The sequence below is a fragment of the Pan paniscus genome, chromosome X, assembly GCF_029289425.2.
Source record: "Pan paniscus chromosome X, NHGRI_mPanPan1-v2.0_pri, whole genome shotgun sequence".
In the NCBI taxonomy this organism is placed as follows: Eukaryota; Metazoa; Chordata; class Mammalia; order Primates; family Hominidae; genus Pan; species Pan paniscus.
The window spans coordinates 153,788,454-153,922,651 of record NC_073272.2 but is presented as its reverse complement, the minus strand read 5'-3'; the positions used below and the strand labels follow the sequence as shown (position 1 = coordinate 153,922,651).

Below are 134,198 nucleotides of genomic sequence, written 5' to 3'. Positions count from 1 at the left end.
CTGGGCATCAGTATCTCCTTCGACACAAGAATGGGGCCACTGCTGTCCCTAAATGCTGATTGGAGAGGGGCCTCTTTGGGAGGGGTTCTGGAGCCTCTGGTTGCAAGAAAGGTATCAGAACAAGTCCAGATTCCAGACAGCAGAAGAGGGGACCAAGAAACCAGCCTGTCCCCAAGCCCAAAAGGGAAAGTAGTTGGCCTTCTCTTGGACTGAGTACCTGGATGGGGGACTTGGGGGTTTGTTTGGTGTCGGGCTTCAGCTCTGTGCTGAGACGTGATGTTGATCACATCCTACTTCCGCATGGCCTCCATCCCAAGATGTCACTCCCTGCTCCCGACATTTGCCTGCCATCTGCCTGGCAAGTAAGCCCTCCCCACGGGGCAGGATGGCTTGGAGGCCATCCTCGCCCAGGCCCCTGGTTCCCTGGGAAGCCTAGCAGGCACACATGTTGGGATGCCAGAGCCTCTGAGAGGCAGCTTAGGGAGCCACCACGCCCTCTAAAACCCCACCCCTGCTGAGACCCAGTGCCAGTTCTGTGATCTTGGACACAGTTTCCAGTTTTCTGAGCCTCCGTGTCCTCATCTGTAAAATGGGGATGATGATAGCACCTCCCTCCCTGAGGCAAATCTGGGGAGGAGATGAGTGGATGTGAGTGGAAGTGCTCATGAGGCTTTCTGGTACGTGGTAAGTCCACGCTGTAAGTTGATTTAATAGAACAGACCACAGAGGCATGTGATTGTGGGGATGGAGTGGGGCTCCTCCCTCCCTTCCCCAGTAGTCAAGACCGTCCTCCCTGAACCCCACAAAGGGTTAACCTCCGTCTCTTTTCCCCATCTTTTAAGGAGAATGGTCCATTACAGGTGAGCTGTAGTTGCCTTGGAGACTGAAGCCTCAGGCGAGATGAGGGGGCTGAGGGCTCACTCTCTCCTAAGGGTACCCTCTTAGGGAGGGGTGAGGTTGAGAGTGCAGGGTCTAAGCAGCAGTCATAAAGGACTTCTGGGCACCCAGGTACCTGTGGGGGCTCCCTGGAGCAGCCCCCTTTATGTGCTGTCTACATAACACATAACAAGGCTTTCCTCTGGCTTCCCCCACCTCTGGGACTTGGGCTGCATCACCATAGAAACCCGCCAGCAACGGCCTGGGGAGCGGGGCGGGGAGGGCCAGCGGGAGCCTTAAAGGGACACAGTGCACAGGATGTAGGTGACACCCACACCATCGTATACACACCAACAGGCACAAAAGCCCCCCAGGCTCCCAGGCCTGCAAGCACATGGGCCCAGCACCACACTCTGACCCTTTCATGTGCCCTGTGCTGAGCCCCCAGCCCCACCCCCACTCTGGCCCACTGAGTCACCAGGCACCATGTCCCCAGGAGACAAGGGCAGGAGAAGCCGGAGATTCTCTGCTGTGCTGTTGAAGGGCTCTCTTGTTGCTTCTCCTTTGAGAGGAACTCCAGGCAGAACCTGAGAACTGACAGGCAGGTGTGCAGGGCACATGTGCAGGGCACCGCTGGAGGTTCCCTTCTCAAGGTGTGTGGTGGTGGTGGTGATGGGGTGTGTGTGTGTGTTTTCAGGGAGGAGGCAGTCACTCCAGGTCTAGCCAGGCTCCACAACCTCCCAGGTCCCTCCCTGGCAAGCTGCTTCCCATCAGACCAAAGCAGGCACTTTGGAGCAGAGGACAGAGGACTCCCTGAGGGACCTGCGGGTGTAGTGGGAGGCCAGGTGGGGTGGGATGGGGCAAGGCTCTTCTGGGGCTGAACCCCTCCCTGTAGGCTGCTGGGCGTGACCCTTGCCTCCCTGGCCCTTTCCCACCGGGGAGGATGGGTTTGGGACCAGACTTACTCAGGAATGGCCCCATCTTCAACTGCCCCGGCACAGCGGCCACTGTCCACTCAGTGCATGGTCACGTAGGCTCACTCTTGGCCTAACACATGTGCGTCTCCTCCAGCCAGGTGACCACTTACTCCCAGCCAGCAGCAATATTGGAAGGCTTCCCTGGGATTTTCTGGGTGCTTCCCCCTCTCCCCGTTCCTACCCGCAGCAGGAATCCCCCGACCCCCACCTGTTCCCTGGCATGGCATGGGTCAGCCAGCAGTGTGCCATTCATCCTGTCTCACGGCCATCCCTTGCTCAGTGCCACAAGTGGGCAGGGCCTTGATGCTCTGTTGCGTGGGGCTTTGTAGGCCCCTCCGGCCCCAGCTCACAGCTGCTCCACCCTCTGTCTGTCTCTCTACCCTGCTCCCAGGCCAGCGTGACGTCCACGCCGGGAAGCCCCTCCACTGACCCAGGCCCATCTTCCCTCCTCCCCGCCCCTTGCCTGGCACAGCCCCCAGGGACAAGGACGCTGTGCAGGCGGCCTGCGCGCACGCGCACGTGCACACGCCCACCCCCACCCCTCACTCTTCTCGCTCTTTCTGCCATTTCTCAGCGGCGCACTCTGCAGCTGCCTCTCACCCTTTGTGCTCCGGTTTCCTCTTCTCTCTCTTTCTCTGCTGCCTGGGTCTCCGTTTCGGAATTTCCCCACCCCCCTAACCATCTCCATCGTGGTTAGTGCCGTCTTCCTACGTCTGTCTTTGTCTCCTGCTCCCCCCTGCCTCTTCTCACTCTGTCTGTCACCCTTGGCAGACCCGGCCTTGGCTCCATCTGTGGAACACTCCCCCCTCCCCGCTCCTTTGCCCTTAGTGGTGCTGGTGGGGGGTAGAGGGCCTGCTGAGCTGACAACCCTAGCTGCTTGCTCTGTAATTGCCTGAGGAATGGTGAGAGATCAGAGACCCAGCAGCAGTGGGAGGAGAGGAGGGAGCGCCCCCTCCCAGCTGTTATACCTCGCAACCTTCTGGCTGCTTCCTGCCTGTCTCCGACTGCCCAGGGCGGTGGCAAGCTAGGTGGCAAATACTGGGAGACCAAAAAAGAAGTTGGATATGAGCCTGTGGGGAGATGGGATGGGGCAGGGAGCGGGGACCAGGGGTTTGGGGATATTGTATTTCCCCTGAGTGTACATGCCAAACACCATTCCAGGATTCTAGATTTGGAGGACAAATAGAGGAACTTGCGTGGCAGAAATCATCGACCTCCAGAGCACCCAAAAGCCTCTGACATGCAGGAGGGTCCTTCTTTGAGCTTTTCCTTGCTCCGGTTTCCTCCCCTCCCCCTCATAAGACCAGTGCTCAGAGCTCCCAAGGCTGCTGTTTGATCATCTGCTCTCTGATCCGAGTCTCCTACTGCTCCTACAGGCCTTGAAGTTGAGGCCAGTGCTGCCTGGGGCCTCCCCTGATCCACTGGCTTTGTAGGGAGAGGCCGGGGTGGAACAGATCCACTGTTGCTCTTCCCTTCTGGGCCCAGGTCCAGCTCTTGCAGGCTGGGAATCACTCTTCTTACCCTCCAAGTCATCTCTTGGCCTCCAGGCCATGCACGCTGACCCACCCTGCTGCTTCTCCACCACCCTCTGCAGCAAGCTCTTGCCCAGAGTCCCCACGGGATCTGCCGCATTCACAGCTCTTCTTGGGTCACTCTGTTACACAAAACTGACAAGGCCCAGAGCCTTAGCACAGCATGGCTGACTTCTCTACCATCCTTTCGGTGTTCCTGCTGAGGCTCGGTGCCCGCTTTGATAAGGTCCTGGCTGGGCAGAGGGAGGATGCACAGTATGGATTTAATGAAGGCGTCTAGTCTGGGACTTCAGCCTCCAAGCTCTGTCACCTAACAACACCCTTTCTTGCCTTGCCTGCACTTTAACCACTTCCTGTTTGGAATTGAAGTGGTCTGGCCACTTGGGAGTCTGTTTCCTCTTCTTGTCATTGTCAGAGGAGCCCCCTCTTTCAGACCCTTAGTCTTTGGCTCCCCTTACTTGTAGGTGAATATGGACATGGCCGGTGTGGCTTGGGTTTGGGGTGGACACATGCAACAGTTGAGCTCTGAAGACTCAGACAAAGACCTAGAAATTGGGACTTTGAGACACACAAGAAGTGTTAGAAACACTGTCACGGAAAATGTCCCAGAGCTTGTCCTGACCCCTGTCCTGACCCTAACCTGGAGCATCTGGAAGGGAGGAGGCCTCAGTGGCCTCTCTTGACCCCCAGGGGCCTGAGGAGCAGCAGGGGGTTGTTTTCCTCCTTCCTCTCTTCTCCCACACCAGTTCTCAAGGGAAGGCTTCCTTCCCCATTCTTTCTCTCTTTTTTTTGAGATGGAGTTTCGCTCTTGTTGCCCAGGCTGGAGTGCAATGGTGCGATCTTGGCTCACTGCAACTTCCGCCTCCTGGGTTCAAGAGATTCTCCTGCCTCAGCCTCCCAAGTAGCTGGGATTACAGGAATGCACCACCACACCAGGCTAACTTTTTTTTTTTTTTTGAGACAGAGTCTTGCTCTGTCACCCAGGCTGAAGTGCAATGGCGCAATCTCCGCTCACCGCAACCTCTGCCTCCTGGGTTCAAGTGATTCTCCTGCCTCAGCCTCCTGAGTAGCTGGGATTACAGGCATGAGCCACCACGCCTGGCTATTTTTTTTTTTTTTGTATTTTTAGTAGAGACAGGATTTCACCATGTTGGCCAGCTGGTCTCAAACTGCTGACCTCATGATCCGCCTGCCTCAGCCTCCCAAAATGCTGGGATTACAGGCGTGAGCCACCACGCCCAGCCCTAATTTTGTATTTTTGCTAGAGACAGGGTTTCACCATGTTGGCCTGGCTGGTTTTGAACTCCTGACTTCAGGTGATCCACCCACCTCGGCCTCCCAAAGTGCTGGGATTACAGGCATGAGCCACTGTGCCTGGCCTTTTATTTTTATTTTTATTTATTTTTTTAGACAGAGTCTCACTCCATCACCCAGGCTGGGGGGCAGTGGCACGATCTTGGCTCACTGCAACCTCCGCCTCTCAGGCTCAAGTGATTCTCATGCCTCAGCCTCCCAAGTAGCTGGCATTACAGGCGCCCACCACCAAGGCTAATTTTTTTTCTTTTTGTATTTTTAGTAGAGACGGGGTTCCGCCATGTTGGCCAGGCTGGTCTCAAACTCCCGACCTCAAGAGATCCACCCACCTCAGCCTCCCAAACTACTGGGATTACAGGCGTGAGCCACCACGCCTGGCCCTTTCCCCATTCTTTCTTCATTTTCCTGAAACTATTTTGTGAAATGCTGCCATCTTGGGCCCCTTTCCTCCCTTCTCTATCCCACTTCCCAATCCCCCCATTAGCTTTTTAGGTCTGTACAGCACCCAGGCATCAGTTGGCTCTGAAAGCTATAGCAATGTGACTGCAAGAAGAATTCTTCTCTACATATGTGTGCACACAGAGATAATAGATACAGGGATTCATCCCCACAGATACATAAAGACATACAAGAAGACACACGTAGCTAGCAGACTTGTGTGTTGATTCCCTCAGGCACACACACTAACACACCCACTCATGAGTGCAACCCCTCCCAGAGAAGACACACCACAGAAATACCAGCTCACATACAGCTCACTCCCTGCTTGCAGATCCACAACCACACACATGCCCACGGACACCTGCTCACAGGCACATGCAGACACATACGGGGATGGTGTGCACACAGCGGCCTGTGCCATGCACAGGGGAGCTGATGGGGCAACAAGTTGGTGCTGGGAAGGCAGCTGGCAGGAAAGGTGCAGACAGAGAGTAGAGAGGGAATAAAAGGCAACCTAGAGGCCCAGCCAGGGCTATCTCTTCCAGATTTCTCCCTCCAAGGTGGGGAGGGGTGCGGATGGGGAGGGGAGGGGTGCGGATGGGGAGGGGAGGGCTGGAGAAGCCGGCCAGCTGGGGCGGGGCTGAGGGCGGGGCCAAGAGCCCGGGCTTACCCAGATGTTAGTCACTAACGTCCTTCCGTTCTCTCGTCTCTCTTCCCCCACCCTTCCCTTCCCTTCTCCCCTCTCCCAGTGCCCCCACTCCCAACTCCCGCCCCAAGCCGCCCACCAGCCCCCTTCCCCTCCGGCCGGAGCCTGAACCGAGCCCGGCTGGCTGTGCTGCGCGGTGCCGCCGGGAAAGATGGTCGTGGCGCTGCGGTACGTGTGGCCTCTCCTCCTCTGCAGCCCCTGCCTGCTTATCCAGATCCCCGAGGAATGTGAGTAGCTGAAGGGAGCCTGGGCGCCTACCTTCGCCGCTATGTTGGGCCCCTCTTTATCTTCTACCTCCTCACCTTCTCCCTGTTCCGGACCCTGACTCCTCTCCCTGGCCTTTCCTGGGCACAGGGTGGGCAGGAGATAGCCAGGACGTTGGGTACCCCCGGAGAGAAGGGCAGGGTAGAAGGTGCGGGGCATGTCAGGACCATGGACAGGGACAGGCGCGGCCGCCGGGGCGATTTCAGCACCAGGGACAGCGAACCTGGAGCAGGGCCCCGAGGTCTTGGGCCTCCTCCATGCTCTCCTTAGCCCGCCCCATCTCTGCCCGCCCCACTCCGACTCCTCCGCTTCCATCCCGCACCACAGGGGTGTGGCAGCAGGAGAATGGGGCCGTCCCCAGCCCTCAGCTGGCTTGTGCAAAGGCCTGTGTTCAAGTCTTGTCCCCATTTCTCTTTCCCCTCCTGGGCCCTTGGTCACCCTGTCTCTGAACTGAGACAGGAAAAGGTGGCTTGAAAAACCCTGGTCCCAGCCCAGCAGCCTTCTGGACCCTTTTTTGTGTGTCGTTATTTGGTGGGGGTGGGGGCAGGGCTGCTGGAGCATGTGTCTATGGTTGTAACATTTGTTGGGGGCACAAGCAGGTGAGTGGATGTTGGGGAGTGTGGCCGTAGGGTTGTGATTAAGCATGGATACACTGTGTATGTCTGTGTGTTCTTGTGATTGACTGAGCGTAGATATTCGTCAATGTGATTTTGACTTCCTTACATGGGTAACTGTGTGAGTCACTCTGTTACTTACTGGCCAGGCTTGTGGAGGTCGGGAGGTATTTGACCATGACATTTGATTGCATTGGGTCATGTGTATGTGTGAGTGGGGCTGAATGTAAGTACACACTTGCGTGTGGGGGGGTGTTACCGTGATGGTGTTTTCTCCTGTAAGTAGCTGTCAGGCCGTGTGAGGGGCATGTCACAGGGTATCATGTGTGAGGGCATTTGTGTCTCTTGAGCTACCAGGCTCCAGTCCCTTCCCAGCCTCACCTTGACACCTTTGTCTCTGGGCCTGGACAAGGAGGAGGCCAGTGTCACTGAGAGATGAGTTGGCGGATAGGGGTTGGGAAGACTGTCTGTGCCAGCAGTGGGACAGGGGCTGCGAGAGAGAGGCTGGGGAGGCACCTGGCGTTGGGAGGCAGTGAGGGCTTGGAGGAGGTAAAGGGGCTGGCCCCTTAGACACATACATGGAGGGCCAGGGCCAGGCAGACTCCCTTGGTACAGATGCACATGGACACATGCACACAGGTGCATGAAGACAAGGCAGGTGCAAGGATGAAGGAGCAGAGCCGCTGAGAGGCCACACAGGTGGAAACACACACCAGTGAGGCTTTTAGACCCAGAGGACACAGAGGTGGATACACAATATAACACTGTACAGTGGAATGCAAGCCGTGCATTCTCTACAGAAAGATGGGAGTGGGGAGAGAGAACTAGGCCAAAAGGCCATGGCAGCTCCAAGGCTGCCCTGGTCACTGACCAGCACTTGTTCTTGACCCTGATACGACACAGTGGGCAGTGGCAGGCAGCCGGCCCTCCCTGTTGGAACCTGTCTTCCATCTCTCCCTCCCCAGCCACTCCAGCCCCCTTTGTCTCTTTTCCTGCTTCCTCCACCTAGTTGGCTTTCTGCATCCTGTCATCCCTGTCACCATCTCCCTCCCCAGCTCAGGGCCCTCTGCAGTGTCCCCAGGGAGCCCCCTCCTCCCTCCCTGGACCTTCACACTGAGGTCTTCTGCAGAGACAAAGCTTTCAGAGGCAGCCTGCTGCTCCCTCCCTCCCTCTTCTCCCTTCCTCGAGGCCGCCCTGGCCAGTGCTCTGCAGAGTCCTGGGGCTGGGACAGCAGCTCTGGCCTCTGCCCCAGAGAGCTTGGTGGCTGTCTGGGAGGAAGGAGGGAGAAGAGGAGGGCTGGCGCCAACCCCGCAGGCTATGGAAACTCAGAGGCAGCAGGGCCTTTGGGATAGTTTTCAGGGGGAGGGGGCAGCAGGGCTCTGAAGGCTGGGCCCTGGTAATTGAAAACACTCAGCTGTGCTAATTGGATTAGGAGGGAAGCAGGCTGGAGCAGGGGACGGTGCCTTCCAAGGCATCCTGAATGGGTGGGGTCAGTTCTGCAGGCCCTGCCAGGCCCTGCCAGGGGGCTGCAAGGACACTCCTTGTTAAAGGCAAGAATTTCTCTCTCCCTGTCTGCTAGAGCTGGAGGCACGGCCTGGCTGCCTCTGGGCTACATGCCCTGTGTGTCTATCCAGTGGAGCTCCTCTCCCTGGGCATCTCTCTGTCCCATCTCCCTGGGCTTGACCTGCCACTGCTCCAGCCCAGCGTGTGCCCCCTTGTTGCCACTGCCAGGGCCTCCTCTCCTGCCATTCCCTCTCCACGGGTGGCTGCAGGAGCTTACTATGTCCCCTGCCATCTGCCCCACTCTGGGGCTGCCTGTCAGTATTTCTCTCCATTCCCTCCCTTGCTGCCTGCCTGGATTTCTCAGATGAAGGACACCATGGTAAGTTGGGGAGGGGTGAGAGTGTTTCCCAGAAGGCCAAGGAGAAGGGTAAGGAGGCCCTCAGCTGAGCCTGCACCCCCGCCCTCCTGAGTGCCGGGGCCCTGCTCGGCTCTCCCTGAGCACCATGTGCTTCTCTCACCTGTGTGGGGCTGGCTTTGTCCTGTCTCTGCCCCAGCCTGGGTACTCTGTCACCCTCACTGTTCCTCTCTGCCATTCTCTCTGGTCCCTTCTCCCCTGTCTGGAGTTTGTCCTTCTTGGTTTCTGTGTCTTGGCTTTTGTTGCCCCCGCTTCTTTCTGTCATACCCTTTTTGTCTTTCTCAGGCATCTCTTTGTAACTTACGTGGCTGTCCCCTCTGTCCCTGCCTCTCTTTACATTTTTGCATGTGTCCCTTTCTCTCTCTCCCTCTTTTCATGTCCCACAAGCCTCTTTTGTTCTTCCCCTCCATTCATTCCCCCTGTGGCCATGGGGCCTCCAGGGGCTCTGGACCCTGCTTCCCTCACGATGGGACAGGTGCTGAGGCTATGACACCAGCCAGGCAGCACCCTCACCACCGCTCTCTCCACCCTGTGTTCAGTGATGGAGCCACCTGTCATCACGGAACAGTCTCCACGGCGCCTGGTTGTCTTCCCCACAGATGACATCAGCCTCAAGTGTGAGGCCAGTGGCAAGCCCGAAGTGCAGTGAGTGATCTCTGCCGTCTCAGCCCCTGTTGCCTGCCACTGACCCCGGCCTTGTGCCTCTCTGGACTGCCTAACTTCTAAGCCCAGAAGCCCCAAACCTTGCTAATCACCCCAAGTCCTTGCCATCTCCCAGTCCATCCCCTGGGGGCCCTGGCTGCTTGCACCTGTCCCTCCAGCCTGTTCCAGCCCCCATTGGGTTCCAGGGCCTCAGGCCTCTGGGCCTTTTTCCGCCCACAGGTTCCGCTGGACGAGGGATGGTGTCCACTTCAAACCCAAGGAAGAGCTGGGTGTGACCGTGTACCAGTCGCCCCACTCTGGCTCCTTCACCATCACGGGCAACAACAGCAACTTTGCCCAGAGGTTCCAGGGCATCTACCGCTGCTTTGCCAGCAATAAGCTGGGCACCGCCATGTCCCATGAGATCCGGCTCATGGCCGAGGGTGCGAGGCGCTGCAGGGACCAGGGAGGGCAGGTCCCGGAGTTCGTGTGGGATTGTGGGCTGGAAGCTGCTGTCAGCCAGTTGTCTCGTGGCGAGGGGCCTGGGTGTCCTGCCAGCCCTCCACCCCACCCCAGCTTCTCCCCTGGCCCATCTTGTTTCTTGTGCAGTCTCCTCCTTTGCCCTGTCTCTGTCTCCATTGCACTTCCGGTCATCTCATGCCCTTTCACTCCCTCAGGCTTTCCTGGTGCCTGCCTCATGGCTGAGCAGGAAGGTGGCGGGGGGAGGGGGGTGCGGGCTGGTGGGGGGAGTGACTGATTCTGGGCAGACCTGCCTGAGTCACTGCAGTCATCTCTGTCTACACCTGCATTCCTTAGCAGGGCATCTCTTCTCTGGCTTTTCCACTTGGCTCTCCATCTCCTCCCCTCCACCTCCGACTTGGTCTCTCTTGCTCCACGGCTCTGTCTTGATCTGTGTCGCCTTTTCCCTGGGGTTTTCCCTTCGCATTCCATGCTCCCTGAGCTTTCTGCTTCCTGAGCGCTCTCCTCTCCCCTCCCTACCCCTCCAGTTACCTTGGGAACCGTTGCCATGGTTTCTGTGTCAGGATGATGGAAGGGTCTGTGACTCCTGCATCCCTCCACAGCTCCCCTCCCCCATCACTGCACCTCAGCCTCAGCCTCCCCCCACCCGTCCTTTCCTAGGGTGGGCAGGGAGAGCTGAGAACCGTGGAAGGTTAACCCTTCCTGGCCTCCTGGCGTCCTGCTCACCCTGGCCTCCCTAAGTGCTAGTCTCTGCTATGAGCCCAGAAGGTATCCAGAGTGTCTGCCTCCTTTTCTGTGAAGTTTGTACTGGCCTGACCCTCTCGCCCCCTCGTCCATCCCTGGTGTAGCCCACCACCCCCCTGCCCCCACCTCCCTTCTCCTGCCTAGCACCATCTGGACCAGGAGGAGAGTGTCAGCCCGTCTGTCCCTTCTAGGTGCCCCCAAGTGGCCAAAGGAGACAGTGAAGCCCGTGGAGGTGGAGGAAGGGGAGTCAGTGGTTCTGCCTTGCAACCCTCCCCCAAGTGCAGAGCCTCTCCGAATCTACTGGATGAACAGCAGTGGGTGCCGGCGAGCGGCTGCCTCGTGGGGTCGGGGTGTTAGCGGGGGTGTCTTACTGGACGGGGTCATGACTTCGGCCTCCTTGCCCCCTGCAGAGATCTTGCACATCAAGCAGGACGAGCGGGTGACGATGGGCCAGAACGGCAACCTCTACTTTGCCAATGTGCTCACCTCCGACAACCACTCAGACTACATCTGCCACGCCCACTTCCCAGGCACCAGGACCATCATTCAGAAGGAACCCATTGACCTCCGGGTCAAGGCCAGTGAGTCTCAGAGGCTCTGCACTCTCTCCCTGACTCCTTCCACCCTCAGGCATGGCCCTTCCCACCATAGGTCCATCTGACAACTCCAGGCTTCCTCAAGAACAGCTTGGCTCCCACCTCTACCCTGCCCAGACCCCTTCCCAGGCGTCGAGAGCAGAGACAGGACACTCTCCTTAATGGAGGAAGACACAGAGGCCCCGGGGGCTGGCTGGAGTGTCGAGTCCCTCAGCCTTGCAATTCTGGGGTGGAGGGAAGAGTGGGCAGCCCACCCACCCACTTTCTCCTGGCAGCCAACAGCATGATTGACAGGAAGCCGCGCCTGCTCTTCCCCACCAACTCCAGCAGCCACCTGGTGGCCTTGCAGGGGCAGCCATTGGTCCTGGAGTGCATCGCCGAGGGCTTGTGAGTCTGGGAACCCAGGGCAGGGCAGGGCAGGGCAGGGCAGGGTGGCGGAGCCCTAGCGGGGAGCTCAGACCACCGCGGGGTATAGCGGGCTGGGGTGATTGGCGTTGTCCTTTCTCCCTTCTGCTCTCTTCCCTTTGCCTCCCGGGCAGTCCCACGCCCACCATCAAATGGCTGCGCCCCAGTGGCCCCATGCCAGCCGACCGTGTCACCTACCAGAACCACAACAAGACCCTGCAGCTGCTGAAAGTGGGCGAGGAGGATGATGGCGAGTACCGCTGCCTGGCCGAGAACTCACTGGGCAGTGCCCGGCATGCGTACTATGTCACCGTGGAGGGTATGGACCTCCTGGGACAGTGGCCTGTGATGCCCACTGTCATGGGGGAGGGGAGGGTCTGTGCCGGGTCAAGAGCCAGCTGCTGGCTGCGGGCTCAGGGCGGCTCTCCCCTTCCTCCCAGCTGCCCCGTACTGGCTGCACAAGCCCCAGAGCCATCTATATGGGCCAGGAGAGACTGCCCGCCTGGACTGCCAAGTCCAGGGCAGGCCCCAACCAGAGGTCACCTGGAGAATCAACGGGATCCCTGTGGAGGGTGAGCAGGGCCTCAGGCAGGAGTGGGGAGTGTGGCGAGCCCTGGGGGCTGTGGGGGAGAGGAAGAGGAGGGTGAGGAAGGGCCTCAACGCAGCTCAATGCCGGGCTGCGGCCCATGGGCCCACCTGCTGCATGCACAGAGCTGGCCAAAGACCAGAAGTACCGGATTCAGCGTGGCGCCCTGATCCTGAGCAACGTGCAGCCCAGTGACACAATGGTGACCCAATGTGAGGCCCGCAACCGGCACGGGCTCTTGCTGGCCAATGCCTACATCTACGTTGTCCGTGAGTGCCCTCCCTTCCTTACCTCCTAACTCCCAGTCTGTCCCTGCAGCCCACTGGGCCAGGCCACCAGAGTGGCTCAGCTGGCAGCTGATGTGTCCTCGGCCTACCAGGCTGGCGCCGACCTTTCTCCTTGCTGACACCCTTCGCCCCATCTCACTCAGCCTCACGATAGCCGAGGGAGATGTAAGAGGGGAAAGGTCTTATCACTGTGACTGAGCGGACCGCTGTGCCACAGGATGTGACCAAGGCCAGCCCAGGTGGCACCTCTCCTGGAACTTCAGGGAAGGCTGGGGACTAGGCCAGGAAGGCTTTTGGGGAGAGGTGACTGTCAGTTAAGCCTGGAATAACGTAAAAGTTGGGTGGCTGCGACCAGAGGCGCATCTGAGGCAGAGGGCAGTGTCTGAAGGCAGAGAGAGACGCAGCCTGGCGGGGGTCTCAGCTGGGAGCAGGGAAGCAAGATTTGCAGGGCTCTTGGGGGCCCGAGGAAGCCGTGCAGAGGGTCCCTGGCTCCTGGCCCAGCTGTGGCCCCAAGTCCTGCCCTGTCTCCTGAGACTCTTCCTCCCCTAGAGCTGCCAGCCAAGATCCTGACTGCAGACAATCAGACGTACATGGCTGTCCAGGGCAGCACTGCCTACCTTCTGTGCAAGGCCTTCGGAGCGCCTGTGCCCAGTGTTCAGTGGTGAGTGTCTCGTCCTGGTAGTGGTGAGTGTCGTGTCCCAGTGGCCAGGGAGCCAGGGAGGGCAGGGAGCCCAGGCCAGCCAGTCAGAGCCAGGCCCGCCCTGCTCCCTCCAGGCTGGACGAGGATGGGACAACAGTGCTTCAGGACGAACGCTTCTTCCCCTATGCCAATGGGACCCTGGGCATTCGAGACCTCCAGGCCAATGACACCGGACGCTACTTCTGCCTGGCTGCCAATGACCAAAACAATGTTACCATCGTGGCTAACCTGAAGGTTAAAGGTCAGGCGACCCTTGCCACGTGGCTGGCAGTGCCTCTGGGAGGGAGGGTCTGGGCCTCTGGAGGACAACAGAGTGACTTCCCCACGCACGCATTACCCTCAGATGCAACTCAGATCACTCAGGGGCCCCGCAGCGCAATCGAGAAGAAAGGTTCCAGGGTGACCTTCACGTGCCAGGCCTCCTTTGACCCCTCCTTGCAGCCCAGCATCACCTGGCGTGGGGACGGTCGAGACCTCCAGGAGCTTGGGGACAGTGACAAGTGAGGACAGTGATGGTGAAAGGGGGCAGAGTGGGAAAAGCTGGAAGTCCAGACCTCTTGGCCTCGTCCTTGCTTTGATGGGGAAGGCTCTGACAGGAGCGGGGGAAGGAGACAGGAGGGAGGGATGGGAGGGGAGAAGAGCCCAGATGGCAGGAAAGACAGACACGGCTCCTCCGCAGGTACTTCATAGAGGATGGGCGCCTGGTCATCCACAGCCTGGACTACAGCGACCAGGGCAACTACAGCTGCGTGGCCAGTACCGAACTGGATGTGGTGGAGAGTAGGGCACAGCTCTTGGTGGTGGGTAAGTCCTAGGGTGGAAGCCTCCACTCCAGAAGGCCGGGGCTCACATCCCTGGGCCCTTTCAAGCACCGACCCTCCCCACCCTCAGGGAGCCCTGGGCCGGTGCCACGGCTGGTGCTGTCCGACCTGCACCTGCTGACGCAGAGCCAGGTGCGCGTGTCCTGGAGTCCTGCAGAAGACCACAATGCCCCCATTGAGAGTAAGAGGCTTGAGCTCAGTGCCACCCCACCGTCACTTCTGCCAGCCCTGGCCCCTCCTGGGGTCCTCCCTCCTCCTGGAGCCTTCCTGGGGGGACACGGTTTGGGGGGACTCACGGTTCCTCATGGGAATCTGGAGATGCCAGTTGGCCTGGGTACTCAGGGACCCAGACTGTACCCAACCCCTCCACAGCCCTTCCCCCAAAGCCACATGCTGATCACTCCATTGTCGGTTCATTTCTTGGCAGAATATGACATTGAATTTGAGGACAAGGAAATGGCGCCTGAAAAATGGTACAGTCTGGGCAAGGTTCCAGGGAACCAGACCTCTACCACCCTCAAGCTGTCGCCCTATGTCCACTACACCTTTAGGGTTACTGCCATAAACAAATATGGCCCCGGGGAGCCCAGCCCGGTCTCTGAGACTGTGGTCACACCTGAGGCAGGTGAGTCAGGGTGGCACCCACTCCCATGCCACCTGGAAGGGGCTCCGGGCTGTGAAGGGAGGGCTTAGAGAGGTGCCATGCCCAAGTTCCTCTGCTTCCAAATTTCCAGGGGGAGCGCGAGGGGGCTGGACTCCCTTGGTGCCAGAATGAGCCATTTGTTCCTTGGCCCTCGGTCCTCGTGGCTCTCCAAAAGAGGCTGCAGCATTGATGTGTTAATACTTTCCTTTCCAGCCCCAGAGAAGAACCCTATGGATGTGAAGGGGGAAGGAAATGAGACCACCAATATGGTCATCACGTGGAAGGTGAGAGTCCCTGGGCTGAGCTGCCTGGGGGACATGAGGCCATGACCTGGGTGTCTGTTGCTCCCCCTTGGCTATGCAAAGGAAGGGGCTGATGTCTGGGGATGCTGGTTTGTGCTGGGGGGCGGGCCAAAGAATGCTGGTGTTCTTGGCCAACCAACTCCTCTTCTGCTGGCCTCCTCCAGCCGCTCCGGTGGATGGACTGGAACGCCCCCCAGGTTCAGTACCGCGTGCAATGGCGCCCTCAGGGGACACGAGGGCCCTGGCAGGAGCAGATTGTCAGCGACCCCTTCCTGGTGGTGTCCAACACGTCCACCTTCGTGCCCTATGAGATCAAAGTCCAGGCCGTCAACAGCCAGGGCAAGGGACCAGAGCCCCAGGTCACTATCGGCTACTCTGGAGAGGACTGTGAGTATCCGGCAGGGCCCCTCGCCCACGGTTGAGCTCGCCTGCTTCCACCCCAGCCCATGTCCACACCTCTCAGCACTGGTGTGCGCCTTTCCTAAGGATGAGGATATTCTCTTACATAACCAGAGCGACGTTATGAAATTCCCCACACTTCACATTTCTATAATTGGCAGCGGTATTCCAGTTATATCAGCCAATGCTGCTTCTTTCATTTCCTTGAATCTGGAACATGACCAGATGGTAACTTGAAGTACCTGGTCAAGTTTTTTTTCTGGTTTCTCCTTTTTTTCTTTTCTTTTCTTTTTTTTTTTTTTTTGAGAAGGAGTCTTGCTCTGTCATCCAGGCTGGAGTGCAGTGGAGCGGTCTTGGCTCACTGCAACCTCTGCCTCCCGGGTTCAAGCGATTCTCCTGCCTCAGCCTCCTGATTAGCTGGGATTACAGGCACTTGCCACCACACCCAACTAATTTTCGTATTTAGTAGAGATGCGGTTGCACCATGTTGATCAGGTTGGTCTCGAACTCCTGACCTCAAATGTTCCACCCGCCTCTGTCTCCCAAAGTGTTGGGAGTACGGGTGTGAACCATCACGCCCAGCCATGGTTTCTCCTTTGTATAAGCTACTATTTTCACCTTTGCAACTAATAAGCAGTCCAGGAAGAGATCTTGAGACCATGCAAACACACCTCTCCTCCTCAAACTGTACCTCATAAAATATCCGAATTCGTCTTCTCTGTGTGTAGGGGCTTGGGCCTGGCCTCAGGGCTGGGGTGAGAGCCTATGGCTCTATCCAAGTCACTGGTGGTTTCCAGACCCCCAGGCAATCCCTGAGCTGGAAGGCATTGAAATCCTCAACTCAAGTGCCGTGCTGGTCAAGTGGCGGCCGGTGGACCTGGCCCAGGTCAAGGGCCACCTCCGCGGATACAATGTAAGGGTTGAAGGCATGGGGGCCCAGGAGGGTGATCACTGAGGTAAAGCGACAGGATGGTGAGGGGGCTTTGCCACCTGCCAGCCGCTCTCCTGGAAGACTTGGGTTGAGAGGAGGGTCCCCATCAAGGGTGGTGGGGGTGTGCGCTGGGGGCCCTGCTGGGTGCCTTCTGCCCCTGCGAGGTCTCCTGTTCGCTTGTGCAGGTGACGTACTGGAGGGAGGGCAGTCAGAGGAAGCACAGCAAGAGACATATCCACAAAGACCATGTGGTGGTGCCCGCCAACACCACCAGTGTCATCCTCAGTGGCTTGCGGCCCTATAGCTCCTACCACCTGGAGGTGCAGGCCTTTAACGGGCGAGGATCGGGGCCCACCAGCGAGTTCACCTTCAGCACCCCAGAGGGAGGTGAGTCCTGCACCCCACGCCTCATCCCCTGCCCTCCTCCCCAGACCTGGGCGAGGACCTACCTGCCACTCGGTTCTGTGCCCTGCAGTGCCTGGCCACCCCGAGGCGTTGCACCTGGAGTGCCAGTCGAACACCAGCCTGCTGCTGCGCTGGCAGCCCCCACTCAGCCACAACGGCGTGCTCACCGGCTACGTGCTCTCCTACCACCCCCGTGCGTGCGCCACCCCAGCAAGGAAGGGAGGTGGAGGGGCCACGGGGAGGGGGCAGAGCTGCAGCCACAGCCAACCCCCGTCTGTCCCCACAGTGGATGAGGGGGGCAAGGGGCAACTGTCCTTCAACCTTCGGGACCCCGAACTTCGGACACACAACCTGACCGATCTCAGCCCCCACCTGCGGTACCGCTTCCAGCTTCAGGCCACCACCAAAGAGGGCCCTGGTGAAGCCATCGTACGGGAAGGAGGCACTATGGCCTTGTCTGGTAAGCTGGAGGAATGACCTGCCAACAGGGAGGCCCCGGCCAGCCGGGTCCAGGAGGGAGGGCCTTAGACTTCCTGGCAGCTGCCACACTCTCCTCACTCCCCTGCATCCCCCCAGGGATCTCAGATTTTGGCAACATCTCAGCCACAGCGGGTGAAAACTACAGTGTCGTCTCCTGGGTCCCCAAGGAGGGCCAGTGCAACTTCAGGTTCCATATCTTGTTCAAAGCCTTGGGAGGTAAGCGTGAAAGGGGGCCTTGGGGCGCAGTGGGGAAGGGGGCTCTGGGCCAGAGGGGTTGCCTGGCACTCCGACTCACCCCTGCTGCCACCCTCTCTCCCTCGCAGAAGAGAAGGGTGGGGCTTCCCTCTCGCCACAGTATGTCAGCTACAACCAGAGCTCCTACACGCAGTGGGACCTGCAGCCTGACACTGACTACGAGATCCACTTGTTTAAGGAGAGGATGTTCCGGCACCAAATGGCTGTGAAGACCAATGGCACAGGTGAGGTGCCGGGGGCCCGCCATCACCTGCCAGGGAAGCATGGGGGCTGCACAATTCATGTCCTTCTGTCCCCTGAATGGCCACTACTGCCCAGGCTCCCTCCACGGCTCCTGTCTGCTTCTCCTCCCAGAATCTGGGTGTCCCCGAATCAGCCCCCTTTCATACCCTTTCCGCAGATGCCCTTTTCCCTATCTCCCTGTCCCTGTCACTCCTTAGCCCCCCAGAGGGTCCCAACTTTAAGAGCATACTTCAGGGCCTCAGGTCGGGTTCTGGCTTGCGCGGCAGCACGGGGGGCTGGTGTCTCACCCTCAGGCCGTGTGAGGCTCCCTCCTGCTGGCTTCGCCACTGAGGGCTGGTTCATCGGCTTTGTGAGTGCCATCATCCTCCTGCTCCTCGTCCTGCTCATCCTCTGCTTCATCAAGCGCAGCAAGGGCGGCAAATACTCAGGTAGCCTCTGAGCCCCACGTGACGGGGGTGGAGCCGAGGGCAGAGAGGAACACCTCGCCCCTTCCACCCTTCTGCAAGGCCTCCTGGATTCCCCGAGCTCCCCACAAGATGACAGGCGCGTGGTGGGGGCAGGCAGGGGGATCATCCTCCCAGGCCGGGGTTGGGGCAACAGGCAAGTGGTGGCTGGACCGCAGCGGGTGAGCGGTTTCTTTCAAGGCCTCTTGCCTCTGGGCGCTGTTGAGACAGAGTGCTGCGGGTGTGGGGCGTAGAGGGGCCTGGAGCCCCGGGTCAGGCTGGGGCGGGAGAAGAAGCTGTCCCTCTCTGTGTCTCCAGTGAAGGATAAGGAGGACACCCAGGTGGACTCTGAGGCCCGACCGATGAAAGATGAGACCTTCGGCGAGTACAGGTGAGCCGGGGCAGGAGTGGGTGCTGGCACTCAGCTCCACCCTGGCCTTCACATCTCACCCCCTCTCTCTCTTCTCTGTGCTGCCGGGTGACTTCAGGTCCCTGGAGAGGTAAGGCAGGGGCGGTGGGAAGGGGCCAACAGCAAGGTCTCCCTATAGACAATGTGCGCCTGGTGTGCCATTGTCCCCTGGCTGCCGGGGCTCTGACAGGACTCTCACTTCCCAGCCCCCAGGCCCGGCAGCTCCTCATTTCAGGGAGAGGCCAACATGCCCCAGCCCCTCCTCTCCACACAGATACCTTCACTGCTCCCCTCTCCCCAAGGGAGGCCCCAGACAGCTTCCCAGACAGGAACCAGGCCCCATAATCCCCTGGCCGAGTGCACATTTTCTCCCTCACAGTCCCCAGGATCTGGGGAATGCCCAAAGATGACAGCCCCAGACCTGCCTGCCAGGGTGGCCAGAGCTGCTCTTTCTGAGCGCATTCTAAACAAATGGAAGGCAGGCGGGCGTCTGCCTCACCCCCAGCCAGGCTCCTGCAAGGGCTCGGCAGTGCTCTCACTCGCACCTGCCCTGTGCCTCTGCAGTGACAACGAGGAGAAGGCCTTTGGCAGCAGCCAGCCATCGCTCAACGGGGACATCAAGCCCCTGGGCAGTGACGACAGCCTGGCCGATTATGGGGGCAGCGTGGATGTTCAGTTCAACGAGGATGGTTCGTTCATTGGCCAGTACAGTGGCAAGAAGGAGAAGGAGGCGGCAGGGGGCAATGACAGCTCAGGGGCCACCTCCCCCATCAACCCTGCCGTGGCCCTAGAATAGTGGAGTCCAGGACAGGAGATGCTGTGCCCCTGGCCTTGGGATCCAGGCCCCTCCCTCTCCAGCAGGCCCATGGGAGGCTGGAGTTGGGGCAGAGGAGAACTTGCTGCCTCGGATCCCCTTCCTACCACCCGGTCCCCACTTTATTGCCAAAACCCAGCTGCACCCCTTCCTGGGCACACGCTGCTCTGCCCCAGCTTGGGCAGATCTCCCACATGCCAGGGGCCTTTGGGTGCTGTTTTGCCAGCCCATTTGGGCAGAGAGGCTGTGGTTTGGGGGAGAAGAAGTAGGGGTGGCCCGAAAGGGTCTCCGAAATGCTGTCTTTCTTGCTCCCTGACTGGGGGCAGACATGGTGGGGTCTCCTCAGGACCAGGGTTTGCACCTTCCCCCTTCCCCAGCCACTCCCCAGCCAGCCTGGCTGGGACTGGGAACAGAACTCGGTGTCCCCACCATCTGCTGTCTTTTCTTTGCCATCTCTGCTCCAACCGGGATGGGAGCCGGGCAAACTGGCCGCGGGGGCAGGGGAGGCCATCTGGAGAGCCCAGAGTCCCCCCACTCCCAGCATCACACTCTGGCAGCACCGCCTCTTCCCGCCGCCCAGCCCTCCCCATGGCCGGCTTTCAGGAGCTCCATACACACGCTGCCTTCGGTACCCACCAGACAACATCCAAGTGGCCTCCGTCACTACCTGGCTGCGGGGCGGGCACACCTCCTCCCACTGCCCACTGGCCGGCCTCTTCCAGCCGCCCCCACCCCCCAGGACCCCTTAGCAGCCCTGCCCTCCCTATCGTCTGAACGGTTGTCTTCCTCAGCCTCCTCCCGCCCCCACCTTGGGAATGTAAATACACCGTGACTTTGAAAGTTTGTACCCCTGTCCTTCCCTTTACGCCACTAGTGTGTAGGCAGATGTCTGAGTCCCTAGGTGGTTTCTAGGATTGATAGCAATTAGCTTTGATGAACCCATCCCAGGAAAAATAAAAACAGACAAAAAAAGAGGAAAGATTGGTTCTCCCAGCACTGCTGCGCCCCTGCTCAGCAGCCACAGCCTCCCTGTATGCCTGTGCTTGGTCTACTGATAAGCCCTCTACAAAAAAACAAAAGTATATATATATATGTACATAATATCAGAATTATAACAGGCAAATAAAACCTGAAAATCAAGAGCACCTTTTATCATTTCGCGGAACACTTACTTCCCCTGTCCACGTCACACTGTGGGAGGTGCTAGGAGCGACCTGCCAGGCGGGCCCGGGTGTGGCCCAGCCACACAGTCCTGATGCTTCCCTACCCCTTCCCAGAGCCCGGGCCTTCCACCCACCCTGCCAGGCCTGGCTGTTGGCTCCCTTGGGTGTTGCTGTCACATTGTTGCTGGGACTCAGGATCCTCGCCTCTGCTGGCCTCCTGAGACCAAGCTTAGCTGTCACCATGGCCGGGCCCTTCACTGCTCAAACATGAGAGTAGAGTGTGGCCAGCGGCAGGAGCCTCTTCCCCTGTCTCAAGGGACACAGCTCCATGGCTCAGTGGAAGACTCATGATGTGCCCCGGTGGCATCGTTCTCTCTGGGGTACCCAGCCCTCTAAACCAGTACAAAGCACCTTATTTATTTATTTTTTGAGACAGGGTCTCACTCTGTCTCCCAGGCTGAAGTGCAGTGGCGTGATCAGGAGCAGGTGAGACCATCTACAGCCATAGATGGCAGGACAGGGCTTACCTCTGTAGCTGGGGATTGGCTGCCTGGAAGCACAAAGGCATTCTCTGTGGTGATGCAAATGTTCTTTAGTTTGGTCCGAGTCGTGGTTGCATGTGTGGATAGGCAGGTAAAAAAATCAGGTTGCAGCGACCTGAGATTGTACCAGTGCACTCCAGCCTGGGCGACAGAGCGAGACAAAGAAAGAAAAAGAAAGAAAGAAGGAAAGAAAGAGAGAGAGAGAGAGAGAGAGACAGAGAGAGAGAGAGGGAGGGAGGGAGGGAAAGAGAGAAAGAAAGAGAGAGAGAGAGACAGAGAGAGAGGGAGGGAGGGAGGGAAAGAGAAAGAAAGAAAGAAGAAAGAAAGAGAAAGACAAAGAAAGCAAGCAAGAAAGAAAGAAAGGAAGGGAGGGAGGGAGAGAAAGAAAAAGAAAGAAAGAAAAGGAAAGAAAGAGAAAGAAAGAAAGAAAAAAGAAAGAAAGAAAGAAAGAAAACCCAGCACAGGTGAGCCCTCCACTTCCTGGGCTCAAGAAATCCTCTGGCTTCAGCCTCTCAAGTAGCTAGGACCACTGGAGCACGCCACCACGCCTGGCTAATCTTTAAATTATTGTTGTAGAGATGGAGTCTCCCTATGTTGCTCAGGCTGGTTTCGAACCCCTGGGCTCAAGCAATTCTCCCACCTCGGCCTCCCGATAGTGCTGGCATTACAGGCGTGAGCCACCACACCCAGCCCAGGACTAAGCACCTTAGATTTATGACCACAAGCCTCAAGTGGACCCAGGCAGAGCCAGCCTTCCTTGGGAATTCTAGAGTTTCCTCCCTGGTTCTCTAAGGCCTCACACCTTCCCCTCAGCCCCCAGGCCCTGCACTTTCAAGGTGAGAACTTTGTTTCATGTTTCACTGAGCAAGTTGAGAGCATCTGATGAGAATTTCTTTCCTTGAGTTCCCATCATCAAACCTGTCCCCTCCCCAGCCCTAGCCCCCTCAGGTGAACCCCTCCCACCATGTGCAGTGGTCTCTGCCACCCCTGAGACCCCCTCTCTCCTCCTGTTTTCTGCATCTGTAATTTTTCTCTCTCCCTGTGGGGTCAGGCCCAGCAGCATACCAACATGCCCTTGGAGCTTCTATCACCGGAAGCTCCCGCTCCTGCCTCCGCATGCCCCCTGGCTCTTGCCCCGTTTCACTGCTCCTGTTTACAGCAAAACCCCTCAAGACTCCTCTACACTCATTGTCCCCCTTGATCCCCACCTGTAACAGCGTCCACTTATTGCCCTCCAATATCTGTTTTTCTGTTCTTCCATAACACTAGATTTGTGGCTTGGGGACATGGCAGCTCAGGTGAAGACCCATTTCCCAGCCTCTATGCACCCAGTAGGATGGTGGGGCATGAGTGCGCCCATACCTGCAGGGCAAACCTGTGCTGGCGCCTTTCTTCCTTCCTTCCTTCCCTTCCTTCCTTCCTTCCTTCCTTCCTTCCTTCCTTTCTTTCTTTCTTTCTTTCTTTCTTTTTTTTCTTTTTTGAGATGGAGTCTCGCTCGATCACCCAGGCTAGAGTGCAGTGGCATGATCTTGGCTCACGGCACCCTCTGCCTCCTAGGTTCAAGTGATTCTCCTGCCTCAGCCTCCAGAGTAGCTGGGACCACAGGCGCCCGCCACCACACCCAGCTTATTTTTGTATTTTTAGTAGAGACGGGGTTTTGCCATGTTGGCCAGGCTGGTCTCGAACTACTGATCTCAGGTGATCTGCCCGCCTTGGCATCCGAGACTGCTGGGATTACAGGCGTGAGCCACCATGCATGGCCTTGTGCCAGCCACTTTCTGTCTCCTTACAGCTGAAAGGCAAATGTGATCTGTGATCCTGGGGAGAGCTACCTTGTCACACCAAAGGGAAGTCGCACGTTGAGGATGGCGGAACAGCAACAAAGGCAGCCCGAGGGCCTGAGGACCTGGAGCTGCCACATCGGCCCTGGGCTGCTTTCCTGGGTTTTTAAAAAATTAAGGCATTTTGTTTTTTAGAGCAATTTTAGGTTTGCAGAAAAATTGAGCGGAAAGTAAGGAGTTCCCACAGACCCCGTCACTCCCCTTACGCCTCCCCATGATGAACATTTCGAGTCAGTGTAGTACGTTTGTTACAATTGGTGAGCCACAGTGAGAAGCTCGCATGAACTAAAGCCCATAGCTGACATCGGGGTTCACTCTGGTGTTGTCCATTTATGGGTTTGGACAAAGGTATAATGACATGGATCCACCCTTACAGTATCATACAGAGTAACTCCACTGCCCTAAAAATCCGTGAAACAAGTCCTTATTGAGGGTTACTGTGCAGAAAATCAAGTGCATGCCTGGTTTTTTCACCTGCCTATCCACACATGCAGCCACAACTTGGACCAACTAAAAAACATTTGCATCACCACAGAGAATGCTTTTGTGCCTCCAGGCAGCCAATCCCTGGCTGCAGATCTAAGCCCTGTCCTGCAGTCTATGGCTGTAGATGGTCTCGCCTGCTCCTGACGGGTATGGAAATGGAAGCACACGCTCTGGAGCTCTTTGTGCCGGCTTCTTTCTCGAATCACTTCCATGAGACTCATCCAGGTTGCCGTCTGTATCCCTTCTTCCCTCTGTGATGCTGACTAGTAGCCATTGCATGCACGCATGCACCGCGACTCACTTACCCATTCCCCCGTTGATGGACATGTGGGTTGTTTCCAGTGGTAGCCATCATGGATAAAGTGGGCATATGCAGTCCTTTCTCTGAGATCCGTGCCCTAGAAGGAGCAGTGCTGGCTTGTGGAGTGGGCGTGCCACCCCCTTTGCTGTCCTCTGCTTGGTGATGCTCCTGCTTTACCAGCGCCTCCCTCCTAGGCTCTGCTAGCTGGGGGCGTTTAAGGGAGACCACAAGACTGGAGGAGGAAGAAGGGACCTGCTCCTTCCTGTGCGCACCATCTAGCAAGGCTTCTTCACCCTTGCAGCAAGTGCTTCATTTCCGTGGCACCGCCTGAAGCCAATTTTCAGATCTCTCAACACTTGCAAGACCAGCTTCATTGCATCCCACCTCTGAGACACCACCACCAGACACCCAGTGCCCTATGCTCCAAAATCTGAGTACTAGGCCATCCCCTGAGCTCAGAGACCCCAGCATCAGCCAGACCCCTGCTCCTTAGAGGTCTGGATCCCAGCCCCACAAGTCCCTCTAATGAGCTCACTCCTCCACAACTAGCTAGGCCATGCCCCCACCTCAGACCTCAGAGACCCAGCTTCAGCTCTGTGGGCCTCTCTCTAACCAACTTCCTTCCTTCCTTCCTTCCCTCCCTTTCTTCCCCTTCCTTTGTTCCTTCCTTCCTTCCTTTCTTCCCTTCCTTCCTTTTCTTCTCTTTCTCTTTCTTTCTTTCTTTTTCTTTCTTTCTGTTTTCTTTCTTCTTTCTTTTTTCTTCTTTCTTTCTCTTTTCTTCTTCCTTTCTCTCTCTCCTTCCTTTTCTCTTTCTCTCTTTCTTTCTTTTCTTCCTTCCTTCTTTCTTTCCTTTCCTTTTTCTTTCTTATCTTTTCTTCCTTCCTTTCTTTCTCTCTCTCCTTCCTTCCTTTCTCTTTCTCTCTCTCTTCTTTTCTTATTTCTTTCCCCTCCCTCCCTCCCTCCCTTCCTTCCTTCCTTCTTTCCTACCTTCCTTTCTCTCTCTCTCTCTCTCTCTCTCTCTCTCTTTCGACAGAATCTCCTCTGTTGCCCAGACTGGAGTGCAGTGGGACAGTCATGGCTCACTGCAACCTCAAACTCCCAGGCTCAAGTGATCCTCCTGCTCTCTCACAGCCTTGATCTAGGGCTTCTTCCCTGCAGAACTGTGAGAGAATCCATTTCTGCTGTCGAAGCCACTTGGTTTGTGGCACTTTGCTATGGCAGCTCCAGGAAATTAACACAGCCCCTCAGGCTGGGGAACGAAGGGAGTTAGGACTCTTCAAACAGAGGAGGCTGGGCGCTGTGACTCACACCTGCAGTGCCTGCACTTTGGGAGGCTGAGCTGGGAGGATCACTTGAGCCCAGGAGTTCGAGACATTCGTCTACAAAAAATACAAAACGTAGCCTGGTGTGGTGGCACGTGCCTGTAGTCCCAGCTACTCAGGAGGCCAAGGCAGGAAGATCACTTGAAATCTCAACTGCATGCACCAAGGGAGGAGCTGTCATCCTTTCTACTTCCTGATCAGATCCTGGCTGATAGCAAAATTGGCAGCTGGAGTGGTGTCAAGAATCATATCCTGAAAGATGGGGTTTGGAGATTGGTTTGTTTGCGTCCTTGAGCTTGAAAGCAATGGTAAGTTTCAGGGTCTCACTCCTCCCGACCACTGCCTGACATTTCATGTGAGACACGTGGCGAGGCTGGGAATCAACTGACGTTGCGATTCTGTAACCCAAGCAATTAAAGTTTGTGTTTGATTTAGCACTGTTAGCCCTGCAGGTACAAGGAGTAAGAGAATTTTTAGGGCTGACCTGGTAGCCCTCTGGTGCCTTGCAAGAGGATACCCATTCTCCTCTCAGGACCCACCACAACCACCCCCTGTCCCACAATGAGGGTGCAATCCACCACAGGTGGACAGGTACACACTAAAACACAAGAGGAAAACCTATACACCAGAACAATAACATGATTTTCGTTAAGAAATATTGGCAAAAACCTGGGCGAATATGTGTGGAAGTGAATTCTAAGGATGTTCTACCAAAAGGGATGGATATAACATTGGATTGGGCACAATTTCTTGAGCTGGGGGCATTTACCACAGGGCCTATATTTAATGTTGGTCCATGCCGCTGAAAGTGACTCTAACAGCCTATGTGGTTGGTTGATTTAAACTGGAACTCAACTGTGGCGTAAATTCAATGATAGTGAGATGCCAGAACAACCCTTGCCTAATGGAGAGAAAGGAACCCAATGTCACGATTCTGAGGGAAATAGCAGAGATTAGTGCCCTGAACTTGAAGGTTGCAGTCGTGATGTCTCTTGTATGCTATTTGTCTATTTGGTGCTTGGCAGAAGGTGGATGGCTCTTCAAGAATGACCGCAGGTGAATTGATTGCAGCTGCTGTTTCAGACGCAGTCACTTTACTGAAGCAAAGCGTCATAGCCCCTGCGTCTAGCTTGCTACTGCCCTGTCAAATAGTAACACCAGAGAAAAGAGCACCAGAGCACTTTCTTTTATTGCTCAGGGTTGAAAAGCTTATGTATTTGCACTTCAAAGACCACATTTCTTTTAACCTGGCAGGGCCAATAGTACATCCTCACAGTCTTCCCTAAAGGCTCTGCCATCTCTCCTCCTCTCTGACACGAAACGGTACTTACAGACTTTGATTCTTTCTCTCTCTCTCTCTTAATTTGAGACAATCTCGCTCTGTTGCCCAGACTGGAGTGCAGTGGCGTGATCTTGGCTCACTGCAACCTCCGCTTCCTGGGCTCAAGCGGTTCTCCTGCCTCAGCCTCCTGAGTAGCTGGGACTACAAGCATGCGCCACCACACTGGATAATTTTTTTATCTGTAATATTTTGTAGAGATAGGGTCTTGCTGTGTTGCTCAGGTTGGTCTCAAACTCCCGGGCTCAAGCTATCCTCCTGCCTCAGCCTCCCAAAGTGCTCAGATTACAGGCGTGAGCCATCGCACCTGGCCAATAGCAGTTGTTTTGATGGTAAACTTTACAACTTAGCCTCTAGGTCACAGAATAGTTAAGTGGTACTATGACTTATTTAAAGGAGAAATTAATATCACCAATACCGTGACTGTAATTTGGAGATGATTACAAAGACTGTTGGGACTTTAGGTCTCCCCTCTTGAGAAGAGGGTAGGAGCATATTTGTATGAAGGATACTGGCATCTTGTTAGGCAGAAACATAAAGTTGTCATTACTGCTGAGGGAAGTTCAAATTATGCAAGAAGGCTTCGAACTGATGTTGCGAAGCCAAAGGGGCAGGGGCGGGGAAGGTGCCATACTCTGCTTTGTGAGTCTGGCGCTGGGACTCTGAACCTACATTCCTTCTTTGTCTTCTGGCTGGTTGTCAGTTTCCACCAACTGGGACACTAGAGGGAGACTGGAAGGCTGGGAAGGAGAGAAGGGTCTTGCTCCTTCCTGTTTGTTTTCCATTCCTGTTGCTGTAGCGCCAGTCTCAGTTGGCCCTTAGCAGCAGCAGTGGTTTCAGGCTCCAGCTCATTTCAGCCTTCTCGGAACCTGCCAGATGACACCCCTTCCTCGGAGGTCAGAGGCCCAGTTCTACATGCCCCACCAAGTGTTGGCAGCACCAGCAGCAGACATGCCACACCCAAGATATGCAAGCCCATTGATTATCAGAGGAACGCAAATCAAAACAACAGTATCACTTCATACCCATTAGACTGACAAATACACACACACCTAGAAATGCAGGCAATAGCAAATGCTGGCAGGGATGTGTGGCTAGAGAGCGCTCATGTACTGCTGGTGGAGATACAGACCAACACAACCATTCTGGAGAACAACATGTCAGTATCTCGTCAATTAAGTATATACTAGGTTGGGTAATTTTGGTAATTCTCTGTAATTCTGCTCTTGGGTATACATCACAAAAATTCTTGGCTGGGCGTGGTGGCTCACGCCTATAATCGTGGCACTTTGGGAGGCTGAGGTGGGAGAATTACTTGAACCCAGGAGTTTGAGACCAGCCTCAGCAACATGGTGAGACTTCATCTCTGCAAAAAATACAAAAATTTGCCGTGTGTGGTAGCTTATGCCTGTGGTCCCAGCTGCGTGAGAGGCTTAGGCAGGAGCATCCATTGAGTCCAGGAGGTTGAGGCTGCAGTGAGCCATGTTCATGATACTGCACTCCAACCTGGGTGACAGAGCAATGGCCTGCATGACAAAGGTCATGGTAGCATTATTTGTAGTGACTAAGGAAGCAGATAAAACATTAGGGAGTGTTATGCAGTACTTGGAAGCAAGATTATATGTAGACTCAACAATATAAATAGAGCCTAAAACCTAGTGCTGAATGACTTCTGTGTCTGGCAATGACAAAATAAGTAATTTGACCCACAACCTCCACTGAGAACAACTAAACAGACTCAGTAAAACAGGGAAAATATTTGCTTGAAAATATCCAAGTGATAATAGGCAGTGAAGCATATGGGACCAAGATATGGGAGAAAGGAAATGAGCTGAGAGATGAGCTCAGCATTTAAGGCTGCTTATCCCCTATGGCCATCCGCTAATTCCAGCAGAGACAGCTGAGGGCCCAAGAAGCTGAGCAGAACAGTTAGCAGACTTAAGAGGTGAGGGGTCAAAAGTCAGAGTGCAGGGCTCACCAAGGAAGAGGGCCCTAGTAAGCTCCTCGTGCTTTGGGTCGGAAACCCAAAGGTCTAGGAATAAGTGTAAACTGGAAATAGAATAGCCCTCTAAAGGACTGCATCCCTGTCCCCTAAGGGACTGTAGTCAAGATTTGAGCTCTTTCAATCCCTGAAAATTGGATTAAGGTGATCAGGATTTCTAGTGCCCCAGCTGCCTGCCAGAAACAAATGTAAATTTTCTCTGGAGGAAGATAACATTGTCCTTGGCCTCAAATGATTTATGGTTTCCATTCACAATGTCCAGCACTCAATAAAAAATAACCAGGACAAGGCCCAGCATGGTGGCTCATGCCTGTAATCCCAGCACTTGGGAGGCTGAGGCAGGGGGATTGCTTGAGCCCAGTAGTTCAATGTTACAGTGAGCTATGATTGCACTCCAGCCTAGGTGACAGTGTGAGACCCTGTCTTAAAAACAAACAAAACATGTCATAAGGAGAAAAGAAAATTTAATAAAAATGAAATTAGAAAAGTAATATAATAAAAATAGAGCCACAAGGACTCCAAATAATGGCATTATCAGATACAGACTTTAAAATAATTATATTTAATAATTCAAGGAAACAAAAGACAGAATTGAGAAATTTAGCAGATAATTTGAAACTACAAAAAGAATCTAGTGAAAAATTTAGAAATATAAAATATACAAATTAAAGTTAGGAGCTCAATGGGTGGGATATACAAGAGCTGAAGAGAGAAATAGTGAACAGAAAGATAAATCAGAAGAAAATAGCCAGACTAAAGCTTGGAGAGGTAAAAAGGTGGTAAAAGACAATGCAAAAGGAGGTAAGAGACATAGGGGATACAGAAAGAAGGTCTCATATATGTGTGTGTGCGTATATATATATATTTTTTAAGACAAGGTCTTGCTGTGTTACCCAGGCTGGAGGGCAGTGGCACAATCTCCACTCACTGCAGCCTCGACCTCCTGAGCTCAAGCAATCCTCCTGCCTCAGCCTCCTGAGTAGCTAGCACTACAGGCACATGCAATCATGCCCAGCTAATTTTGTTCATTTTTTTTTGTAGAGATGAGGTCTTACTATGTTGCCCAGGTTGGTCTTGAGCTCCTAGGATCAAGGGATCCTCCTGCCTCAGCCGCCCAAAGTGCTGGGATTACAGGCATGAGTGACCATGCTTGACCTAATATATGCTTAATTGGAGTTCAGAAAAACAAGGTGAGAAAGAATGGGGCACAGATAATATTTGAAGAGTTAATGGATGAAATATTTCCAAACTGGTGAAATATATCAAGTCAGTTTCTAGAAGTCACGTGAACCAAGAGCGGGATAAAACAAACAAACAAAAAACCACACCTAGGCACATCATAGTAAAACTGAGGGAAAGCAAAGACAAAGAGAAAACATTCAAAGCAGCTGGTGGGTGGGTTGATTACTTTTATAGTTATGCAGTTTGACTGACAGCCAACTTCTCAACACAAACTACAGAAGCCAGAAAACAAGACAATGGTATATCTGATGTGCCAACAACAACAAAAAAACTGCCAGCCTTGAATTTTATGTCCGAGGACAATCTCTGTCCTTGGATCACAAAAATGGCCTCAAATTCTTGCCATCCCTGGATGCATACCCTTTTGTGATGGAACTTTCAGCTCCTCCCTGCAAGAGGTAGAGTCCATTTTTCCACACTCTCAGATCTGGGCTTGGCCATGTGATTTGCTTTGGTCAACGGGACATTAAAAAACACAAGGCTTAAAAAGTGCCAATATGGCTGGGCGCAGTGGCTCACGCCTGTAATCCCAGCACTTTGGGAGGCTGTAATCCCAGCACTTTGGGAGGCTGAGGTGGGTGGATCACCTAAGGTCAGGAGTTTGAGACCAGCTTGACCAACATGGTGAAACCCTATCTCTACTAAAAATACAAAATTAGCCGGGCATAGTGGCGCAGGCCTGTAATCCCAGCTACTCGGGAGGCTGAGGCAGGAGAACTGCTTGAAGCTGGGAGGTGGCAGTTGCAGTGAGCAGAGATGGTGCCATTGCACTCCACCCTGGGCAACAAGAGCAAAACTCTGTCTCAAAACAAGAAACAAAACAAACAACAACAACAACAACTCAAATAAGGGAAAAGGTGGTAGGATGGCAGGACTGACTATCATGTAAGCTTAGGAGCAGCTATTCAGTATTTGGGACTCTAGAGAAAGTCAAAGAAGAAAAGAAGAAACAGAAAAACTCTGTGTTAGCTGCTCAGGTCTGTTTACTGAAAGGGAGTAACTCCTGTTCTGGGCAACCCAGAAAGGAAAGGAAGCAAGACATGTGTCATCATTGCAAGAAGCAAGGACATTGGAAGAGGGATTGTCCAAAGAGACTGGGGCATGCAGGATGGCAGGAACAAGAGAATCAGGGGTGGGGGCCTAGGAGGATAAAACTCTCAGCTAGGAGATACTTTGCAAATGGCTCAAAATGGATAGATTGAGGAGATGGCAGTGGCGGGAAGAGATTAGGGTTAAGTGTGTGTATGTCGGTCACTGTTTGCCAGGCTGACCTGTCCTTGCCTTTTCTCATACAGACTGGTGCTACTTATTCTGCATTTGCCTTGGAAAGCTCTTGCTCTTGCTTTCCATCAGTACAGGTTGTTTGTATCTTGACTCAGCCTTCTACATATTCCCTTCCCTCCAATTCCCATCAGATGGGCCCTCTGCCTTTGCCTAAGGAGCAAGTGCTCCCCTTTTCTCCTGACTCTTCTGTAAACCTATTGGCGAGAGACCTGCCATGCACCTCCAAGCCTACCATATTCAGTGCCGGAAAAGCCCCCTTCCTGAGCTGACACAAATCAATGCATCTTTTGAGCCCTAGAGAATCAAGATGCTGATTTAATTTGAGCTATAGAACCCATAAAATCAATTTACCAAAGGGATAAGCCATAGCTGTGTGTAAAACAATCTCCTTTGTTGGGAGCTCAATTAGAAGGAATGAAATAGGTTATAAAAGAATTAGAGGCCAGATGTGGGGGCTCACCTGTAATCCCAGCACTTTGGGAGGTCGAGGCAGGAGGATCTCTTGAGCCCAGGAGTTTGAGACCAGCCTGGGCAACATAGCAAGACCCTGTCTCTACAAAAAGCAAAAAAAAAAAAAAAAAAAAAAAGAAAGAAAGAAAGAAAGAAAAATTAGCAAGGCGAGGTGGTGCATGCCTCTAGCCCTAGCTACTCAGGAGGCAGAGGTGGGAGGATCTCTTGAGCCCGGGAGGTTGAGGCTGCTGTGAGTTGAGATGGTGCCACTGCACTCCAGCCTGGGCGACAGAGCAAGATCTTGTCTCAAAAAAAAAAAAAAAAAAATAGAGAAACAAGGGATAATTGAAAAAGCCACCACTTTGAAATAGTCTCACACTTCTGAAAGAGAAGAGAGGTAAAAGTGATGAAGATGGTCAACTGCTAAATTTATTTGTATAAGATCTTAAAGAAGGCCGGGCATGGTGTCTCACACCTGCAATCCCAGCACTTTGGGAGGCCAAGGCAGGCAGATCACCTGAGGTCAGGAGTTCGAGACCAGCCTGGCCAACATGGTGAAACCCTGTCTCTAAGAAACATACAAAAAATTAGCTGGGTGTGGTGGCACGTGCCTGTAATCCCAGCTACTTGAGATGCTGAGGCAGGAGAATCACTTGAACCCGGGGGGCAGAGGTTGCAGTGAGCCGAGATCACACCACTGACCTCAGCCTGGGCGGCAGAGAGAGACTCCGTCTCCAAAAAAAAAAAAAAAAATCTTAAAGAAGTAAATATGTGTGCTGTTCTGTTTACTCCAGCAACTCTTCTGACTTTGGTACCATTGTCTGCAAAGTTTTTCTCTGTAATTGATCAATTTTCTGCATTTTCTGTCTTTCCATTCCTCTAGCAGATGAATCTAAATTCTTGTTTGCTTTTGCTTATGAGAAAGTCTGATATTTATGGCAAAGAATTCCTCAAGGGTTTTGAATGCTCCCATTATTTTCTCTAGTCATTTACAGAAACACTTAGAGGAATTTCTCCCACCAGGGGGATCTATGATTATTTGCTATGTAGACGACTTGCTACTAGTAGCCTCAGAAACTGAAGAGCAATGCAAAACTGATGCTTTGGCTTTACTGCAATTTCTCATCTGGCGGGGACATAAGGTCTTGCTAGACAAATTGCAATAGTGCTAACCTGAGGTGAAACAATTAGGGCATCTGTTGTCAGCTGTGAAGAAAGAGAAAAAGAAGCTGATCCTTAGGCAGGAAGTATAAACAACGGGAAAGACTCTCTTAATAAATATGAATCTCCCTTTTGGAATACCAGAGCATTTGAATCAGACAGAAAAAGTCATTTTATTCCTACTGTCATCCAGTAGCATAAAAAAATTAATGAATTAATTAACAAATTAATGAATCCAGCTCTGAAAGACTCATTGGCTAAGATTCTGCAACCTACAATGTTAAGATGGCCTGGAACTTTCCCACTAGCCTTGTTTAAAATTACAGCCACTCCTTTAAGCAAGCATGGCCTAGCTCTAACTTGGGTCCAAGACCAAGTCCTGTGGCTGATTTTTTTTAATATTTTTATTTATTTTTATTTTTTGAGAAAGAATCTTGCTCTGTTGCCCAGGCTGGAGTGTGGTGGCATGATCTCAACTCACTGCAACTTCTGCCTCCCAGATTCAAGTGATTCTTCTGCCTCAGCCTCCCAAGTAGCTGCGATTACAGGCATGTGCCACCACACCTGGCTAGTTTTATTTTTTTGTATTTTTTGTAGAGATGGGATTTTGCCATGTTGGCTAGGCTGGTCTTGAACTCCTGGCCTCAGGTGATCCACCTGCCTCAGCCTCCCAAAGTGCTGGGATTACAGGCATGAGCCACTGTGCCTGTCCTTCCTGTGCCTGATTTAACTGAATCCTCCCGTAATCATACTCAATACTTAATAGGGCTTTTCTCTTCTTTAGAAACCATGAGACTTAAAAAGTCAGAAGGATCTGGAGGTAACCCTCCAAAGAAGTCCACCATCCCGGTTGACTGGGAGGTTTCCTCTGCATCAAAGCTTTTCCAGGGGAAAGGCCTGGGCTGCCACTGTGCTGAGAGGAATACTTTCAAATGCTACTGATCACCTACAGGGCCATCCGAGAGAAAGAAAAACGCAGCTGGACCCTTGGGAGGATTGCATTGTGGTTGCCACAAAGGACTTTTCCTGTAACTGGTATTGGCTGCTCTATCCACAGTAGTAGTTATTTGAATTACTGTAAGACTCACAGTTTTACTAACAAACATGTTATTTGTTAACTTTGAAATTGATCTGTTTGGAATAATTTGATGCTGGGAAGACATAATCTCATCAAGCTGTAGGAGGCCCTCACTCATAGCCCAGCAGCGATTAGCTACAAAACAGTTCTACAATATCATCATTAGCAGGTCTATTCATATTTAAGGAAACAATTAGATATTGGGAGTATGACTATAGAACAGATGAAAAGAACAGCATCTAATCAATAGACAAATAGAAAGCTGGCATATATAGACAGAGGCTGCGAAGACAGGTATAATGTCACTTCATTAATTGTACAATGTAAGTTCTCTCCAGTCCCAGTATGGATAGATAAACAAAGGGTTGTCTGTTATCCAGGGAGACTTAATAGGCTGTTATAATAACATAACTTGATTGGGACTGATGCCTGAGAAAGTGCCAATAGGATGAGTTTTCCTCAACTAAAAACAGATAGGGTAGTTTGGGCTCGGTGGTTCATGCCTGTAATCCCAGCACTTTGGGAGGCCGAGGTGGGCATATCACCTGAGGTCGAGAGTTCGAAACCAGCCTGACCAACGTGGAGAAACCCTGTCTCTACTAAAAATACAAAAATTAGCCGGGCGTGGTGGTGCAAGCCTATAATCCCAGCTACTCGGGAGGCTGAGGCAGGAGAATCACTTGAACCCGGGAGGCGGAGGTTGCTGTGAGCTGAGATCACACCATTGCACTCCAGCCTGGGCAACAAGAGCAAAGCTCCATCTCAAAACAAACAAACAAACAAAAAACAGATAGGGCTGTGTACATTACACCCTGGAAGTTCATAGTAAGACTTTGATCCGCTGGGCGCGGTGGCTCACGCCTGTAATCCCAGCACGTTGGGAGGCCAAGGCTGACGGATCATGAGGTCAGGAGATCGAGACCATCCTGGCCAACATGGTGAAACCCCATCTCTACTAAAAATACAAAAAATTAGCCAGGCGTGGTGGCAGGCGCCTGTAGTCACAGCTACTCAGGAGGCTGAGGCAGGAGAATGGCATGAACCCGGGAGGCGGAGCTTGCAGTGAGCCGAGACCACACCACTGCACTCCAGCTTGGGTGACAGAGCGAGACTCCGTCTCAAAAAAAAAAAAAAAAAAAAAGACTTCGATCCTAGATATGGCCATAGGTATCTTTGTAGTTCACATTGAGAAATACCATTCAGGAAGACAAAACAATTACCAAAGTGCCTACATTATTATTGTCAATATGATGTTACAGGGCCAGGCATGGTGGCTCATGCTCGTAATCCCAGCACTTCAGGAGGCCAAAGTGGGTGGATCACTTGAGGCCAGGAGTTTGAGACCAGCCTGGCCTGGTGGTAGGCACCTGTCATTCCAGCTACTCAGGAGGCTGAGGTAGGACAATCGTTTGAACCCAGGAGGTAGAGGTTGCAGTGAGCTGAGATCGTGCCACTGTACTCCAGCCTGGGCAACAGAGCAAGACTCCTCAAAAAAAAAAAAGTTACATATATATATATGTATATATATGTGTATATATATGTGTATATATGTGTATATATGTATATATCTATATATGTATATATGTGTATATATGTATATATCTATATATGTGTATATATGTATATATCTATATATGTGTGTATATATATGTATATGTCTATATATATATACACACACACACATATATGATGAAAACTCAAGAAATTCTGGGGGTCTTACAAGGACCCCCATTCATTAAAAATTTATAAGACTCCAGAGTTAAACTACTCCTTAAGCTTGGATTGGATAAGATTTTGTAAGGAGCCACAAAATAATATTCAAATGGTTAGCCATTTGAAAGCTCAGGCAATGAAGATGTCATGACAGCTAGTACAATTAATGTGTGATGGAGGGAAATGTTTACACATTTGCCTACAAAGAATCTGATTGAACCCTGAACCATTGATGTGATATATTTGAAGGTTGTCCTCCAAAGCAAGTATTGTACTGAATTCAAAAACTGATGCTATTGCAATTGTGGTCATTGTTTTGCATTTTACTATGGGCTAGCTGGATATTTAGGCATCTGCAACTTGCCCAGAAGAAGGTAAAAGCAACAATGGTGTTAATTAAATATCGCAATGTTATTATTTCATAGTAACACAGGAAGAAGATTGTAAGAGCAAATACAGATTAAAAACAAGAGGCTTAATTCTCTCTGTTGAAAATAAGGTAAGAGACTCCCTGCACCTTTTTCCTTTATCTTTTGGAATTTCTTTCTCTGTCCTTTTCAAATGTATGTAGATGTTTTTAATGGCTAAAGAAGCTCTGGCCAGTTTCACAACTCAGGAATGTTTCCTCTCCTCTGGGATCCGGGAGCCAGCTTTTCGAAATGTAATTAATCATCCAGGAAGATAACTCTCTTCATCTCTCAGTTTCAGCTGCCACCTGGCTCCGAATTGTGAAACCTGCCTACTGTAGTGGATACAGACCCACTTAGCTGTATAGAAGAGTGAGGCCCTTTCTGTCTTTTGTTTTTAATTAAATTTCCCCAACATACTCCATAGCAATGGGGAAAGGACAACACCTGTTATAATAACATAACTTGATTGGGACTGATGCCTGAGAAAGTGCCTGGTCAGATGAGTTACATTTCCCCAACATACTCCATAGCATTGGGGAAAGGGAACAACTCCTTTCCCCATTGCTATGGAGTATGTTGGGGAAATTTAATTAAAAACAAAATCTTCTCCCAACCCAGAAAACCTCTCCACAAAAGTAGAAGAGAAAGAAAACAATTTATAATTGAATAAGCATTAAACCAGAATGCGGTGTGCATCACAGGTAACCCATTGGAGGCATTGCAAAGACAGAAAGGAAGAAGACTAGCGCCCTAGCAGCCCCTTTGGGTCATGGCCTCGTCCCAAGGATGCAGAGGGCGGGCACTGAGACCGTGAAGGCATGAAAGGAGAGGAAGGACTTGATTTGCGAGTTGTGCAAGTCATAGAATTGGCAATATCCCCTCCCCAGGGGTTCACACTGTGCATTTTCTCCAGCAGGCAATTGTGATGGGACCAGAGAATTGCCAATGGCTCCCTTGCAATGTAAAAGTGCCCAAGTTCCGATATGTGTAAGCAAATGCCTCTGCCCTCAAAGGGAGATGCATCTCAATGCACTGTTGCTTTTAAAGGAAGAGAGTACTTTGGTCAGCTTCCTGGCATTGCTTAAAAACAAGACCCAAAATGGACCTTGTAATAAGACCCTACAGAATCCTTCTTGAGGATCTTCAGCCTGGAAGTCTTTTTTTTTTTTTTTTTTTTTTAAAGAAAAAACAAATTTTGACCACTGCCTGACATTATACACAAAAAAATCAATTCCAGGTATGTTGTAGATCTAAGAACAAAAGGCAAAACAATAAAGCTTGTAGAAGACAACAGGAGAATATCTTCAGGACCTGGGGCTTGGGAAAGATTTCTGCTTTGCTTGCTAGGAGGCTGTCTGACTCCTCCTTTGGCCAACAATGGAGTTGGCAGGGGGTTTCCATGCACCCCGTTGCTTTTGTGTTGCTATGCAGAAGAGTGGAAATGCTGTCTCTCACTACCACCTTTACGTGTTTCTACCCAGTATCCTTTTAGAAGAGATGTTCTTTCTTTTTCAAGGAACGCCTGTCGAAATGCATCAAATGCCTAGTCAGCAACTAGTGATCCTGTGAGTTTCCTCCTTTAATTTGCTGAGTAATGAATTCTGTGGAAAGATTTCCTGATGTTGAATCACCTCTGTATTTCTGGAGTAGACCCGAAATTCTATTCTATTCATAATAATAGAATATTATGTCTTGGTCAGACATAATGTCTTATTCTTTTGCTATATCGCTGGAATCCATGTGCTTATCTTTTATTTACAATTTTTGCATTTGTAATCAGAAGTGACAGTTGTTCACAGGTTTCTTTTTGTACTCTGTTTAGGAGGTTTGGGCATCAACCTAGGTTTAGGTATTGTTGGCTTTATGATATGTTTTTGTGTGGACTGGAATAGTTTAAATGATATCAGAATTATTTTGTCTTGAAAGATTATATAGGACTTGGCTTTGAAACTACTTAGGGTTGGTACTGTTTTTATGCAGAATCCCCTCTCTATTTTATTTTATTTGACACAGGGTCTCCCTCCATTGCCAGGGCTGTAGTGCAGTGGCATGACTGTAGCTCAGTGCAGCCTCAAATTCCTGGGCTCAAGCGATCCTCTCACCTCACCCTCCTGAGCAGCTAGGACTACAGGTGTGTGCCACCACGTCCAGCTAATTTTTTAATTTTTGTTTTTGTAGAGATGGGAGTCTCACTATATTGCTCAGGCTGGCCTCAAACTCCTAGACTCAAGTGATCCTCCCACCTTGGCCTCCCAAACTGTTGGGATTACAGGCGTGAGCTACTGAGTCTGGCTTCCTTCTCTACTTTAAAATGGTAATTTGTAGACTCAAATTTTCCAGTTCTTGTTGGGTTTTCAGAAAGTTATATTTTGTTAGGAAATTATCAATTTTTTTCTGTTGTTAAAGAATCAGCTTTTGTATTTATTTACAATTTTTACTATTTTATGTTTTTTATTTTATTCATCCCAGTTTTAATCTTTATTCTCTTTTTCCCCCTTCCTTTGTTTCCCCTTTGGCTTCTCTCATTCTTTTTCTGGTTGTCGTTGACTTTTGATCTATCCTCCTTAATCATGCATATCTTGACTATTCTAACTGCCCCTCGTGGAAAGCTTGAGTTGTGTGTAGAGGTTGGGGTAAGACATGTTCTTCTTTTCACGATGCTCTCGAAGCTTGTCGCTTCTGTATGCTCTCCTCTTTAATCCAATGATTGCTTAAGATAAGTTTTTTCTTTTCAACTTCTTACTTTGAAAATGTAAAAACCTACAGAAAAGTTGCAAGAACAGTACAATGATTTGGTCTCATCATTTGATATACTATTCAGGCATAAAAAGAAATAAAATACTGATCCATGCCACAACACAGATGAGCCTTGGAAGCATTGTGCTGAGTGAAAGAAGCTACACACAAAAGGCCACATAGTGTATGATTCCATTCATATAAAAGATCAGAATAGGCAAATCCATAGAGACAGCAAGGAGATGAATGGTTGCCAGGGGCTAGAGGAGGGGGGAACGGAGATTGATTGCTAACAAGTAATGGGTTTCTTTTTGGGGTGATGAAAATGTTCTGGAATTATTAGTGATGGTGGCACAACATTGTGAGTATACTAACAACCACCGAATTGTATGTATGCTTTAAAGCGGGTAATGTGATTACCTTTTTTTTTTTTTTTTTTTTTTTTTGAGACAGAGTCTCTGTCACCAAGGCTGGAGTGCAGTGGTGTAATCTCGGCTCTCTGCAGCCTCCGCCTCCCGGTTCAAGGGATTCTCCTGCCTCAGCCTCCTGAGTAGCTGGGACCACAGATGTGCACCACCACGCCCAGCTAATTTTTGTATTTTTAGTAGAGACGGGGTTTCACTATGTTGGCCAGGCTGGTCTCGAACTCCTGACCTCAGGTGATCCGCCCGCCTCGGCCTCCCAAAGTGCTGGGATTACAGGCGTGAGCCACCATGCCCGGCCTATTGTTTTTTTTAATTTTGCCTTTAAAATTGTGAATTACATGAAAATACAGAAAATGTATACAGACAGTTTATGACTAAAAATAAACCACCAACTACTGATGACAATAAACCTGAAACAAAGTAGAAATATACTAAATTTACTAAAACAGACAAAAAAAGAAAGGCCGGGCATGGTGGCTCACACCTGTAATCCCAGCACTTTGGGAGGCCGAGGCGGGTGGATCACTTGAGGTCAGGAGTTTGAGACCAGCCTGGCCAACATGGTGAAACCCCGTCTCTACTAAAAATACAAAAATTAGCCGGGCGTGGTGGTGGGTGCCTGTAATCCCAGCTACTCGGGAGGCTGAGACAGGAGAATCACTTGAACCTGGGAGGTGGAGGTTGCAGTGAGCCGAGATCATGCCACGCCACTGCACTCCAGCCTGGGTGACAGAGTGAGACTCCGTCTCAAAAAAAAAAAAAAAAAAAAAAGCAAGCAAGCAAGCCCTAGTAACCCTAAAAGTATAAAACAGATTGAAGCAGCGGTTTAAAAATCTTCCCACAAATAAAACAGCCGGCCCACATGGTTTTACAGACAAGTTCTACCAACTCTACAGACTCTGCCAGAGAATTGAAAAGGAAGGACCATTACCCAACAAAACCTTAATATTAACTAGGCAAAGACAGAACAAGATAGGAAGATTGTAGGTCCATTTTGGTCTGGAATACAGAGACAAAAGTCCTAAACAAAAATTTTTCTTTTTTTTTTTTAATGCAGGGAATTATAATTAGATTGGCATAGTTAAGGCCAAAACTATAGACATGGCTACCTTATTTATCTTCAACCCTTGCCTTTAAGAGACAAATGAACACAAAACACAGGTGAATCTTGCTTGGTTCTAAGACAGTGAAGGAATTTCCCCAGTATTTAAATATATTCACATAACCAGTTATATAAATCTAAATATAAAACCAATCTCCAGTAAGTTTTAAGACGGCACTCACCATCTTTGTGAAAAGTTGAACATTACTAACGAAGTCTAATCATATCTTTAGAAGGGGTAAACAGTGATAGCATTTACTGAATTGGAGTTACTATTAAAATTCAAGAACTGAACGTATTCATTTAACCACAAACCAGACTTAGTTTTAAATCAGGACTGCTCAAAAAAATATTCTGTCAGTCATTCATGATCTGAATTCTGGTGTATGAGATCTATTAAAGGATGGTACACATACAAAAGTCATGAGACATTTCTGTTTTGTAATAAACAAGGCAGTGGCCAATTATTACTCATTAGTAGCTTTTTTGAGAAAAGCTATCAAGTCTGCCCTTTCTTCCTTCTTCTTAATGCCGACAAAGATCATTTTTGTTTCAGGGATGTGCTTTTTGGGATTCTCCAAATACTCCATCAGTGTATCCTCTCCCCAGGTGATGCCTTTGTTCTTATTGGCAACCGTGTAAGAGTATCCAGCGGCCTGACCTGTCTTCCGCCCGAAGAGACCATGGAGATTTGGCCCAGTCTTGTGCTTGCCTCCCTTTTCAACGGTGTGGCACTGGGAACACTTCATAATAAAAATCTTCTTGCCTTTCTCAACATCACCCATATTTAATTCTCCTTTTAGTCGCTGGCACAGCGAAGATTCCCGCTCCGAAGCTGGACGTCCCCACTCTCACAAAAATTTTTCTAAACCAAATCCAAATGTGTATAAAGGAAAATAGCCAATAATGACCAAGTTCAGCGAATGTCAGTAAAGCAAGGTGATTTAATATTAGAATGTCCATAAATGTCTTTTTTTTTTTTTTTAACAGAGTCTTGCTCTGTCGCCCAGGCTGGAGTGCAGTGGCGCGATCTCGGCTCACTGCAAGCTCCGCCTCCCGGGTTCACGCCATTCTCCTGCCTCAGCCTCCCGAGTAGCTGGGACTATAGGCGCCTGCCACCACGCCCGGCTAATTTTTTGTATTTTTTAAATAGAGACGGGGGTTTCACCGTGTTAGCCAGGATGGTCTCGATCTCCTGACCTCGTGATCCACCCACCTCTGCCTCCCAAAGTGCTGGGATGACAGGCGTGAGCCACCGCGCCCGGCCCATAAGTGTCTTTTAACCCAGGAGCAGGATAAAGGAGAAAGACGCTGGTCATCTCGTCAAGTGCAGAAAAAGCATTTGCTAAAATTCAACACTTATTCATAACAAAAACTCTTAATAAGCTGGGAATAAAAGGGAACTTCCTAGACTTGATAAAATACACACATAATTGTATTAATAGAGAAATGTTAGAAATATTTTCTTTCCTTTTTTTATATATATTTTTTATTTTGAGGTGGAGTCTCTGTCGCCCAGGCTGGAGTGCAGTGGCACGATCTCGGCTCACTGCAACCTCTGCCTCCCAGGTTCAAGCAATTCTCCTGCCTCAGCCTCCCAAGTAGCTGGGATTACAGCCACCTGCCACCATGCCCGGCTAATTTTTGTATTTTTAGTAGAGACGGGGTTTTACCACGTTGGCTAGGCTGGTCTCAAACTCCTGACCTCAGGTGATCCGCCCACCTCGGCCTCCCAAAGTGCTGGGATTACAGGTGAGAGCCACCGCGCCTGGCCTAGAAGCATTTTCTTAACAATCAGTAACAAAGCATGCCTGTCCACTTGTACCACCTCTTCTGGGCTTTGTTCTGGAGGCTCTAGCCGGGGTAGTATAGCAAGAAAAGAAATGCAAGGCATAAAGATTAGAACGGTGGAAATACATCTGTCAATATTTCACATGAAGTGATCTTCTGAAACAAACAAACAAACAAAAAATTCCGAAGAGGGTATAAAGACAAATTATTAGAAAGAAAAGAGACTTTAGCAAACTGACTGGACATAATGATGAATATACACAAGCCAAGTGTATGTCTATGCACCACCCATAGTATTTAGAAAATGCGCTCTGTAAAAAGACGTCATTTATAATAGCAACAAAAAATTTAAAATACTCAGAAATAAGTAAAATAAAAGATGTGGGTGGGGCATGGTGGCTCATGGCTGTAATCCCAGTATTTTGGGAGGCTGATGCAGGAGGATCACTTGAGCCCAGGAGTTTGAGGCTGCAGTGAGCTAGGATCATGCCACTGCACTCCAGCCTGGACAACAGAGCGAGACCCTATCTCTAAAATAATAATAATCATAAAAAGAAAAAAGAAAGATGTACAGAAAATTCTAAACACACTTTAAAAGACCTAAATAAATGGAGAGATATTCAATGGTGATTGTTAAGATAGTGTCAAATCTCCCCAAATTGAGTGAACAGATTCAATGCCACTCTAATCAAAATCCGCACGGGATGTTTTGAGAAACTAAAGTTCATTCTAAAATGTATATGGTAGAGCAAAGGTCAAGACTAGCTCAGACCACCCTGAAGATGCACGAGGAGGGCTTGCCTGGCAAATAACAAGGCTTACTATAAAACTATCATAATTAACAAAGCCTGACCTTAGTTCGAGGGTAGACAAAGTAGCCAGTGGGACAAAATAGAGAGCCCTAAAGAGACCCCAGAAAGATGGACCTTTAATATATGACAACAGCCTGGGCAACATGTCTCTGCAAAAAATAAATAAATAAATAAGTAAGCCAGATGTGGCATGCATCTGTGGTCCCAGCTACTCGGGAGGCTGAGGTGGGATAATCACTTGAGCCTGGGAGATTGAGGTTGCAGTGAGCTGTGATCGTGCCACTGTACTCTAACCTGGATGACAGAGTGAGAACCTGTCTCAAAAAAAAAAAGAGAGAGAAAAATACATATATAATATGACAAGGTGGCAAGGCAGATTAGCGAGGAAAGAGGGATTATTTAACAAAACGAGAAGGAAATAGAGGTGATTTATAATGGGGAAAAATGAAATTAGGCCCTCCACATCTTACACAAAAATAATTTCCAGATGGATTAAGGATTTAAATGTCAAAAAGGAAACTTTAAGATTCTTAAAAGAAAATGTAAAAAGTATCTTTCTGACCTTGGATTAGAAAAGGATTTCTTAAACCAGATATAAAAAGCATTAATCCTTAAGAAAAAAATAAGGTAGCCGGGCACAGTGGCTCATGCCTGTTATCCCAGCACTTTGGGAAGTGGAGGTGGGAAGATCGCTTGAGCCCAGGAGTTTGAGACCAGTCTGGACAACATGATGTGACCTCATCTGTACAAAAAATTAAAAAATTATCTGGGCGTGGTGGGTGCCTGTAGTCTCAGCTACATGGGCAGCTGAGGTGGGATGATTGCTTTAGCCCAGGAGTTCGAGCCATGTTTGTGCCACTGCACTCCAGCCTGGGCAATGAAACCCTGTCAAAAAAAAAAAAAAAAAGAAAAGAAAAGAAAAGAAGAGAAGAGAAGAGATAAGATGGATTTAATTACACTAGAATTAGAAACTTCTTTTTATGAAAGACTCCTTAAAGAAAGTAAAAAGGCAAGCCACAAATGAAAGAATACACATAGCTGGCAAAGGATTAGTGTCTAGAATATGTAAAAAATTCCTACAAATCAATAAGCAAAAGGAAGAAGAAAATATAAAAACGGGCAAAAGACAACTCCAGGCAAAACAGAAGAGAAAACACATGTGGCCCAGAAACCATGGAAGAAAAGAGCAGCCTTGCTGGTAATCAGGGAAATGCAAGATTATGGTGGGGTACTGTTTCGCACACATCAGTCAGGCAAAAACGAAGGAATCCCCCAAATAGCAAGAGTTGAAGGAGATGTACGCTTGAACCCGGGAGGCGGAGCTTGCAGCGAGCCGAGATCACGCCACTGCACTCCAGCCTGGGCTACAGAGCAAGACTGTCTAAAAAAAAATAGATGAGAAAGATGTAGATCAAAAAGGATCTTGTACACATTGTTAGTGGAAGTGTAAATTGATAGGAGCACATTGGAAAGCAATTAGGGCTTATGTAAAGTTGCATGCTGGCTGATCTTACAGTAACTCCCAGGCATACATACAAGAGCAACTTCTCCCCCTTGCACTAGGAGACAGGTACACAAATGTTTACAGCAATGCTGTTTATTTATTTTTATTTTTTGAGATGGAGTTTCGCTCTTGTTGCCCAGGCTGGCGTGCAATGGCACAATCTCAGCTCACTGCAACCTCTGCCTCCTCGGTTCAAGCGATTCTCCTGTCTCAGTCTCCCGAGTAGCTGGGATTACAGGCGCATGCCACTACACCCGTCTAATTTTGTATTTTTAGTAGAGATGGGATTTCACCATGTTGGCCAGGCTGGTCTCAAACTCCTGACCTCAGATGATCTGCCCGCCTCAGCCTCCCAAACTCAACTAAAGAACATATAATTTTAAGCATATATGATACAGCTATATTAAAAAAAAAAAAAAAAAACTAGGCGGGGGGTGGTGGCTCACACTGGTAAGCCCAGCACTTTGAGAGGCTGAGGGGGAGGGATCGTTTGAGCCCAGGAGTTTGAGACCACTCTGGGCAATATAGTGAGACCCTGTCTCTACAAAAAAAATTGTAAATTATTAGCTGAGTGTGGTGGCATGTGCCTGTAGTCCCAGCCACTTGGGAGGCTGAGGTGGGAGGATCAGAGGGAGGATCACTTGAGCCCAGAAGGCGGAAGGTGCAGTGAGCTGAGATGGCACCACTATACTCCATTCTGAGCAACAGAGCCAGACTCTACTCCCTGCTGAAAAAAAACCTAAATGGGAAGCAACCCAAGCACCCATCGACAAATGAATGGATAAAGAAAATGTGGTGCACCCGCACAACAGATTACTATTGCGCCATAAAAAGGAACGTAGTTCTGATGTATGTTACAAGATACATCAACCTGAAAACAACATGCTAAGTCACATAAGCCAGTCACAAAAGGACAAATATGGTGATTCCACTTACATAAAATATCTAGAATGGGCAAATTCACAGAGACAGAAAGTGGCTACAGGTTACCAGGGGCTGGGGGAGCAGGAACTGGGGAGCTATTGCTCAACGGGTGCAAAGTTTCTGTTTGGGGCGATGGCAGTGTTTGGGAAACAGTGGTGATGGCCGAACATTGTGAATGCTCTACTTATACAACACAAGTCAGTTGTACCACTGAGTCATACTGAAAAATGGTTACAATAGCAAGTGTTGTGTTATATATGTGTTCTATCACAATTTTATTTTATTATTTTTTATTTTTTTGATATATTTTTTCCAGACAGGGTCTCGCTTTGTCACCCGGGCTGGAGTACAGTGGTGTGATCATAGCTAACTGCAGCCTTGACCTTCTGGGCTTAAGTGGTCCTCCCATCTCAGCCTCCTGAGTAGCTGGGACCACAGTAACGCACCACCATGCCTGGCTGATTTTCTAATTTCTTGTAAAGACGTGGTGTCACTATGTTGCCCTGGCTGCTATCAAAATTTTCAAAAGCAGGAGAATAATAAATGCAAAATGCAGGATACTGGTTATCTTGGAGCGGGGAGGTGGTGTTGGGGAGACAGCAGAGCACCTGGGTGTATTTCAGTAGGGCATTGGTACGGGGCCCATTCCTGGGCTGGCCAGTGGACTTACAGACATTCATTAGCTTATTTTGTATTTATTTTATTTTATTTATTTTCTGAGATGGATTCTTGCTCTGTCCCCCAGGCTGCAGTGCAGTGGCGCGATCTCAGCTCACTGCAACTTCTGCCTCCCGGGTTCAAGCAATTCTCCTGCCTCAGCCTCCTGAGTAGCTGGGATTACAGGCGCCTGCCACTGCGCCCGGCTAATTTTTTTGAATTTTTAATGGAGATGGGGTTTCACCATGTTGGCTAGGCTGGTCTTGAACTCCTGACCTCGTGATCTGCCCGCCTCGGCCTCCCAAAGTGCTGGGATTACAGACTTGAGCCACCGCGCCCAGCCTTATTGATTTACTTTTTTGAGATGGAGTCTCTGCCACACAGGCTGGAGTGCAGTGGCACAATCTCGGCTCACTGCAACCTCCACCTCCCAGGTTCAAGTGATTGTCCTGCCTCAGCCTTCTGAGTAGCTGGGATCACAGGCATGCACCACCACATCTGGCTATTTTTTTTTGTATTTTTGTTAGAGACTGGGTTTCACCATGTTGACCAGGCTGGTCTCGAACTTCTGACCTTAGGTGATCCGCCCACCTCGGCCTCCCAAAGTGTTGGCCACCGCGCACGGCCTTAGCTTATTTTCTAAACAGAAAATAAAACGAAAGAGGGCCTTGGGTGGACAAGTGTTGATGGATAATGATAATCTGGCTCTGTCAACTTGAAGCAACAACAACGAAAGACAGAAGGAAAATACCACGTTCATATGAGAATATGAGAAGCCCTCCGGGGCCCTGCCCATCTGAAAAAATGGCGTAGTAGGCCACGTGCAGGTGGCTCACACCTGTAATCCCAGCACTTTGAGAGGTTGAGGTAGGTGGATCACCTGAGGTCAGGAGTTCAAGACCAGTCTGGCCAACATGGTGAAACGCCGTCTCTACTAAAAATACAAAAATTAGCTGGGTGTGGTGGCAGGTGCCTGTAATCCCAGCAACTAGGGAGGCTGAGGCAGGAGAATCTCTTGAACCCGGGAGGCGGAGGTTGCAATGAGCCAAGATTGTGCCACTGCACTCCAGCCTGGGTGACACAGCGAGACTCTGTCTCAAAAGAAAGAAAGAAAGAAAAAAAAAGTGTAGCAGAAATAGACCAAAGAGCAAAGGCAATTCAATGGAGAAACGGTAGCCTTCCCAGCAAATGGTGCTGGAACAACTGGACATCCACATGGAAAAATGAACCTAGGCACAGACTGCTGTGGCTTGAAGGTATGTGGTCTTCCAAAATTCATATGCTGAAACCTAATTATCAAGATGATGGTATCGCAGGGTGGGGCCTTTGAGAGGTGATTCGGTCATGAGGGCTCTACTCTCATGAACAGGATTAGTGCCCTGATAAAAGAGGCTTCATGCAGTGGTCTTGCTTTACTCCCCTTTTCCAACACGTAAGGACATCATGAGAAGATATCATTGATGGAACAGACCTTCACCAGGCATGGAACCAGTTGGCACTGTGATCTTGGGCTTCCCAGCCTCCAGAACTGTGAGAAAAATGATTTGAGACAGACCTTCCATCCTTCACAAACATTATCTCAAAACAGATCATGGACTCAAATGTAAAACACAAAACTATCGAATCCTAGAGGATAACATGGGAACATCAGGTGACACTGGGTTTGGTGATGACTTCTTTAGATACAAGGCCAACAGCACGACCCATGGAGAGAGAGAAAACAAAGCAGCAAACTCAGCTCATGGCCAAGTAAGGAAAGGGCAACCCGGTTACTCCAGGCCAAGGCTCCCAGGAGAAGGGAGCTGGACAGAGTTTCTGGGTCGTGGTCTGGCTTCAGCCTCCCTGACAGTCCCTTCTGGAAAAGCCAGTGGGCAAGGTCGTTAGAGACTCCTGGGAAACATGGGTCCCCACTCACACATCTGGCACGGCTGGGCTGGGGACTGGGGATTGCACGCATCCAGTGGAAAAAATACAGTTGGCCTTCATATCCGTGGGTTTCACATCTGAGGATTCAACTGGCCATGGATGGAAAACACTTGAAAAATAAAAAATAGCAATACAACAATAAAGATAATACAAATTAAAAAACAAATCAGGCCGGGCACAGGGGCTCATGCCTGTAATCCCAGCACTTTGGGAGGCCGAGTTGGGCGGATCACGAGGTCAGGAGATCGAGACCATCCTGGCTAACACGGTGAAACCCTGTCTCTACTAAAAATACAAAAAATTAGCCGGGCATGGTGACAGGCACCTGTAGTCCCAGCTACTAGGGAGGCTGAGGTGGGAGAATGGTGTGAACCCGGGAGGCGGAGCTTGCAGTGAGCCGAGATCGCGCCACTGCACTCCAGCCTGGGCGACAGAGCAAGACTCCGTCTCAAAAAAAAAAAAAAAATCATTACACTATAACTGTTTATGTAACACTGACATTGCATCCGGTAATACAAGTAATCTAGAGAAGATTCAAAGCATTAGGGAGGATGAGCAAAGGTCCTATGCAAATAGTATGTCATTTTAGATCAGGGATTTGGGTGTCCATGGATTTTGGTATCCCCAGTAGGGGGAAGCCTGGAACCCATGCCCCGTGGACACCGAGGGACAACTGTAGTCAGAAGGGTGGGATCTTCTGTGTGTCCTGCTTCTAAGAGCACCATGGCCTTTTTGCAGCTCTCTATGGTGGGTCAGAGTGGAGCCCTTCTGTGGGGTGTCATGGCATCCTCAGTGCGTCCAAGCTCTGGGACGTGGAGGGAGAGCAGGGACCTACCTCATCAGCACAGAGTAAGATAGGACCCATCCAGATAGGAATCTGGGCCAGACTCACCTGGGTACCCATCTTCAGGTTAAAGAATGCTGGAGTGCCCCGGGGAGCATGGTGGTGCCACCCTCACCCTGTCTCTATCTTGAGTGCAATCGCCCGCTCCAGCCTGACTGCTGTGCTGGGATGTCACTGCACTGTCCTCAAGCTGCACTGTCAAGCGCAGTAACTGCCCCATGATCAGCTGTCTCTCATGTCCTTCCTCCCGGACGCTCTCCCAGGGCTGTATATTTGTTAGGGTTTTCTGACTACAGGGAGAAGCTGACTCTAACTTTAGCAAGAAAATGGATTTATCTGGCATGATGCTGGGTAGATCACCAAACTGGTGGAATGTCTAATGGAGCGGGGTTTCGGACACACAGGCGAGACCAGTTCTTTTTTTGTTTTGTTGTTTTAGAGACTGAGTCTCACTCTGTGGCCCCGGCTGGAGTGCAGTGGTGCAACCACAGCTCCGTGTAACATTGAATTCCTGGGGCCAGCCATCCTCCCGCCTCAGCCTCCTGAGTAGCTGGGACTACAGGTGCGTGCCACCACGCCCGGCTAACTGAGACCTGTTTTGAGTGGGATCCAGAGCAAGAAAGGACCCTGCAGGAGGACTGGGCTGCAGGGCAAGCTGCTCTGCCACCAGCAGCGAGAGCCCGCCAACCTAACGGTGCTGGAGGGATCTGTCCATGGTAGGCCAGGATGCTGTGCAGAACCCTCAGGAAGCCTCAATGGAAGGATCCCAGCAGGGACCATAGAGGCTGTGGCAGGGCCACACCTTCGGTGGCAGAGCTACTCACTCACCACTGAAAAAAGCATAGCTGTGGCCATGCTACTGGGACCTAGGAGAGACTTACAGCCTGATCATGGGGCATCCAGGGCCTGTGACCCAAGCCACCCATTGTGAACTGAGTATTGAGGTGGAGATGGCACATTGAGGCCCAGGCAGTCCAGACCCCCGGTCACCTGGCTCTTTCACACTGGTATGCCCCTTCAGCTCACACCTATGGCCTCATGGGAGGTGGTGATGGGATGTCCCCATGACTGACTCAGACCCAGGTCCTCGACTGGTCATCTCATGTCACCACTAGGAAAAACACCTGCTGTCACACTGAGGCCCTTTGCAGGGTGGCCCTGAGAGACAGCAGTGAGGGGACATCTTCTAGGGGAGCAAGACACTAGGTTGTCTACTTTGTAGAGGGAGAAATGGCCTGAGATGAAGGTGTCCATGACCCCCGGGCAGTGGAAAATGGCTGGGCTGACTGGTCAGGGACCCGGGTGGAGGAAGATTGGAAGAAGAGACAGGTTTGGCGAAGAGGTACCTATGGGAGTGCTCAGGGAGAGTGTGGGGCCCCGTGCTCGTCTTCGCGCCCATGGCGCTGGGGAGCATGCAGTGTGGAGGGGGCGCGCCAGAAGCTAGCGAACAGAGGGGACCATCTGGTGGAGGTCAGCCAGCTTCTCCCCAGGATGCGATGGACCCACGATGCCAGTGGCCATGGTGGGAGGGCTGGAGGCTCTGTATAAGCCCAACGGCAAGGGCTTCCTCTTACCACGGCTCATCTAGACACTGCCGCTAGTGAATGTTCTTCCATCCACCAGCTGCAGAGACCGATGCTGAGCCCTCAATATGACGCCATTCCTCAAGACTAGCCAGCCATTGGGTGGCAGGTTGCAACCTGCACACCAGCCCTTGTCTCAAGTTCTGCTTTCTGGGAGAAGCCCTGGATAAGAAACTCGCCTCTCTTCTCCACATTCTGGGCAGGCCCGCCATTCTTGATTTCTCTTCTAACGAGGAGCCAGGGAGGAAAGGAAGGGCTCTGATTCAACAGCCCCGTGTGGCTGGGGGTTCCCTCACTTGCCCAAACCTGGAAATGAAGCATGTAGCAATTTCTCCAAGTGATCTCCTGCAGCCGGGGCAGACCCTGGGAACGCAGACTTCCACCCGCTGCTGCTTTCCAGGCAAAGGCCTTCTCCCTCCAGGCTTGTCCAAGAAGAGGGGGAGGTGGTGGGAGAGAAGAGGAAGAGATGGAAGGGCTGTGAAAGCGGGGACCGGGTGAGGGCTGGGGCTGAGGAACAGGTAGGCGGCGGGCCCAGGCTGGCCAGTGCTGTGTGCAGGCCCGGGTCCCAAGGCCTCCGAGGCCACTCTCCCCACGACCCACCCCCTCCCCACGCTTCGCTCATCCTTTTTTCTCTCTCTCTTTCTTTTCTTTCCTCCCTTTCTCTCTTTCTTTCTTGTTTTAAACAAAGGTGTCCGTTTCAAAGACAGCAGGGAATGGCTGAGTTGAAGGAGGGATGCAGTCATTTAAGGCGAAGCCCGAGGAAGGAGCAGAGGCGTGAGGGCTGCTGCGTCCAAGACCGGGGAGAGGGGCTGAAATCGCGGACTCTCTCTGGGGGACCCAGGAGACTGCTCCTCCTGGCAGGACCCCTCTCTCCCAGAGCGGCATCGCGCAGACAACGCGCCTGGTGCCCGCCCCTCAGGACCGGACGCCGGGTGTCGTGGGGTGCCTAGGACCCCCGCCCGCTTCCGTCGAGCGCCCGCCCCCGGCTTCCCGCGCCGGCTCCAGCGCCCCCGCCGCTCCCTCCCGCAGCCGGCCCCGCTCCCCTCCCCGCCCCTCCCGGCGCGCGTGCGCCCCGTGCCCGCGCCCCTCCCCCGCCGCCGTGGGCGCGCTCGCGTGCCCGTCGTCCCGGGCGGGAGCTGGAGACGGCCGGCGGCTGCTGGACGAAGAGCGGGCGCCGGGAGCGCCGAGAGCGCGGCCGGGCGAGGCGGGAGCGCGGGCGCTGGCCTGGCCGCGGGCGGGGGCCGCCGCCGCGCCGCTGCCCCCCTGTCGCGGGCCGGGCCGCGGCGCCGAGCGCGAGGGCCGGGCTCCCGGGGCTGGCGGCCATGGGCAGGAGCCGGAGGCGGCAGCGGCAGCGGCGGGCCCCGCGGGCGGGGAGGCGCGCGGCCCACGGCCCCTGACGGCCCCTGGCGGCCCGGCGCGCCCCCGCGCTCCCTGGGGGGCCGTAGCCTGGCAACGCCCGGCGCGCCCGCCCATCCCCCGCTGCCCTTTTTCTCCTGGCCGGGTGCGAGGGAGCATGCCCGCGCCTGGCCTCGGCCAGCGAAGAGTTAACCTGAGGGGCGAGCCGCTGCCCCCACCTCGGGGGCGTGCCCCCCTCCCCCGCTAGGCGGCCCGCCCCCCGCGCCAGGGTATGGCCCCTGGCCCCGGCCCGGGACCCGAGGTCCCGCGCCCGGGTCAGTGAAAGGCGTCTTCCCGTTCCCGCCCTCTGTCTCCTCTCGCCGGCCAGCAACATGGGATGTAATATGTGCGTGGTCCAGAAACCGGAGGAGCAGTACAAAGTGATGCTGCAGGTAGGGCCGCCGGCGCTGCGGCGGGGGCGCGGCCCTCCGCGGGGAGGAGCGGGCCAGTGGGGAGGCCCGGAGCGGCAGGCGTGGGAGAGCGGGAGGGCTCGAGGAGGACAAGGTAGGGAGCCGTCCGCACCCTCCCATCCTGGGGCTGTTGGGTGTTGGCGCTCCGTGGGAACCAGCCACGGGTGGGGTGGGAAGTTGGGGTTGGCCCGGGTGGGGCGCGCTTCCGTCCCGGGAGGCGCGGTGCGGCGGGCGCGGGATGGAGGTTGCATAGCAACGAGCGCAGTTCCCCGCACACGCTCTCCCCGCAGGACCCAGGGCGGGGGAGGGAGCCAGGCTCCCGCCGTGCGGGGGGCGCCGAATCTAGATCCCGGCGGGCCTGGAGCGTGGGAGTGCGTGGGCGTCCCCGGGTGCGGTCCAAGTCCGTCCGGGGGCTGGGTGCCCACCCCGACACCCACTCCCGCCTGGCCCTGCCCGAACGATGGGCTCCCGGGCCTTAGGCGTCTCGGGTGAGTGGGCACCGCCGGGATCAGCGGGTTGGGCTCTCTGCGGGTGGCAGTGCCTGGCCGGGCTTTGCGGGGCGTGGACCAGCAGGGCCCCGCGGGGAGGGAAGGAGACGCGGGGCCCGGAGCTCGGACCTGGAGCCCAGCCCCGCGGCCCGGAACGGGGCCTGTGCGTGGCGTGACTACGTGAGTGCGTTCCTGTGCCCCGTCTCTGTGTGCGCGGAGGCTCCCTCGGCCCCGCATTTGTGTACTTTCTGTGTGCACCCTGCAGACTGTCTAGAGAAATGTCCCGGATGCTGTGGGCTGAGACCTCCTAGGGCTAAGTGGAGGGAGGTCAAGGTCAAGGCACCCAGGAGCAGACAGGGCTCAGACAGGTATGCGTTTAGTGGCCTGGATTCAACTCTCGGGTTTATTGGTCTGGACTGGGAAGGAATCAAGTGCTTTGCAGGAGGGGTGTTGGCTTGGGAGAACGTGGGGGAACCCGTGCAGGGATCGGCGAGAACTCCGGGGCGGGAGCTGGGGCGGGGGAAGGAGGGGCTGGGCACGGGGGAGAATTCCCAGGAATCCGGGGACTGACTTCACGCTGTGAGCCGAGCTCCTCTGGCCACCTGGTGCGGGAGCCGAGGGGCAGGGCGGGGACGCAAATCTTGCCCCACCCTGGCGGAGCTCCTGGTCCTCTCTCCCCGGCCCTTCTCCGGGGGTGCGCGGGGCCATCGGCTTCTCCCGTTCGCTGTCCTCCGCCTTCTTCCCTCTCAGTTCCCGGCTGCCACTCCTCGTCTCTTGTTCCCGCTGTTTGGAAACCTTGTGTGGCCATTGCCAGCCCCCTAGCGGGATAGGAATGCGACCGAGAGGGCGTCCTGTGGAATCCGTGTTGGATTCCAGGGCTGGGATGGTTGGTTGACGGGGACTCTGGATCCCATCCTACTGCTTCCTTTTCGGGAGTCATTCCATCAAACGGCAAGCGATTTCTCCAAGCGATTCCTCCGGGGCCGTTTTGACTTTCCTGGAGAAGGATTGGTGTCGCACTTCATTTAAGGCCAACCTCGTGGGGACGTGTGGATAGGGGAGAGCGACCCGAGCTGCACCCCAGGCCTGAAATGAGCCATGGGACGACACCGGTAGCCCTTGGGGCTCCCCACAGCCCTCCGGGAAGGCCTCGGCAGGTCGGGCTGGGCCTGCCTTCAGGGAGGTGAACTTGGGTGGGCCCTCCCTGCTCTGCGCCCTAAGCTCTCCTTCATGGAAGGGACTTGCCCACCCCAAGGAGACCCGCCAGGAGGAGGGCCACTGCCGCATGCGCCCTCTGTGCGCTTTCCTGCTGGGCTCCCTTTGAAACCATGGGAGTTTGGCTGCAAACTTTCACTTTCTACATTCCTCCTTGGCCCAATCAAAGCCGGGATTTTAGGAGGAGAACCATCCTTTACAACTAAGGGAAAACAAGAGGACTGAAAAAAGTAGATACGGAAAGCAGTGCAAGCCATGAGCTGTCCCAGGGGACTGCGCTTCTGGGGGTGGACGCATCACCAGGTCCCAGCCTCTTCAGAGGAGAAGGAGCTTTTGTTCCAAAAGACAGGTCAGCTTCTGGGACCCCGTGCCTGCCTCCTGGCCTCCTTTAACACGGGTGCTCCCCCATCTTTAGGGGGCACTTCTCCCTGTCTCCCCTGAGTAACCTCGTCCGCACCTTGTCAGGGTGAGGCACTTCATGGGTCTGATTTTCAGAAAGAAGCACGTGCATCTGCAGCGCCTTCCATATACAATCCACAGAGGCCTGGGATCCCCAGGCTAGGAACCCCCAAGTCTCTAGCCTAGCCTTGTGTTCCAAGCCATTTTCTGCCAATGACTCACAGCACTTCCAAAATTACAGCTGTATTGAGCTATAATTCTCCTACTGCACAACTTACCCTTTCAAAGTGTACAAGTCAGTGGTTTTTAGTATACTCACAAGGTTGTGCAACCCACACCAGTAATTCCAGAACATTTTCATCACCCCAAAAGAAACCCTGCACTCATTAGCAATCACATCCCCATTTCTCCCACAAACTTCCTAGCCCCTGGCACCCACCAATCTACTTCCTGTCTCTATGGATTTGTTTATTCTAAACATTTCATAGAAACTGACCTTTTGTGTCTGGCTTTCATTAATCATAATGTTTTCAAGGTTCATCCATGTATCAATAGTCAATTTCTTTTTATTGCCAAATAATATTTCATTTTGTGATATACAACATATTTATCCATTCGTCAGTTGATGGGCATTTGGGGTGCTTCCACCCTTGGGCTGTTGTGAATAGCGCTGCTGTGAACACTGGTCTACTTGTATCTGTTTGAGTCCTTGCTTTTAATTCTTTGGAGTATGTGCCTGTAGCCATTGAACTGTTTTCCACAGTGGCTGGAACCAGTTTACATTCTCACCAGCAACATATAAGGGTTCCAATTTCTCTATATCTTTGCCAACAGTTGTTATTTTCTGGGTTTTTGTTATGGCCGTCCTGCTGGGTGTGAAGTGGTATCTCATTGTGATTTTGATTTGCACTTCCTGTTAGCTAAATGATGAGCACCTTTTCTTGTGCTTGTTGGCCATTTGTGGATCTTCTTTAGAAAAATGTCTGTTCTTAAGCCAGCGCCACACTGCTTTCATTACTGCAGCTTTGTAGTAAGTTTTGAAGTAAGGAAATGAGAGTCCTCCAACTTTGTACGTCTTTTTCAAGACTGTTTTGTCTATTCTAAGTCCCTCAAGTTTCCATATTAATTTCAGGATCAGGTTGTTAATTTCTGGAAAGAAGCCAGCTGGCATTTTGATAGAGATTGCATCAAATTTGTGGATCAATTTGGGTAGTATTGTTCATGAGCATGGGATGCGTTTTCCATTTATTTAGGTCTTTAATTTCTTTACATGATGTTTTGCACTTTTGTTTAAATTTATTCATGAGTATTTTCTTTATGATGCTATCATAAATGGAATCGTTTTCTTAATTTTACTTTCAGCCTTCTCATTGCTACTGTATAGAAATACAATTGATTGGCTGAGCGTGTTGGCTCACACCTGTAATCCCAGCACTTTGGGAGGCCAAGGCGGGTGGCTCACCTGTGGTTAGGAGTTCAAGACCAGCCTGGCCAACATAGTGGAACCCCGTCTCTACTAAAAATACAAAAAAAATTAACGGGGCATGGTGATGTGTGCCTGTAATCCCAGCTACTCAGGAGACTGAGGCAAGAGAATCACGTGAACCCCAGAGGCAGAGGTTGCAGTGAGCTGAGATTGCACCGCTGCACTCCAGCCTGGGTGACAGGGCAGGACTCTGTCTCAAAAAAAAATTGATTTTTATACATTGATCCTATATCTTGCGACCTTACTAAAATTGTTTATTAAGTATAATTTGTTTAGTAGATTCCTCAGGATTATCTACATATTAGGATCATGTCATTGGCAAATAGAAATCGTTTTTCTTCTTCCTTTCCAATCTGGATGGCTTTGATTTCTTTTCTTTTCTTTCTTTCTTTCTTTCTTTTTTTTTTTTTTTTTTGAGACACAGTCTCACTCTGTCACCCAGACTGGAGTGCAGTGGTGCAATCTCGGCTCACTGCAGCCTCCGCCTCCCGGGTTCAAGTGATTCTCCTGCCTCAGCTTCCCATGTAGCTAGGATTACAGGCACACACTACCACACCCAGCTAATTTTTGTATTTTTAGCAGAGACGAGGTTTTGCCATGTTGGCCAGGCTAGTCTTGAACTCCTGGCCTCAAGCAATCCTGCCCGCCTCGGCCTCCCAAAGTGCTGGGATTACCGGTGTAAACCACCGTTCCCGGCCCTTCGATTTCTTTTTCTTGTTAATTTGCTCTGGCTAGAGTCTCTAGTACAATGTTGAATAGAAGTGCCTGTGAATGTCTTTCCCTTGTTCCTCATCTTAAAGGTAAAGAAGCTTCCAGTCTTTCACTAGGGGGTATAAAGTTAGCTGTGGCTTTTTCATAGCTGTCCTTTATCAGGGTAAGGAAGTTCCCATTCCATTCCTAGTGTGTTTTTATCATGAGAGGCGTTGGATTGTGCAGTGCTGCTTCTGTGGCTAGTGAGATGACCACATGGTTCCTTTATTCCACGGATGTGGGTTGTCACAGGCACTTTCGTGTGTCATGTCGGAACCTCAGCCCCATTCCTATATTCCAGTCATGTCCTCCTAGTTTGGAAAATCTGGGACCTCCCCTGAAAATGGAGGATTACTGCGTGTTGAGTTAGGAAAAGGAAGCAGGCTGGTTGCCCAGAATGGAAGGCAGGAAACAGCATGTCCCCAGCTCCGGAGCCTTTTCTGCAGCCCATGTCCCTCCACTGCCACCGGGCCCCCTTGTCATATATCTCATCGTGGTCCACACTCTGCTGAACTTGTCTCGGCCTTGGCACCCCCTCTCTGACACCATGATGTGCTTGCTAGCATCCGAGCACGCCGGAGATGGTCGGGGGATAAACCCCTGGTACTTAGGACTGGTCTCCCGCCCATCCTACTCAGGCTTTACAGGGGGAGTGGGTCAGGACCGCCTGTCGTCTCCCCTCTGTCCACATCGAGGGAGGCCAAAGGACACCTGGCCAGCCCTTCTGGTGATCTCCCAGGCATTCTTGCCTAAAGCACCTGCATGTGAGCCCCCATGGTGCTGGCAGCCATCCTGGGTGCGTGGCATTCAGCAGGGAGACACTGCAGACAGGGCCTTGCCCCCTCCCCCAGACTCCCCTTTTGTTGTTGTTGTTGTTGTTGTTTTTTGAGACAGAGTTTCGCTCTTGTTGCCCAGGCTGGAGTGCAATGGTACGATCTGGGCTCAGCAAAACCTCCACCTCCAGGATTCAAGCGATTCTCCTGCCTCAGCCTCCCGAGTAGCTGGGATTACAGGCATGCGCCACCATGCCTGGCTAATTTTGTATTTTTAGTAGAGATGGGGTTTCTCCATGTTGGTCAGGCTGGTCTTGAACTCCCGACCTCAGGTGATCCACCCACACCGGCCTCCCAAAGTGCTGGGATTACAGGAGTGAGCCACCACGCCTGGCCCCAGGCTCCCCTTTTTGTAAGGGGGAGACCATCGCCAACACGTAGGCAACTGCGGGGGAGAGAAAGTACTGCTTGAGTGCGGGAGCGTGGCTGGCAGCCAGTGTCCCCTCTTCAGCGACGTCTTCCTCCAAACTGCTCTCCCACCCACCAAGCCAGGTGGCTTCTCTGGCTCCCTCCTGCTTGCATGGGGGCTTCCTGTGAGCAGGGATTTGGGTCTGGCATGGGCACTCTGCCTCCCCGCCTCACCAGCACCAGATGCTGCCAGCACATCCACGCTGGCCTCCACCCTTCCAGGGGAAAGCTGGACTCTCAGTCAACTCAGTGGTTCTGCCGCAGAAGCTGACTGGGGAAGAAGCAGGCTCTGAGAAAGTCCTTGTGGAGTGGAAGAACAGAGGGCTGGACACTGAATTCTGACTGCCATCTTCCAGACCAGGTCATCCTGTTTTGTGTCATTGTCCCAAGATTGTAGAATGCCCTTTCCCCTCTCATCTCGGGGTTCCTGAGGACTGTCCAGTCTGCTGAAATGAAATTCGATAGTGCCAGAGAGCAGATTCGTGGTTGCAGGGATGGGCAGAGGGGCATGAGGACACTTTTGGGGAAGATAGAAATGGCCACTGTCCTGACGGTGGTGATGGTTCCCCAGGTTCATGTATGACATATGAACACCTGCCCTTTGCACACTGAAGATGTGCAGGTTACCACCCAGCAACAGACCTCACCAAAGCTTTAGAACAGGAACTCCATGGCCACATGCACGCATCCTGGGGGGAAAGGTGTCCTTTCCTTCCTTCTACTTCAGGGGCCGTGCCAGAGAAGACAGTGCAGTGTGGAGATAGGAATGGAGGCAGCCACCAACTGACAGCTGTGTGGCCAGGGGCAAGTCGCTGCATGGCCCACTGGCTCAGTGACTCAGTTTCCTCAACTGCGAAATGGCAGTGAAGAGTGCTTGCCTCCGAGGGCCATTGTGACAAGGAAAACAGATGGTGTGTCCCCCGGGATCTCACTGGGTGGAGGGGGGAGTTGATGCCCTCGGGCCATTCAGTTGGTCATTAAGAAGTGGAAATTGGCTGGGCGCGGTGGCTCACGCCTGTAATCCCAGCACTTTGGGAGGCCGAGGTGGGTGGATCACGAGGTCAGGAGTTCGAGACCAGCCTGGCATGGTGAAACCCCATCTATACTAAAAATACAAAAAATTGACCAGGCGTGGTGGCTCACGCCTGTAATCCCAGCACTTTGGGAGGCTGAGGTGGGCGGATCACCTCAGGTCAGGAGTTCGAGACCAGCCTGACCAACATAGAGAAACCCCATCTCTACTAAAAATACAAAATTAGCTGGGCATGGTGACACATGCCTGTAATCCCAGGTACGCGGGAGGCTGAGGCAGGAGAATTGCTTGAACCCAGGAGGTGGAGGTTGTGGTGAGCTGAGATCACGCCATTGCACTCCAGCTTGGGCTCGAAACTCCATCTCAAAAAAAAAATATATATATATATATTAGCTGGGCATCACGCACCTGTAGTCCCAGCTACTTGGGAGGCTGAGGCAGGAGAACTGCTTGAACTCAGCAGGTGGAGGTTGCATGAGCCAAGATCAAGCCACTGCACTCCAGCCTAGGTGACAGAACGAGACCCTGTCTCAAATAAATAAATTAATTAAATAAAAAATAATGAAAAAGGAAATTATATGGAGAAGGCCTTACATCTGGGTATGTCACAGTTAATGCCCAGTGACAGAAGAATGTCCAATATTATTCTGAGAATTTCTCTCAGGAAAGGGACCTCCAAGTTTTGAAGACGTGTGATGTAGTACAATATTAGTTAGGACAGCCTGGGCAACATATTGAGACCTTGTCTCTACAAAAATAAAAAATTGCTCAGGCGTAGTGGCATGCGCCTCTAGTCCCAGCTTCTGGGGAGGCTGAGTGGGAGGATTGCTTGAACCCAGGAGTTGGAGGCTTCTGTGAGCCGGGATTGTACCACTGCACTCTAGCCTGGGCAATGGAGCCAGACTGTGTCTGGAAAAAAAAGAAAGAAAGAAAGAGAGAAAGAGAGAGAGAGAGGGAGGGAGGGAGAGAGAGAGAGAGAGAAAGAAAAAACAGATGGACAGGGAACAAAGCGGAGGCATATGTGGTCATTTTGCACAGGAGTTGGGCTGGAGGAGGCGAGGCTGAGCAGCCTGGGGCTGGACAAGATGTCCTCCCTTTCAGTGCATTCTGCCTGTCCTCATGGCTGCTTGGAGCATTGAGAATGAAAAACGCTGCAGAGGGAATATTGCTTTGATTGTAAAACGCTGCAGAGGGAATATTGCTTTGATTGTTGCTAGATGTGAACTGTGCCCTTAGCCAGTCAGGTTAGCCCGAGGTGGGTGGGAGGATGGGTTTAGTTGCTGGGCCACGTGCCTGGAAAGCTGTGAATATGTACCTGAAGGTTGATCTTGATAATGGCTTCAGGAAGTGGTTGGCTTTTCCTGTGCAAGGTGTGGGACACCCCTCTTTCCTGTGTGTTTTTTTTTTTTTTTTTTTTTTTGAGACAGAGTCTTGCTCTGTCACCCAGGCTAGAGTGCAGTGTTGTGATCTCGGCTCATTGCAGCCTCCGCCTCCTGGGTTCAAGCAATTCTGCCTCAGCCTCCCGAGTAGCTGGGATTACAGGCACCTGCCACCACGCCTGGCTAATTTTTGTATTTTTAGTAAAGACAGGGTTTCACCATGTTGGCCAGGCTGGTCTCAAACTCCTGACCTCTAGTGATCCGCCTGCCTCGGCCTCCCAAAATGCTGGGATTACAGGCGTGAGCCACCGCGCCCGGCCTCCTTTCTGCTTCTGAGCCAGGACTATGGAGGTGTCTGAGAGGCCGCCGCTCTCCCGGAAAGGTGGGGGCCAGGTGGATTGATGAGACTTCAGCAGACCCTGGGCTTCGGGGAGGGAAGGAGAAGTGAGGGGAAAGAAAGATGCCCTCATGCAGAAGGCCTTCGTTGAGGTCTGCCCTGGTTCCTCCAGGGCGCGCTCTGAGTCAGTACAGCGCCACCCTCCACCCGAAGTCCTTGTTAAGGTGCACTTTCTGACTGAGCCACTAGCATGGGGCCTGGGATTCTGCACTTCTCACAAGCTCCCAGGTGATGTGGATCCCACTGGCTGTGAGTAGCTAGGGCCTTGGGTAGGGACCGGGAGTAGATCTATGGTAGCCCCAAACCACATTAACATGGGTGGTGAAGTGAGGTGTTGTTTTTTTTGTTTGTTTGTTTTGTTTTTTTTTACAAATAGAGGGTAAAAATTGTTTACAAATAGAGGGTAAAAAAACACCTATTAAATCAGAACATCCAGGAGTCGTTGCCTACGTGGGGGCTTTACAGGACATAACTTGTTCTTCCCTGCCATGTGCAGCTAACTGACCCCCTTCCCTGTCACCGGCACCCCTACCGGTATACATGTCTCTCATGGACGCCCAGACACCCCTCCCCCGACTAACTGCTCAAAGGCCTTTGGGATGAAGCCCTCCCATGTTTCTGTCTCTCCTGCCCCCAGGCAGAAAGGGTGGGCACAGAGTTATGGAAGCGGGTGGTGTGGCTTGCCCAGGAAGCCACAGTTGGGGGCGTGGGCAGCCATGCTACTTGCCGGGCCTGTCACCTCTTTGTCCCTGCTAGAATTCTTACACGTTGGTGGAGACATTTTGCAGCCACCAATGCAGTAATTAATTCAGGCAAAAATCATCACTGGATGCCAAAACCATTAGATGTAAGGTCATTGGGGACAGAATATTCACAAAGTCTCCAAATATTACCCCAAATTACCTGTGAATCAGGAAGGGAAACTGCGCCTTTACAGAGGAGAGATCTGGCAGCTGCCACCTGGACCACGTGATCAAACAGCCTCCCCAACAGTGGGGCAGCCTGACCCTGCCAGCCGCCAGATGCAGGGCTGGGGAGGAGACATACAGCATCTCCTGCAAGGTGCTCTTGTCACAACGCTCAGCCTGAATCTCACCGCAGGAATGAATCAGGCAAATTCAGACTCTGGCACATTCTATAAGGATGGTCTCTTCCAAGAAGTCATTCCCATTAAAGTAAAAAATATATATATTTTTTTCTAGATTAGAGAGGAGACATAATAACTAGAGACCTAACAACCGAATGTAATATGTGTGCTTCTTGATTGAATCCTAGATTTTTTGTTTGTTTGTTTGTTTTTTGAGATGGAGTCTCTCTGTGTCACCCAGGCTGGAGTGTGATGGTGTGATCTCAGCTCACTTCAACCTCTGCTTCCTGGGTTCAATCAATTCTCCTGCCTCAGCCTCCCAAGTAGCTGGGACCATAGGCTGCACCACCACGCCTCGCTTTTTTTTTTTTTTTTTTTTTTTGAGATGGAGTCTTGCTCTGTTGCCCAGGCTGGAGTGCAGTGGCACGATCTCGGCTCACTGCAACCTCCTCCGCCTCCCGGGTTCAAGTGATTCTCCTGCCTCAGCCTCCCTAGTAGCTGGAACTACAGGTGCAAGCCACCACGCCCGGCTAATTTTTGTATTTTTAGTAGAGACGGGGTTTCACCATATTGGCCATGCTGGTCTCGAACTCCTGACCTTGTGATCTGCCCGCCTCAGCCTCCCAAAGTGCTGGGATTACAGGCATGAGCCATTGTGCCCAGCCTCAAATCCTAGATTTTTAAAAAAAGCTATAAGGGTGTTAGCGGGACAGCTGGGGAGATGTGAGGCTGGCCCATTGTATGAATGCGGAATTCCGTGCTAAGGGTGTTGTGGTTCCACGGAGAATGGGACTGATGGCATCTTGCTTTCAAATACTTCTGCACATGTGTGTGTAGGAACCCCGAGAGCAGGTGTGGGGAATCTGCAGATGTTCCCACATGCTTGTGGGCGGACAATTTTCAAAATCCCGAGCTGGGGAAACATGAATGGGGACTTTGCTGGGTCACTGAGTGGGTGAATGTAGTGAGCCTGCGGCTTCTCCTTTCTCCTCTGATGCTCTACTCGTTGGGAGATCCCCCGATGCCTGACTTGGCCTGGAAGCTACAGTCACAACTGCTTCCAAGGTGTCCTGGATACTCCAGACGGCAGAGCTGAGAGCCAGCAGGCAGGTCAGAGCTCGGCCCCGGGCAGAGGATAACTTCCTGTCTCTGTCCCTCCCCAGCCTGTTTCCTACTCTACAGCAGTGGGGTAAGGGGAGTCCGAAGGTGGCAGCCCCCCCACCTCCGTGGCAGCCACGGGGGCCCCTGGAAGTGATGTGGCTTCACCTCCCATCCCGCGCGTTGCCAGTGAGAGTGAAAGGGGTCGCAGGCGCCGTGTGACAAGCACTTGGGATTGCGAGTCTCCCAGGCCACAACTGTTTTCTTAGCCTCTCCGGCCTCTCTTCTCGGCTTCCCAGAGATTCCTGATCAGCAAGAGGGCGTCGCGCCCCACTCGGCTGTGCGCCTGCCACCGCTGGGTGCAGGAGGGTGCCTGGGGCAGAGCCTGGAAACAGAGCTCAGCCTCCGACGGGGTTGGCGGGGCGGGCGGGCAGGAGTCCTGCCAATACAGCCACCAGCGTGGCGGCGCAGGGACGAGTGTGGTCCGCCCTGCTCCCGCAGCCGCAGCCACCCCGCCGCCGTCGCGGCGCGCTCTTTGTCTGCGGCTCCGGGCTCAGGGGGCGGGGCGAGCGCGCCTGGGGCTCCGCCCTCTCCGCCTAGGGCGCCCCGCTTCCCGCGTCCCCTAAGGCCCGCCAGTCCCTTGCCCAGCGGGAGATCGCCGCCCCACAGCGACTGCCCGTGGGGCCGACTTCGCGTCATGCCTGCCTCGCCTGCCCGGTGTTGCCCCCTCCCCTGTCCCTGTGTCCCCCCTCCCTTGCCCGCATGTCCCCCTCATGCGGGGAAAGCGGTGCCAGCACTTTCCCTGGCCTTGCGAATTGCTCTTCCATCGGTATTCAGCCGCCCCTCTGATGTTCCTGAAAACCCAACCTGCTCCTTCTCTGCAAAAAGCTCCGGAAGGCTGTGTAGATGCAGGTCGAGCTTCCCCACCCGGCCCCCTCCCACCTTTTAGCAAATCCAGAGGCCCCACCTTCGCCCTCCCCTCCCGGGCTCCGACCCAGTGCATTGAGCAGCTCCTCGGCTTCCCTCCCGGGACTTTCTAGTCTCTCTCCCCAACCGGCTCAGTGTCAGGGTGCCCCAGGACTCTCCTTGGGCCTCTCCTGTTCTTGTCTACATTCACTCCCTAGGTGAGCTCCTCCATCTCATGCTTTTGCTTTTTAAATTTTTATTTATTTATTTTTAAATTTTTATTATTTTTGAGACAGGGTCTCAGTCCGTTGCTCAGGCTGGAGTGGAGTGGCACAGTCACGGCTCACTGCAGCCTTGACCTTCCAATGCTCAGGTGATCTTCTTTCCTCAGCCCTACCGCCTGCCCCCTACCTCCTCCACCGCTTGGGGCTACAGGAGCGAGACACCATGCCCAGCTTCATCTCATGATTTTTTTTTTTTGTTTGAGACGGAGTCTTGCTCTGTTGCCCAGGCTGGAGTACAGTGGTGTGATCTGGGCTCACTGCAACCTCCACCTCCTGGGTTCCAGTGGTTCTCCTGCCTCAGCCTCCCAAGTAGTTGGGATTACAGGTGCCTGCCACCACGCCCTGCTAATTTTTGTATTTTTCGTAGAGATAGGGTTTCGCCATGTTGGCCAAGCTGGTCTCGAACTCCTGACCTCAAGTGATCCGTCTGTCTCGGCCTCCCAAAGTGCTGGGACTACAGGCTTGAGCCACCGTGCCTAGCCGTCATCTTATGATTTTAAATAAAGAAAAATTCCTAGTTTAATTGAACAGCAATGGTCACATGCCACCCAGTTAGCTGACTTGGGCTTGGGCCAGACATTTGGAGTGGGGCACTGGAGATGTCCACATGCCTCGGGAAGTTCAAGCTAGAGATAAAAACCTTCCATTTCCTGCCCTGGGCCTAATCCCTGAGTCCTTCCTTCCTCGGTCTTCCTCACTGCTGTGAGGATACCCCTGGTCCTTGTGGTCCTGTGTGGCAATTTTATGTTTTCTTGTGGTAAGATACGCATAACATAACATTTATCACTAGTGACTTTTAGTCTGTTCTCAATGTTGTGCAGCCGTGGCCACTGTCTAGTTCCAGAACAGGTTCATCGCCCCAAAAGGGACCTCATACCCCTCAGCAGTGACTCCCCAGGCCCCCCTTCCTCCAGGTCCTGGCAACCATTCATCTGCTTTCTGTCTGCCTCTTTGCCTTGGCTAGACTGTGCTCATGCAGTCGTGTGTGCCGGTGTTTCATTCTTTTTATGTCGGGATGGGTGTACCATGTTGTGCTCGCTCATCCATTCATCCACTGGTGGACACGGGTTGCCTCCGAGTCTTGGTTACTATGGATACTCTGCTGTGAGCATTTGAGTATAAGTTTTCTTTGCATGCCTGTTCTCAACTATGGATACTCTGCTGTGAGCATTTGAGTGTAAGTTTTCTTTGCACACCTGTTCTCAGTTCTTTGGGGATTGCTGGGTCATATACATAAGCTACACCTAACCTTGTGAGGAGCCACCAGACTGCTTCCCTGGCTGCACTATTTTACATGCCCAGCAGCAAGGCGTGAGGCTCCAGGGTCCCCGCGTCCTCTCCAATACTCGTGCTTCCTTTCACTGATTCCAGCCTCCTCGTGGTGTGCGGCGGTATCTCACTGTGGTTTGGGTGTGTGTTTCCTCTGTGCGTACTGGCCGGTGCTGACGCGTCTTTTCCTGCGCTTATTCGATGTCTTCTTCAAGCCCTCACTGTCCCTTGCCCCCAGCCCAACAGCAGGTCCTGGCAGCCTACCTCTAAAACCCAAGCTGACTCTGACCACATCCCACCACCTCTACTGCCACCCCTGGGGTCATGCCACCATCATCTGTGGTCTGGACCACTGCCGTTGCCTGCTGGTCTGGCCCTTACAGTCTGTTCTCCTGGGAGCTCCCTTCGCTACAAGGAAGGAAGCATGGCTGGTTTCTTGTCATCATTTAGGTCTCAGCTCAAGTGTCACCGACCCAGACAGGCTGTCCTGACCACTCTACCCACCCAGGCAGCTTTGTCTCTGTCCCCTCCCACCTTCCAACCAAGCCCCTTGGGGAGCGGAACGGGATGGGGGGTGTGTTCTGGATCCACCGTCTCTCCCTTCAGCTCCTTGGCACTCCTTTCCTATGGGGCACCCTGTCCAGGGCAGGTGGGGCAGGATTCCCCCCTCTTCCCTCATCTCCCATGCTTCCCGGGCCCACCCCCCAGCATCTCCAGCCTGCCCGGGAGTCACATGTCCTCGGCCCACAGAATCCCCAGCACACGCCCCACCCACAGGCCTAGCCCCAGCCCTGGGGTCCCTGGCACCCCACCTGCCAGGGCCCCTCCCCTGCCTTGCTCACCCCCCAACACACCTGATTGTTGGAAAGGTCTTCCCATGCCCACCACGACCCCCTCCCACTCATCTGTGGGCGGGAGAGCTTGGTCCCTGCCGCACGTTGCCCCCCTAGCATCCAGGCCCACCACCGAGCCCCCGACAGGCCTGGGAGCCCCACTGGTGGGTGGGGACCCACCAGCTGGGGGTCTTGCTCACACCGAGGGGCTGGGGGTGGCGGTGGCTTTCCCAGGGCACCCTGCCTTGGGCTGCAGGCCGCTGGGTGGGCACCGGCTCCCTCGGAAGGCAGCGCAACCCGGGATCCTGCCGGCCCTGGCCCCCACCCTGCCAGCCGGGCCTGGGGCGATCAGTGCCCCAGCTCCTGTCCTCTTCTACTCAGATGCTGGGTTGGGAGATCAGGGGCCACAGCTCGGCCACTCAGAGCCCTTTCTGCAAGTCTTAGAGGGACCAGTTGTGGGGTGTGTGCAGAGGGGCTGCGCTGTGGGGAGGGCGCATGGCTCAGTCCTCCTGGCCTGAGGCCCGCCTAGCCTAAGTGGCCTCCAGGACCCATGGCCAGGCCCTTCTGCAGCCTTCCAGAAAGAACCAGCTTCCCAGGGTTCCCTGGGGAAGGCCTGGGGCCACCTCCTCTGGAGGGGTGGGGCCTGTGCTTCATTCCTCCTTCCCCAGGTCCCCTTCCAGGCCACCAGGTCCCCTCCCCGACCTGGAGCCCACAGCCTTGTAATTAAATTGTAAACGTCCTTGTAATTAAATTCATGTAATATCCATTATTATTATTACTATTTTAGACTAAATTACTTAGAGCACATTGACTGGATCAAAGGCTACCATGAACGTTTTCAAGGGTTTTTATAGTTATTGACAAATTCTTCTCCAGAAAGTTGACCACTTTACACTCTGGGGTAAGATTCAGACTAAGTGTGTCTAGAAAGGGTGATGGGGTCGGCTGGGAGGAGGAACTGGGCTTGCAGGGGACCTGGGGCAGTGAGTGCTCTCAGTGTGCAAAGGGGAACTGGGCTGTCCCAAGCAGGATGTGAGGGCCACTTGGGCCACATTCAAGCAGAGGGGCCCTGCTAAGGCTTGAGTCCCCTGTTCAGAGCAGGGACCATGGTGGAAATTAAGGATGTTCATGTCAACTGTGGTTGAGATTGGAGCTGCAGTCCTAGAGTCAGCCCTCTTGGGCCCATCTTGGCAGCAAATCAGGAAGGAAGTAGATCTGTGTGCTGAAGAGTCGCCATGGGGCACGTCAAGCCCCTGGCTGAGCCGTGGTGTGCTCACAGGCTGCTGCACTCCCCGGGGCAGCGGACTGCCAGGGACTTGTATTTTCATCTTTGTGCTCCTCCGCCTCCTCAGTGTGGCGCTCTGAGCACTTCGATTATTTGAAAGGAAATGCGAAAATTTGTACAAAATCTATTGTGCTAGCACGTGATGGAGGAGGGGTCTTTGTGAACAGGCTTTGAGGGTTTGCTTGGCTCACAGCTCACTACCCAGTCAACAGGGTTGACTGCCACGGGGTGGCCTCGCTAAGGTGAAGCATGATGCCCAGCATGTGGTCAGGATGGCACGGGAGCACTGGAGAAGATGAGAGTCGCTGGGAACCTGGGCGAGGGGGGACAAGGGGCATTTGAGTGGGCTTCAGGTACGTGAAGTGTTGCAAGATAAAGTGGGTTTCTTCTGGATTGTTCCAAAGGAGGGAGGTTGCTCTCAATGAAGGAAACATTCAATAGTGAGAGTTTTCCGATAATGAGCTCAGTCAACAATCCCCACTCTCCCCATACTAGAAGCAAAGTGAATTTCTTCTGGATTGTTCCAAAGGAGAAAAGTTTGCACTTGATGAAGGAGACTTTTTTTTTGGGGGGGGTGGGGGGTGGATGGAGTCTGACTCTGTTGCCCAGGCTGGAGTGCAGTGGTGCAATCTCAGCTCACTGCAGCCTCCACCTCCCAGGTTCAAGTGATTCTCCTGCCTCAGCCTCTCAAGTAGCTGAGATTACAGGCGTGCACCACCATGCCCGGCTAATTTTTGTATTTTTAGTTGAGACGGGGTTTCACTGTGTTGGCCAGGCTGGTCTCGAACTCCTGACCTCAGGTGATCTGCCTGCCTTGGCCTCCCAAAGTGCTGGGATTACAGGCGTGAGCCTCCGTGCTGGGCAATTTTTGTATTTTTAGTAGAGTCCGGGTACATCAGACCCAGGGGCTGGGTCATGCCTGTAATCTCAACACTTTGGGGGGACTAAGCAGATGGCTTGAGCCCAGGAGTTCGAGACTAGCCTGGGCAACATGGTGAAACCCCATCTCTTATTATTATTTTTTTTTAAAAGGTAGATCAGATAAATTACAGGTCCTTAATATATATTCAACAAATTACAGAAATATATAAAATTTTAATTCAGCCAAGAAACATATTAAAGTTTTATCTTCAGCAAACTGTTAGGAGTTGGGATGGAAGTAGAACTCAGGGTGAAGCCCTCTTGGGGTTTGTTGTCTAATGAAAGGGAGGTAATTAGACAATCACACATAAAAGGCTGAGCTCCGGCCTGGGTATCTTGAGGCCTCCTGGACTTGCTGTAGCATCTGGAGAAGTATGGGGCATCATCTCGCATCACTTAGCACCAGCACTGCCACCCAGCCTTGACGTGGGTCCTGTTGGCCTGAGCGTTTTTCCTTGAAGAAGGTATTAAAGGCAGATTGAAGCCGCCTGTGCCCACCCATCCCCTACGCACTTCATCTGCTCGCCTCTCTGCCGTGTTTTCCACCAAGTACATACTATGAATGAGCCTCCATTATGTGCGCCTCCATTAACTGCACATGCGGAATACCAGGAATTGTTTGTTCGACTGCTGGCAGACCTTTGGGCTGTCCCTGGTGTTTGGCCACTGTGGCCTTCATGCCCACATCCTCCTGGTCCTCCTGGTGGTGGTTCTGAAGGGCATCTCCTCACATCTCATGGCTCCAAGTGCTTGCTAGTGGGTCCCCTTTGCCCTGAGCACCTGTTGATATCCTTTGCCCATGTTCTTCTTGAGTTGTTTGTGTCTGTGTTTTCTTGTTGTTTTGTAGGAATTCTTTGCATATTCTGGAAAACCCATTATGAGGTCCATGCATTGTAAGGCTCTCCTCTGAGCCCGCCTTTTTACTGTGTTTAGGGTGTCTTTTGTCGTCTAGAAGTTTTACATCTCTTCCATTATTGCTTCCCCATTTGAAATATTGAGAATTTCATCTCTATCCCACACCATAAAGATATTGTTCTCTTGTTTTGCTTTGTCCCTGTAGGTCTTTGATCCAATTGGAATTGCTTGGCCAGGGCTTGGACTAGGTCTTCTGTCTTGGTGGGGCGAGCTCCCAGGGTGTGGAAACGTTTGCAGGTGGGGCAGGAGGGAGAGTCTGGTGGGAAGCAAGCCTGGGGTTGGCCATGTTGAATGTTTGTGCCTTTTAGAGACTGGAGTGGTCAAGTAGGCAATCCGACGGTTGGGGCATTACAGGGGTGGCTTTACCAGTGTGCTACCTCAGGATGGTTGGGGGTGGGGCGGGGAGGCAGGGCTCTGAGCAGGACTGGAAGAGCTGCTGTCATCAGAAGGGCCACAGTGTGGCTCCTTACCATGTGCCTGGCCCTATACCTCTTTGCTCATGGCCCCATATTTTCCCACCTTGTTGGTAGCCCTTAGCCCTTCCCCAGAGGGGAGCTCATTTCTTCCTTGGGGGTCCAGCATGACTGATGAGGAGGAGAGAGAGAGCGAGCGAGAAGGCTTCAGGAGCCCGTGGCTTCCACCCAAATACCTGCCTGGCTATCACAGGCGATCACTCTGATTGCTGCTGATCCGAGGTGCTGAGGCTGTGCCCACGCCCATCCCCCTCTTGACATCCCAGCCTCCACCAGCCCGCCCAGCAAGCGCTCCTCAGTTTCCATAGCAACACTGCTGCTCGGTAATGATTCCGGGTAGAAAGGCATTCGTGCGTTCTCTGTCATCTCTGTCACCTGAGCATCCCACTGTCTGCTTGCTGTCCTGCCCCGGGAGTTCAGGAAGAAACCCTGAGGACAGCTCTGAGCCCTTCTGCTTGTGTGTTGGCTTCTCCTCAAGGGCAGTGGTAAGGTGGTAAATGTTCCCAGACAAAAAGCCCTGATTTGGAGCATTTGCCGATTTCCCTGGTGTAAATGCTGCCACTATAGCCGATTTCAAGCCACCACTGCGATGTCACTGAACTTGGAGTTGGGGGGAATGCACACATAGTATTTCCATCTCCCATACCAGATGTGAATAACCCCAAAAGCACAGATGACAGAAAAGTGTAGTAAGATAGACAGTGATGTGTTCCGAGGATTTATTGCCTTTGTTGTTAATATCATTCAGTTACCTGTACATTTCTACGGTTAAAATACCAATAATCGCTGTGTTTGACAACTGGCTTCCAAATTTCCCAGCTTCAGTTGGCTCTAGCCACTGCTGCTGAGAGTGTCGAGGCCATTCCATCATGTCCCTTTGTCTACAGCCTTCCTGAACCCACACTCTGCTGCCGCCCACCCTCTTCCATCCTGCCTTTCTAACTGTAGCCTCTCCACCAAGCACAGCATGCCCTGTCCTGACTGACATTCTTATGGTCTTCCAACAAATACCTTCTTGGCTGAAAGCTGTTTCCTTTATAGTATTTGATCCAGAAATTCCACCTCAAGAAATTTTCTCCACCTTGACAACCACTGGTTACACAAAGATTTAAGTATGAAAAATGTATAAAATGGACCCCAGAATGTGTCTTTGCCACATTCTTTATAATAAAAAATCAAAGCCACCCTTACTGATGTGATGATGAACATGATGGTCCACTGGTGTGTTGGTGTGGATGGACCTTAAGGGGCCTGCAGCTGCAAAATGGCACACATAGAAAACAGACTGGAAGGAAACAGGCTGCATGGCCAGGTGCGGTGGCTCATGCCTATAATCCCAGCACTTTGCGAGGCTGAGGCAGGAGGATTACTTGAGGTCAGGAGTTTGAGACCATCCTGGCCAACATAGTGAAACCCCATCTCTACTAAAAATACAAAAATTATCCAGGCGTGGTGGTGGGTGCCTGTAATCCTAGCTATTGGGGAGGCTGAGGCAGGAGAATCACTTGAACCCAGGAGGCAGAGGTTGCAGTGAGCCAAGATTATGCCACTGCACTTCAGCCTGGATGACAGAGCAAGACTCTGTCTAAAAAAAAAAAAAAAACAGCTGGGTGTGGTGGCACACACCTGTAGTCCCAGCTACTTGGGAGGCTGAGGCAGGAGAATTGCTTGAGCCCAGGAGGTGGAGGTTGCAGTGAGCCAAGATCGTGCCACTGCACCCCAGCCTGGGCAACAGAGGAAGACTCCATCTCAACAAAAAAAAGCCCCCAAAAAACAAAAAAATGAACTGTGTTTCTTTTATAATCGGACAAAACTGATTTTGACAAAAAGCTCTTTTCAGTATATGAAAATTTTGGGGAGAAGGGAGACATAGAAAACTTCAATGATTATCTACAAGGACATAGTCAAATAGAAAAAAGGTAATGCAGGAGCCGCTGCTGAGGCCACAGGGGTTCCGAGGACAAGCTGGGCTCTCCTCAGATAGCTGTCTTCCCGAAAAGACTCGTACAGCGGTGGTTCTACTGTATTGCGGGCACTAAGACAAGATTTTGCCGTCAGAATTGACATCTCTGTGAGAAACCCGGGGTGGGAGGTGCCGCCGTGAGAATGCAGGACAGAGAGTTCTTCTAAACTTGCTAATATTCACACAACTCGGAAAAGCAGAGGGCTCTGTGCAGGCGCAGCCACCTGCGCCCACGCCCAGGGCCCTTCTGCCCTCTCATCTGGCACAAGCTCCCAGCCTGCTCCATCCCTAGGCGGACTCTGGGTCTCCTCGCCCTGCCCTCTCTATGCTGACTGGGGGCTTTGCTTCCAACTGCCAACCAGCCTCCCTGGGTCTTTTCTTGGCCCTGTTCCCTTTGCCTGATGGAGGCCAGGTGTCCCCTGCTCCAGAAGCCTTCCCCGCCTCCCACCGAGGCGTGCATGGCCAGCCGTGTGCTCCCTTAGCTGTGGGTAAGGTCTGTCCCCATGCTCACCTGCGGGGCATAGCCATTTGGGCATAATGCTAGTGTGTAGCCTCCCCAGGCCCAGAACAGCCCTTCCACAAGCCGCTGAGCCCATGAGGAGACCCTGCACGCCTGCCTCGAGAGCTGCCTCCTCCTAGAAGTGCTTCCTGCTGACCCTTGCTGGCCCCATGGCACGTGCCCTGAATTCTGGTGGAGTCTGTTCAGTCCTTCTTGGTCCTTAGTCATTCGTCCCTTCTCTACTTGCCTCCCTTCCCCAAGGAGGACTTGAAGGTCGCAGCATACTGTCCCAGGGTGCTGCGGAAGCAGCCTTCGACCTTGTGGGCACTCCTTGCCCCACCACCTGCGCTGTGTGTAATGGGCTTCCTTCTGCTACCCTTCATTGTCCTTCCTTCACCCCTACAGCATCCCGCAGAGCTGCTTAGGTCCTACTTCCGCCTTGGGCCCTGGCCCGCTATGGCCTCCTCCTCCCTGACCCCTCCTTCTGGCCACCGGGCAGCCTGTCCTGGCTCATGACCTTGACTCAGTGCCACAACCTTGCTGAGCTTGCTGACGTGGTTTCCTCATCTGCAATAATGGCATCTCCCTCAAGGTTGTTGGGGGTTAGGATTTTGTGGGGACCCACATCAGGGGTCTTTCCCAGAATGTAGCACATGGCACGTGCCCAAAAAACAGTGGTGGCATTTTTTTTTTCTTTGAGACGGAGTCTCGCTCTGTCGCCCAAGCTGGAGTACAGTGGTGGGATCTCGGCTCACTGCAAGCTCCGCCTCCTGGGTTCATGCCATTTTCCTGCCTCAGCCTCCCGAGGAGCTGGGACTACAGGCGCCCACCACCACGCCCGGCTAATTTTTTGTATTTTTAGTAGAGACGGGGTTTCACTGTGTTAGCCAGGATGGTCTCGATCTCCTGACCTAATGATCTGCCCGCCTAGGCCTCCCAAAGTGCTGGGATTACAGGCATGAGCCACCGCACCCGGCCTAGTGGTGGCTTTATAAGGACCACTTTCTTGGCACCTCTTTTAGGCTACTTTGCAGTTCCAGGGGGCTTCTTGTACATCAAGGCCTTTTCTCTTGGGCAAGTCAGTTGTCACTGTGAGGACACAACACCGTATCTTGAGGCATCTTCCTACTTGTCCCCCAACCTGACCCTGGCCCTCCCTAGTGAGTAGACATTTGTTGAGAGACTCGGCTCATCTGAAGAGTCAAGGTCATCCTCTTGCTTGATGCTGAATGAGCACAACACAGATGCTCACTGAGTGTTGGCTGTTATGGTCCAGTCATTGCCAAGGAACTCAATGGGATCTTCATGCTAGCTCTGGCCTCAGTGCCGCCCTAGAAAGAAGTGGGTCCGGATGGGGAGAGGCCAGGAGAGCTCAAGCAGTGTCTGGAGGACGTTGTAGGGCGGTATCACAGCCTCCAGACCCAGTGCACAGAGGCTGGGTCCCCCAGTCCTTGGTGTGACTTGGCGATCCCCAGCTGGCCTTCAGTGGGATGAAGGCTGAGCAGTGGGGCTTGCCTGGGAACAGGGGCACCAAAGGTAGCCAGGGCTGCAGACAGCAGATTCCTTGCTTGAGTGGCTTGGGGTGCTGGTTGTCAGCCCAGGTCCTGCCAGCTAGGGCCTCTGCCTTGACCTCAGAGGGGAGGAGCAAGCCTTTGAGGGTTCTTACGGAGGCGTGTCTCTGCCGCAGGTGAACGGGAAGGAGCTCTCCAAGCTGTCTCAGGAGCAAACTCTGCAGGCCCTGCGCTCCTCCAAGGAGCCCCTGGTGATCCAGGTGCTGAGACGCAGCCCCCGCCTCCGGGGGGACAGCTCCTGTCACGACCTGCAGCTGGTGGACAGTGGCACTCAGACCGACATCACCTTCGAGCATATCATGGCGCTGGGCAAGCTGCGTCCGCCCACCCCGCCCATGGTCATCCTGGAGCCGTACGTCCTCTCTGAGCTGTGAGTCGCCCTCAGGAGGGCCCCGGGCCCTGCCTCCAGAGAGGGCAGGCCACCTGGAGCGGCCATCCACACGCCACCCTCTCGGGCAGGAAGCAGGCCCCTCAGCCTCCAGAACTGACCGTGGTACCCAAGGGCTCCAAAACCTCCAGGCCTCTAGCCTTGGGCCGGGCTCCAGCAGGCGCCCCGTTGTATCTACCCCCAGGGCCGAGGGAGGACCCTCCTGTCCGGGACGTCGCTGCCGGAAGTGCCAGGGTTGAGGGCCTCAGCTCCTCCTCCTCCATCCTCTCTCCTCTGCCGCCTCACAAGCATCACTCCTTGAATCTTCTTGCATCCCTTGTCTGTCTCATTCCTCTACCTGCTCTGAATTTCCTCCATCTCTTCAGCTTCTTTCTTTGGCCCGACCGGAAGAAGGGCCTTTCATCCAGGCCTGGTGGCTCATGACCGCGTGAGCGCTGCCTCATTCTGCTAATCTTAGCCCGGGCTGCGGGGAGGTAGGCCACAGGGCCATGAGCAGCCAACCTTAGTTTTGGGGCCAGGAGGGCAGCCCCTGGAGGTAGGGTGGGCCCCCCTCTGCTCTGCAGAAGTCCTCCAGGGCCTGGATAACTCCTGGGGGCGTTGCATGAGTGGGGCCAGTGCTGGGCGGGCGGGTGGGCACCCGGAGATTGGAGAAGTTGGTCCCTGCCAGCTGGCGTGGTTGGAGGAGTCTGGTCTGGGGGACGGGAACACTAGAGGCATGCGCAGGTCCTCTGCGTGGACGCTGCACACTCAGGTGCGAGAAGTGCCCCCGGTCTTTGCATGGCTGCATGTTGCCCAGGAAGGGGCTCTGCAGGAGGCAACTGGGCCACCCACCCTTGAGAGCACAAGCAGAGCAGGTCTCCGTGCCAGGCACGCTGGGATCGGCCTGCCTGGGAGCTGGGGCTGAGGTGTGAGAGGATGGCCAGCTGGTCTGACCCCCACCTTCTCCTGGGCAGCCCCCCAGTCAGCCATGAGTATTATGACCCGGCGGAGTTTATGGAGGGCGGCCCGCAGGAGGCAGACCGCTTGGATGAGCTGGAGTATGAGGTGAGCCGGGTGGCCAGGCCAGGGCCCGCAGCCAGCTGCGGGAGCCGCCCCGACGCCTGTGTGCCTTCCTGCCCAGGCCCAACCCCGTGGCCCTCCTGGCACGCATCTGGCTGAGTCAGGGAGGGTGCGGGTGAGGTTACGTGTTCCGTCCATGTCGGTGAGTCCACGTCCCATGCACGTCTGTCTTCTGTGTCCTGTGCCTGTGTGTGCCTCGTGCATTTCCTGGGAGGGAGACCACTGAGTACGTGCGCCACGTGGGATGGTAAGAGAGACCCTCAAAGCGGGGGCTGGAAACTGAGCTCGGGGGCTCCAGAGGAAGCTGAGGGGCTGCGGGCTGAGGGGTTGCGGGCTGAGGGGCTGGGCTGTGCTGCCTGCTTCCTCACTCACGCATTTCTGGGGCTTTCTACCTCTGCTTCCTCCCGGACCCCTCGTGGCAGGAGGTGGAGCTGTATAAAAGCAGCCACCGGGACAAGCTGGGCCTGATGGTTTGCTACCGCACGGACGACGAGGAGGACCTGGGCATTTATGTCGGAGAGGTATGCAGACGGGTATGCCCCAGCCCCGAGGCCCATCCACGTGGCCTGCCTGTGGCTCAGAGGCTGCCCTTAAGGTCCCAGCTACCAGAGACAGGGCATCACAGCTAGGGTGCTGCGTGGTGAGGCGATGATGGTCGACGGCTTCAGCCACTGTCCAGTGAGGTAGTCATCTGCAGAAAGAGGCCTGTGCCTGGGTGGGACAGCAGATGGGCCTGAGAACTAGCAACAGGGTTGCTGTCTAGCCTTCTCCCGAACCCATCTTGGGCAGATGTCTTGTGTATCCCCAGGAGGGGGATGGCCCCTCGCTCCCCTCCCTACTAGTAGCATCCCACTAAAGCCACCCTTCCAGATGGACAATGTCCTACTTCCCACCAATGCCCAGGGCTGACCAAAAGCACAGGCTTCCGTGCAGAAGAGCCTAGGAGTGCCAGGGGCAGGGGCGGGGAGAGGTGACTACTCCACAGCCTCTGCCTCTGCTTCCTGGGGCTCAGAGCTGGAAGGGGAGCCAGAGAGCCTTCAGCTTGCTTTGGGGGCCCCTGAGGTGAGCCTGCCCCCTTCTACTGAAAGGGCATGTTAGGCACCAAGTCCCCAAGATGCGTGTGTCTTGCAGGTAAATCCCAACAGCATTGCAGCCAAAGACGGCCGGATCCGTGAGGGAGACCGCATCATCCAGGTGAGCACTTGCAGGCTGCAGGCCTGGCCCAAGGCCCCGCTGTGCCCGTTGGCCCAGCCACCTCTCTTTAGCCAGTCCCTAGCTCTCTCCCACTAAGAGCTAACCCTGAGGCCCAGCAGCCTGCCGTGTCCTAAACCCGGGCTGAGTCTCATCTCTCTCCTGCCCACTCACCCCAGTGGCTCCCGTGTGCCTATGGGATCTGCTGGCATCCAGGGCCCCCGCTGCTCTGAAACCTCCTGGCCCCTCTCCCTCTGCCCCACTCCATGCTCTCCTGAGCACACATTTGCTCTTGCAAGAGCCAGGCCGCCCTCTCCCTGGTACCTTCCACTTAGTTACATCCTCCCAGAGCTCAAGCCCCAGCCTAGCCCAGCCGAGCCCAGAGTGCTTGGGCTCCCTGCACCCGCCCAGGGTCCGCCCCAGGGCCAGCCCTAGCATGCTTGTTGATTGTATCCTGCCTGCCTCAGATTAACGGTGTAGACGTCCAGAACCGGGAAGAGGCGGTGGCCATCCTGAGCCAGGAAGAGAACACCAACATCTCCCTGCTGGTGGCCCGACCTGAGAGTCAGGTGTGTATGCCTGGCAGGGCGACCCGGGGCCACGACATCAGGCTTTCTGTCTTGGAAGCTGCTGGCCGTGACTAGGGCACAGATGTGCCAACAACCTGGAGTTGATGGAGGGCGGGTGGGCAGGGGTCTCTCAGGGCCCGTTTCCCCTCCTGGCCTCTGAAGGCTGAGGGGGCTGGGACGCTGCCCCCAGGTTGCTGAGCTTCACCGAAACAAGCCAAGTGCGGGGCCCAGAGCAGACAAGAAGGGTATATGGGGAGGTCCTTGAAGCTGTGGGGACACCAGGGCCTGTCTCCACAGCTGGCGAAAAGGTGGAAGGACAGCGACCGGGATGACTTCCTGGATGACTTTGGCTCTGAGAATGAGGGGGAGCTGCGTGCTCGTAAACTGAAATCACCCCCTGCCCAGCAGGTGAGGAAGGAAAAGGGCGCTGGTGGGGAGGGCGAGGAGGAGAGAACTGGGTGGAAGGCGCTGAGGCTGTGCAGGGTCTCCCAATGCTTGGCAGGGAAATGAACCAGGCCTGAAGCCCCTTCCGATCCTCCTGTGACATCCCGTGACATCCCTGTCCGTGGGACCTAACTGAGCGGTACTTACCTTTCTGCTCTAGCTCGGAAACGAAGAGGAGAAGGGGGCTCCCGATGCCGGCCCAGGCCTGAGCAACAGCCAGGAGCTGGACAGCGGGGTGGGCCGGACTGACGAGAGCACCCGGAACGAAGAGAGCTCTGAGCACGACCTGCTGGGGGACGAACCCCCGAGCTCCACCAACACCCCGGGAAGCCTGCGCAAGTTTGGCCTGCAAGGGGACGCCCTGCAGAGCCGGGACTTCCATTTCAGCATGGACTCTCTGCTGGCCGAGGGGGCGGGGCTGGGAGGGGGCGACGTCCCGGGCCTCACGGATGAGGAGTATGAGCGCTACCGTGAGCTCCTGGAGATCAAGTGCCACCTGGAGAACGGCAACCAGCTGGGCCTCCTCTTTCCCCGGGCCTCCGGAGGCAACAGCGCCCTGGACGTCAACCGCAACGAGAGCCTGGGCCACGAGATGGCCATGCTGGAGGAGGAGCTAAGGCACCTGGAATTCAAGTGCCGCAACATCCTGCGGGCGCAGAAGATGCAGCAGCTGCGTGAGCGCTGCATGAAGGCCTGGCTGCTGGAGGAGGAGAGCCTCTACGACCTGGCGGCCAGCGAGCCCAAGAAGCACGAGCTGTCCGACATCTCCGAGCTGCCCGAGAAGTCGGACAAGGACAGCACCAGCGCCTACAACACTGGGGAGAGCTGCCGCAGCACCCCGCTGCTTGTGGAGCCCCTGCCCGAGAGCCCCCTGCGGCGGGCCATGGCCGGCAACTCCAACTTGAACCGGACCCCTCCCGGCCCCCCTGTTGCCACCCCCGCCAAGGCAGCTCCTCCACCGGGGAGCCCCGCCAAGTTCCGGTCCCTCTCCCGGGATCCTGAGGCCGGCCGGAGGCAGCACGCGGAGGAGCGCGGCCGCCGCAACCCCAAGACGGGGTTGACCCTGGAGCGTGTGGGCCCTGAAAGCAGCCCTTACCTCTCGCGGCGCCACCGCGGCCAGGGCCAGGAGGGCGAGCACTACCACAGCTGCGTGCAGCTGGCCCCGACGCGAGGCCTGGAGGAGCTGGGCCACGGCCCCCTGAGCTTGGGCGGTGGCCCTCGGGTGGGCGGGGTGGCGGCCGCGGCCACTGAAGCACCGCGCATGGAGTGGAAAGTGAAGGTGCGCAGCGACGGAACCCGCTACGTGGCCAAGCGGCCCGTGCGAGATCGGCTGCTGAAAGCCCGTGCCCTGAAGATCCGGGAGGAGCGCAGCGGTATGACGACCGACGACGACGCGGTGAGCGAGATGAAGATGGGCCGCTACTGGAGCAAGGAGGAGCGGAAGCAGCACCTGATCCGGGCCCGTGAGCAGCGGAAGCGGCGCGAGTTCATGATGCAGAGCCGGCTGGAGTGCCTGCGGGAGCAGCAGAATGGCGACAGCAAGCCCGAGCTCAACATCATTGCCCTGAGCCACCGCAAAACCATGAAGAAGCGGAACAAGAAGATCCTGGACAACTGGATCACCATCCAGGAGATGCTGGCCCACGGCGCGCGCTCCGCCGATGGCAAGCGGGTCTACAACCCTCTTCTCTCAGTCACCACCGTGTGAGCTGCCCGGGCGGGTACACGGCCCAGGCCCAGGGAGCCCCCTGGGGCCCCGGCCCTCACTCTCCTATAGAGATTGTGTGTGTGTGTGTGTGTGTGTGTGTGTGTGCGCGCGCGCGCGCGCATGCTCGCTGTGCCCACGCACACATCTCCTCGTCTGGGTGTGCGCACAGGGCTTTGTTAGCAGAGAGAAGCCCCTGAGGAGAAGGGACGCTTTTCTTCCTTCTGCCCAAGTAAAGTGACCATGCCAGTGGCCAGCACTGGGGGCACACCTGTGATGGGCACCCCTTCGGCTGTGCGTGTGCATTCCCCATCCCCCATGCTCTTGCGTGTGCTTGCACGTGCACGCACACACACACCCAGTGCTCTCTCCACCCGACCCGTGTACTTGCAGACAGGGAAGTTGAGCTGAAAGGAGCACAAGAGAGTGTCCGGCTTCGCTGCTGAGCGCGGCCTCTCCCCGCCGCTGCGCACTGCAGTTATTTGTAGACAAAGGCACCCCTGATTTTTGTGGTTTTTCTCCCTTTCTGTGCTTGCCAATAGTTGTTTTGTTTTGTGGACCTGCCCTGGGGGCTGGCAGCTCCTTCAGGCAGCCTGGCAGAGGTGGAACTCCCCTCTCCACTGATGGCTGGGAAGGGAGTTGGGGAGGAAGAGTGGGAGGGAGGGCTGGGGATGGATGGGAGGGAAGGGGAGGGAAAGGTGGGAGGAATGGGAAGCAGCTGTTCTGGTGGCTTCCACTCTGAGGTGTGGGAACGGGGAGCCTCTGGGGGGCACCTGTTTCCCCAGTGACTCAGAGAGAGCAAGACTGCAGGAACGGAGGGGTCCTGCAGGGTGTCCACCAAGAAGTCACAGAGCCCGTTCTGCGCCCCACACCATCTGGAGCAGGGGCTTCTCTTCTAAGTGAACTGAGGAAGGTGCTTAGATGGTGAGGGGTCTAGAAACCAAGCCCCATGAGCAGCAGTGGAAGACCTCGGGCCATGCGGCCTGGGGAGGACTTGGTGGCGATCCGCAACCTGGACCCCAGTGAGAGGCGGTGGGCTGACTGGGAAGGAGAGGCCCCCAACCTCCTCAGGATTTGCACGTGTGAACTAGGCTGCCTGTGGGGTGCCCCTTAGGCTTGGAGAGCCCCAGATTGGAGGCAGACAGACTGCACCACCCCTTCCCCCCTGCATCTCAAGAATAAAGCAAGCTGCCTTTGTACTTGGTTGAATCGTGGCCTCCCTGTGTTCATTCTTATTGGGCTGGGGAAAGAGTTGTCAGTTTGGGGTGGGAGAAGGAAGAGGGGGGCAGGGTTAGGGTCAACTGAAAGCCACGCTGCAGCCCTCGGTTTGTCTTGGATGTCAGGAGCAGTGACTGTGACCTCCCATGGACAATTGTGTGGCACTCCAGGAGATATACCAGAGTCGCCTGAGTCATTTCAGAGGTGTCACAGTCACAGGGTGGTGACCAGATGCAGAAGGCTGGCAGAAGCCTGACTTCAGACTAGCCTCCAGGCAAGGGCCACGGTCATCTCCATGGACCAAACCGTAGGTGGGGCCCGCTGCTGGCACATGCCACAGAGAAGTGGGTTCCAGCCCCATCCCTCCCAACAGGGCCTGATGCCGTCCACTCTGGAAGGCGGAAGCTGCCCTCCCCATTTGGTGATCCCACAGTGCCTAGCAAGGTGCTCAGTTTGCAGAAGGCACCTAGTGGATGTCTTGGCCAGATAGATGAATAACCGCGTCGTTGCCAGGGCCCTTCCATCCTGGGAGCTCTCAGCAAACCTTCGGGCTCTGTCAAGTCCTAGGAGCCATGCTCAATGCTGGGCAGGGTCAGGGCCTCAAAGACAACTCCGCAGAAAACATGGGCACAGCCTCTCATGGGAGTGGCACCCCCTGGAGTGGGCAGTGCTGCCACGAAGGAGCTGAAGTGGTCAAGGAGGCATTCAAATTCTCCAGAAAGAAGACAATATAGGCCAGGTGCGGTGGCTCACGCCTGTAATCCCAGCACTTTGGGAGGCCGAGGTGGGTGGATCACATGAGGTCAGGAGTTCGAGAGCAGCCTGGCCAACATGGAGAAACCCCGTCTCTACTAAAAATACAAAAATTAGCCGGGCGTGGTGGCAGGTGCCTGTGATCCCAGCTACTCAGGAGGCTGAGGCAGGAGAATCACTTGAACCCGGGAGGTGGAGGTTGCAGTGAGTCAAGATCACGCCACTGCCCTCCAGCCTCGGCGACAGAGTGAGACCCCTGTCTCAAAAAAAATTTTTTTCGTTTAAACTTCTCTTAAGTACCGAGATCTGGGCAGCAAGTCAGTGACGGATTAGACGCTAAGAAGGCTGTGAGGGGAAAAAGTCCCAGTGCCTGTTCCCAGAAGCCTGGAGTCCCGCTGCAGGGAAGGCTGGATCACAAGGGTGCCAGCTGCCTCTCTGCCGCATAGCAGCTCTGGGAGGGAAAGCCTGGCATATCACACCCCACCAGCAGGGAAGAGGGGAAGAGGCTTGCTGGCTGGATGGCAGGAAGGGGAGCAGAGGGCAGAGGCTGGAGATAATGGCTTCCCCCACCCCTCAGGGCCTCACCCCCATGAGGGCTTGGCACATCCAACCCTTGACCAGCTCCCTAACCCTGCCCCTTGGGGGAACAAGGCTCCAAGGGCCCAGCCCCTGCCACAGAGAATTGGCCGGAGTTGACTGGAGATGGAGGTCAAACTGTCCCCTTGGCCTCCCTCTAGCTGCTGGGGGGCTCACTTGGATGGTCCTAAAGGCACCCCCCTTCTTCCAATGGTGGGGTGCCCTCCAGTGTTCACGGGATGTGGGCTCATATGGGCCTGGAGCCTGGAGTCCCTTGGCTGGCTCAGGGAGAGGTGGCGCCAGGAAGGCTGGCAGCACTTGGCTACTGATGCCCTGGAATAGCAACTTCACGTCTGGGTCCCACGGCCATCAGGCTTCGTGGTGGAGCCAGAACTAAAAAGAGCAACTGGGCGCCCGACAGTCGCCCCGGTGCCTGCTGCACCCGGCCTGCCCCAGCCACCCGCCCTGCACAGGCTGCTGAGTCTCCTCTGGAATCTAGAAACTGCATCTGCTGGCAAAGCTGGTGTGGCCCCTCAGCCCCAACGCTCCTGCTGCACTGTCCTGGGGTGAGCGCCCAGCTCTTCCTAGAGGCCCACCTATTCTTGGCAGCCGGCCCCTCCCAACCCCCCTCCCAAGGCCTGGGGGTGGGAAGAGGGCTCCCTGCTTATATAGATGACCCCCTCCCCGAGACTCTGACAGACCCAGGTCACAGGCAGTCCTCACCTGCTCCTGACACCCCTGGCCCCTCAGTGCTGCTCTCTCTAGCCACCGAGCTGAAGTACTGAGGAGCCCCTACCTCCCAGGCAAGTTTTGGGCCTTCCCTTCTTTTCAAGAGCAGCCTTGGCTGAGCGCGGTGGCTCATGCCTATAATCCCAGAACTTTGGGAGGCTGAGATGGATGGATCACCTGAGGTCAGGAGTTCGAGACCAGCCTGGCCAACATAGTGAAACCCCGTCTCTACCAACAATACAAAACATTAGCTGGGTGTGGTGGCAGGAGCCTGTAATCCCAGCTACTCGGGAGGCTGAGGCAGGAGAATTGTTTGAACCTGGGAGGTGGAGGTTGCAGTGAGCTGAGATTGCGCCACTGCACTCCAGCCTGGGCAACAAGAGCGAAACTCTGTCTCAAAAACAAACAAACAAGAAAAAGGCAGCCTCTCTGGAGAATTCCATTTCTCTCCAGTAACAGCCAATGGGTGACCCAGATGTCAGGACTTTGGTGGCTGGTCCCACTGGACTCCCTGACACCTTGGAGTAGGCACTGTCACTGCCTCGCAGCTGAGCAAACCGACTTGGGTCCCGTGGCTGGGAAGGGCTCACCTGGGATTTCCACCCAGTCCCTTTGGACTCCAAGACCCTCACTGCCTCATGGGCCCTCAGTGCCACTAAGGAATACCATTAGCTGGTCAGGAGCCAAGATGTGCCAAGCTGAAAATCAGGCTGATGGGAGAGGTGCAGGATGAACTCCAGGCGTGGTGCCAGGCCGGGATGCCTGCCTGGTGTCCTGAGGGCGCGGGTGCTCTTGGGAGAGGTGTCTCTAGGAGGAAGTGATGTACCCCTCACAGGTGGGGTTTTGTTTTTTTCTTGAGACAAGGTCTCACACTCTGTCACCCGGGCTGGAGCACACTGCTGTGATCACGACTCACTGTATCCTTGACCTCTCCAGGTCGAGTAGCTGAACTACAGGCGCATGCCACCACACCCAGCTAATTTTTCTATTTTTTCTGTAGAGACAGGGTCTCACCATGTTGCCCAGGTTGGTCTCAGACTCCTGACTTCAGGTGATCCTCCCACCTCGGCCTCCCAAAGTGTGGGGATTACAGGTGTGTGCCACCACACCTGGCCATGGGTGTGTATTTTCTCAATATCCCATGAAGGCACAGCACACGGGAAGCCAGGTGGCGTGGTCAGGGTGTGGAGTATGGAGGGGCCAAGCCCAGACAGCTGCACGCCGCATGGGCAGGGTGGGGGCACTTGCTGTGCCCAAAAGCAGCGCAGGGAAACCCCTCTGCGTGCGGAATGGGCCCGGGGCTTCCAACACAGGAGCCGTGATGAAGACCAGGCTGGCTGTTTCCCCATGGAGCCTGTGGGGCCACCTGGGGAGGAGGTGGCCGAGCCCACTGCCCTCACCAGAACCAGGAGAGAGTCACTGGGAAGGTGGATACAGGGTTTTGTGGGGACCAGACAGGGGGCTTCATTGGGAGGAGGGACGGGAGTTCTAGACCAAAGCCCACCCCTTTCCTGCCTGGTGCCTCTGCTGGCCAGGCAGACAAGAGGACGCTGGGCCCCCAGCTCTCCCAGTCGGGGGAAGGCACAATAACGCAAGCCAGCAGCCCCAGGTCCTGTGCAGTCCCAGGTCCTGTGATGTTTATTGAAGGAAGCAAGGGCAGGGCTGGGGTGCCGCCGTCAGGCCTGGATGTGGCTCTTCGCACTGAAGGCCAAGTAGTAGATCACAAGGCCGATCGCCGCAGCCAGCACCTCAGTGGACACCCAGGGCCCGTTCCAAGTGCCCTGAAAGAAAGGAGATCACAAGCCAGCTCAGGGGAGTACAGGCGAGCAGACCAGCCAGCCCTGGTCACCCTCTGCCAGGGGAACCAAGACATGCTGGCCAATCGCGGCCCAGCAGCAGAGCTGGGGCTGTGGAGAGGATAACCTTCACTCAGCCCGACAACCCCAAAAAGGAGGAGGGACCAGGCCACTCACCCGATGGTCCACGCTGACTGTAAACAGAGGCGGGATGATGGAAATGTCCTCGTTATTCCTCTGAGCCTGCAAGGGAGGTGCAAGGGAGGTGCTGGGGTCCGGGGTGCCCGGCGTGTGGGGGTGGGGAGGGGAGGGGAAAGACAGGTAGGAACACCGGCCCAAGCCCCAGAAAAGGAAAGGAGAGAAATGGGCAAGAGACACTGAGGAAGGGACAGGATCACAGAAAGGCCACCCAGCTCAGGACTCGCTGCCAGCACCTCCCAACCCAGCCCATCCTGCTCCCCAGGGACACGGGAGCACAGTGGGCTACAGGAGTCCTCACCTTCCTGAGGAGGCTGTAGGACTCCTCGTCGAAGAATCTAACCTCATAGGTGCCTGCATGGGCGCTCTTGTGGTCCAGGCTCCAGGACACCTGGGTTGGGTGTTGAGCAGAGTGTGGGCAGAGTGGACACGGAGGGGCCACCCTGACCACCAGTGCCGACACTGCAGCACTCCGGCAGCCAGAGCCCACGGCCCCTGGCCCTGGTTGACCGGCCACCCCTGGGGCTTCAGGTCACACCCGGGAGCAGGGAGCCCCCTAGCAAGGGAACCATTGGCCCCTCACCTGATAACGCCCCACATCCTGGCCTCGAGTGACAGGGAATTGTTTTCCACCGACGTCAGCATAGAGAGCCATGTTCTGGGTGAGGGAACAAAGGCAGGGTCACCTTCTGCCCCCTCTGGGTGTGGGCAGAGGAGCCCTGTGCGCCGCTCACACGGCCTGCAGGTGGGCAGGCTAGGCCCAGTTGGGGGCTGCAGTCTCCCTGGCAGGAGGTACCAGGTAACACTCACCAATCCCGTGACTGGCCCTCTGCATTGGTCTTCCCTACGGGGGCACAAGGCCAGATCCCCATGGCCGGGCCTAACTGGACGCATAGGAACCCTGTTGACTGTGAGCAGGGGCGGGATGATCAAAAGGGCCGAGTGATTTTCTGAGTCTACAAGGGAGGTGCTGGGGTCAGGGGTGCCCAGTGGGCTGCCCAACGGGTGCTTTACCCTAAGAGGGCCATACCCAAAAAAGGCCCCATTTCCTTCTTTGGACTTATGGGAACTTAGCTGGGCATGGTGGCGAGCACTTGTCATCCCAGCTACTTAGAAGACTGAGAGGAGAATCGCTTGAACCCGGGAGGTGGAGGCTGCAGTGAGCCAAGATCGTGCCAATGCACTCCAGCTGAGGCAACAGAGTGAGACCCTATCTCAAAAAAACAAACAAAAAACAAAAACGAAAACAAAACACCCACACAGACAAACTGGCCAATGGCAACCGGGGTGGGCTGACTCCTGGCCCTTTCTCCCGGTCCAGATACTCATTCAGGAAACAGCGGGTGGTGAGCCCAGTGTTACCTCGTGTAGGCACAGCACACAAAGCAGGTGAGGAAGGTGACCTGTCAACACTGGCTAGGATCTGGCATCACCGTGCCCCGATCTCTCCGGCACCCCAAGAGTTGGAATCTTGATTCTCCCTCTATCGATACAGGTCCCCCATCAACTAGCAGTGAGGAGCACCCCCCACCCGCCCTCCTGTCTGAAACCCCACTGTCTCACCTGGACCCTGTTCTTGCATGTCAGGGAGATCTCCACAATGAAGACGGTCTCAGTGGAAATGACAGCGTCAGAAGTGGTGTAGTAGGAAGGGGTGATCTGGGGCTCCAGGCAGGCCTCGGCTGCGGGGAAGAGGGAGAGATGCCTGGGTAAGGCCAGCTCGAGTATCCCGGTCTGAGGGCAGGATGGCCCGGCCCTGCCTCATAGCACGGATCAGCTGGGGACCCACGCGATCCTCCTGCCCCTTCCAGGTGGGATATGCGAGACAGATCCAAGTGCTCGGTCACAAATGCAGTGGCAACGTAGGCGGGATGGCTGTGAAGGAAGGCTGGGGAGGGGCAAGGCCGGCTTTCTGGAGGTGTGCAGGAAGAGCGAACTGGGGGCAGGTGGGGGCTGGATTCACTGGACAATACATGCCAACACTTGGACCTATGACACGGAGGCCCGGGGGCCAGGCCAGCCTCAATTCAGAGCCACAAACGGCCTGGACGAGTTACTGAAGGCATCCTCAGCAGAGACATCGGGGGTGGGGGCTGCAGGCAGGCAATGCACTGCGGCTTTCAAGATGAGAGAAAGGGTCTCTGCCCCCGGCCAGTTGACAGAAGGTGAAGACTGGCCCCAGCGTTTCCTGAGGAAGCAAACGGGAGAGACTCTGGTTCCAGAAGCACAACTTGTTAGCTGTGAGAGAAAGGACCTTGCCTTAGCCTTCTCCATAACCAGAGGCCCAAAGGAAAGGAAGGCTGCCGCCTACATCAGAGGGTGTGAAACAAAGGCTCCCCAAAGTGGGAACGTTCTCAGCCACCCGCTGTCCAAATGTGGTGCCCTGGCAGAACGATGGCTTCAGCAGAGGACGTCAGAGAAGGCTCTGGGTCTGGACCACAGGAGGCAGATCCCTAGGAACAGCGTGGAGGCAGTTCTCAGGGGCTAGATCCCACCAGCCCTTCTGTGTCCTGCCTAAGTTGGGCCTGCTTCCTGTGGCGCAGGGGAGCCCCCGAAGGGTTTTATGGCCAGGCTTGTCCTCTGGATACGTCCCTGACTATAGTTCAGGGAATTCCTGAGGGGCAGATGAGGAGTGTGCGGAAAGGGAGGCCAGTTAGGCTGCCAAAACGTTGCAGGCAGCAAGGCTACTGGCCTGAAGGACGGCAGAAAAGGGAATGTGGAGAAAGCCGCCCCTGTCCAGTCCTGGCCCCCAGGCCCGGGGCTGGCTGCTGCAGCCACCTCCTAAACACCCTCTGGAGCTCAGACCTCAGCCCCTCACTAATGCAAATCGACGGGACCCCTGGTCGGCTCTGCCGAAAACTCTGGTAAGGGTAAGGCAGGGCCCTCCGGAAAAGCCAGTCTTCGGCCTGGCACTCAAGGCCCTGCGCACCTTTGGCTCCCCATCTAACTCGCCCCGCTCTTGCTCCCTCTCCTCACTGAGGTCCCTTCCTAGCTTATGTGGCTCCTCCAGCCCCGTTTTTGGCCGCGATCGCTCAGCGCTACAGAGCTTCGCTCCGGTCCGACCCCACAGGGAGCGGGAGCGGGGACATGTGTCACGTTCCGTGCTGCAGCTTGGGGGCCGGGCGCACCATGGAGGCTCGGGGACTCCTCTTCGTATGGGCAGACAAGGAAAAGCCTGGCTGCCGGTAAACGTGCGCGAGGTGCTTTGGTCCCCCCGTCCCAAGGCCGCCTGCCTCTCGGGGGAAGGCCCGGCCCGCAGCGACGGACCCTGAAAGGCCGGACCCCCGCATCCCTCCTCCCCCCAACACCACCTGCCGTGGGTCAGAGGCTCGCAAGAAAGAAGCCCCGGCTGGGCCGCTACCTGAGCAGCGGGAGAGGCTGGACAGCAGGAGCAGCGCCAGGGCGCCGAGAGATGCCATCGCCGCCATCGCCTCTTCTCTGCCTAGAGGAAAAGAAAACGAGCTCCCATGAACACGAGGGGCAAACGAGGAAGAGCGACGCGTAAGTGGCAGCGGCAGCCAATCGCGCACCGAAGGGCTGGGCCGGCATTGTGACGTCTCTGGCAGCACTGACGTGGCCCCTCCCTGAGCCAGGGGCCCAGCTGGTCGCGGTCCCCCCCCCAACATGGCAGCAGCGGCGCTCTAGGCGCCGGAAGGGGGCGTGGCAATCGGTGCGACCGCGCGCGTGCGCAGTACCGGGTCCGCGCCTGTCCCCGAAACTTCGCACCCCGTCGAACTCTCGCGAGAGCGGTATCTGCGTGTCGGGACGTGCGGAGGCTCTCACTTTCCGTCATGGCGCTGAAAGTAGCGACCGTCGCCGGCAGCGCCGCGAAGGCGGTGCTCAGGCCAGCCCTTCTCTGCCGTCCCTGGGAGGTGAGCAGGGAAAGAGCCACGGGACCGCGGCAGCGGTCGCGGGGGAGCGGTGGGGTAGCCGCACCCGAAGCAGTCTGGAGTCCGATTGGCTAGGGGCCCCACCAGGGGCGGGGAAAGGGCTTCGCGCCGGCGTTGATTGGCCGCCTCCGCTGTCACTGAGGGGATTGGCCGAAGTTGGCCCTGGACCGGCTCCCCCAGGGGGTCTGCATCGGGTGGCGGGGGGCCCTCCGGAGGGGCCGGGAGAGTGGGCCACGGCGGCTGTCACCTCCTTAGTGTCCTTGAAGGAGCCCTTCTGAGGCAGTCACTCACGTATCCCGGCCCGCCTTTCTCAAACCGCTTCGGGAATCCGGTTCCGGGACTCAAATTTCTCCACGGTTTCCCCTCTCGTGGACCGCTTTGCCACCTATCCCGGTGGCAAAGAACCGGACTTTGCCAGTCATCCCCCATAGTCCCGCAGTCTTAGAGCCCCAGATGCCTTCCCCTCGAGGCGCCTGGAATGGGAAGGAGCTAGGGTTTCTGAGGCTGCGGGGGTTTTGCTTCTGCTCTTCTCCGTGTGCGGTCTTGCGTATTCAGGTCCGAGTCTTCTTTCCTTACACTTATTTAAGAAGAGGTTAATTTAGGTCCTAGGTGGGCTGGAAACCATCTGAAGCAGCTGCCAGCCAGCACCTGGCCCTGATGGGTAAGAGGTTTGACCTCTAGGCCATGCTCCCACACTGAGCCACTGCGTGGCCTTAGGCCATTTCCTCCTCTCTCTGGGTTCTAGTTTCCCCTTTGGAACCCAGAGGGGAGGAGACTTCATGTTCTCAAAGGATCCTGTCAACTCTGACCTTCCAGAACTCCGTGACTTTGCTGCCACTCCCCAGGGACATCTCTACTTGCCATGTTTTCTCCTTCTGACCTCTGGGGGAGACTGCTTGTGCCTAATGAAATTCTCTTGACGATGCTGACTTCTCCCACCTTGCTGCTGAAAGGACGGCAGTATATAGTGGCTTTCCAGAGGCTCTGATGGCTCCAGCAACTGGGCTCCTGTAGGCTCTTGGTGAAGACATGTGCCTCCTCCCTGACCTCCCCTGTGTGTGTGCCTGTGTGTGCGTTGGGGTGGGAGTAGGGGACAGTGAACGGTGGGTAGCTGGGCAGTGCCTTGCCCTGAGACTGACCGTCCTGGGTGTGAGAACCCTTACGGAGGAACCCCAGGTCTTGAATCCCACTGATTTGGACGCCATGGGAAAACATGCAGCCACCATTGACACATGGTCCAACAGAAATATGCCAAAGAGAGAAGCCTCAGCAGGCATAAGATGTGGGGTGTGGATGTTCTTTCTTTCCGTGGAACCATGAAAGGGTGATGGGAGAGCGGGAGGCGTGTACATATTGCATCCTGCCTCACACTTGGCTCCTTTGATTGGTGGCTTCACAGGGAAGTCAGGGCACAAGGCAGAGCCTTTGCGACCTCCTGAAGGAAGGTGCCTGCATCTGTACAGTAAGGTCAGGGAAGTCCATCTGGAGCGCTCTCTGGGTCTTTTGCCAAAGCCCAAAGGAACACCTGGCACAGGGACCGGGTGGCGGAGAGGTTCAGCTCAGCCCTGGTGGTGATGTTGCCATCTGTGAGGGAGGTCCATGCCCTCAGGAGATTGGCTTGCTGCCACAGCTGAAGCCCAGGAGGAACTACTGCTGGGAGCTGCAGGGGTCCACCCGTGACCTCCCAGGGACACCAGCCTTGAACTCTGACCTGAGGGGCCAGTGGGGTGAAGGGGCAGGCGTGCTGTGTGGCACTAGCTACTGTGAGCAGCTCACACACCTCCTCTCGCCTAATCTTTCCAACAGTCACGGAAAGTAGGTACCTCCGTTCTGTGAATTTCAGATGAGGCCATGAAGCCATCTCAAGAAGAGTGGGTGGTGGATTTGGACCGAGGCCTCCCTAGTCTCCAGATCTTTTTTCATTTTCTGATGTGCTTGTTCACTCAGGAAATGTTCCTTATGTGCCAGCTCTGGGCCAGGTACTGTGCTGGGTCCTAGGGTGACAGTAGTGGACCACACTGACTTGGCCCCTCCTCTCGGGCTCAGGGGTTGAGGAGGGAGCAATGCAGTGATAACCTAGGGAAGGGGGTAAGTAGGGCCTTAGGTTCCCAGCTCAGTAGCCTTAGGGCATCAGGGAAAGCTCCCTGGAGGAAGGTCCATCGAAGCCGCTTTCTGCGTGCTTACAAGAGCCCCCAAATAAGATGATTTCAGATGTTGATAAGCGCTAGAGAGAAGACAGAAAAGTCCCGACCCGTTGATAAGTGCTAGAGAGAAGACAGAAAAGTCCCGACTGTGCCTGTGGTTGCAGATCCAGGTGCCACACAGATCAGCTGAGCTATCCTCGGGGCTCTGGTCCTTGTGGGCACCCTCTCCTAGCCCCTGGCTTGGACTGATGAGTGCCGGCCAGGGACACACAGACAGGGAGAGGTCAGACTCCGCCCGAGCCTTTCTGGACTTCTAGCTGGAAGGCATGCCGCCCGAGCCTTTCTGGACTTCTAGCTGGAAGGCATGGCTCTTTGGCCAATGGCTATGATGCTTCTGCCATTGGCTGGAACACTTTGCTGCTGCCTGGTGGTCAAGTGGCATGGCATCCCCAAGTGACAGGGAAGACCTTGGCTCTGCCACCATCTCAGGTGTGTTCTAGGTGGGGCTTCTTCCAGGACAGCAGGTCACTTGGCACCTGGCACATTTGGCTCAGGCAGCTTTGGCTCTGAAGCTGTCCGGCATTTCCAATCAGGGCGTTGGGGACATTCGGCATCCAGCAGTCCTTTCCGAAGGCCTTCCTAGAGTTGGGTTTCTGTTATCAACCTTCCAGAAATGGCTGGATGTCCCTACACATTTGTTTTCGATTTCTAATGCCGAAGGGCCATTCCCCAGGGGGCCAACAGTGCTTGTCTCAGGGAGGCTGGAGGCTGGGTGCTACCTTCTTATCTCCCTATTCTGCTTTTTCTGTAGCGACCACATGCTGCTTTTGTAATAAGAAAAAGTGATCGGCGAAGTGATAACGTGACTGTTGTCATGGATCTGTGGTTTGTTGTAATGATTTCCCTGCTGTACCAGGGTTAGTTTGCCAATTTTTGCATGTTACAAACATCGCTGAGCGGGAATAACTGGCCAAAAAAATAATCAGAAGCAAAAAAGAGGAGGGAGGGCAGGGACACACCTTTTAAGAAATTTTCCGAAGAGCCGAAGGAGGCAGGAGGCTGGAGCGCCTTCTACTTTCCAGGTGCTCCAGCGGGCCGGCCCTGGGGACTGAGGCTTTGGAGCTAATTATCTATTGTGCCCCTGGCAGTGGGCCATGCTGCACAGACAGGGGACCTGCCTGGGCACAGTGGGGATGGTCCGTTTTTCCTTCCAACTTGGCTTTCTGGGTTAGACATCAAACCAACCGCTGGCATTTGGTCTCTCTGCCAGGTTCTAGGTGCCCACGAGGTCCCCTCGAGGAACATCTTTGCAGTAAGTACCTGCCCGTGCCCACGCATGTGTCTTTCTCCATGTGGCCGCAATTGTGCGCGTGTGTGCACGGCCTGTGTCCTGTCCTCTGAGACGTGGTCTCCAGGGGTTACCCACCCCTCTTCTGGGAGTTGTACTAGCCAGCATCCCCCTGGGAAAAGGTCCCACTTTCCTGGTCACGGCCTTGCTCTTGGAACCTTGGCTGATTGTGTCTTCTTCCTTTCTCATCCTTTCTAGGAACAAACAATTGTGAGTATTCTTCTCTGCCTGTTAGGTTTGGGGGGCTCTTAGTTGCTTTGGGGTTAACTAAATTCCAGGTGGGGGTGGGCTGCTGCTGACCCAGGAGCCCCGGATGAGCAGCCCTGTCTGGGACGGGGCTGCCCCAAGTTGGCACCTTGTGACGGGGCAGCCTGTGGGGTCAGCGCCAGTGGGAAGAAGGGAATTGGCTTCAGCCCATGGGGGCCGAGCTGGGGGCATGTGGGATCCCCGAAGGCCCACCTTCACCCTCTGCCTCCCACAGCCTCCGTCCGCTAAGTATGGCGGGCGGCACACGGTGACCATGATCCCAGGGGATGGCATCGGGCCAGAGCTCATGCTGCATGTCAAGTCCGTCTTCAGGTATGGAGCTCCTGGGTCCCCGCCTTGTCCTCAGCCAGGGGGCCCTGAGGACTTTGTGCCAAGAGGGGCATTGCGCCCAGAAGCACTCGGTGAGGCCATGGCAAGACGACCTGTAAGCCCAGGCCTTGCGTCCCATGGCCTGTGATCCTGCCAGACTGGCCTGGGCTCGGGGAAGGTGGCACCAGTCCTGCCACAGTGTGCATTGTGGAGTTCAAGCGTGTCCCCATCAGTCAGTGAAGGTGGGCCCAGTCCCTTCTCAGTCAGAGCCAGGTCAGGGCAGGTAGCAACAGGAGAGAGGTAGCCTGGGCAGGCTTCCTGGAGGAGGTGCGGGGGGGGGGCCTGGGCCAGCCTCCCTGACCCTGCCGTGCCTCAGGCACGCATGTGTACCAGTGGACTTTGAAGAGGTGCACGTGAGTTCCAATGCTGATGAAGAGGACATTCGCAATGCCATCATGGCCATCCGCCGGAACCGCGTGGCCCTGAAGGGTGAGCTCCAGGGCCAGGGGCCAGGATGGGGCCATAGGTGTGATTTCTTTCTTGCTTTCTTCCTTCGTTTCTTGCTTACTTGCTCGCTTGCTTGCTTTCTTGCTTGCTTGCTTTCCTGCTTTCTTGCTTGCTTGCTTGCTTGCTTTTTTGCTTTCTTGCTTTCTTTCTTGCGTTCTTTCTGAGATGGAGTCTCGCTCTGTCGCCCAGGCTAGAGTGCAGCGGTGTGATCTCGGCTCAGTGCAACCTCTGCCTTCCAGTTTCAAGCGATTCTCCTGCCTCAGCCTCCCGAGTAGCTGAGATTACAGGCGCCCGCCACCACGCCCAGCTGATTTTTGTATTTTCAGTAGAGACTGGGTTTCACCATGTTGGCCAGGCTGGTCTTGAACTCCTGACCTCGTGATCTGCCCGCCTCAGCCTCTCAAAGTGTTGGGATTACAGGCGTGAGCCATCGTGCCCAGCCCCTGTGATTTCTTTTACCTCCCTCTGAGCTGACTCTTGTGAGGCCCCACGGCTCTGATTTCAGGGCTTGTCTGGCTAGAGAGGACCCTTGTGCTTGGAGACTGGGTGGACGCCTCCTCGGGCCTGTTTGCGCTGCGATGCTGGGATTCGAGTGAGAGCAGCTGTGTGTGAGCCTGTCCAGTGACGGGCTCCCTGATGGGTTCCCTCCCACCCCTCCTTCCCTCCCACCCCTCCTTCCCTCCTGAGACAGTCCTCTCTGCTGGGGTCAGCTTTGACCCTCAGCATCTTTCTTCGCAAACCAGGTATCACAGAGATGCAGTTCTGACCCTCTGCCTGGCTCCTCGGCTGCAGCCAGCCTGGAGGTGGATGGCACAGCCCAGGCAGGGATTCTTGGGGCTTCACTTGAGGTCCTTAAACTGCTTCCATTGCTCATTTTGCACACTCAGCCCATTACTTGCACTGTGTGAGGAGCGTGTGAGCAAAGATGAACCCAGGGGGAGCCCCAGGCCCTGGCAGTCAAGTAGAGGGGCCTTTGTGCCAGCCACAGGGGACCCCCGCGCTCTGAGTGGAGGAGTCTGGGTGGGGTGCCGCTCACCAGCAGGCGGCCTCTGCTTGGCGCCCTCTGACTGCTGTCTCCAGCGGCCACTGGCCTCTGCTTCCCTTCCTCCAGGTGTCCTGGGTCGTAGGGTAGGGTCCGGCCAATCCGTGGCCTTCTCCAGGCAGCCCCTGCCTGCCCCTGAGTGTGGTGCCTTGATGCGGGGGCTTGGCAGTAACACCGCCAAGGCCACCTTGCTAGCTCCAGCCTGGCCGGCCAACCTGTTAGTAAAGAGTGGTCACTTTCTGTTGCTCCAGAGCCTGGGTGGAGAATGGCATGGCTGCCTGGCTGGTTGCCAGCCTTTATTCATTTATTGACTTGTTCATTCCGTCGTTCAGGGGTTATTCATGGAGCACCTGCTGCACCAGGTGCCCTTCGAGATCCCTGAGCATGTAGCCTCATGGGGCTTAGGCTGGAAGTTGCATTCTAGCATTCTAGTGTTCCATGAAGCATTTTTGCTCCCCAAGTCTTCTGACCCCGGCAGCCTTCAGCTGCCCTGCTGAGGTGGGGCGGGGATGGGCAGTGCCACTAAGCCTGTGTTGTGTTTTGTAGGCAACATCGAAACCAACCATAACCTGCCACCGTCGCACAAATCTCGAAACAACATCCTTCGGTGAGATCCGGGTGTGCGGGCTGGGGGCTTGGTGGGGCTAAGGTGGGGTGAGCCAGTGGAGTCTGGCTCCAGTCAGCCACCTGTCAGGCCTAGCAGCCTCTTTCTCCGTCCCCTCCCAGCACCAGCCTGGACCTCTATGCCAACGTCATCCACTGTAAGAGCCTTCCAGGCGTGGTGACCCGGCACAAGGACATAGACATCCTCATTGTCCGGGAGAACACAGAGGGCGAGTACAGCAGCCTGGAGCATGAGGTGTGCATGGGGGGCCCGAGATGAGCCCCCCCAGGGTCAAGATTAAGGGGAGAGCTTAAGGAACCAGGGACAGGTGTACCCTTAGAGGGCAGGGGCTGTGCCCGAGGGAGAAGCCAGAAATAGGCAGACAGGGTTGCTTCCCACGGTGGCCCGGTCGAGCCAGCTTGTTTGGCCAGTGCTGCTCTTCAGTAGCACATGGGTCTCTTCTCCCCATGCCCTCCTCAGAGTGTGGCGGGAGTGGTGGAGAGCCTGAAGATCATCACCAAGGCCAAGTCCCTGCGCATTGCCGAGTATGCCTTCAAGCTGGCGCAGGAGAGCGGGCGCAAGAAAGTGACGGCCGTGCACAAGGCCAACATCATGTATGTCCCCTGACCTCTCTGTGAGCAGTCCAGAAGCAGCTGCAGTGGCCTGCTTGGGCCTGCTCTGAGGGATTTGTGGTCCAAAAGCCCAGCTCCCCACCGAGGTGCCACCCTAGGCGAGTGCCCTGTTGCCCTCGAGGCCTTGCCAGAACCCACACTTAGGGGAGGTGGGGTGGGATTCTGTCCATTTTGCTGGTGAGGGACAGGTTAGAATTCAGACCCCAGCCTCATGGGGCCCTCTGCACGCCCCGTCTCTCCGGCTGACTGTTGCGATGGCCAAGCTGGTGTCCTATTCCTAACCCCCCACCAGGAAACTGGGCGATGGGCTTTTCCTCCAGTGCTGCAGGGAGGTGGCAGCCCGCTACCCTCAGATCACCTTCGAGAACATGATTGTGGATAACACCACCATGCAGGTATTAGCCTGCCCAGTGCTGTCCCCCTGCCCTGAGTGCCCTGGGCTTCTCTCACCCATGCTTCCGAATCTGCTCCTCAGCCAGCCCCCTCCTTGTCCTGCAGCTGGTGTCCCGGCCCCAGCAGTTTGATGTCATGGTGATGCCCAATCTCTATGGCAACATCGTCAACAATGTCTGCGCGGGACTGGTCGGGGGCCCAGGCCTTGTGGCTGGGGCCAACTATGGCCATGTGTACGCGGTGTTTGAAACAGTGAGTGCCGGTGGCAGTGCCGCGGCTTGCCGCCTTTCTCCTGTTCACAGACTTAGTGAGGCACACTCATCCCATCCGGTTAGCCCGTTCAAAATGCATGATTTAGTAGTTTTTTGGATATCCAGGGTTGTACTGCCGTCACCACCAGCTCATTCCAGAACATTTTCACCACCCCACGAGGAAAGCCTGTCCCCATAAGCTATCTGTCCCCACACCTTCCCCCAACCCCTGGCACCCGCTGGTGGGCTTTTGTCCCTGTGGAGTGGCTTCTTCTGGACGTGTCACAGGAGCAGAGTCACTGCCCGGCATCCTTCTGCTCTCCACCCACTCTCCTTCGTCTTGCCTCCCCAGGCTACGAGGAACACCGGCAAGAGTATCGCCAATAAGAACATCGCCAACCCCACGGCCACCCTGCTGGCCAGCTGCATGATGCTGGACCACCTCAAGTGAGTGGCTCCCAGTGCCCCGCAAGCCCCTGGCCAGCCCTCCGGGCCCCAGGGACTGAAGGCTGGCTGTCCCATCCTCTAGGCTGCACTCCTATGCCACCTCCATCCGTAAGGCTGTCCTGGCATCCATGGACAACGAGAATGTGAGGTTCCCCTCGCACCCTACCCTGCTGCCCCGCCCAGTCTCCCCCTGCAGCCTCCTGTAGCCCGCCTCATGCACTGACCACAGCCCCCAGGGGAGGATGGTACTGGATCTGGCCCCATCTTCTGGCCCTTAGCTGGTGCCACTTCCCTCCTGTGGCAATCCCAGTCCTGCACGTCACAGGAGACAGCGGGGGGTGGCAGGGCCTGGTGTGTGCCGAGCCTGCCTGTGTCCTACAGATGCACACTCCGGACATCGGGGGCCAGGGCACAACATCTGAAGCCATCCAGGACATCATCCGCCACATCCGCGTCATCAATGGCCGGGCCGTGGAGGCCTAGGCTGGCCCTAGGACCTTCTTGGTTTGCTCCTTGGATTCCCCTTCCCACTGCAGCACCCCAGCCAGCCTGGTACGCAGATCCCAGAATAAAGCACCTTCTCCCTAGACTTGGCGTGGGCCTCCCTCACTCCAGGCACCGATGTTCAGTCCACACTTTATTAAGAAAGGAATACACACACTTTCTCCGAGAGCCCTCACGGGGGTCTCAGGCAGAACACGCTCTGAGAGCCGGGCCTGGCTCCAGCGTCTCTCTGCCCTGTGGTTGTGGAGAACTGGCGCCCAGCAGGGTGGTGGGAGCTGTCCCGCTTTTCCCTTAAGGCACAGAGAGCTGGAGGTGGAGCCATAGCCGGGCCTAGGGGTTGAGCCAGGGGTGCTGGAGGCAGTCAGCGGCACTGGCCCGTTTTTCGGGGATGTACTCCATCATGGGCAGCAGAAAGGCGCTGAACTGTGTGGCCTGTTCTAGGGGCCACTCGTACTTTTCCATGAGTACCTCGTACAGGCCCCAGTGCTTGAGATTGTGGATGTGCCGCAGCTCTCCTGCGGGCAGGCCAGCGGGCGTCAGGCTCTGTCCCTGTCTCTGGGCCTGGCTTCTGCTTAGGCCCTGGCTCCTGGGACCCAGTGTTCCCTCTGTTGCAGAATCCACGGTCCCCATCCCACCCTCCCTGCAGCCACATGGCCTGAGGCTGCCCGGGCCCTCACCTCTCCGGTTGAAGAACTCCCGGGAATAGCGGCCTGAGAGGGCGAAGGCTGGGGGGATGTCCCCCAGAAGCTCCACTATGTGAGCGATGTGGTCTGTGGGCAGAAAGAGGAGGTTGGGGGCAGGCAGGCCGGGAGGCCGGGAGGCTGAGCCCAGAGCCCTCATCCCTTACCCTCATCACGACTGTAGTCTTCTCCAGAATGCGGCTCGAACAGGTAGTCACCAGTGGCCAGCTCGAAGGCCTGGAAGGGGGAGGAGGTGAGGCTGCTGGCTGGTGGGCTGCTGGCCCTGGGCACAGGGCAGCCCGGGCGGGCGTACCATGCAGGCTGTGCTCCAGATGTCTGCCGGGGGGCCGTATTCGGCGCCGATCAGCACCTCGACGGCCCGGTACTGCCGAGTCTGGATGTCTTCCGTGAAGTGCTTGTGCTGGAAGCAAGGGGAGCCCTGGGGACGGGCCGGGGCCAAGGCTGTCCTGCCCCCACGGACTCCTGCCCCACCCCGATCCGCCTACCCGAGGAGCTCAGTGGGGTTTGCTATGAGCCTCGGGGTCCCCAGATCCTCCAAGAGGGACAGGCCCAGTGATCTGAGGCTGAGGCTGATCCCTTCCTAGTGGCCCCTGCCCTTGGCCATGGCCCCAGTGCTGTTGACTGGGCAGGACCAATGCCCACCCAGCCGACGGTTCATGTGCACTGCAGACTGGGGTAGGGCTCCCCAAGAGTGGCCCTGTGCCTCCACCCTTGGAGGAGGGCCCCCCACTCTGCTCTCCCACGCTTGCTCATACCACCCAGCAGGCGTTGCCCAGGTCTGCGATCTTGATCTTGATCTTATCTGCATTTTGGGGCTCCAGGGGGTTCACCAGGAGGTTCGAGGCACCGAATGGTGCTGGGGAAGGCAGAGCAGGGAGACTGAAGTGGTCCGACTACTGCCAGCCCTGCCTGCCCACCACTTGCCACCCAACTTACTGCTAGGCGACAGGAGGCCCCCGGTCTCTCGCTGATTGGACGAGCCGGAGAGGATGGAGCAGGAGGCAGGAGAGAAGAGGGAGCCGGAGAAGCCTGAGGTCTGTGAGCCGGGGCTGAGGCTACGGCCGCCCCCCGGGGCGGGGGAGGAAGAGGCTGGGGAGGGACCTGCTCTGGCGCCCCCGGGGTGGCAGCCTGAAGAGGATGTGGAGCCGCTGCCCCCGTCTAGTCTCAAGCCAGAGTCTGGGGAGACGGGGTGGAGGCAGCTGCTGAGCAGATGCCCTGCAGCCTTTGCTGCGCTCCACGGCCCATCACCCCCTGTGGCCCCTCACCCTCAGCCTGGGTGGCAGCCTCCATGGCCTCCAGCCTCTGCAGGTCCCGCAGCCGCTCCTCCAGCAGCCGCTTCTGCTGTTTCCGTTTGCGCCTCATCTTCTTCCTCTTGTTTTTGGACAGCTTACCGGTCTGCTGTCAGAGCCAGGGTCACCCCAGGGTTCCTGTCGCCCGCCCCAGTCAGCATGAAGTGGAGGTTTCCCTGCACAGCCGCCAGGGAAGAGGCCTCTCCGGGCCCCAGGGCTCCCATGGACACCAGAATGTGGCGCCAGCACCCCTTGGCACCAGCTACTCACTACTCTCCCTGCCTCCCCGCCTGTGGCCCCACTCCCCACCGCTCCATTAGGAGTGGGAAGACCTGGCCGGCCCGCCTCAGGGTGCTCTCTGTCCCCTCTCAGCCCAAGCTAAGGCAGGCGGAAGTGGCCATTCGGGGAAGACAGCATCCTTTCACCAAGAGCAGTTTGGGGCACTTGACCCCCCCCGGGAATCACCGTCAGCCCAGCCACCCAGCCTTTCGGGATTACCACCGTGGGAGTGCGTGAAGGTGGGGGGTGGAGCCACTGTGGCTCCAGAGATGGCCTCCAGTTGGCTCAGATGGGAGAGAGGGGCCCCCCAACTTACCAAGACCTCCTGGGGGGCAGTGCTGACTGGGAGTGCAGGTGGGGAGCAGGGGGGGGACAGGGAGGAACAGAGACTCAGGCAGGGGTTCACGCCCAGAGGCCCTGACCCAGCCCCATGTGGGCCCTTGGTACCTATGGAGCGGGAGGGGGGCGGCGCCCCTGCCTGTTGCCACTCCGTGGCCTCGGCAGCCAGGCGCCTGATGTAAGCGTCCCCCACACACAGCAAGATGTTCTCGGGCTTGATGTCCGTGTGGATGATCTTGCACTTGGTGTGGAGGTAGTCCAGGCCGTGCAGCACCTGCGGAGAGTCGCACCTGACCTCCTCCAACTCCCGCCCAGGCCAGGCTGGGCAGCCCAGTGGGTGGCACTCACCTGCCTCACGATGCTCTTCACGCAGGGCACGGGCAGGCCCTGGTAGTTGGACTTGATGATCCATTTGAGGAGCTGGTGGCCCAGCACCTCCAGCACCATGCACACATCTGGGCTGGGAGTGAAGGGCGGCCAGTGGACACTAGCTGCAGTACAGGCCCCACCCACCCTCCGCTAGGGGAGCAGCAAGGCTTGGGCCGTGTGGAGGTGGGGAGGCAGGGCCTCCCCTGGGCAGTCCTGGTCACCATTATGCTGGTGTCATCATCGATAGTGTCCCTGTCACTCTCAACAGGTATGCCAGTTGGGATGGTGCATTTTGTGGTCATCCTAGAGGTGGCGCTGGAGGAGCAGGCACGGAGGCCTCTCGGGCCAGCCCACTCCCACACTAGTTATGCCATAGGACCTCTTGGCAGTCCCCCAAAGGGAAGGCAGTGCCACAGAGACAGCACCTGCCGTTTGGGGATAATAGCAACGTCCATGGACGATCAACGCTAGCCTCCACGTAAACACAGTTACCCGGGGGCGGGGTCGTGCCAGAGGCTCCCGTTACTGGGAGGGATGCAAGCCCATTGTGCGGATCTGCAGACAGGCTCTAGCAGCGAGGGCCCCCCCATTTGCCGGCCCTTGGCTGCCACACTGCTTTGCTCTTCCTGCAAAGGATACGGACTCCATTGACTCCTGAGATCCTGAAGTCATCAATGAGCTGGACAATGGTCTCTCTTTTGGGGTCACTGGGGTCGCTGTCCCGGACCTGGAGCAAAAGCCAAGGGGCCACAGATGGTTCCACCCTGCCCTGAAGCTCACAGCTCCCTTCAGTGTACCCTTCTCCTGCTCCAGCTGGGCCCTGCTGGAAGAAAGGCCGCCAACCCCTCCTGTCCCTCGCCTGTTCCTCCAGATCCTCCCCCTTGGGCACAGCCAGCTGGAGGCTGCCCCTCAGGGAGCCCCGCCCTGCCCCACAGAGCCCCGGCAGGCCTTGCACCCTTATTGCCAGGCCCCAGGCAGCTCCAGGGGAGCTGGGAGTGGGGTAGGGAGGTGCCTCACACATTTCAGGAGCTTGATCTCATCCACAGCTGTCTCCGTGTAATGCCCTGCACTCTTCACCACTTTGAGGGCTACAAAGCGCTTGCGCCTGCAATACCGAGACCCTTGTAGGCTGTGGCCCTGGCAGGACCCACGGCGGGGATCAGGGTGGCCCCAACCAAGCCCAGGGACAGGATTCCAGCCAGTGCTGGGCCCCGGAGGCAAAGGAGGCACTCACTGGATGTCCCAGCAGAGCCAGACGGTGGAGAAGTGGCCCCAGCCCAGTTTACGCACCACGTGGTACCGCCCATTGAACAGGTCGCCGATCTTCACAGGGTAGTAGCCGCCTGCCCAGGGGAGATGATAGATCGGGGTGGAGGGGGTTCTCACTCCCCTGGGCCCCCGAACACCTCGGCCCCATTGACCATCTGGCCCATGTGGGCCCAGGACTGCCCTGGGTCCCTGCAGTGGCCGTGAGGCCGCATGTCCCCAAGGCCAAGTCTCACCCTTGCAGTAGTCCTTGGGGTCTTCCTGTTCCTCGTCGTCGGAGCCCAGAAGGCCCTGCAGCATCTGAGGCACCGGTGTGGCCAGGGCTAGTTCGGAGCCCGAGGACTCGGGCCCGCAGGATGCCTGTGAGCTGTGGGTGGGGTGAGTGGCAGTGGGCATGAGAGACGCCAGGGGCTCCGGGTGCCCCAGCCGAGCCCTACCTGCTGCTACTGCCGCCGCTGCCGCCGCTGTCGCCACCACCGCCCGTGCTGGCGCTCATCCCGGCCATGCAGCCCGCAGCTCCGGTGCCCCGGGCGGCTGCTCCTGTGGGGCCCGGCCGCGGCCTGCGAATTTATAGCCTCGGCCGGCCGCTGATCTCACCCGCCTTTATAAATAGCCTCCCAGCTGCTCGGCTGTGGGCAAGGTATGCGGTGCGGGGAGGGGGCGGCGCGACGGCGGCCCCAGAGAGCCCGGCCCCCGGGCAGAGGCCCCCCTCCTGCTCCAGGCCCACCCTGGAGGCAGAGGGGGCTACTGCTTGGGGACTAGGGGCAACTGGGCCCCCATGCTGAGCCTCCGCACCCCAGCTGAGGGGGAGGTCCACGCGGGGGTGAAGCAACCCGTACCCCAGGTCGGGCTCCCGTTCTCCGGTGTGGACTGTGGGGATGTGCTCCACTTGGCAACCTGGTCCTTAGGCCAAGCCCCCACCACCTGTGCCCCTGTGGGCATCCTCCTGGAGGTGCCCTTCTCATTCCCATGGGAACCCTGTCCCTGGCTGCTCCCAGCCACTTCCTGCTTCTTCTATGTTTCATCAGCCCCTAGGACAACTGGGAGCCCAGTGCCCTCTGAATGTGGCGTCACTGGGGACCCCTCATTTCCCCTACCAGAGGCAACAGGCCTGCTGAGGGGAGGCCTGGGAGCTTGCCAGCCCAGAACCTGCTCCTGCGACGCTGCCTGGCACTCTGGCTCCCAGCGCCTGCCCTTCCTCTCCACCATTTGCAAGGTGCCTGTCGTGGGCTGCTCCATAGCCAGACGTGAGGGAGGCAGCAGGAAGCTGCTCGCTGCTGGGGACAAGCAAGCCCATAGCCACTTCCCCATGAGTGCGGTGGTGACTGAGGGGCCTGTGACCCAGGGGCTGCATCATGAGAGACCAGGAGAAATTGGGTCCCCAGAAGCATCCAGGGCAGCACAGGGCACACTGGGGCAAGGCCTGCGACCAAGACGCGTTCCAGCCCTTCACGTGCTGGCCACGGCTGCCACATGGTTCGAGGGCGAGGACTAGAGGCCTGGTGTCTGTAGGCTTAATGTGGAGCTTGGGTGATATGGGGTTGGGGGGTGGTCACTGAGCTTCTGCTCAGCAAAAGATCACTCTGGCCACTTCAAGGACAAGAGAATGGAGAGGCGAGGGTGGAGCCGGGAGGCCAGCTGGGGCCTGACAGAGGAGTCCCAATGAAAGGGAGGGGGCTCGGCAGAGAGGGTGTTTGTCCCAAGATATTGGTGCAGTGTCCCTGTACCAGGGTCCGTGAACTGGTAGGGGTGGGCCAGGCATTGCTGGAGGGGCCAGCGAGGTCAGAGAGTGGGAGGGAAAGTGAAGCCTGGGTACCTGATGGCCTCTCTTTGTCCATAGGTAGCAGGTTATAGGCATGGGGCTGAAGGACTCTCAGTCAGGAGAGCACTGAGTCAGCTCCTGCAGGGAACAGCAGGGGCTGGGGATTGGGCCCTTTGTCAAAAGGCATTTCTGGCCAGGCGCGGTGGCTCATGCCTGTGATCCCAGCACTTTGGGAGGCTGAGGCGGGCAGATCACCTGAAGTCAGGAGTTTTGAGACCAGCCTGTCCGACATGGGGAAACCCTGTCTTTACTAAAAATACCAAAATTAGTCGGGTGTGGTGGCACACGCCTGTAGTCCCAGCTACTCGGGAGGCTGAGGCAGGAGAATTGCTTGAACTCCGGGAAACAGAGGTTGCAGTGAGCCAAGATTGTGCCACTGCACTCCAGCCTGGGAGAGAGAGCGAGACTCCGTCTCAAAATAAAATAAAAAGACATATTTCTATTTTATTTCCGGATGTGATTTTCCAGCAGGCAAATAAATACAATGGGGAGAGGGGGAAGGAGGGGGATCCTTATAAATTAGAAACAATCTTAGGTGGGGGGAAGATGGGTGGGCTGGCAGGGGAGGTGGCAGGCAGGGAGCCCACTGCTGGGCACAGTGCCTGGCTTTGCACCCTGTGCCCCCAGGCTCTGCCAGCTCCCCTCAGTGGCTGGCTCGGTTCCGGGGTCATAAGGCACTGTGGTGTTGGTGGATCTGGCTTGCTGCTGTCTGAGCCAGAGCTCACAGGTCAGTCACTTTGTTTTCCACCAGGGCGGCGACCTGCTGCAGGCGGCAGGCCAGCTGCAGCTTCTGGCCCACAGGGTCCTCCTCCAGGGCACTGATAATCTGCCCGGGCAGAGGAGGGTGCCTGTCTGAGCCTGCCCGTCTGCCTGCTGGCCCAGGGCCACCCACCCTGCTTCCATCACCGCAGGAGCCTGGGGATCCAGCAGGGGCTGCCTGGCGTCTCCCTGGGGAATCGGAATGAAAGCCGAGTCCCTTCCCCAGCCTGGGCCCCGCCAGCACGGGCTGGCACCCCTGCTCCCCCGGGAGGGTCCACGGGCCTCCCGCTCCACTGTGCCTCCCCTCCGGAGTGCCCTGGGCCTCACCTGATCATAGTACCTGTGGATGTGGTTGTAGAGTTCTTGCAGAGCCTCCAGACAGTGGGGAGCAGAAGTGTAGTTCTGGGGGCACCACGTGGAGGGGGGCAGTGAGGTCCCAGCCTGGTCCTCAAGCCCCAAGTCTCCCCCCTCTGCTCTGCTAGTCTTTCCACCCACGTGTGGACAGGCGCACCCCCCCGGGCCATGCCTCACCCCGGAGAGCTCAGCCAAAGCAGAGTTCATCTCCTGGTAGCTCGCCGGAGAGCTCTGGCGAATGTCCGCATAGTATCTGGAGGAGCAGACTTAGTTAGGGGTGGGGCAGCCCCCATCCCCGCAGCCCCGATGCCTCTGACACCCACCTCTCCACCATCTGCTTGTAGCGTGGGATCTCCCGGGCGTAGAGCAGTTTGTTCACTGGGGAATCCTGCTCCGGAGGGAGGGGAGGCGCTAGGCATGAGCTCGGAGGTGAAGGCGCCCCCATGATGCTGCCACTGCCCACCCAGAGCTCTGTGCACAGCCCTCTAGGCTTCCCCCATAAGCCTTTCCTCCTCAAGCCCCTGCCAGCTGCTGCTGCTGGCACTGCTCTCACCCGGCCCACTTTATGCTCCGAGGTGGTACAGGAGTCAATGAAGGTCTGGGCGATGACAGCAAGGATGGCGTCCACATTGTCCGACACCCGTACATCAAAGATGAGCTGTGGGTTCTTCAAGGCATTCACCCAGAACCGCAGCAGCAGACTGGGGGCGCAGGGCAGGCGTGGGCGTGAGGCCCTGGCCTGCCATCGTGATCTCCGCCCCATGTACTCCAGCCTACTGGCAACACACTCGCGGCCAGGGGCCGCTGGAAGCTGGCCTGGTGGCCTAGGTGACCTGGGCCCTAGATCTTCCTGTAAGTTCCAGAAACCCCAGGTGGGCGCATCCACCCTGGGAATGTCCTGGTCTCTCTGGGACTCAGTGGACCATGTGCACAGCAGGGGTGGGGCAGCAGGAAAGGCACCTGTTGGTCTTCCAGATGTGCAGGGTCCCTGGGTCCTCGATGCCGTGCTTCTCTGCTAGCTCATCCAGAAGGTCAAACAGGTACTTGACGGCGATGGGGATGGGCCGGTTCACACTGAGAATGGCCTGGAAGGTGTCGTCCACAAACTTCTGCAGCGTGCCCTGCAAGGCAGGGGATAAGGGCTGTGTGGAGGGCAGGGTGTGGGGGCCATCCACGGCTGAGGCTGCCCCTGCCCCTCCCACACCCTGGCTCGGTCGGGGTCCCTGGCTGAGCCTCCTCTCAGGCCCAGCCACCCAGGCCGCACCAACCTTCATGGACAGCAGACGGGTGAGGTAGATTTCCGGAATGGCCTTGGCCCTTGCTGGCTCGCGCTCCCGCAGGCTGCTGCACCGCACCTTGGCCCCTTCTGGCTCCTCGGTGGCTTTCACCAGGTGCCAGAGGCACACCCCCCCCTCCTCGCCATCCTCCAGCGTGGGTATGTCTGAGGGCACAGGAGCCTGGCTTCAGGGCTATACCCCCTGCCCCTGGCCTGGGATGCCCAGTCCACTCCCCCGACAAGGTGGGGCAGTGTGGGGACTGGAAGAAAGGAAGGAGAGATGGACAGAAGATCTCGGTGGGGTGGGGGATGAAGTTGAGGCAGATGCGTGGCCAGGAGTTCTGCCTGCCCAGCCTGGACTCCAGTGGCCCCAGGTCAGGGCCGAGGGACTCACTCTCTCCCAAGGGGCACCTCTGGGCCAGGCTCTGGGAGATGGTGCTGCCACGGTGCAGCTGAGGGACGAGCCCCACTGTTGCTCCATCTGGGACCTGGCAGAGATGGGGAGTGGAGGCTGTGCTGACCCGTAGCCAGGCGCCTACACCGCCCACATCCTGCCCTGCCTCGCCCTGCCCCGCCCCAGACCCGCCCTGCCTCGCCTCACCCTGCCCCACCCCATCCCTGCCCTTCCCTGCCTTGCCTCACCCCACCCTGCCCTTCCCTGCCTTGCCTCACCCCACCCCGCCCTGCCTCGCCCCGCCCCGCCCTCGCCCCGCCCCTCCCCGCCCTGCCTCGCCCCGCCCCAGCCCTGCCCTGCCCCAGCCCCGCCCTGCCTCGCCCCGCCCCTTCCTCGCCCTGCCGTGCCTCGCCCCTCCCCGCCCCAGCCCCGCCCTGCCCCACCTCGCCCCAGCCCCGCCCCAGCCCTGTCTTGCCCTGCCCCAGCCCTGCCCTGCCCTGCCTCGCCCCGCCCCAGCCCCGCCCTGCCTCGCCCCGTCCCGCCTCGCCCCGTCCCTGCTCACACCTTGTAGTGTTGCAAGGTGTTGAGTCTCTTCCAGTGGTTTTGGGTCACGGAGGTCAAGTCTTCATCCGATAGGGTCAGGTGACCAGCCAGGCCTGAGCGCCACTCTGGAGGGAGTCAGGGAAGCAGATAGTCTACAGCCTGCTCTCCACGCCCCACACTCATAGTAAGACACAGTTGAGGGGCTCCAGGTGCCGGAGGGGTAGGGAAGGGTCCCTGGGGTGGGTGGGCAGGGCTGGCTCTCTCACCAAGGTCTAGGGCATGCACTGAGGGCCTCTGGGAGAAGGGGGTGCCCTTGTAGACTTGGTCCAACACCTTCTCCTTGACCTGGGTGATGGTGTCCGTGTCGAGCACCCGGGCTGGCACGCGCTGCGTCTCGCTGCTGCCTGCGGCCCCGCCAGCCCCGGGCCCCACCAGCACCATCAGCGTCAGGGGCTGGAACTCCACGTCCTCCCGCAGCAAGCGGCTATCATTCAGGGTCCGTTTGGCCTTGCCTGTCACGGCGTCCACGGGGCCTTTGTCCACCTGGTACTGGATGGCCCGGAAGAGCATGTACAGTGGTTCACCAGCCACCTCCTGCACTGCCAAGATGAGCCGGCATCAGCCAAGCGAGGGGGGATTGATGACAGCCCTTCTCGCCTCTGCCTCGTCTCCAGCCCCGGAGAGGGTTCAAAGTCCTTCCCTTTCCAAAGCCCCCCTTGCCAGGCCTTCGTCACGTAGGGCGCAGGCAGTAGCCCCCTCATGGCAAGAGGGGAGGAGTCTGCCACTCAGGGCTGGGAGCAGGCGGGACAGTGCCCCTCACCCTCAGGAAGGCGTACAGGCAGATGGACAGCCAGTTGGTGAGCAGTTTCTCCACCATGGTCTCTGTCCTGCGGGGAGCCGGCCACAGGGTCAGGCCTTTGTGTCCCTGCTGAGCACATCTCACTTTCCTTCCCTCCACCTGCTGGGGCTTCCTGGCCCCACCCGCCCCTGGACAGAGCCCGCCCAGGGTGCGGTGGGGGCAGGTCTGTGGCAAGCCCTCACCCCCGCCGCTGGGTCCAGGTCAAGGCCAACCTGCGTAGCATGAGCTTGGGGTTCCTGTGCACGTAATGGGCCGCCAGGTCACCCAGCAGGGTCCTCATGATGTCCGTCAGGTACTCCAGCTTGCCGTGTAGCGCTAGCGACAGCAGCGAAGCCACATGGCAGCGATCCCTCTGGGAAAAGCTGGGCTGCTCCTCCAGGGTGTGGATGAGCTGAGCAGGGGTCGGAGGCTCATCCTGGGAAGCCCCACTCCTCCCCCACCTTTGTCTCAGGCCAGTAGTTCCCCAGCCCCACCTCCTTGCCCACTGGGCACTCCCGCCACACGGCCCTCACCGTGAGGAGGAAGAGCTTGCTGTTGAGCAGGTTGGAGAGCTGCGTGAGGCCCTGGCGCACAGTGGCACAGTGGCCGTCCTCCCCTGGCCCCTCAGGCTTGGGCTGCAGCGGGCAACCGCCATGGCCAGGGAAGAAGGCGCGCTCGGCATAGGTGCGGTAGTCCAGGAAGGGGATCCCGCTGCCCTCCAGGTCGCTGCTGAGGTCGGTCATCTCCGTCATGAGGTCTGCGGGGCCAGGAGGCGCCGAGGTGTGAGTTCAGGCCTCGTGGGTACCCTGTCCCCCGGCCTCCGCACCCACCTGTGAACTCCTTGCGGCACTGGTCTCCCACGCCGGTCTCCAGGCTCTCCAGCTGCACTAGCACCTTCTGGTAGTCCCGCAGGGCCTGCTTGCTCTTGTGCCTGCAGCCCGGGGCCAGCATCATCAGCCAGGGCCGGGGCCAGCATCAGCCAGGGCCGGGGCCAGGCCAGCCGCCTGCCAGGGCGCCCTTGCCAATGGCGAGGAGGGAAGTGTGCTGGGGGTGGGCGGGTCTCACCTGTACATGAGGGTGAGGAGGAGCACGGCGGCAATCAGCACTGCAGCACCCATGCCCACGCCTGCCTGGGCCTCCACGGGAAAGGCAGACAGCGGGGGTTCAGCCTCGTACTGCACAGGGCCCAGGGCCAGCTGCACATTGCCCATCTGCACCTGGGGGGCGGGCAGGGTTCCTGAGTGCATGCTGGCGGCACCCGGTCCACCTGCCCACCCAGGGCACGGACTCACCACGAACTGTGGCAGGCCGGAGCCATTGGCAGGCTGCGGGGCGTGCGCAGGCGGCTCGCAGTACAGGTGGGTGCGCGTGAGCGTCTTCACCAGGCACTCACCGCGGCCGATGTGCACGCGCACCTCCTCCTTGCTGATGCCCAGGTTGAGGCCCTCGCCCTGGGACACACATGGGAGCCTCAGCCGCTGGCCCCCACAGAGGCGGCCTGAGCACCGTGGCGGGGCAGGGTTGAAGGTGGCCCTCACCTCCACATCCAGGACATGGCCTGGCTTGAGGCGGTAGGGGCGGGCAGGCCCCTCACGGCTGAGGGGTGCCAGGCGGGGGTTGGGCTGGTACAGGAAGCCCTGGCCCCCACTGGCACTGGCGAAGTCCACTTGCACGTTGTCTAGGGTGAAGAAAACCCGCTGCGGGCGGGCCCTGTCTGGTACAGCAGGGCTCCGGCACAGGAGGAGGCTGGACGAGTTGACGGAGCAGACGGTGGAGCACTGTGGGGCATTGAGGGCCGACCACAGGTGGAGTGAGCTGGGCTCCGCTGTGCACTGCTAGGGGCATGGCGGCCTACCCTCCCCCTCCCCACTGGGCATGGGCATGGTCGGGGACAGCCTTGTCGCCTGCTGGTGAGGGGCTCACCTGCAGCAGCCCCCCACCGAGCTGGATACAAGCCTGGGGGTCCGCAGCAGGGGCTCCACAGCTCCTCCTTGGCTGTGGGTCCTGGGGCTGGGCCCTGGAAGCCTGCACCTCTGCGTCAGCCTCCAGCCACACAGACAGTAGGGGCCGCTGCACCACGTCTAGGCCGGTGCCCCTGACACGGATCAGTCGCCCACCCCTGTACCAGGATGGCAGTCGGGTGTGGGCGGGCGGTGGGCAACATAGCCCAGCCCGCATCCCACCTTCCCTCCTGCCTGGTGCACAGGCTGGCCTGCGGGCTGACCCTCACCCCCGGAAGCTGGCACTGGGCTCCGCCGCTACGAGCCGGGGGTTGGCGGTGTAGCGGAAGGGGCTGGCGAGCAGTGTGCGCTGGGCATGGCCAAAGACCACAAGGACCGCTGCTTCTCCTGGGACAGCCTGGGGCCTGGTGCGGCACACAATGGCCTCCGGACACACTGGCTCCAGGCTGCAGGATGGGTAGTGGGGTCTCTCATCTCGGCTCTACCACCCCTCTACCCCAGCCCTGGCCCAACCCCCGTAGGAGAAGCCCTGCTTTGCCTGCCTTGACAAGGGCAGGGACCACTGGGGGTGGCCACAGCAACCACTTCTCTAAATGTACCACCCCCACTGTGTAGAAAGGACACTGAGGCCTATGGGAGTGCCCACCACCCGACGGCAGCCAGGCCGGGACTCACATGGGACAGGGTTGGCCACCCACGAAGGCACTGGTGTTGCCACCTGTCTGGAGGTGCTGACCTCGGATGGTGAGCTGGGTGCCCCCTGCCTGGGGGCCCCAGCGAGGACTCAGGCTCAGCAGGACAGGGTCCTGGCGAACAGCGCAGGCTGGGTAGGCACGGCAGCCCAGCCTGGCCCTTTCACCCCCCTGGGCCATGCCCAAGGCCCTCCGGTTCTGAAGCGCAGGTCATCTCTGGACTTCACCTCCTGGGGCCAAAGTGGACCACGCCCTCCTTCCCGAGGCCACTGCACACTGGCCAGCTTCCTCCCACCCACCCCTGCCGCATGGGGAGTAGAAGTGGGGCTCTTTCATCCTCACTGCCACTCTGTTCCCCTTGGGACAGCCTCCTCCCCACCACAGCTTACAGCCCCCAGACCTAGAGCTCTAAACTCTCAAATCCAGTTGCCTCTTTGGGCAGAACACACCCCTGCCCTCACTGCTCCTGTCCCAGGCTTCCCACCCAGGAAACGGTGCCACCAAGTGCCCAGCGCAACAGATCCTGAGAGCTTCGTGCCTCAGACTGGCCTGGCTGCCCACCTCCACTCACATGCCATGGCTTCCCTCCTAGACATGCAGCGGTGCTTCCTGCTCCCCGCAGACCCAGCTTGACATCCTTACTAGGCGCCTGTCCTTCCTGGCCCTCCCTCCTACCCTCCCCTGCGTAGGGTGCACCTGGGAGGCCACTGACCTGGTAGGTGAAGTGCTGGCTTGAGATGCCTGGTGGTTGGCTCTTAATGGCCACCCGGACGGGCCCAGTGGTGCCATTGGGGGCAGGAGATGTCACACACACAATCCTGGAAAGCCGAGGCCTGGGAGCTGCTCAGGGCTCAGGGACGCAGGGGACAGCCCACCAGCTGCTACCGAGCGCACTTTCTCCACCCCTCCCCTGACCCGAGTGCCCCAGGTTTCTTGGCCACAGGCCTTCCTTATCTCTGGGTGGCCATCTCTGAGGGCCTCCCCACCCATCTTCACCCTCCAAGTGCCTCACCGGGCCGACGTGCGGTAGAGAGAGGGCTCAGGGTTGCAGGGCCGGCTGGCCACGCTCACGGCGTACTGCACATCGGCGAAGGCCCGGCCCAGGTTGGAGCCCAGGATGGTGAGGGCCAAGCCTCCCTCAGGGGGACCGGTCAGGGGCTCGACCTGCAGCAGGCAAATGATGGCAGATGGGGTCCCCCGCACCCACACTCCACTCTGCAGTGCCGGGTGCCCGGCCAGCCAACCAGCCCAGCCAGGCCGAGCTGCTGGGGTTTGGGGGCCTGGGGCAGGGCTGGTCTGATCACAGAGGATAGGACAGTGCGGGGCAGGAGAAGTGGGCCACTGGGCTGTGGGGGCCCGGCAGGAGACTCACTGCATCAATGCTGGGCGCAGGACACAGCAGCTCCACAGCCCCCGGCGGGCACAAGGGCCCATAGCGACAGGCAGGCTGGCCGTCAGCACACCACAGGCAGCCCAGGCTCCTGTTGGCCGCTTGGCAGTGGCTGCAGTCCGGGTGGCCCATGGCGCAGTCGTACAGGATCACTAGGGAAGGTCAGGCAGTGTGCTGAGCGCCTCCTGTCTGCCACCCACCCTGCCCCGCCTGCCTGGCTGCCCTCAGGCTCACCATAAAGAGCATGGGTGTTGTCCAGCCTCTGGGCCTCGCCCTGGGTGACGTAGATGGGCACTGGGAGCTCCCGCTGGGACATGGAGGGATAAAACTGTGGGCAGAGTGTGGGGTCAGGCTGGGTGCCCACTCAGGGCACCTCTGACTCTTGTCTCCTCTGGGCCACCCCCCAGAATCAATGTGATTGTTCCCTGCCTCTCCCCCAAGACTGGGGCCCACAGACAGAGGTTATGGGCCCCAAGCAGGCTCTTCACAAAGATGGCAGACCCCTGAGGGTCTACGGAAGCTTGGGGGCAAGAGGGTTTGGAGGGCAGCCACTCACCTGGTGGGCCTGGCAGTGGATGAGGCCTGAATCCCCTGCTGTCTCCTCCAGGGTGGCCGGCAGTCCCCGAAGTTCTCCAGGCAGCTCCAGCCAGCAGTGGAAGGAGGCAGGCAGGCCCTGGGGAAGGACGCTGTCAGGAGTGTGGACACGCTGTTGGCAGACCTCACTGCCCTGCCCCCTTCCCTCCTGATGGCTCACTCGGAAATGTTGAAGGTTCCGCACGCGTAGGGCCAAATGGCTCTCCCAGCCCACAGGCACCAGGTGGGGACCTGCCAGGCCTTCGACCTGTGGGCAAGCCCCTGGGCCACGGACCTGGATGTCCACCTGGGAAAACAAAAGCCCTCAGCCCTTCAGAACTCAAAGGGCCTACTGCTGGGCGGGTCTGGGAAGGGTGGAGAAGGGACAGCCCTGTCTCTGCCCGAAGTTCGGGCCCACCCACCTCCTGGGCGCTGTAGATGGTCCTCTCGCCCTCTGGGCAGTGCTCTCCGTACACGCAGTGGCTACTCTGTGGGCACCAGTGACACCGCCAGATGCTGCCCACGCAAGCGCGACACCTAGAGGGGCAGGGTGGCTGCTCAACTGAGTGCCCTCTGGGGTCGCCACCCCTACCCCAGGAGGCAGGCCCAGGGACTCACGGGGCAGCCGCCTCCAAGGCCTGGACGGCACTGCAGTCATAAAAGGAGAAGTTGGTGGCAGCCACAGTCACGTCCTCGAACATCAGGGCCAGGGGCACAGTGACGTGGTCTGGGAGGGGACAGTGGGGGCAGGACAGGTCAGGTGGCTCATTACCCCTCCAGCTTCCATCCCAGCCCCCTACCCCATGTGCCACTCACCTGTGCCTGGAGGGTTAAGTGGCACCTGGTCTTGGGGAGGGGTGACACAGGCCACGTGGGGCCCTTCCACATGAGCCAAGCTGTCATAGTCCCCGAACGCACAATGGAAGTATTCATCTGCATCCAGGATGGGCAGCCGGGGGACAGACAAAGTGACCTGGGATGCAGCGGGGAGAAACCGGGAGATGTAGCCAGAGAGAGGGGGCAGCAGAGGCCATGGGAGGAGAAGGAGGACGGGAGGCAGGCGGGGTTCATGCTCCAGGCAGTGGTCATGCTGCCCAGAGGGCCCAGTGGTGGTGGGCGGCTTACCTGGCCCTGCTCCTGGCGGGGGTGGTGGCCCGGCAGCAGGCTCTGGATGTGCAGGCAGTGGCTGTCCTCCTCATAACTCCACAGCCACTGGTTCAGCTGGCCCGCCCGCCCGCACTGGCCCTTCCGGGTACACCTGCCAGGCAGGGGTCCATCAGGTCACCGTGGGGGTCCTACACTCCAAGGATGACCGGCAACAGGGGGCTGGGGAGGCCGGCCCAGCTGGAGTGCAGTGGGGTGCAATGAGCAGGAGGCGTGAAGGGGACTGTGTCCAGAGAGAAAGGGGCCAAGCAGGCAGGGCCTCATGGCCAAGGCGTGGGCTCCAGCCCTAAGAGGCAGGTGCGGCTGGGCTGAGGGACGCACAGTGACTCAGGGCTGCCTTAAAGGATTCCAGGGGCTGCCGTGTGGAGCACCGGCTGGAGGACAGCTGTGTGGGGTTCTGGACCCTGGCTGGGGCTGCTGGGATGAGGAGTCCACAGGCCGGGTGGTGTCGGAAAAGGGGGGTGCCAACCAGATTGACGGCTCAGTGAGATGGGGCAGGATGGGTGACCTCCGTGGTGGCCCTGAGTCTCTCCAACAGGCAGGGTTGGCCTCCCGGCACGCCTAGGGCTACTTCCAGGGGCAGCCTCCTGGCACACACCACCCGTTGGCCCTAGCCTAGGCACAGACCCCGTGCTCACCTGCCCTGGAGGACACACCAGCCACACAGCGGGTCCTGGGCCTGGAGGCAGCTGGCACAGTCAGGGAACTGGGGGCAGGCTGCCACAGGTATCCGGTCCACCTGGAGGGGCAGCAGAGCAGAGAGGCAATGGGCACGAGACTTGGGCCGCGTGTGCTGGCCCCTTCAGCCCCAGGATGGCCCTCACCTGGTGGGCAGTCAGGACATAGAGGTGACTGCCACTGCTGTCCAGCAGCAGGTCTGGGCTGATGGCTGAGCCTGGAGGCCCCACTTGCTGAGAGTGGTAAACCTGGCCCTGGGAGCCGTGGAGAAAGACCTGAGTGGGGAGACAAGGACGAGGCTGGGCCAGATGGCCAAAGGTTGTCTGTTCCAGGGACACGCCCTCCTCCTAGTGGGGGCTCCTTTTTAGAGCCAGTTCCCCTTCCTGCCGGGCCATCGAGGGAGGACACATCACTTCCCCCACTCAGCACCCTCAGGCCTAGGACACTCTCCAGGGAACCATGACACCGGGGCAGCAGCGGCACCCTGGGTGAGGCCCCGTGTACCAGGGACAGTTCTGCCAGGTGGGAGGGCAGCTATGGGGAGACAGGAAGGTCACCAGGAGGCACCACACCCTGCCCACCTCACCCAGCCACCCCAGCCACCTTCACCGTGAGCCACCACCAGCTGGTGAAGGCCGGGCTGCAGGGGGCAGTGCTCAGCCAGCAGTCACTGTGTGGCAAAGTCCCCTGACCCAACCGTGGGATGCGGGCTAAGAGGTGGAGGTTGCTGGGGGCTTTCCTGAGCCTCCGTGGCCAGGGGCACACCCAGCCGGACAGCAAGGCCGGGCCCTCACCTTGTGCAGCTGGCCCTGGGTGTCCCCCAGGAAGGCTATCATGTGCCCATCTGCCTGGAGAGCTGCCACGGCGCTGACCGGCTGCCCGAGCTTCAGCAGAGGCTGGACCTCCAGGGGCTGGCGGCCAGCAATGGGGCTGGGGGTGTGCTCGTCGCCACAGGGGTACGACTCGGGGGAGTCCTACGTGGCAGGAAGTGGAGAATCAGCCCCCGGAAGAGAGCAGAGAGGCAGTCGGGGGATACCCAGGCTGCCAGCGGGAGGAGAGCCAGGCACCCTGGGATGACCCCAAGGCCCAGCAATCAGGGCCGAAGGGCCAGGGCACCTGGCAAGCTCATAGCATCCAGAGGGAGAAAGGCGGAAAGAAATGGGTGGAGAGCAGGCAGGAGACCTGGAGACCCAGCTGACCCCTGGCTGAGAGGTTGGCTGGCACTTCCCATGGGTGGGCACCCCTGTCCAGTGCTGAAAGATGCCAGCCATCCACAGAGAGAGGGGGGATGGAAGGGCATGCCACTCACAAGGGGCAGGGTGACGCAGCGCGACGTGACGCCGTACTCCACGGTGGCTTCCTCTGCGCCGCTGGGGCCCCGGCCGCCCGCCGTGTAGCAGAGTCTCCGGGCCTGCTCCATGCTGGCACCCAGCTCCACCATGGGGAAGGCACAGAGCGCCGCCTGGGTGCCCCTTGGGCCCGCGGCAAACACCCCTAGCAAGGTGCCCGGGGCAAGGAAGGCGGCCTGGATGAGGCCCTGGCCCTGGCAGGCGAGGGGGACCTCCACGTAGGAGTACAGGTTGGTGTCCCCCAGGCAGACGCGGGCCACGTAGGAGCGGTACTCAGCCTGGGCCCGGGCCCCGCGGCGGCGGAACACAAAGTAGGCGGAGCGGGCGTCGGCAAAGGCCCCGACGTAGCTGTTGTTGTAGTCGGAGAAGTCGCCCACCACCAGGCGGCCCAGGCCCTCGCTGGAGAAGGGCTGAGACCCGGCCAGCTGGCGGATGGCCAGGGGTGGCACCCCTGCCGACAGCTTGCCCGCCAGCCCTCTGGCCACAAGCAGGAGGTCCCGGCCGGGCAAGGGCACCACCAGCCCCACCGTTGCCACTCCCGGGGTATTGGCAGCCACAAACTGCCCGTCACCAGGGTCCTCAGCCTGGTACAGCACCTCGGCCACATCCCCAAGGCGCCGTGTCTCACACACGCCCTGCCGCACCTGCCCACAGGCCACCAGCTCCTGGGCGCGGCTGCTCACCAGCAGCAGCTGGTTGGCATTGTCAGTGAGCTGGGCCTGTGGGCACTCGGCTGGGTCACGGAAGGGCACGCAGTCAGGGCTGTCGATTACAGGGCCAGTGACAGCCACGGCCTCGAGCTGCAGCTCGGGGCTGAGCTGGAAGAGGCGGTTCACTGCGCCGACATAGAGTGTGCCTCGGCCAGGTGCCAGTGCCAAGTGGTTGAGAGTGGTATTAGGTGCGGAGAAGCGATGGGCCCCTGTCAAGGGCAGTGGCGGTGGGGACAGCAGCAGCAGGAGGAGGCAGAGGCCGAAGGGAGGCCAGCGAGCCATCACGGGGGCCTGTGAGAGGGCACAGGTCAGGGCAGTGGGAGCGCAAGGCAGATAGAGGACCAGAGGAAGGTGGAAGGTGGGGTGGACAGAGGCCAGGGTGCTCAGGGCCAGGGAGGGAGGGAGGCAGAGAGATGGAGAATGAGAGAGAGTGAGCGGAGACAAGGAGACAGAGGGGGCACAGAGAGAGGGGGACATAAGGAGGGACAAAGACAGTGTCCAAGAGCTGGAGCAAGAGGCCGGGAGGGGAGCATGCGCGCACGCACAAGCACACAAGGACAGAATTCTTTCATCTCCTACTTTATATGCATGTAGATTGTTGAAGGGGGGCAGGTCCTGGAAAGCCACAAGAGCGCTAACAGAGGGACTGTGAGTCACAGAGGGGGCAGGGATGGAGAGAGGGCAGGGGAGGGAGGGAGGCCGCGGGAGCTGGAAGGCTGGCGGAAGCTGTGTCACAGCGCGCCCCTGCGCCCGCCACCCAGACAAGAGAGATCTAAGTGGGGTGAGAGGAGTGAGGCCACCGTGTGCCCCAAGGGACCAGACAGGGAGAGAAAACCTGCCTTGGGCAGCCAGGGCCGGCTGCAAGGAGGAACCCTCCGCAGCTGGGGGAAAGAGCCAGGCAGCCGCGGGCTGAGCAAGGAGCAAGTCAGCGAAGAGGCAGGGGTGAGCTCCATGCTGGCGCCCAGCTCCAGGGCGAGGAAGCACTGGGGCAAGGCAGCGGGGGTGCTGGGAGAAGCCAGGGGTGTCAAGAGACAACACAGGCTTCAGGGGTGCGGGGAGGCCTGCTCCTGCCCCATGGGCCCCAGCAGTTTGGGTCTCTCAGGGGCTGGCACAGGGGGCCTCAGTGTGGGAGTGTCCCAGGAGAAGAGCAGACCAGGAGAGCTGGCTGGGGGAGGGGTCAGGGAAGGGGCAGGGAGGGGTGCCAGACTGGAGATGGTTCCTGGGTGTGTCTGGTGGGACCCCGGGGTGAGCCCCCGAGGGTGAGAGGTGGGAGCAGCCCCTGCTCTGGCCCCTCCTGCCCTTCACAGAGAGATGCTGCCCTGGGTGTGTGGTCACATGCCAACCAAGAGTGGGGCCGCTGGGACTCAGGGCAGAGCAGCGCCTGGAGGAAGGCCCAGGAGCTGCTTATCTCAGGAACACAGGCAGGAAGAGCACGGACACTTCCTGCGGACCCCGGGCTATCTGGGGCAGTGTCTGCCATGAGGGAGGCTGCAGCCTGTATGTCCTGGGCCTGGCCACAGCCATCCTGCCCTACCCTGCCCCTCCCAGGAACATTTTTGGGGACACCGGGCCTGGGCACTTACCATGAAGTGGTGCAGCAGAGGGATCTCCTGGGCGGCGTGGCACATACGCTCAGTTCAGCTGCCCCAGGGCAGTGGCGATGGGCATGAGATGGCTGCGGGGGGGCATTGTCCTGAGTGGGAGGGAGACAGTCGAGGCTCAGCCCCATTCGAGCTGGCCTGGGGAAGGAGGGGCGGCGGTGGGGGTGGCGCCCAGGGCCTGGCGACCGGGCTCCCTCACAGCTGGCAGCTTTGTCAATAGTGGCCAGGCCAAGGCAGCCCTGCCTCCACCACAACAATGTTCCCTCTGTCCAGAGGCCAGGCCAGGGCCCCACTCGCTAGTGCTGTCACCCCCACTGGGCTGTTCTGGACAGGGGGCTCCTTGCCACTTCCCACCCTCAGGGAGCCACCCCCGGGATCCGGGGACAAAGGGCCGGGGTTTCCTCCAGCCAGCCCTCCCCCTCTGGCCCTGCAACCCCTGTGTCACTAAGCATGCCCCTCCCTGGCTCCCCGGGTCCCTGTGAAGGGCACGGGGTGGGCCTTGGAGCCCCTGCAAATGCCGGCTGGTAGCCTTGGGGCCTGGGTGAAGTGCCAGTCCTGGCCCTCAATGCCTGCCTTTGTCCAAAAGATCTTCCTCCACACCCCCAGCCCAGCCCTGCCCCTGGGGACTGGTGAAGTGGTGCCAGGTACAGCATGGTGGCAGTGAGCAGGACCACGGGAGGAGGCTGCTTGAGATGGGCTGAGGCAGAGGGTCCACAGGCCGGGGCTGTCCACCCCACCCTCTGAAGCACCGTCCTGCTGGCCTAGATGCCATCCATGCAGGGGATGGGGAAGGGAGGGGCACCTAGCAGCTAGACCCCCTGTCACCCTCACAGGCCACCCTGGCCAGTGGCACAGGAGCAGGTGCACTGGGGATGGGGTCTCTGCCTCCCCCACAGCACGGCAGCAGTAGGCTCCAGGGCAAGGTGGCAGTGGGCTGCTGCCACCTGGCTGGGCCAGTTGGGTGGCTGTGGGGGTGGGGAGCCAGGCGGGCAGCCTCTCTACCCTGTACCCTGCCCGAGGCTGGCGTTGGCTTTCCCATTTCGGGGAAGAAACATGGTTCCCCACCTCCTAACCCCAGGGCTACCACTTGGGGGACACCGTGCTCCCAGACACCTAGTGCCGTCGTCAGGCTGGGCCGACACCCGAGGGCTCTTGCCTGACCCCAGCCAGTTGGCCCTGAGACCCTAGCTTCTCCCTGGCCCAAGCACACCCTGATGCCTTGCCCTGAGGCCTGGTAGCCCCTGCACCCCAAGCCCAAGCCCAAGCCTGCCCCAGCTCTTGCCTACCTGGTGGGCCACCAGCGAGGGCCAAGTAGCAGCTGGCGGTGCCAGGAGCACGTCTCACAGAGCCCCAGCCTCCCTCCCCACAATGCAATCGTGCCCAGTCCGACTCATCCCAACAAGCCTGGCCAGGCAGCCCAGCCTCTCTCCGCCCGCCCCTTTGCCCAATGGCACAGGGCAGGATGTTGCTGCCCTCTGCTGGCCGCAGCGGGCATGATGGAGTACTGACCGTGGGCACCTGGCAGGTGAGAGACGGCAGCGCCCTCCTATTGGGTGGGCATTCCATAACCTGGCACGAAGCACCTACTGGATGCCAGGCTTGGGCTTGGCACTGGCACCATTCGGAAACAAACACAGGTTGGGAAACTGAGGCACAGGAGGTTAGGAAACTTGAATAAAGTCACACAGCTAGTATGTGGCAAGGCTGAGTCAATCACAGGGCCCCTTCACTTAACCGTCAGGCTACATGACCTTGAACCATGAACCTTGGCAGGCGTTGGGCAGGAGATGGAGCTGAGGCCTACCCCAGGCCAGGCCTGCACGTGACATGCCCACGTGGCGTTGAGGAAAAACCAGTGTTTCCCACCGACTGGAACACAAGGTTGGTCAAGGGCCGTCTCCCAGGGTGTGGCGGAGGTCAGCAAATCAGGTGGGGTCTTTGTGGCCAGGCTTGAGAACTTGAACTTGTCTCGCCATGGGCAACTGCAAGCTGGTGGCACTGGGGCAGAGAATGTGGGGAGGCCTGGTCCAGTGGTGGTCATGGGCATGGAGAGAGGCGGGCGCGTTCTAGAGGCGCTCTGGGGAGGCAGCATTCTGAAGACTGTGCGTTGGACCCAGGGCAGGAGGTGAAGGCAGGAGAATCCAGGCGACCCTGGGGCTTTTCTGCTGGGGCACTGTTCCCCCTGTGGCAGGGCCATCCACAGAGGGGCTGGCGAAAGTGGGAGGACGGTAAGACTGAGGGGCCCATGAGGGAGGAGGAAATGGTGATGGGGCTGGGGAGGCCTGGGGGTGAGAAGCTTGGCTCAGGTGGCTGGAGCCCTGGGGGCGGCCAGGGTATAGGGCCAGGTGTTGGCCCTGGAGCTCAAAGGCCCAGCAGACTCGGGGTATGGGTGCTTCCCTGAGCAGCTGTGTCATTCTTTCCAACCTGCATGGAGAGAAATGGGGCACAGAGGTGGGTAACTTGCCCAGGGCCATGACCTGACGTCGTTTCTTCAGAGTGCATTCCACAGAGATGGGATTTGAACCTGGGCATTCTGGCACGGGCCACGCTCTGGACCACTGGGCCCCAGATCCACAGCTTCTCACCTGCAGCCGCTGAGGATGTGGAGGCAAACCAGGCAGGCCCATGGGAAGGACCACCAAAAAGCGAGTGAGCAGCCGGTGAGGGGTCTCTCCCCAACAGGAAGGCCAGGCAGCCTTGAAGGAGCCAGGGAGGGATCTAGAAGCTCCAGGAGGGGAGGCTTGGGGGAGCCAGCTGGCCTCTCTCCCTCTCCCTGTCCTTCCCCCCATGCCTACCCCAACACACACACACATGTCCTTGCTGGCCCCGGATGAGACAGACGCCTGCAATCTGGCATGGGGAATGGGTTTCTCCTTCCTTTCCACAGAAGAAAATAAATCAGGCTGGGCGTCGTGGCTCCCGCCTGTAATCCCAGCACTTTGGGAGCCTAAGGCAGGAGGATCACTTGGGCCCAGGAGTTCTAGACCAGCATGGGCAACATAGTGAGACCCCCATCTCTATAAAAAAAATTTAAAAATTATCCAGGCATGGTGGTGCGAGCCTGTAGTCCCAGCTACTTGGGAGGCTGAAGTGGGAGGATCGCCTGAGCCTGGGAGTTGGTGCCTGCAGTGAGCTGTGATGGTGCCATTGCACTCCAGCCTGGGTGACAGTGCAAGACTCTGTCTTTAAAAAAAAAAAGAAAAGAAAGAAAGAAAAAAGAAAATAAATCCATCCACAGGCAGCACCATTTTTATAAATATGTGTGTATATGGCCTGCAAATGCACCTTCTACGCTTTCTGAGCAGATAAGAGGCGTGGCTATGGCAGCCCCTGGTCTGAAGCTGGTGTAACCAGAAAGGATCTAGGCTGGTTTGGGGAACCGGAACATCTTATGTCAGGGGAGTCGTGCTGGATGTATCCTGCAATGGCCGGGTCCCCTCACCAAGGGATGGGAAGGCAGCGTCAACTGATCTGGTGTCGTCTCCTTGCTGTGTGCCAGGCTTCTCAATGCTGGAAGGGGACTCGTTGGGTCAGTGGGACGTGGGCTTCACGTTTGCTGGGCTGAAGACGTAGCTCTCCATGCTGGCATCCCAGCGGACACCCCCACTGCCACTGCTGCACCACGTCTTCACGTACACCAGAGAGCAGACTTGAGAGTTTCTGTGCATACAGTGGGTGTGAAATGGTGCCCTGCTGGGTTTTGAATCGGCATTCCTTGACCACCGGCCATATTGCAGCACTTTTCATTTCTTCTGTCAAATGCCCGTGCATGTCTTGGCTTACACTTTGCAGGTGTTCTGTATTTTCCATACCAATCCCTGGGGTGTATGTCTTCGGCCTACCTGTTACTTGTCTTCTCGGTTTGCTGATGTATCATGTGATAAACAGAAAGTCTTAATTTTAATATCATAGCATTTATCAATCTGATTTTTTTTTTGAGACGGGGTCTCGCTCTGTCGTGCAGGCTGGGGTGCATTGGCGCAATCATGGCTCACTGAAGCCTCCTGGGCTCAAGCGATCCTCCCACCTTAGCCTCCCAAACACCTGGGACTACAGGCAGGCGCCACAGTGCCTGGCTAATTTTGTAATTTTTTTGTAGAGACAGGGTCTCGCTATGTTGCCCAGGCTGGTCTCAAACTCCTGGACTCAAGCGGCCCTCCCGCCTTGGCCTCCCAAAGTGCTGGCCCGTGAGCCTGTGAGCCACTGCGCCTGGCTACCTTCTTTTGAATTCCCATTCAGACTGTGTGTTGCTGGTATATAGAAAAACAATGGATTTCTATGTACAGATTTTGTATCAAGTAACCTTGTAAACTCTCATATTAAGTCTAATAATTATGTTTGAGTTCTCTTTGTGGATTCTTTTTGATTTTCTGCGTACACAATCCTATCATCTGCAAGTAATGACCATTTTGTTTCTTCTATTCCAGTCTTTTTAGCTTTGATTTCTTTTTTTGAGGCAGAGTCTGGCTCTGTCACCCAGGCTGGAATATAGTGGCACAATCTTGGCTCACTGCAACCTCCGCCTCCCTGGTTCAAGCAGTTCTCCTGCCTCAGCCTCCCAAGAAGCTGGGACTACAGGCACCCACCACCATGCCTGACTAATTTTTGTATCTTTACCAGACACAGGGTTTCACCATGTTGGCCAGGCTGATCTGGAACTCCTGATCCACCTGCCTTGGCCTCCCAAAGTGCTAGGATTACAGGCGTGAGCCACTGTGCCCGGCTGATTTCGTTTCCTTGCTTTACTTCCCTGGACTTGCTTTCTCTTGCTTTTACTTCCTTTGAATGAAAGCATAGGAGGCGCCGGGCATGGTGGCTCACGCCTGTAATCCCAGCACTTTGGGAGGCTGAGGTGGGTGGATCACCTGAGGTCAGGAGTTTGAGACCAGCCTGACCAACATGGAGAAACTCTGTCTCTACTAAAAATACAAAAAAATTAGCCGGGCATGGTGGCCCATGCTTGTAATCCCAGCTACTTGGGAGGCTGAGGCAGGAGACTCGCTTGAACCCAGGAGGCCGAGGTTGCGGTGAGCCAAGATCGAGCCATTGCGCTCCAGCCTGGGCAACAAAAGCGAAACTCTGTCTCCAAAAAAAAAAAAAAAAAAAAAAAAAAAAAAAGCATAGGAGGCATTCTCAGTGTTCCATTATTAAGTATGATGTTTGCAGGGAGCATTCGGTAGATATGTTTATCAGATTTAGAAAGCTCCCTCCCATTCCTAGTGTGCTATATGTTGAATTTTTATAAAATGCTTTTTCTGAATGCATTAATATGATCACAGGGTTTTCCTCCTCTAATCTGTTAATGTGGCAAATTACATTAATTCATTTTTAAATGTTAAACCACTCTTGTATTTTCTGGACTAAACTCAACTTTGCGTGATGTATTTTTTTCATATACAATTCTGGATTGGGTGGTTTTTTTTTTTTTTTTTTTTTAGCCTCGTATTATTATCCTCGTCTGGTTTTGGTATCAAGACATCGTAAAGTGAGTTGAGGCAGTATTTCCTTTTTCAGCTGTTCACTGGAACAGTTAGTCTAAGATGGAGATGATCAGTTACTTCCATGTTTGCTGGAGATCATCTGTAAAACCATCTAGGCCTTCCTTGTTTTTTATTTTCTGTTTTTTGTTTTGTTTCTTTTCTTTTCTCTTCTTTGTTTTTTTTTGTTTGTTTGTTTTCTTTTGTTTTGTTTTGTTGTTGTTTTGAGACAGAGTCTCACTCTGTTGCCCAGGCTGGAGTGCAGTGGTGCAGTCTTGGCTTACTGCAACCTCTGCCTCCTGGGTGCAAGCGATTCTCCTGCCTCAGCCTCCCGAGTAGCTGGGACTGCAGGCATGCACCACCACGTCCAGCTAATTTTTGTATTTTTAGTAGAGACGGTGTTTCGCCATGTTGGCCAGTCTGGTCTTGAACTCCTGACCTCAGGTGATCTGCCTGCCTCGGCCTCACAAAGTGCTGGGATTACAGGCATGAGCCACCGCATCTGGCCTGGCCTTCCTTGTTTTTGTAGCTTCCTGCCTGTCCCCCTATAGATTTTAAACAATGAATCCAACTTCTGTAATAATTATGGGACCATTTAGGTTTTCTGTTTCTTCTTGAGTAATTTTTTTATTGTGGGAAAAAATACATAACACAAAATTTGCCATCTTTTTTTTTTTTTTTGAGACAGGTCTTGCTCTGTTGCCCAAGCTGGGGTGCAGTGGCATAATCATTGTAACCTCAAACTCCTGGTCTCAAGCAATTCTCCTGCCTCAGCCTCCCGGGTAGCTGGGACTATAGGCATTCACCACCATGCCCAGCTAATTTTTAATTTAATTTTTTTTTTTGAGACAGATCTCACTTTGTCACCCAGGCTGGAGTACAGTGGCGTGATCTCAGCTCACTGCAACCTCTGCCTCCCGGGTTCAAGCAATTTTTGTGCCTCACCCTCAAATTTTTAATGTTTTTGGTAGAGATGGGATCTTGTTACTTTGCCCAGGCTGGTCTCCCATTCCCAGACTCAATCAATCCTCCTACCTTGGCTTCCCAAAGCACTGGGATTACAGGTGTGAGCCACCATGCCCAGCCTCCAACTTTATTCTTTTGCATGTGGATATCAAGTTTCCCCTATACCATTTGTTGAAAAGACTGCCCTTTTCCCAATTTGTAGCCTTGATACCCTTGTCAAAAATCATCTGACCATATACTTGAGAGTTTCTTTCTGGGCTCTGGATTATATTCTGTCTCTGTCTTTATGCCAGGACCACACTGTAATATGTTTTATTTTGTAAATCAGGAAGTGTGAGTCCTCGAACTTTGTTCTCCTTTTTCAGAATTGTTTTGGTTATTTGGAGCCCCTTGAGATTTTATCTGAATTTAGGATGAATCATTCTATTTTGAGTCAATTTTTGATAAACAATATTTTTCTAGGAACATGCTTTTTTTTTTTTTTTTTTTTTTTTTTTTTTTTTTTTAGACAGAATCTAGCTCTGTCGCCCGGGCTGGAGTGCAGTGGCATGATCTTGGCTCACTGCAACCTTTGCCTCCTGGGTTCAAGCAATTCTCCTGCCTCAGCCTCTCGAGTAGCTGGGATTACAGGTGCCCGCTACCACGCCCAGCTGATTTTTGTATTTTTAGCAGAGACGGAGTTTCACTGTGTTGGCCAGGCTGGTCTTGAACTCCTGACCTCAGGTGATCCACCTGCGTCGGTCTCCCAAAGTGCTGGGATTACAAGCGTGAGCCACCGCGCCTGGCTGGAACATGCCCATTTTGTTTAAGTTTTCAAGTTTATTAGCATAAAGTGTTTTGGTTTTATTTTATCTTTGATTTATTATTAATAAATGTCTTGGGTCAAAACCAGATGACGTTGCTTAATGTTCATTTATTGTTAACCTACAAAAATTGCAGTTTCATCTTGTTCAATCTAATACACACGGAAGAGCATATGCTGCTTAGATGAATCATCCCCACTGACAGCCATCATGGACCCTTCTTTTTCCCTTCGCAGTTAGTCCTAGCCTTTCCTTGGTTTTCTTTATACTTGTCCCAAATATGAATTAGCCTTAAACAATAAATTATTTACTTTTGCAACAAATTTTTTGGTTTTATTTTTTTAAATGTGTTAACTAGAATCACCATGCTGTACATCAGATCTCTGGAACGTCTCCATCCTGCATAACTGAAACTTGGTACCCTTTGACCAGCATTTTCCCATTTCCCCTACCCCAGTCCTGGCGGCCACTGTTCTGCTCTGTTTCCATGAAGCTGACATTTTTACTTTCCACGTGAGCAGCGTCATGCAGTATTTGCCTTTCTGTGCCCAGCTTACTTCACTTAATGTAATGTCCTCCAGGTTCCTCCATGTTGCAAATGGCAGGATTGCCTTCTTTTTAAAGGCTGAGTAGTGATCCATTGTGTGTCTGTACCACATTTTCTTTATCCATTCATCTGTTGGTGGGCATTTCGTTTGATTCCATATCTTGGCGATTGTGAGTAGTGCTGCAATGGACATGCGAGTGTGGATATTGCTTCGACCTACCGATTTCATTTCCTTTAGATACATACCCAGAAATGGGATTGCTGGATTGTATGGTCATTCTCATGTTAAATATTTTGAGGAACCACCATGCATACCATTTTCCATACTGTTCCAAAATGTTCCCTTTTCTCCACACCCTCGCCAAAGTTTGTTTTCTTTTGTCTTTTTGAAAACGATCATTCTAATTTGAGTGAGGTGGTGTCTCATTGTGGTTTTGAGTTGCATTTCCCTGATGATTGGTGATGTCGAGCATTTTTTTCTTTTTTTAAGATGGAGTTTTGTTCTTTCGCCCAGGCTGGAGTGAAGTGGCGCGATCTTGGCTTACTGCAACCTCTGCCCCCCGGATTCAAGCGATTCTCCCGCCTCAGCCTCTGGAGTAGCTGGGATTACAGGCGTATGCCACCACACCTGGCTAAGTTTTGTATTTTTAGTAGAGACACGGTTTCACCATGTTGGCCAGGCAGGTCCTGAACTCTTGACCTCAGGTGATCCACTCACCTCGGCTTCCCAAAGTGCTAGGATTACAGGCGTGAGCACTGCACCCGGCTGATGTTGAGCATTTTTTTTTAATAGACCTATTGGCCGTTTGTATGTCTTCTTTTGAGAAATGCCTGTTCAGGTCCTTGCCCATTTAAATTGGGTTATTTATTTTTTCAATTTTCAATTTTTAATTTTTAGGAGTACATAGTAGGTGTAACTGGGTTATTTTAACTGGGTTAGAAAATACATTTGCTTGCTATTGAGTTGTTTGAGTTCCTTGTGTGTTCTGTGTATTAACCTTGTATCAGATGGATGGTTTACAACTATGTTCTTCCATTCCATAGGTTGTCTCCTTCACTCTGTTGATTGCTTCCTCTGCTGTGCAGAAACTTTTTAGTTTGATGCAAACTCATTTGTCTGTTTTTGTTTTGTTGCCTGTGCTTTTGGTGTCATATTGAAAAACTTATTGCCCAGACCAGTGCCAAGCAGCTTTTCACGTAAGTTTCTTCTAGTAGTTTTCTAATTTCAGGTCTTACATTTGAATCTTCAGTCCGTTTTGAGTTGATCTTTGTGCATTGTGTGAGATAAGGGTCTAATTTCATTCTTCTGCAAGTGAATATCCAATTTTCCCAACACCATTTATTGACAAGACTGTCTTTTGTCTATCATGTATTATTGGCACCTTTGTCGAAGATCAATCAACTGTAAATGCATAGATTTATTTCTGGGTTCACTATTCTGTTACGTTGGTGTATGTGTCTGTTTTTATGCCAGAACCATGCTGTTTTGGTTACTATAGCTTTGTAACATATTTTGAGATCAGATAGCATGAGTCTTCCAGTTTTGTTCTTTTTGTTCAAGATTGCTTTGGCTATTTGGGGTCTTTTGTGGTTTAACATACATTTTAGAATTGCTTTCTCTATTTCTGTGAAAAATCTCATGGGAATATTGATAGGGATTACATTGAATGTGTAGATCACTTTGGGTAGTATAGACATTTTAACAATATTAACTATCCCAATCCATGAACACAGGGTATCTTTCCATTTATTTGTGTTTTCTTCAGTTTCTTTCATCTGTGGTTTACAGTTTTTGGTGTATAGGTCTTTCACCTCCTTGGTTAAACTTATTCCTAAGTATTTTATTTTTTATAGCTATTATAAATGAGATTGTTGGCTTGATTTCCTTTTTGGATAACAAAATAAATCTTCTTTGATGATTTCTTTTTTAGAAAGTGCATTGGCTGGGCACAGTGGCTCACGCTTGTAATCCCAGCACTTTGGGAGGCCGAGGCGGGCGGATCACAAGGTCAGGAGATCGAGACCACGGTGAAACCCTGTCTCTACTAAAAATACAAAAAATTAGCCGGGCATGGTGGCGGGTGCCTGTAGTCCCAGCTACTCGGAGAGGCTGAGACAGGAGAATGGCGTGAACCCGGGAGGCGGAGCTTGCAGTGAGCTGAGATAGTGCCACTGCACTCCAGCCTGGGCGACAGAGACTCTGTCTCAAAAAAAACCAAAAAAACAAAAAAGAAAGTGCATTGTTAGCATATAGCATATAGAAATGCTACTAGGTGAGGCATGATGGCTCGCACCTGTAATTCCAGCACTTTGAGAGGCCAAGGCAGGAGGATCACTTGAGCCCAGAAATTCAAGACCAGCCCAGGCAACTAAACAAGACCCTGTCTCAATAATAGCAATAATAATAATACTAATTAGTCAGGCATGATGGTGCACATTTGTAGTCTCAGCTACTCAGGAAGCTGAGGTGGGAGAAGCCCAGGAGGTCAAGGCTGCAGTGAACTGTGATCGAGCCACTATACTCCAGGTGGGGTGATAGAGCAAGATTCTGTCTCAAAAAAAATAAAAAATAAAAAATAAAAGCTATTAAGTTTTGTATGCTGATTTTGTATCCTGTACCTTGACTGAATTCTAACAATTTTTCGGTGGAATCTTTAGGGTTTTCTGCATACAGGATTGTGTGATCTGCAAACAGAGACAATTTAATCTCTCTCTCTCTCTCTCTTTTTTTTTTTACGAAGTGTCACTCTGTTGTCCAGGCTGGAGTGCAGTAGTGTGATCTCGGCTCACTGCAACCTCCGCCTCTCAAGTTCAAGTGATTCTCCTGCCTCAGCCTCCCAAGTAGCTGGGATTACAGGCATGCACCACCATACCTGGCTAATTACTGTATTTTTAGTAGAGATGGGGTTTCACCATGTTAGCCAGGCTGGTCTCGAACTCCTGACCTCAGGTGATCTGCCTACCTCGGCCTCCGAAAGTGCTGGGATTATATGTGTGAGCCACCGAGCCTGGCCTAATTTGGGTTTTTAAATGTTTTTTTTTTTTTTTTTCTTTCCTCATTGCTGTGGCTAGGCCTTCCAGGACTATGCTGAGTAGAAGTGGTGAGAGTGGGCATCCTTGTCTTGCTCCTGATCTTAAAGGAAGAGCTTTCAGCTTTTCACCATTGAGTATGATGTTAGCTGTGGGCTTGTCATATATGGCCTTTATGATGTTGAGGTATATTCCTTCTATACCTAATTTGTTGAGAGTTTCTTTTTAATTTTGTTTTTTTGGTAGAGACAGGGCCTATGTTGCCCAGGCTGGTCTTAAACTCCTGGGCCCAAGTGATCCTCCTGCCTTGGCCTCCCAAAGTGCTGGAACTACAGGCACGCACCAATGTACCTGGCTAATTTGTATTTGTTTGTTTGTTTGAGACAGGGTCTTGCTCTGTCACCCAGACTGGAGTGCAGTGGTATGATCCTGGCTCACAGTAGCCTCGAACTCCAGGGCTCAAGCCTCCAGAGTAGCTGGGACTACAGGCACACACCACCATGATTGGTTAATTAAAAAAATTTTTTTTTTGTAGAGGTGTCTTGCTATGTTGCCCAGGCTGGTCTGAACTCCTGGGCTCAAGAGATCCTCCTGCCTCGGCATCCCAAAGTGCTGGGATTACAGGCATGAGCCACTGCACCTGGCCAAGAGCTAATTTTTTTTTTTTTAATCATGAAAGAATGTTAAATTTTGTCAAATGCTTTTTCTGCATCAATTGAGAAATGATTTTATTCTCCATTCTGTTAACGTGGTGCATCACATTTATTGGTTTGCATATATTCAATCACCCTTGTATCCCAGGGATAAATTCTACTTGCTCATGGTGAATGATCCTTTTAATGTGCTATTGAATTCGGTTTGCTAGTATTTTGTTGAAGATTTTTGCACCTGTGTTCATCAGGGATATTGGCCTGTAGCTTTTTTTCTTTTAGTGTTCTTGTCTGGCTTTGATATCAGGGAATTTTCTGACCTTATTAAATGAGTTTGGAAGCGTTCCCTCCTCTTTAGTTTTTTGGAAGAGTTTGAGAAGGATAGGTATTAGTTATTTAACTGTTTGGTAGAATTTACCAATGAAGCCATCAGGCCTGAGCTTTTCTTTGATGAGAGACTCTATTACTTGTCCAATCTCCTTACTCATTATTGGTCTGTTCAGATTTTCTATTTCTTCTTAAGTCAGTCTTGGTAGGTTGGATGTGCCTAGGAATGTATCCATTTTTTCTAGGATACCCAATTTGTTGGAGTATAATTATTCATAGTAGTTTCTTTTCTTTTTTTTTTTTTTTTTTTTTTTTTTTTTTGAGACGGAGTCTCACTCTGTTGCCCAGGCTGGAGTGCAGTGGCACGATCTCAGCCCACTGCAAGCTCTGCCTCCCGGGTTCATGCCATTCTCCTGCCTCAGCCTCCCGAGTAGCTGGGACTACAGGCGCCCGCCACCACGCCCAGCTAATTTTTTGTATTTTTAGTGGGGACGGGATTTCACCATGTTAGCCAGGCTGGTCTTGATCTCCTGACTTCATGATCCACCCGCCTCGGCCTCCCAAAGTGCTGGGATTACAGGCTTGAGCCACCGCGCCCAGCCTATTCATAGTAGTTTCTTACGATCCTTTGCATTTCTGTGGTATCAGTTGTAATGTCTCATTTCTGATTGATTTATTTGAGTCTTATCTCTTCTTAGTTGGTCTAGCTAGAGGTTTGTTGATTTTATCTTAAAAAAAATCCCAACTCTTAGTTTCATTCATCTTTTCTGTTATTTTTCTAGTCTCTATTTCATGTATTTCTGCTTTGATCTTTGTTCTTTCCTTCTTTCTGCTGACTTTGGGCTTATTTTGTTCTTCCTTTTCTAGTTCCTTGGTGTGTAAAGTTAGGTTGTTTATTTGAGATCTTTCTTACTTCTTTTTTCTTTTTTCTTTTTTTTCCAGTGACTCTTGTGCCTCAGCCTCCCAAGTAGCTGGGACTACAGGCATGTGCCACCACGCCCACTAATTTTTGTATTTTTAGTAGAGACGGGTTTTCGCCATGTTGCTCAGGCTGGTCTTGAACTTCTGGCCTCAAGTGACCCACCAACCTTGGCCTCCCAAAGTGCTGGGATTATAGACGTGAGCCACCATGCCCAGCCTCTTTCTTATTTCTTAATGGAGGCATTTAAGGCTCTAAACTTCCCTCTCGGAATTGCTTTGCTGCACACTGCATTTTGTATGTTGTGTTTCCATGTTCATTTGTCTCAAGAGATTTTTTTTTTGTTTCTTCTTTGACCCATTGGTTGTTCAGGAGGGTGTTGTGTATTTCCACAAATCTGTGAGTTTTCCAGTTTGCTTTCTCTTAGTGATCTCTTGTTTGCGGTTGGGAAAGATGCTTAATGTGATTTGATCTTCTTGAATTTGTTAAGACTTGTTTTGTGGCCTGACATATGGTCTATCCTGGAGACTACCCCATGTGCAGCTGAGAAGAAAGCGAATTCTGCTGCTGGTGGATGGAATGTTCTGTGTATGTCTGCTAGGTCCATTTGCTCTAGAGCAGTGGTCCCCAATCTTTTTGGCACCAAGGACCAGTTTCGTGGAAGATAATTTTTCCATGGATGGAGGGTTGGGGGGTATGGTTTCAGGATGAAACTGTTCCACCTCAGTTCATCAGGCACAACCTTGATCCCACACATTCGCAGTTCATGATAGGGTTCGTGCTCCTATGAGAATCTGATGCCGCTGCTGATCTGCCAGGAGATGGAGCTCAGGCGGGAATGCTCGCTTGCCCACCAGTCACCTCCTGCTCTGCAGCCCGGTTCCTAACAGGCCACAGACTGGTACTGGTCAGTGGCCTGGGCTTGGGGACCCCTGGTCTAGAGTGTTGTTCAAATCCTGCAGCATTATTTTTTTTTAACTTCCCTATAAGTGGAATCATACTGGATATATTTTTCTATAACTTGCTGTTTTCACTCCACATGACATTTGTGACAGACATCCAAGTTGATGCACATAACCGTAGTTTATTCATTTATTTATTTTTTTAGACTTCTATGGTCTGACTCTGGGACATTTCTATTGCTGTATACTGTTTCATTGTATGACTCTAACATAGATCTTTTATCTGTTCTTCTGCTAATGGACACTTGGGTTGCTTCTGGCTTTTGCCTATTAAAAAACATTTCAACATTATTTTAAGTATTATAAACAATGATGCTGTGAGCGATTTTGTACATGGGATCTGGTGTCTAGGAGTGAAATTGTTAGCTTCTAAATGTGCACATCTTCAACTATACTGAATAATGCTCACTGTTTTCCAAAGTGGTTGTCCCAGTTTGCCTGCCCTGGGGAAGTGTGAGTTCCTGCTGCTCTGTAGTACTGCCAACACTTGGTATTGTCAGACTTTACATTTCTGCCAATCAGTGGATGCAAAAAGATACTTCACTGTGGGCCGGGTGCGGGGGCTCATGCCTGTAATCCCAGCACTTTGGGAGGCCAACGTGGGTGGGTCACCTGAGGTCAGGAGTTTGAGACCAGCCTGACCAACGTGATAAAACCCTGTCTCTACTAAAAATACAAAAATTAGCCAGGTGTGGTGGCGTGCACCTGTAATTCCAGCTACTTGGGAAGCTGAAGCAGGAGAATTGCTTGAACCTGGGAGGCAGAGGTTGCAGTGAGCTGAGATTGTGCCATTGCACTCTAGCCTGGGTGATAGAGTGAGACTCCGTCTCAAAAAAAAAAAAGGGTATTTTACTGTGGCTTAAATTTGCATCTCCACAGACCTTCTGTTCTATCTCTGGTCTTCTGTACAAAGTGGGGCAGAGATATGGGCATCTAGCATCTTCTTTGTTTTCTTTTTTTTTTTTAATCTGCATAGCCAGTGCAAGGACAGCAGCTTCTTATAGAGACTTCCAATAAATCATCTTGTTCTGCACTCCCCAACACATACACACACATTGTTTCCGAGTTATCTGGTGCCTCCGATTCTTGTGCAAACCCAACTTTGCCACTGGCTGCCTCCCACTACTTTTTTTCCCCTAAGTGTTAAAACATTTATTCGAGATGGCAAAATTCCTACAAGTTTTCCTAGCATGTAATTGAGGAAAATAACACAATTTTTGTAATTATTAAATGTGAAGGGAAAATTCTTTTGGATGTATTTCTTTTCCTGAAATGCAGAGGTGGAGATGTCAGGTTGGTGAAAGGAGGCAGTATTTCAAATGGCTTCTTTTCCTGGTGCCTGGTAGCCTTTGACCCCACGACGTATCATGGTGCAACATCCTGCTCTTGTCAACTGGGGTCAGGTTTCTGGGAAAGGCAGGTTAGGTTAGAGCCCCTGTGCAAGCTGAGGAGGGACATTGGCTCCTTGGGACCATCCATGCTGAGCCCCTCCTGGACAGGCTTCATAATCCTCAGGGGAGCATGTGCCCCGGCATAAAGACTACTCTTCTAGAATGTCAAATCAGAGCACTGGCAAGGGAGATGCAGGGTCACATGGTGCCTTCTCCCTCCTTTCTGGCTGGAGACTTAGACCGTTCCAAACAGATGATGATTTACTGCATCACCGAGCATGGGCAGCATATGAGACCGAAAACACCCTCAATCACATCATTCTTGTATTCATCTAGTGGTCGCTGTGTACCTCCCACGTCAGGCACTGTACTACCAGACACTGAGGATCCAGTGGGGAGCGAGAGGGACTTTGGGGACTGAGTCAGTAGGACACGGGCTGGTGGGTTAGGGAAGGATGAGGGAGACAGAGGGTCAGATGATCCCCATGGTTCTGCCTGGGGAACCTGAAGGGAAGTCAGAAAGGAAGCCAGGTTGAAGAGGGATGGCAATGAGTTTTGTGTTTGGTCTGCAAGACAGAGATGCCGGGTTGGGGGGAGAACAGGGAGGAGGTGTGCATCACAGGTAAAGGCAATTGCTCTATGGGCCTGGGTTTTGATGGGAAGAGACGCTAAATCATAGTTCATGATTCTTTTTCAAAATTGTAATGCAAAGAGCCCTCATTGAATCTGCATTTGATAGCATGTACTGTGCAAGTTTCGGGGGTATCAGGAAGAAGAAACATGCTCCTTTGTCTCCTGAAGCTCACAGGCTAGTGGACATGGCAGACACGTAAGAGAAGGCAGAAGAGGTCAGTCCACAGAGAACAGCTTTGGGTTTGCCTCTGATGCTGGCCCTGGCCCAGATCAACCAAACCTAATGGAAACAGAGAGCTGAGAAAGCGGGAGAGTTGAGCTCACTGATGCTCGGATTTTACAGATGAATGTGGAGGCGGTTTCTCCCAGTGCTGACATCCAGGTGCTGCGGGTGCCACAGAGAAACATGGAAGGGCCTTCTGGAGACCACCACGCCCAGCATCCTTCCCCCTTTTAGAACTGGAGCGAGACAACCATGTGTGCTATCACTACTTCTTTCTTTACAGTGTCGGTCCAACACCGTAATGGTCTGACAGCCCTGCAGGCTGGAAGCCCAGGATCACGGTGCCAGCAGGGTTGGTTTCTTCCAAGGCCTCTCATCTGGGTGGTGGCCTCATGTGGCCTTTCCTCTGTGGGCACGTGCCCTTGGTGCCTCCCACCACTTTTTTCCAAGTTCACGCTGATCCCTTGAATCAGTTATCACTCCCCCACTTGTTTTCCAGCTTCTGTGATGTTCCTGGCAGGCGCTCCTCTCACTCTCTGCTGTGAACTCTCCCTTTTACATCTGCAATCCCTTTGCATTCCTTTTAGCGGTGTTTGGAGAAGCAAGGGCTGAAGTTGTTCCCACTCATGTCTTTCGCCCCCAGGTGCCCCGATGTTTCAGCTCTCAGTGGTGCCTGCAGGGAGATCCCTCTGTACTTCATAATATTATTTTTATTTTTTACACTTTTTTTTTTTTGAGATGGAGTTTTGCTCTTCTCGCCCAGGCTGGAGTGCAGTGGTACAATCTTGGCTCAATGCAACCTCCGCCTTCCAGTTTCAAGCAATTCTCCTGCCTCAGCCTCCCAGGTAGCTGGGATTACAGGCGCCCGCCACCACGCCCAGCTAATTTTTGTATTTTTAGTAGAGATGGGGTTTCGTCATGTTGGCCAGGATGGTCTCTAACTCCTGACCTCAGGTGATCCGCTCACCTTGGCCTCCCGAGGTGCTGGGATTACAGGCGTGAGCCACCGCGCCTGGCCACACTTTTTTTTTCTTTTTTAATTTCCTCATAGTACTGCTTGGGCTACATGGCTTAAGCTTTTGTACATAGTTTTCATTGTTCAGTTCTAAATGCTTTTAGATTTTCATTCTAGTTCTTCTCGGACCAGTGCATTATTTTTTATTTTTTTAATTTAAAAAATAATTTAATTTAGTTTTATAGAGATGGGGGGTCTCACTATGTTGCCCAGGCTGGTCTTGAACTCCTGGGCTCCAGGGATCCTCCTGCGTTGGCCTCCCGAAGTTCTGGGATTATAGGTGTGAGCCACCGTGCCTGGCCAGTAGTGTATCTTTAAATTTCCAAACATAGGGGAGCCCTTAATTTTAGTTTGGTTGCCAATTTATGCCTTTATTCTGTTGCATCAAGAACATGGCTGGTGTGATGCAAGTTCTTTTGCTATTTGTTGAGTCTTGCTTTGCAGTCTAGGACATGGTGAGTGTTAGTAAATGTCCAAGGTGAACTTGAAAACAATGTGTGGTCTGTAGTTTTTGGGTGTCCACTAAATCAAGTTTGTTCAACTTTTCCATATTCTTTTTTTTTTATTTTTATTTTTTGACAGAGTCTCACTCTGTTGCCCAGGCTGGAGTGCAGGGGCACAATCTCAGCTCACTGAAACCTCAAGTTCAAGTGATTCTCCTGCCTTAGCCACCCGAGTAGCTGGGATTACAGGCATGAGCCACCACATCTGGCTCATTTTTGTATTTTTTATTTTAGTTTCAGCATGTTGGCCAAGCTGGTCTCAAACTCCCGACCTCAAGT

The 134,198-nt window shown here is 55.0% G+C and overlaps 8 protein-coding genes and 2 long non-coding RNA genes across 39 annotated transcripts in view; 5 read left to right on the top strand and 5 right to left on the bottom strand.

Moving 5' to 3' along the window:
* The window catches only part of LOC100971706 (putative lung carcinoma-associated protein 10), a 9,958-nt gene extending 7,011 nt beyond the window's left edge, over positions 1 to 2,947 (bottom strand). Inside the window, 1 exon segment of the mRNA XM_034949411.3 lies at positions 2,454 to 2,947. Within this exon segment, the coding sequence (XP_034805302.3) occupies positions 2,454 to 2,541 (88 nt within the window). The 5' untranslated portion in view covers positions 2,542 to 2,947.
* Positions 1 to 20,367, top strand: part of L1CAM (L1 cell adhesion molecule) — a 24,793-nt gene extending 4,426 nt beyond the window's left edge. The window contains exons 2-29 of one of the 4 annotated variants that reach the window (XM_063601745.1): positions 5,890 to 6,073; positions 8,592 to 8,606; positions 9,182 to 9,287; positions 9,525 to 9,727; positions 10,700 to 10,822; positions 10,919 to 11,089; positions 11,380 to 11,491; positions 11,644 to 11,828; positions 11,950 to 12,081; positions 12,221 to 12,364; positions 12,932 to 13,043; positions 13,157 to 13,323; positions 13,426 to 13,582; positions 13,762 to 13,886; positions 13,974 to 14,084; positions 14,331 to 14,528; positions 14,760 to 14,830; positions 15,013 to 15,235; positions 16,045 to 16,160; positions 16,364 to 16,565; positions 16,654 to 16,776; positions 16,870 to 17,043; positions 17,160 to 17,279; positions 17,387 to 17,542; positions 17,855 to 17,989; positions 18,323 to 18,395; positions 18,493 to 18,504; positions 18,978 to 20,367. In XM_063601745.1, coding sequence (XP_063457815.1) covers positions 5,998 to 6,073; positions 8,592 to 8,606; positions 9,182 to 9,287; positions 9,525 to 9,727; positions 10,700 to 10,822; positions 10,919 to 11,089; positions 11,380 to 11,491; positions 11,644 to 11,828; positions 11,950 to 12,081; positions 12,221 to 12,364; positions 12,932 to 13,043; positions 13,157 to 13,323; positions 13,426 to 13,582; positions 13,762 to 13,886; positions 13,974 to 14,084; positions 14,331 to 14,528; positions 14,760 to 14,830; positions 15,013 to 15,235; positions 16,045 to 16,160; positions 16,364 to 16,565; positions 16,654 to 16,776; positions 16,870 to 17,043; positions 17,160 to 17,279; positions 17,387 to 17,542; positions 17,855 to 17,989; positions 18,323 to 18,395; positions 18,493 to 18,504; positions 18,978 to 19,209 — 3,774 coding nt within the window. In that variant the 5' untranslated portion in view covers positions 5,890 to 5,997 and the 3' untranslated portion in view covers positions 19,210 to 20,367. Of the gene's footprint in view, positions 1 to 93; positions 112 to 5,518; positions 5,701 to 5,889; positions 6,074 to 8,591; positions 8,607 to 9,181; positions 9,288 to 9,524; positions 9,728 to 10,699; positions 10,823 to 10,918; positions 11,090 to 11,379; positions 11,492 to 11,643; positions 11,829 to 11,949; positions 12,082 to 12,220; positions 12,365 to 12,931; positions 13,044 to 13,156; positions 13,324 to 13,425; positions 13,583 to 13,761; positions 13,887 to 13,973; positions 14,085 to 14,330; positions 14,529 to 14,759; positions 14,831 to 15,012; positions 15,236 to 16,044; positions 16,161 to 16,363; positions 16,566 to 16,653; positions 16,777 to 16,869; positions 17,044 to 17,159; positions 17,280 to 17,386; positions 17,543 to 17,854; positions 17,990 to 18,322; positions 18,505 to 18,977 lie in introns of those variants that run through there. The other 3 variants (XR_010111247.1, XR_010111246.1, XR_010111248.1) reach the window with 3 other exon arrangements.
* An 18,845-nt stretch (positions 20,368 to 39,212) lies between these two features.
* On the bottom strand, positions 39,213 to 40,998 carry LOC106634335 (cytochrome c-like). Its single transcript, XM_034949763.4, has one exon. It carries the CDS (start codon positions 40,607 to 40,609, stop codon positions 40,292 to 40,294), a length of 318 nt encoding a protein of 105 aa, XP_034805654.1. The 5' UTR covers positions 40,610 to 40,998; the 3' UTR covers positions 39,213 to 40,291.
* Positions 40,999 to 51,322: 10,324 nt separating this feature from the next.
* Positions 51,323 to 79,727, top strand: PDZD4 (PDZ domain containing 4). Of its 7 annotated transcripts, none has more exons than XM_034950544.3 (9): positions 51,991 to 52,158; positions 73,279 to 73,514; positions 73,735 to 73,977; positions 74,504 to 74,594; positions 75,032 to 75,130; positions 75,741 to 75,803; positions 76,268 to 76,369; positions 76,667 to 76,777; positions 76,974 to 79,727. In XM_034950544.3, exons 3-9 carry the CDS (start codon positions 73,970 to 73,972, stop codon positions 78,519 to 78,521), a joined length of 2,022 nt encoding a protein of 673 aa, XP_034806435.1. In that variant the 5' UTR covers positions 51,991 to 52,158; positions 73,279 to 73,514; positions 73,735 to 73,969; the 3' UTR covers positions 78,522 to 79,727. The 7 variants fall into 7 exon arrangements, with proteins under 7 accessions (XP_003804880.2, XP_008962329.2, XP_003804881.2 ...); XM_055106216.2 differs by having other exon boundaries at positions 73,279 to 73,532; XM_034950545.3 differs by having other exon boundaries at positions 51,992 to 52,158; positions 73,279 to 73,532; positions 73,735 to 74,023.
* A 3,677-nt stretch (positions 79,728 to 83,404) lies between these two features.
* On the bottom strand, positions 83,405 to 87,644 carry SSR4 (signal sequence receptor subunit 4). Of its 3 annotated transcripts, XM_063601572.1 has the most exons (8): positions 87,319 to 87,426; positions 87,150 to 87,230; positions 85,352 to 85,470; positions 84,859 to 84,977; positions 84,372 to 84,446; positions 84,090 to 84,179; positions 83,768 to 83,833; positions 83,405 to 83,575 (listed from the first exon to the last, which is right to left on the bottom strand). In XM_063601572.1, the coding sequence occupies exons 1-8, from the start codon at positions 87,335 to 87,337 to the stop codon at positions 83,515 to 83,517; spliced, it is 630 nt and encodes a 209-aa protein (XP_063457642.1). In that variant the 5' UTR covers positions 87,338 to 87,426; the 3' UTR covers positions 83,405 to 83,514. The 3 variants fall into 3 exon arrangements, with proteins under 3 accessions (XP_063457642.1, XP_057157191.2, XP_003804883.1); XM_057301208.2 differs by lacking the exons at positions 84,859 to 84,977; positions 87,319 to 87,426 and adding an exon at positions 87,515 to 87,644; XM_003804835.6 differs by lacking the exon at positions 84,859 to 84,977 and having other exon boundaries at positions 87,319 to 87,441.
* IDH3G (isocitrate dehydrogenase (NAD(+)) 3 non-catalytic subunit gamma) lies at positions 87,517 to 96,209 on the top strand. 2 transcript variants are annotated; one of them, XM_003804834.6, is made up of 13 exons: positions 87,517 to 87,660; positions 91,093 to 91,134; positions 91,369 to 91,380; positions 91,652 to 91,749; positions 92,123 to 92,235; positions 93,842 to 93,902; positions 94,022 to 94,154; positions 94,380 to 94,513; positions 94,824 to 94,926; positions 95,030 to 95,176; positions 95,528 to 95,622; positions 95,705 to 95,765; positions 96,004 to 96,209. In XM_003804834.6, the coding sequence occupies exons 1-13, from the start codon at positions 87,580 to 87,582 to the stop codon at positions 96,103 to 96,105; spliced, it is 1,182 nt and encodes a 393-aa protein (XP_003804882.1). In that variant the 5' UTR covers positions 87,517 to 87,579; the 3' UTR covers positions 96,106 to 96,209. The 2 variants fall into 2 exon arrangements, with proteins under 2 accessions (XP_003804882.1, XP_063457641.1); XM_063601571.1 differs by having other exon boundaries at positions 87,523 to 87,660; positions 91,093 to 91,749.
* Positions 96,210 to 96,246: 37 nt separating this feature from the next.
* SRPK3 (SRSF protein kinase 3) lies at positions 96,247 to 100,936 on the bottom strand. 2 transcript variants are annotated; one of them, XM_008964138.5, is made up of 15 exons: positions 100,807 to 100,936; positions 100,606 to 100,736; positions 100,338 to 100,446; positions 100,121 to 100,208; positions 99,743 to 99,830; positions 99,083 to 99,189; positions 98,843 to 99,008; positions 98,712 to 98,737; positions 98,093 to 98,225; positions 97,764 to 98,003; positions 97,583 to 97,683; positions 97,120 to 97,227; positions 96,974 to 97,043; positions 96,804 to 96,896; positions 96,247 to 96,641 (listed from the first exon to the last, which is right to left on the bottom strand). In XM_008964138.5, exons 1-15 carry the CDS (start codon positions 100,872 to 100,874, stop codon positions 96,457 to 96,459), a joined length of 1,713 nt encoding a protein of 570 aa, XP_008962386.1. In that variant the 5' UTR covers positions 100,875 to 100,936; the 3' UTR covers positions 96,247 to 96,456. The 2 variants fall into 2 exon arrangements, with proteins under 2 accessions (XP_008962386.1, XP_003804889.1); XM_003804841.6 differs by having other exon boundaries at positions 98,093 to 98,222.
* On the top strand, positions 97,712 to 102,638 carry LOC134729772 (uncharacterized). The gene is made up of 2 exons (XR_010111205.1): positions 97,712 to 97,861; positions 98,214 to 102,638. It is a non-coding gene; the product is annotated as an uncharacterized LOC134729772 (long non-coding RNA).
* Positions 102,611 to 117,880, bottom strand: PLXNB3 (plexin B3). Of its 17 annotated transcripts, none has more exons than XM_034949582.3 (36): positions 117,760 to 117,880; positions 116,456 to 116,565; positions 114,123 to 115,877; positions 113,608 to 113,787; positions 112,960 to 113,088; positions 112,774 to 112,874; positions 112,097 to 112,229; positions 111,788 to 111,944; positions 111,590 to 111,698; positions 111,394 to 111,508; positions 111,153 to 111,278; positions 110,955 to 111,071; positions 110,633 to 110,726; positions 110,381 to 110,550; positions 110,021 to 110,172; positions 109,721 to 109,826; positions 108,992 to 109,122; positions 108,586 to 108,762; positions 108,279 to 108,474; positions 107,894 to 108,133; positions 107,648 to 107,806; positions 107,421 to 107,572; positions 107,186 to 107,286; positions 106,889 to 107,112; positions 106,589 to 106,767; positions 106,338 to 106,404; positions 105,784 to 106,111; positions 105,539 to 105,642; positions 104,975 to 105,068; positions 104,573 to 104,745; positions 104,265 to 104,425; positions 103,858 to 104,005; positions 103,628 to 103,692; positions 103,482 to 103,557; positions 103,278 to 103,352; positions 102,611 to 103,139 (listed from the first exon to the last, which is right to left on the bottom strand). In XM_034949582.3, exons 2-36 carry the CDS (start codon positions 116,498 to 116,500, stop codon positions 102,924 to 102,926), a joined length of 6,555 nt encoding a protein of 2,184 aa, XP_034805473.1. In that variant the 5' UTR covers positions 116,501 to 116,565; positions 117,760 to 117,880; the 3' UTR covers positions 102,611 to 102,923. The 17 variants fall into 17 exon arrangements, 13 of the variants coding, with proteins under 13 accessions (XP_034805473.1, XP_008962407.1, XP_034805474.1 ...); XM_008964159.4 differs by having other exon boundaries at positions 102,611 to 103,017; XM_034949583.3 differs by having other exon boundaries at positions 102,611 to 103,017; positions 103,291 to 103,352.
* Positions 117,729 to 125,734, top strand: LOC117977553 (uncharacterized). Its single transcript, XR_008622910.2, has 3 exons — positions 117,729 to 118,354; positions 118,596 to 118,701; positions 118,969 to 125,734. It is a non-coding gene; the product is annotated as an uncharacterized LOC117977553 (long non-coding RNA).
* Positions 125,735 to 134,198: the final 8,464 nt, after the last annotated feature.

What these genes read in the sequence shown, in the direction of transcription:
- SSR4 (XM_063601572.1), bottom strand. An exon ending in CATGCAAGAACAGGGTCCAG is followed by an intron (nt 84,978 to 85,351) that starts GTGAGACAGTGG and finishes CTGTTGCCTCAG; the next exon opens with CTGGAGTGCATTGGCACGAT. An exon ending in CCTACAGCCTCCTCAGGAAG is followed by an intron (nt 83,834 to 84,089) that starts GTGAGGACTCCT and finishes CCTCCCTTGCAG; the next exon opens with GCTCAGAGGAATAACGAGGA.
- PLXNB3 (XM_034949582.3), bottom strand. Translation starts at nt 116,500, where the DNA reads ATGTGCCACGCCGCCCAGGAGATCCCTCTGCTGCACCACTTCATG. An exon ending in ATGTCCTGACTGCCCACCAG is followed by an intron (nt 112,875 to 112,959) that starts GTGAGGGCCATC and finishes CTGCCCCTCCAG; the next exon opens with GTGGACCGGATACCTGTGGC. An exon ending in GGAACCTTCAACATTTCCGA is followed by an intron (nt 111,072 to 111,152) that starts GTGAGCCATCAG and finishes GTCCTTCCCCAG; the next exon opens with GGCCTGCCTGCCTCCTTCCA.
- SRPK3 (XM_008964138.5), bottom strand. Translation starts at nt 100,874, where the DNA reads ATGGCCGGGATGAGCGCCAGCACGGGCGGTGGTGGCGACAGCGGCGGC. An exon ending in TGGCTCTGCTGGGACATCCA is followed by an intron (nt 100,209 to 100,337) that starts GTGAGTGCCTCC and finishes TCGGTATTGCAG; the next exon opens with GCGCAAGCGCTTTGTAGCCC. An exon ending in CTGCCCCCCAGGAGGTCTTG is followed by an intron (nt 98,226 to 98,711) that starts GTAAGTTGGGGG and finishes TGGCTCTGACAG; the next exon opens with CAGACCGGTAAGCTGTCCAA.
- LOC106634335 (XM_034949763.4), bottom strand. Translation starts at nt 40,609, where the DNA reads ATGGGTGATGTTGAGAAAGGCAAGAAGATTTTTATTATGAAGTGTTCC.
- PDZD4 (XM_003804832.4), top strand. Translation starts at nt 51,593, where the DNA reads ATGGGATGTAATATGTGCGTGGTCCAGAAACCGGAGGAGCAGTACAAA. An exon ending in AGTACAAAGTGATGCTGCAG is followed by an intron (nt 51,653 to 73,278) that starts GTAGGGCCGCCG and finishes TCTCTGCCGCAG; the next exon opens with GTGAACGGGAAGGAGCTCTC. An exon ending in TGGCCCGACCTGAGAGTCAG is followed by an intron (nt 76,370 to 76,666) that starts GTGTGTATGCCT and finishes CTGTCTCCACAG; the next exon opens with CTGGCGAAAAGGTGGAAGGA.
- IDH3G (XM_063601571.1), top strand. Translation starts at nt 91,484, where the DNA reads ATGAGCAGCCCTGTCTGGGACGGGGCTGCCCCAAGTTGGCACCTTGTG. An exon ending in CATGTCAAGTCCGTCTTCAG is followed by an intron (nt 91,750 to 92,122) that starts GTATGGAGCTCC and finishes GCCGTGCCTCAG; the next exon opens with GCACGCATGTGTACCAGTGG. An exon ending in TCTCGAAACAACATCCTTCG is followed by an intron (nt 93,903 to 94,021) that starts GTGAGATCCGGG and finishes GTCCCCTCCCAG; the next exon opens with CACCAGCCTGGACCTCTATG.